The 134,233-nt window shown below is 38.0% G+C and overlaps 3 protein-coding genes across 16 annotated transcripts in view; all 3 read right to left on the reverse strand.

The window, feature by feature from the left end:
• Nucleotides 1-37,785, reverse strand: part of LOC127421806 (neurofibromin) — a 123,133-nt gene extending 85,348 nt beyond the window's left edge. For all 9 annotated transcript variants that reach the window (XR_007894097.1, XR_007894098.1, XM_051664935.1 and 6 more), the window contains exons 1-20: nucleotides 37,511-37,785; nucleotides 21,897-22,040; nucleotides 21,711-21,794; nucleotides 15,741-15,931; nucleotides 15,408-15,514; nucleotides 14,937-15,004; nucleotides 14,720-14,795; nucleotides 14,463-14,620; nucleotides 12,064-12,237; nucleotides 11,801-11,929; nucleotides 9,541-9,615; nucleotides 9,301-9,432; nucleotides 9,019-9,147; nucleotides 8,490-8,603; nucleotides 8,252-8,331; nucleotides 8,030-8,153; nucleotides 3,400-3,646; nucleotides 3,128-3,201; nucleotides 727-810; nucleotides 1-292 (exon numbers count right to left, since the gene is read on the reverse strand). The exon at nucleotides 1-292 is cut by the window's left edge and continues 53 nt beyond it. Coding sequence is in view for 7 of the 9 variants with exons in the window: in XM_051664935.1 (XP_051520895.1) it covers nucleotides 1-292; nucleotides 727-810; nucleotides 3,128-3,201; nucleotides 3,400-3,646; nucleotides 8,030-8,153; nucleotides 8,252-8,331; nucleotides 8,490-8,603; nucleotides 9,019-9,147; nucleotides 9,301-9,432; nucleotides 9,541-9,615; nucleotides 11,801-11,929; nucleotides 12,064-12,237; nucleotides 14,463-14,620; nucleotides 14,720-14,795; nucleotides 14,937-15,004; nucleotides 15,408-15,514; nucleotides 15,741-15,931; nucleotides 21,711-21,794; nucleotides 21,897-22,040; nucleotides 37,511-37,570 (2,542 nt within the window). In the remaining 2 variants the exon portion in view is untranslated. The remainder of the gene's footprint in view (nucleotides 293-726; nucleotides 811-3,127; nucleotides 3,202-3,399; nucleotides 3,647-8,029; nucleotides 8,154-8,251; nucleotides 8,332-8,489; nucleotides 8,604-9,018; nucleotides 9,148-9,300; nucleotides 9,433-9,540; nucleotides 9,616-11,800; nucleotides 11,930-12,063; nucleotides 12,238-14,462; nucleotides 14,621-14,719; nucleotides 14,796-14,936; nucleotides 15,005-15,407; nucleotides 15,515-15,740; nucleotides 15,932-21,710; nucleotides 21,795-21,896; nucleotides 22,041-37,510) is intronic.
• Nucleotides 37,786-59,631: 21,846 nt separating this feature from the next.
• LOC127421985 (kinase suppressor of Ras 1-like) lies at nucleotides 59,632-121,514 on the reverse strand. Of its 6 annotated transcripts, none has more exons than XM_051665272.1 (19): nucleotides 121,363-121,514; nucleotides 99,457-99,597; nucleotides 80,891-81,038; nucleotides 79,269-79,725; nucleotides 77,287-77,444; nucleotides 75,216-75,285; nucleotides 75,034-75,117; nucleotides 74,888-74,949; nucleotides 74,680-74,792; nucleotides 73,518-73,686; nucleotides 71,060-71,102; nucleotides 69,135-69,195; nucleotides 68,407-68,816; nucleotides 67,055-67,145; nucleotides 66,650-66,783; nucleotides 66,154-66,285; nucleotides 64,500-64,641; nucleotides 61,858-61,991; nucleotides 59,632-61,080 (listed from the first exon to the last, which is right to left on the reverse strand). In XM_051665272.1, exons 3-19 carry the CDS (start codon nucleotides 81,003-81,005, stop codon nucleotides 60,939-60,941), a joined length of 2,517 nt encoding a protein of 838 aa, XP_051521232.1. In that variant the 5' UTR covers nucleotides 81,006-81,038; nucleotides 99,457-99,597; nucleotides 121,363-121,514; the 3' UTR covers nucleotides 59,632-60,938. The 6 variants fall into 6 exon arrangements, with proteins under 6 accessions (XP_051521232.1, XP_051521228.1, XP_051521227.1 ...); XM_051665268.1 differs by lacking the exon at nucleotides 121,363-121,514 and adding an exon at nucleotides 119,527-119,946 and having other exon boundaries at nucleotides 80,891-80,984; XM_051665267.1 differs by lacking the exon at nucleotides 121,363-121,514 and adding an exon at nucleotides 119,527-119,946.
• Nucleotides 121,515-130,092: 8,578 nt separating this feature from the next.
• Nucleotides 130,093-134,233, reverse strand: part of LOC127421932 (WD repeat and SOCS box-containing protein 1) — a 24,802-nt gene continuing 20,661 nt past the window's right edge. Inside the window, exon 9 of the mRNA XM_051665165.1 lies at nucleotides 130,093-133,517. Coding sequence (XP_051521125.1) covers nucleotides 133,355-133,517 — 163 coding nt within the window. The 3' untranslated portion in view covers nucleotides 130,093-133,354. The remainder of the gene's footprint in view (nucleotides 133,518-134,233) is intronic.

The following is a 134,233-nucleotide window of genomic DNA, read 5'->3' on the forward strand; positions in this document are numbered from 1 at the left end:
GCATGGGGTACAGAGCTGGACTGAGCTCCAATCCCACCAGGTCTTTGACATTGGTGCGAATCTGTACGCCCACCTTCTCATGCGTACAGACCATTAGAGCCAGTAGACGCTCTATAAACCTGTTGAGAGATGTCTCGCTGTTCACATCGCAGGAGCCCATGGATATCATGGAGCCCTTGCGTTCGGTCAAAGGGCCCATGGGTGGACTATAGGTGCCCAGGCTGGATGTACTACGCTGCTGGAGACAAACTCCTCCCAGAGCGCACAAGAAACCAGTCATGTTGATCCACTCCTAAGGGCAGACAGAGACTTGTAAGCAGGGAAAATAGACTAGGAGAAATATATTACGAAACTGATTAGATCAGTGTTTTTAAAACTGGTGGGTCATAAACCAAAAATGGGTCACAGGTCTACTCCTATTGAGATATTAAAATGCTAAATGCAAATAAAAAAATGCAACTAACCATATAACTGTTTAGTTGGGATAGTGAAATAATTAGGCTTTTAAAAGGAGGAAGCAAATTACAGTATCTTTGTGAAAATAAATCTGCATCGTGTAGTCAATTATTGGCTGCATGAAACCACTGAAACACGATTTTAAGGAAATTATTGTTAACTGTTGTATGATAAACCTATTTTTGTACTGTTTTCAGTTGATATCTGGGTCCTAAAGTAAAACCAGTTGAGAACCACTGGACTGGAAATCAATTGTCTTGATTCAGTTACCTGTCCATCTTCAACTTTGTTTTTTGGGTGGTTGAGTATCTGTTTAGTGGCTTGCTCCCATTTTGCATACGTGTCTTCCCATGCCTGACAAAGACAAAAGGTTAAATCTGAGTCAACCAAAGAGAGGTTGCAAAACAGCTACAATGGGTCTAAGCATTTGCTTCTCTCTTAAGAAAATAAAAAATATATATTTTAGTGTCTGTGTTACTGTGTATTTACATAAGCACAAAGTAATGTTAATTAACTACATGCACATACAGTTGAAGTCAGAAGTTTACATACACTTAGGTTGAAGTCATTAAAACTATTTTTTTTAACCACTCCACAGATTTCATATCAGCAAACTATAGTTTTGGCAAGTCATTTAGGACATCTACTTTGTGCATGACACAAGCCATTTTCCAACAATTGTTTACAAACAGATTGTTTCACTTTTAATTGACTATATCACAATTCTAGTGGGTCAGAAGTTTACATACACGAAGTTAACTGTGCCTTTAACCAGCTTGGAACATTCCAGAAAATTATGTCAAGCCTTTAGGCAATTAGCTTCTGATAGGCTAATTGGAGTCAACTGGAGGTGTACTTGTGGATGTATTTTAAGGCCTACCTTCAAACTCAGTGCCTCTTTGCTTGACATCATGGGAAAATCAAAAGAAATCAGCCAAGACCTCAGAAAAAAAAAATGTGGACCTCCACAAGTCTGGTTCATCGATGGGAGCAATTTCTAAATGCCTGAAGGTACCACATTCATCTGTACAACCAATAGAATGCAAGTATAAACACCATGGGACCACAGAGCATTCATCACATTCAGGAAGGAGACGCATTCTGTCTCCTAGAGATGAATGTAGTTTGGTGCGAAAAGTCCAAATCAATCCCAGAACAACAGCAAAGGACCTTGTGAAGATGCTGGAGGAAACAGGTAGACAAGTATCTATATCCACAGTAAAACAAGTGCTATATCAACATAACCTGAAAAGCTGCTCAGCAAAATAAATCAGCCAAGAAAATTGTGGCCCTCCACAAGTCTGTTTCATCCTTGGGAGCAATTTCCAAATGCCTGAAGGTAACATGTTCATCTGTACAAACAATAGGCTTGCAAGCCGAAGAACACCACCTCAACCGTGAGGCATGGGGGTGGCAGCATCATGTTGTGGGGGTGCTTTGCTGGGACTGGTGCCCTTCATGCCCAGATGGCATTCATGAGGAAGGAAAATTAAGTGGATATATTGAAGCAACATCTCAAGACATCAGCCAGGAAGTTAAAGCACGGTCGCAAATGGGTCTTCCAAATGGACAATGACCCTAAGCATACCTCCAAAGCTGTGGCAAAATGGCTTAAGGACAACAAAGTCAAGGTATTGAAGAGGCCATCACAAAGCCCTGACCCATTGGTGCCAAAATCCGTGGAGGAGGAGGGATGCGCTGTTGTGGAGTCCTTGTCGCTGCTGTCCGCTAAGAAGCGGAGGAGCCGCAGCCATCCACCAAGGGACGGAGTCGCCGCTGCTGGCCGCCAGAGGAACTGCTGCAGTCCGCCAGGAAGTGCAGGGGCCGTTACCGTCTGCCAGGGGTTGGAGGACTCACTGCCATCCATCAGGGGGCTGAGTGGCGGCATAGGACCAGGCGAAGGCATGTCCGGGGACTGGTGAGCGAGTTTTTCCTCTCTCTCTCTCCCCCCCCCCCTCGCTCTTTCCTTCTCCCTCCCCTCGTCTCTCCCAGGGCTGCAGAGAGGCCCGACGCTGAACTGACCTAATCAGCCGGGAGGGGGATAAAGACGAGCCGGAGGCGTCAGTTCGAGAGAGAGAGAGACACACCGCTGTGTGTGTTTGTATGTTTGTTTAAGATGATTTATGTCATTAAAGTTATTTTGAATGTTCTGCTGGTTCCCGCCTCCTCCTTGCCCATCGTGTGAACCCCGTTACAGAGCCTTACAAACCTGACTCAGTTTCACCAGTTCTGTATAGAGAAATGGGCCAAAATTCTTACTGTGAGAAGCTTGTGGATGTCTACCCAAAATATTTGACCCAAGTTAAACAATTTAAAGCCAATGCTACCAAATACTAACAAAGTGTATGTAAACTTCTGACCCACTGGGAATGTGATGAAAGAAATAAAAGCTGAAATATATCATTCTCTCTACTATTATTCTGACATTTGATATTCTTTAAATAAAGTAGTGATCCTAACTGACCTAAGATAGGGAATGTTTTATACAATTAAATGTCAGGAATTGAAATGTATTTGGCTAAGGTGTATGTAAACTTCTGACTTAAACTGTACTGTATAACTTTTTGTGCAGCTGCATGAAATTACACATTGTTACAGTTATTACTATGGTAATTAATTTCAGTAATATTAAAACATTACATTTGTAAAACACACAAGATTTTATAATCACCTCTACGTTTCCAGCTGTAGAGTGTTTTATCCTCCTCAACAGGGCCATCACTCTCTTCTGAAGGGTATTTCTGCCTAAATGCACAAATGTACATACAGTTTACAGGCTGCTTTATTTTGCAAAGAGAGCACAAAACTCCTTGTACAAACTGACAAGCATCTGGGTTTGGACAATAAATCTGCAACATCACTATTAAAGAGCCACAGGTTAAGTACCACTGGTCTACTTAAAGCAGGATGTTCCATTCTCATTGAGGCTGTGGCACCACTAACCTGTAGCCATCATATTGCTGACAGACGCAAGCTCCATGAAGGTGTTGTAGTTGGGCAGAACAGTATGCATGGGCAGTTCATCCACAGTGCAGCGGATGTCTGCCTCCTCACAGAGATGGCGAAAGCAGGACATGGCCACCAGCACAGCCTCAGCGTCAGGACTCCACAGGAAGGTGTACAGACACACCTCCAGTTTAGTCTGAGCCTGTCTACTGATGGGGATGAGACTGCCCTGTGTAGCAAACTCCTGCATGCAAACATACACACAGACTGGGCTTATTTTACATTGCACCTGACCAATTTAGTGCCATTTTGGGATGCATTTTTAATTCTCATTAATCACAAATTTCTGTTCCCCCTTAACTTAAAGCAAATTAAAATGCACAACAAATAATAACTTGAATACAACAAAGATTAAATTAAGCTGGTAAATGATGAGTGATTTAGTCAGAAAAGACTACGATCACAGAAGGCAAATTGTATGGATCATTTTTTTCAAACAGCACATTTGAAAAAGACCGACTTAATAATGGCCTGAGGTGCACAGAACCACAGATTATAATTTTGATAAATGATTTTTCCACAGGTGAGGGTTTAGGCATGACATGAAGTGTTATTCAATAAAAGACATCAATGTTCAATAAATTGTTACATTTGCCATTTAAAATTACCACAATAATCAAGCAATATAGTTCATTAGTCAAACCGATGACTGTTTATGGATGCCAAGAAACATGGCAACTTGCCTTTATATACAACATAATTGACGTGTCATATGAATACTATAAAGAGTAAATTCCATATACATAAAGTGCTCAAAGATGAGTGTATATAAGCTATTTAAAAACATCTTTGAATGTCCAATCAGAATTTAGATTTTTAGTCTTTAATTACTATGTACTTAAGCATTTGATTTAATGCACTCATTATTTACATAAGTGTTGTGTCATTATGCTTACATTTAAAGAATCTGCATTTAATTACATCTATAGTTACCTTACCCAAAATCCTAAACACATCCCTACCACAACCCTTACCCTAAACCCTAACCTTTAAAACCTTACACCTAAACCTATTCGTACCTCAACCTCATTAGCAGCAAATGAGAATTTTCTGACAATTTTACACAACATGTAGTTACGCAATAAGTACATTGTATTGTATGTATTTTAATGTTAGTACATAGTAGTTAAAGACACCTAAAATAAAGTGGGACCTATAAATAATATTTAGTGTAGACGAATGATTAAACATTTTTAATTACATCACATGCCGATTAATTAATCAAATTAACAGGGTTCCCACTCTTTTTAAGGCACAATTTTCCAGGACATGAGCCCAACCGGTGTAATATTTAAGCAAAAACACATGTGAGATCACGATGTACCAGTATGAGCTGCACGCTTTAGAGCACTCTGCTCTCTGTCATCTACAAAACACAGAGCGCATGATGCAGTGTTTTCAGTGTACAAGCTTACGAACTCACATATTCATTTTGAAGCATGCAGCACCTGCAGATTATTTACTTATTTTCCCAAATACAGAATGTCCATTCCGTGACATTCCACATTTAGTAGCTAATGCCCTTTTTATGGATTCCATTATTCCCATCCATGTTTTCCACATCATGTAAATCAATGGGTCCTACATGTGGTAACCGCAGTATAAGCAAACTCCGATTGTTGCATTACATAAAATGAATTCACTTCCTGAGGGTGTGAATAATGTTTTTTTTGTTGTTTTTTTTAAATCAGCAGTCCGACCATTGTCACTGTCTTAAGTTTACAATTCAAAGGTTTTTGTAGTTAATACTACAGCAATGTTGAAACTAACAAATCATATTTTGCATTATATCAATATTTACTTAAACTATTTCCTAGGAGCAATGCAGAGATGAGAGCAGAGAATGTCCCTGACAGGACTTTGTTCATGACAGTCAACCGCTGATGTTTCACAACATGCAGCAGCCGGAAGTGACAAAACAATAATACAAAAAAATTATTTGACACCTATCGTCCTGATCATTACCATGTTTTTGTACATGTAAAAAAAAAAAAACCTGTAAGCAACGCAGTTTATTATATTAAGTTTATAAAATTTTCCAGGACAAATTATTATTTTCCAAGACATTTAGGTATTTTTTATAATTTTCCATGACTTTTCCATGACTGTAAAACTGCATTGCAAAATTCCCGGTTTTCCAAGACACGTGGGAACTCTGATTAGTCGCATATATCAATATTTGGTGAGAAAGGTCCAGAAATAAAGAAAATTCCATATAAATAATATATCATAATTTGTGCTGTCAGTAGTTTAAAATATTTAATCACGATTATACGCGATTATCCACAGATTTTGAAATTGCTGAAATTTGACACTAAATATACTACTTTTCCTGTCAAAATGCGTTTATTTCCTTCTTTGGAAAGAAAACAAAACAATATGTAACAATATAATGCTTTAACACTATCTAAACAAAGACTTCCACAGTATAAAGATAGAAATGCACTAAAATAGCACCAATTCAAGTCAAATTAAATGTTTCCAAAAGTCTAAGTAGGAGGCTGACTAATTGAAAAACCTAGTCTCCGCATAGATTGCATATTCATTGCAATGGGCATTAAATCTCTTAAACTCTCATCCTCCACAATATTAATCGCCAGTAGACTGAGGCTATCCGCTTTGTTACAGCAATCAGCGGCAAGCGCCGCTTTGAACTCAACATGAAAAGCACTGCAAATGGTCTGCGTTTTTTGTGATAGTTAGGACTAGGGATGTCACGATTATACGGTTTCACTAATTACAGTGATTAAAAGTGTCACGGTTAATTTAACCACAAGAATTTAGAATCCACGGTTAAAACCATGAAATGCTTTACTTAGACGTGGCAAAAATAATATACATAAGAGTTATTCATAAGATTATGTAAGCCTAAATGTGAAAACTCTTGTGCCAGTGTGGGTACTGGAGCTGTTGTTAGGGTTACAGATGGTGGCCACGTGGTGCTTAGCCAGGTGCCGCGGACTGGACGTGAACATTTAATTCAGATGAAACTGGGACTTAAACACACAAACTACAAAATATGATTCAATCTACCAGACTCATATCCACCAAAAAAGCGACTTAAATCGGCTGTTAGGAAGCATTTAAATGACTGACTGAATACGGTGGATGTAAATTATGCACTACAGACAGAAATCATAGAAAGAAACGCATCTTACAAATGGAACAGGATGCTACTGCTAGTCATCCAACAACAAACTAGTAGTCATTATCGGACTTTAAATTGCCTGCTGTGAGCAATGTTTCCATTATTATGCATAGTCCACAGGTTTATTTGTAAGGTGCTGTGGACAGTAATTTCATAGAGTCTGTTGCCGATTCTTTATGTTGGGGTGTCTGATAAACTTTTGCAGAAGAAAAAAAAAAACTGTTGGATGCCTTGAACTAGGCTACATGTTGTGCACCCACAATAATCTTGCATTTACACACTTTTGAAGCACATAAATGAGCTCGGGTTGCTCATAAGTGATGTTGTGCCCTAGATTGGAGTGTCTCTTATTATATACCTCCTATTTATTTTTTGCGTATTTATCGGATTTCTTATTGTAGGGTTGCCCTTAGCGTCCACATATCCCCCAGAAATACGTCCACAGAGATGTTCAGTTGTTATATGTGATGTATTTGTTGCATCAGTGCTAATGTATAAGTGCAAATAATCGTAAAACCGGTTAACCACGATTTTTTCACTAAATCACTGCTATGTATGTGTTGTGTCCGTCCGTTTAATGACTCCAGGCGGACAGATTACAAAGGTTCCACATTTCCAAACAGTGTTTATACTGGTTTATGCTGTATTAACTGTAAACAAATATATACACACACACACACACACACACATACATATATATATATATATATATATATATTAGTACTGTTTTGGGCACTTGTGAAAAATGTTGCATAGTGAGAATGTCTTCAAAAAATAATGACATAAATAGTTTTCATTTATCAATTAACATCATACAAATTCCAGTAATCATAAAAAAGCTAAATCAATATTTGGTGTGGCCACCTTTGCCTTTAAAACAGCACCAATTCTCCTACGTACATCTGGACACAGTTTTCCTTGGTTGTTGGCAGATAGGATGTTCCAAGCTTCTTGGAGAATTCACCACAGTTCTTCTAACTATTTAGGTTGTCTCAATAGCTTCTGTCTCTTCATGTAATCTCAGACTGACACAATGTTCAGTGGGGGGCTCTGTGGGGGCAATGCCATCTCCTGCAGAGTGCCCTGTTCTTCTATTCTAATCTTTTCTATTTGCAGAAGGAATGTTTGGGAGTCTAAAATTTATTTTTCCTATTGACATACTAAAGCTGAAAATATAAATAACCATCTTAAGACAAATGTTTTTGTGAAACATCTTAAGTGCCTAAAACGTTTGTTCAGTACTGTGTGTGTGTGTATATATATGTATATATATATATATATATATACACACACACACACACACACACACATATACACACACACAAGTTTCAGGTATACATAATTTTAATGATAAAAAGTATTCTGGATAACTATGTAGCTTTGAAAAGATGTCAATGCACATTCAGAACGTGTGTTCACCTTGTTCTTGAGTAGGAACTTGTTCCTGCATAGGAGAATCTCCCTGAGCCACTTCAGTATCTCTGTACTGTTGATCATTGGATGGCCAATCAGCTTCTTGCAGATCAAGAATAACACCTGAGAGCTGAAAGGAGAAAAAGAATACAATCAAATCCTCAACCGGTTGGCCGACTGAACAACCTCCTTATGTCAACTTTAGAGATCTTTGCATGTGTTGCCCACCTGATGTCCCAGAATGTTTCGATAGCTGCATCAGGGTTCCACTGCTCAATGGTTTCTGGTTGATGTAGCACCAAAAGCGCCTGGTCACAAAAAGGCACACTTAAGTCTCTAGTGTTCGCAAAACATCTCAATCATAACAGCTCAAGATAGTGAATAACAGCCATGAAAAAATTAAAAAAAAAAAAAAAAAAAATCGGGTAACAAATATAAATCTTATCCGGAGAACAGGAGATCTTACCTCCATGGCTTCCTGTGAGAGCTCTGTGCTGTGTGTGAGAGGAACCAGCTGGACCAGACCTTTGATGAGCTCAGCTGTGCTGTTCTGGATTTCCTGACCTGGTTTCCCTGGATTCTGATGGTGCGAAAACAGTCCATAGTCACATTTTGTCAAAATCAATGACTTCTTTCTAAATGTCCTTAAACTAAAATGCAACTCTTTAGATTAGAGAAGACACCTAGACACACCACTCAGGCCTAAATCATAATCATCCACATCCACAGTGTTACAGAAAGCCTTTGAGAGAAATCCATTCTTTTGAAAAAGGAATAAATCCCCATGTAAAACCTGATCTGGATAATCCAAGAATTAAAACAATCAGGAAACATTTAGCCTTGAAAAAACCCAAATACTGCTGGATTAGAGCATCTTATACGAATTTAAGGAACAACAAGTTTTAATGTTAACTCCTACTCGGTGCATTCATGAAAGATACTGAAATTAGCTGAACTCAAATTTCATTTAATTTCTCTTACTCCTCCATACTCACATGCAGCATTAGTTTGGGGTCAGCATGAATGAGTTTGACCAGTGCCAGCAGCAGGGAACGTGAGTCAAGATCTGTTGACTTCTCTTTGAACTTTAAACTGGTCGTCATTTTCTCCTTGAAAGTCAGGCTCTAAAAAAAAAAAAAAAAAAAAAAAGGAACTTTGTCAAGCAAAAAAAAAACTTCTATATATGACACCTGCTATGAGTTTGATAAGACACATATTCATAATGCAGGCATCAATGTGCATCTCACTAAGAGGATATAATATATAGTGTGTCTTACTGATGTCATCCTCAGGGGTGGATGTGCACTGAGACTCTGAATCACTCTGCCAAGTGTGTCAGAAAACATAGTGCGCAGTTCTCCTGAGTAACAGTAGATGGCGTCAATCTTCGGCCACCAGTCCAAGTCAGACTAATAGGAACATGGATAATAAACATTAACATGCAGCAAATGCCTTAATCACAGCAAGCAAGAACACTTCTGTAGCAACTCTAGAGCCATTTATAAAATCCAACTTACATTAGTGATAATTTTGTGCAGGGAGTTCACCAGGACGAAATGGAAGGTAGGAGGAGATGTTGAGGCCAAACATACCTAGCAAAGAAATTAATTTGATTTTAAGAAATACTGTACAGATATTACAATATTATAAAATGTATATGACAATTATATTACATCTAATACCAGTGAGAAAATGATGCACTTTGATAGAGAACAAATTTAGATTTGAAGGTTAAAGAAACATTAGATTTTTTTAGACATTTAAATGTTTTTTTATTATTTACACTGTTCAAATGAAATTTGAATAGCTCAGTATGTGGGTTAATCAACATGTCAATAGAAACAGCATTCTCAACCTATTTTACTTCCATAATGTGACATATCTCTGAGTGAAAATGGATGGTCAACATTAAAGAAAAATGTAAAGTGGACTTGGCTGCAGCCTCAAGAACACTCCAATCAGTGCAGTCAAAGCAGGCTTGTAGTTCCAGCTCTGCTTCGTTGGTCCATCTCTTTACAGTCCTTAATACAGGCTCAGCAGATTTTAATTTCTGTCTGTAGGCTGGAAGATGATGAACCAGACATTGATCAGAGAGTCCCAAAGCTGCTCTAGGAACAGAGCGATATGCATCCTTTATTGTTGTGTAGCAGTGATCCAGTATATTATAGTTTATATTAGTCTCTGGTTGGGCATGTAATGTGCTGTTTGTATTTGGGCAGTTCACGTGTGAGGTTTGCTTTGTTAAAATCCCCAAGAATAATAATAACTGAGTCCGGGTATTGTTGTTCTGTGTCTGTGATTTGATCAGCCAGCTGTTGCAGCGCTGTGTTCAAACACGTGTTTGGCGCGATATACACACTCACCAGAATAAACGAGGAAAACTCCCGCAGCGAGTAGAAAGGCTTACAGTTAATAAAGAGCACTTCCAAATTAGGACAGCACATCCTCTTTAACATTGTTACATCTGTACACCAACTTTCATTGATGTAAAAGCATGTTCCACCGCCTCTCGTTTCCCTGTTAACTCCGCGATGCGATCCGCTCTGAACAGCTGAAAGCCCAGCAGATGTAATGCGCTGTCCAGAATGGCTTCACTCAGCCAGGTTTCTGTGAAGCACAAGGCAGCAGAGGTTGAAAAGTCCTTGTTTGTGCGGGTGAGGAGATGTAGTTCTCCCGTTTTGTTAGGGAGAGAGCAGAGATTCGCAAGATGAATGCTCGGCAGCGTTGTTCGAAAGCCCCGCCGATGGTGCCTGACCAGCACACCTGCTCGTCTCCCTCGCCAGCGTCTCAAAGTGCGTTTAAACAACACAGCCGCGCCTCTGACTAAAATGTCAAACAAAACGTCCGAATATTCAAAATCCGGGAAAAGATTGACTGGTATAATCTGTCGAATGTTCAGCAGTCAAACTGACTGGAAAAAGATTACTAAACACAGGACAAACAAACAAAAACAACAAAACAATAGAAGCGCTCCACACCGAGGAGGCCATCATGATGTAAAAGGTTTTTTTTTTTAAATAAATTATGTCATGCATAAAGGTGGTTGAGAGAGTAGGGGCTGAAAAATATGAGGGCTTGATTGACTGGTTAGTGATCATCTCCAACAACAAAAATCTCAATGCACTGGTGACCCTAAACATGCTGGAATCTTTAAAGGAATATTCCGGGTACAATACAAGTTAAGTTCAGTCAACAGCACTGGTGGCATAATGTTGATTACCACTAAAATTCATTTCAACTTGTTCCTCATCTTTAAAAGAAACAAAAATTTAGGTTACAGTGAGACACTTAAAATGGAAGTGAATGGGGACACTTTTTGGAGGGTTTAAAAGCAGAAATGCGAAGCTTAAAATTTTATAAAATAACCCACATTCATTCTTATGTTTAAACTTGTGTTTTATTTGAGCTGTAAAGTTCAATCATCGTTTTTACAGTAATTTTAGGGTTTGAGTTTACAGCATTTCGTCGTCATGTTGGATACAGTTTTACATAGAAAAGGTAAGCAATTTTATCACACTAAAATCTCGTTAACACACATATTGTTTACGTCTTTTGGCTATACTTTTGGAATAGTATTTTTAACGTTAACGGATTGGCCCCATTTACTTCCATTGTAAGTGCCTCACCATAACTCAGATTATTTATTTTTTTTAAGAAAAAGGAGGAAAAAGTTTAAATACATTTTTGTTTATGCCACAAATACTGCTAATTGAGCTTAACTTGTATTCAACTCTGATTCCTGGAATAATCCTTTCAAGGGTCAGTAGCTGAGCTGACCTTAAAGTGCTGGTTGTTACGAGGATTAATACGATAACACGATACAAAGCAGTCGATCATCAGATCCACATCGGCACTCTGACAGCCCGCACCCCTCGAGAACGGCTTAGTTGGGTTAAACAGGAGACCCTGGGAGAACAGACAGACCAAGGTTACACACCCAAATATCCCTCCTCCAATCAAATTACAAGTTTCCACCAAGCAGATTCAGGTGACGAATCTGTACTAATTCACTCAGTATAGTTAAATATTTCCTCACTTACCTTAAGGTCCATGACAATGGACTGAACTAGGAGAAAGATGACTGAATTGTCCTCCCAATTGATGTAAGTGCAGGCTTTGCACAGTTTCACGCAAGCGAAGGCTGCACTTTCGGTCAACTGTCTGCTGCCGCTGTGCTGTCCCAGAGCCTTCCGCAGACTGTCCACAAAGGACTTCTGTTAAAAATAAATAAATAAATCAGCTTGCTTTATTAATCCAAGAAACCTGCTGGACATTTCCTACTTATTTTTCTCAGTAGCAATTAGACAAGAATTTAAAAATATGTTTAAAACCAACGGTAGTAGGACTCCACCATTTTGACAAAAATCATATAAACACTTATTTTTGTGGTGCAACTGTAGGCCATATTCTTTGTACACATTCAAAACACTCCAATTCACACTGTCTTCATTTATATTAAAATAAATTATACACAGCAAGCAAGCAACATGCCAACCCTAGAACTTTCAAATCATAATCAACAAAGTTGTTTTAGTGCAAGTTTAGTTTCAACACAACTACTTAAGCACATTGCAATCTCACTGACAGTCTTTCAAATAGAGTTTTGTTTCACTGGTCGAATTCAGCGCAGATTGGTTTGAATACAGCACACCATCTAAACTACAAACGTGCGGCACAGCCTCCAAAATAACTCCAAATTACACAATTTTTTCAGCTATAGTACTAAAGCTTCTTTTTCAGTGTCAGGTGATGTTTCTTCAGCACTCATTTATGTGGTCCACCACAAACAGAAGTGAAACTTAAAATAATGTATCTGTGTATCTGACTGTTCAAAACATTAGAACCAGTTGGCATTAGTGACATGCCTACAGACTCCTTTTAAAGGGATAGTTCATCCAAAAATTAAAATTCTGTAAACATTTACTCACCTTCGTGTTGTTCCAAACCCTTATGATTTACTTTCTACTGAGAAACACAAAAGGAGATATTAGGCATAATGTAAGCCACAGTCGCCTTTCATTTTCACTGCATCTTTTTCCATACAATAAAATGGTGAATGGTGACTGAGCCTAGTCATTCTACCTTAAATCTCCATTTCTGTGTTCCAAGGAAGAAAGTCAGTAATATGGGTTTGGAACAACATTAGGGTGAGTAAATGATGACCATTTTCATTTTTGGGTGTACTATCCCTTTAATTAGTTAATCACTTCTGCACTAATTGTATTCTTCATTAATGTACTTTGCATAATATACACTGATGAGCCAAAACATTATGACCAATCACAGGTGAAGCAAATAACGTTGATCAACTCCTAACAAGGCCACATATCAAGGACTGGGTAGATTAGATTGTAAGCGAACAATCAGTTATCGTAGTCAACGACTGGGTCAGAGCATCTCTGAAACATCAAGGCTTGGGGGGTGTTACTGGTCAGTAGTGGTGAGTACCTACCAACAGTGGTCCGAGGAGGGACAAACCGGCGACAGGGTGTTGGGCCCTCAAAGCTTATTGATGCGTGAGGGCAATGAAGGCTCAAGTCACAGAACATTTTCTGGATAGTTACTGGAGGAATGTGTCACAACACACAGTGCATCGCATACTGCTGCATATGGGGCTGCATAACCGCAGACCAGTCAGAGTGCCCATGATGACCCGTTCACCACCGAAAGCACCTTCAATGGGCGAGCGAGCGGCGGAACTGGAACTTGGAGCAGTGGAAGAAGGTCGCCTGGTCCGATGAGTTCCGTTTTCTTTTACATCACATGGATGGCCGTGTACGTGTAAGCCGTTTACCTGGGGAAGTGATGGCACCAGGATGTACTGTGGGAAGATGACAAGGAGGGAGTGTAATGCTCTGGGCAATGTTCTGCTAGGAAACCCTGGGTCTGGCCATTCATATGGACATCAATTTGACACGTGCCACCTACCTAAACATCGTTGCAGACCAGGTACACCCCTTCATGGCAATGGTATTCCCTGATGGCAGTGGCCTCTTTCAGCAGGATAATGTGCCCTGCCACACTGCACACATTGTTCAGGAATGGTTTGAGGAACATGATGAAGAGTTCAAGGTGTTGCCTTGGCCTCCAAATTCCCCAAATCTCAATCCAATTGAGCATCTGTTGGATATGCTGGACCAACAAGTCCGATCCACAGCGGCTGCACTTCGCAACTTACAGGACTTAAAGGATCTGCTGCTACTGTCTTGGTGCTAGATACCACAGGACACCTTCAGGGGCCTTGTAGAGTCCCTGCCTCAGCGGGTCAGTGCAGTTTTGGCGGCACACAGAGGACCAAAAGCATATTTTAAGCAGGTGGTCATGATGTTTTGGCTCATTAGTGGAATATACATTAATATAAAATTGTGCTGTCAAACTAAGTATATTTGCCAACCGCAGATAAACTGGAGCAGAAGTAATTGTGTGCGAGACCTCTAACCTTGTTGGCTTTCTCCTCTCCCCCCACTTCTTTGGTGATGCTCTGAGTGATCTCTGGACAGAGGATAAGTAGGATGATCTGTAGAGGCCACACAGCAGCCTTCCTCTTCGCACTTTCTGCGAAGCTGTCCACCAGGTCAAACAGCTTTTCTGCACAGTCTGCATATGCACACAAACGCATTCCCTCACACATCTAGACAAGAACTTCAACAATATGGTGAACGAGTGCATGCAGATATGATTTATCATGTCACTCACCGGCCATGTCTGCCTGGGGTCTCTGATAGAGCATGGTGAACTCATCAGGGTAGTGTTCCACCCAGTTCCAGAAGGCCTGACACAAACATCACGTATATTAACTATTGTTACCTTCTATCTGAAATTAACAAGAATTATTCATTGTAATAATCTATAGGGATGTTAAAAAATATCCCCAACTTGTTTTAATCTATTTTAATACTTGAGAAGCATATACCTTTTCCAAACTGCTGATTACTGCAAGCTGTGCAGGCTTTTTCAAAGATCTGAATTTGAGTACTGTTTCTAAAGGGAATATTTGAGAAGTTATCGGCTTTTCAACAGTATAGTCAAAAAGAGAAATCCATCTATAGAATAAAATTAGTGATAATTTTTATTATATACTGTATGTAAGGGTGAAACTCATGAAAACACAAGAAATGTTTGGGTCAAATTTCACCCCAAAATAGAGACTTTTTTAGGCCATTAAGATTTTTTAAAATTGTGATATTATTTTTATGAAAATTAAGCATGTTTAAACCATGCCTGACTGACAGTAGCCTACTGTAATGTGCAAAAAATGCACTCATCACCATAATGCAAATGTATGTATCAAGGTAGTATTTATGGTACTGAATTTAATTTATGCTGATTTCAATTTTACAAAAATCAATGTGTCCCGACAGGATGAAACAGATCTTTGCTTTACCTTGTAGCAGTCGCTTTAATTTAGAGCAGTCTACATTGATATACTGTATGAGTTCAATGTCGTGGACATCCACTGTGTCCTCTGTACAGACTGTGAGTTCCTGCAATCTGTAAGGAGACATCAGTAAAATGACATCAAGAGTTTAAAAAGGCTTTAATATCTTCATTTGTTGCTAATCAACACAAAACATTCATACAAACTACAAAGATGTATACAGACGTTTACAATAAGCATTTTTCATCAGTTATAATGGGTGTATTTTGGGGCTCAAACACACATAGAAAAAGGGCCTAGAACAGAGCCCTGTGGAACACCCTGGTGTTGTAGACACACCTGGTGGAGATACGGCTGAAGACGGCATTGAAGTTGTTGCAACTGAGGGAGAAAAGCACGGCGGAGGCCGAGCTGCGTAGCTGAGCTGCGTGCTGCTGGCCCTCGCGGTATGAGTGCAGGAAGTGACAGATCTCAGGCAGCAACTGCTTTACCAACATGGCCTCATCCAGCCTCAGACAGTCCTTGGGTTGCTGAGGAGTGCACATGTGAAAAGACACACACATGTGCATTATTTGTGTATGTTTAAGGCAGGACTGACCCGTGGGTTTGTGTGGCCCTAGGCGAAATCATGAAAATAGGCCCCATCTGTGTGAATATTGTCATAACTTTAAAACATTAATAGAACCACTGCAAACATGATAAGCCAATTATTTTATGAGAAAGCACTAAAAAATAAACACTCTACAGCTCGGTAGATGACAAATAAAGTGTCCAAGAACTTTTATTCCCCAACATGATGATGTTAAAAATGAAGAGGATAAAATGTACATGAATGTATAAGAAAAAGTGTGTTTTAGGGTGATGTGACAAGTCATCATTTCTTCACTATTTCATGTCAAATTTTTTAGTCACATTTTAACCTTTTTCTAGAAGTATAAATAGCCTAGTGTCTATTTATTTAGACTTATTTTCTGCATTTATGTCAGGCATGAGCACTGTTCAGAAAGAGGTGCGATCTATGTCTAATAATCCTGTGAAAAGAAACGATGCAAAAATTTGCTTCTTTCCAGCAATGCATTGTGGTATGCATAAATTATTGTGTACTGCTTATAGCTTTACTGTTTGCCGATTCTATATACACTGCTGTTACTGTAATTGTTGAAAGTTATACCTATTTGTCATTTGGTAATTATTCAGAGATCATCTTATTCTAAATATGTTGTTTTTGGTTATCACCATAATTGTGATAGGCAGCTATGTTAAATAATGCGTTGATCGCACTGATTGCATGATCTGTAACATACTTAGAGCTTCAGGGAATTTCAAAATAAAAGTCACTGATGTTTCTTAATATTTTTATGTAATGTTCATAATCTATGCACTTTATCTCCTGCTGGATTGGCTAGCCCTGGATTTTGGTATGTTTACACATTATTACAGTATACTGAAATAGTTTGTTATCTACAGTTTGTGTCTGTAAATGAGTGCATATGCAATATACTTTTTTGTTGTTGACAAATGGACATGAACTTTTCCCCCAACATCAAGATTTTACTTTATGATGGAGCCCTAACTAGCAACATTTTCAAGAATCCCAAGGATATTTTATTAAACAAATCTTAGAAATTATAACTTTGTCTTCATGTCAAGTGGCAGTGACTACTTATATAATCCCTTAAATGTATAATCTCCAAAATTGAAGCTCAAAAGTGGTTGGGTCTGATTTGATCCGAGTGAATTTTTTCCACAGGTCTAGCTTCTGATTCATGTAATTTGGCCGTTATTCTCATCCAAGAATCAGAGCATGTGTATCTACTTGCAGAGGCTACGCAAAATGTGCTTATATAAGTACACAATATATCCAACACAAGTGAGCTGAAAATCGCTGCACTGACGCTACAGTGGTAAAGCACTTTAGGATTGGCAGCAAGCAGGAAAGGGGGAAGAGACAGAACTGAAATTCAATGACAGGGCTCCCAACAAACACATTAGTGGATCAATACCCTACATGCGTACTGACGGGGTCAAGCAGAGCGTCCTGAATGTGTAACAATTATGGTGGAGCAGAGGCAGATCTGTATTATCATTTGACATTTATGACCACCAAAATTTGTCTGTGTGAAACAAATTTAAAGACCCCACGAAACGAATGAGTCGCATGGCGCCATGCGAGGTTCAGACGTGGGAACGGCGAGCTCTGTGCACTTTGCTAGTTTTAACACTATTATTGTCATAAACCAGTGAGAATCGATACACCCTGTTTCATAACTGTTCTAGGAAGGCAATGTGTCAAAGAATTCAAAATCTTCAGGCTCTGGAGACATTAAAAGACACTTACGTGCTCAAGCTGACGCCCCTGACAAGACCACCGACCACGGAGCCGATTTGGTCGGTGAAGTGCGGGAAATTAAGCGAGAATTGTTGAACTTGTCGGCAATGATGACGAAGGTCGTTGCTGACTTGGAGGATCTTGCTGTAATACGTCGATCGATCACTGCAATGGTGACGAAATTCACTGAAGTGGTTACAAGAGTGGGGGATGTGGAGAAACAGATCGATTATCTGGAAATTAGCCGCTAATCCGCTAGCTGCCAAAGTGGATTTGGAGCACGTCTGGGAGAAGCTGGAAGATATGGAGAATCGTAGTCTGCGAAATAACATCCATATTGTTGGAATTCCTGAGGAAGCAGAGGGTCAGAATATGGTGGAATTCCTGGACGGGTTCTTTCCGAGTCTGCTCGACATAACAGGCCATAAGATGGAAATCGAGCGAGCTCACAGGGTTCCGGCTCGGCGATCCGCTGAGGGAGACAGGCCCTGATCAATTCTGGCCAAATTTCTGAGATCATCCGATAAAGATCTCGTGTTACGTTAGGAGTGAAGGAAGGCTTTCTTGGAAAAACCACAGCATTTTCTTGTTCCCAGACTTTGATGGGAATTCGATGAGAGAAACGTGATCGATTCAAGTAATGCAAGAAACTCATACATCAACGGAAGGTCGCTTTTGCACTGATGTTCTCAGCCAAATTGAGAATAGATGCTAAGGATGGCCGTAAAATATTCACATGCCCACAGCAAGCATTGTCCTTCATAAAGTCAATGGAGTAAGTTATTTTGTGGTACTCACGTTGCAGCCAAGTGGGCCTGACTCACTGAACATTCACTTGACTGTTTCGAGGAACTGAGCGTCTTTTTTTTGTTTTTTTTGTGCTGGTTCTGCCTAGCGGCTGGAGTTCGTTTTGTGGAGGAACACACCTTCGGGACAGTTATGTGGATGAATCTACACGTTCTTTGTGTTTATTCCGCCTATTGGCTGGAGTTTGCTTTATAGATTATCTTTTGTTGTGTAATTCTGTCTCTCAAAATTTGTATAGAAACACCGGAATGGGTTCAGCATTCCGTGAATGGGTTGGGGATTTTTCCCCTTTTTCTCCCAATTTGGAATGCCCAATTCCCAATGCGCTCTAAGTCCTCGTGGTCGCGTAGTGATTCGCCTCAGTCCGGGTGGCAGAGGACGAATCCCAGCTGCCTCAGCATCTGAGACGTCAACCCACGCATCTTATCACGTGGCTTGTTGAGCGCGTTGCCACGGAGACATAGTGCGTGTGGAGGCTTCACGCCACCCACCGCGGCAACCATGCCCAACTCACCACGCGCCCCACAGAGAACGTACCACATTATAGTGACCACGAGGAGTTTACCCCATGTGACTCTACCCTCCCTAGCAACCGAGCCAATTTGGTTGCTTAGGAGACCTGGCTGGAGTCACTCAGCACGCCCTGGGATTCGAACTAGCGAGCTAGCGAACTCCAGGGGTGGTAGCCAGCGTATTTTACCACTGAGCTACCCAGGCCCCCGGGTAGTTTTTTTTGCCAATGTGTGAATGGCTTGTAACGCAATTCAAAAAACGAACCCTTCCCGGACTTCCTAGGTTGCCCATTAAAGCCTGTAGACTGATTTTCATGCGAAGGGAGCGGGTTGCTTTTGCTGGGAAAATCTAAAGGATGTGATGTTTATGCGCGCTCCCGAGAGCCTTGCCTCAGTAATAGCTTCTCTTCCACTATTCAACAGCAACAACAAATTGCAACACTAGGTAACGTTATCTTAGGAATGGAATACAGCAAACGTCCGGCTCCCAGCACAACACCGACCCCTACACAAACTCAGAGTAAGCCAAAAAAAAAACAAAAAAACATTTATCTACTGAATCCCATCTGGCTAAGCGGGAACGTGATTGTGGTCGAGCGAAAACTAGAGTGAACATCGGCAGGGCATTTGATTCCTGGAGGGACCTTTGTTCGGTTTTGGGGATCAAAACCAACCCTGAATTGGTGTTTTTCTTATTGGACAGGTAAGCTTACATAACTGCAAAGCATGTGAAATACAGTGCCTTAAGGATTGATCAGTGTGATTTTAGCTCATTTGATCTTGCCTGCTAACGTTGATGAACTGCAAGCTACCTTGCTTCATAACTTTCAAATAATTTCAATGATCTTCTCTTTATATTAAAAGTCAGGTATACAGGATAAATTTAAGCAAATACGCTGGTTTCTTGATCGTAGTACAACATATGACATAAAAAACATACAATAGTGCAACATAACAGAGCAGTGCAACCATAAACTGTCTGGTATAGTTCGGTAGTATGTAGCTGTATGTGTGTATCAGTATGCTATGTTAGCTGATAAGTAGTTTTAGTTTAGTCTCAAAATTTGTAGTAAAACAACCATAACTGTGTAATTTTAATTATGCTACCTCATCTGTCAGCATGATGCCGGTGGATCACATTCAGTCTCTTTGTACGTTACGTCATTGTTTTGGCCGATGTCCCTATGGGAGTGCGTGCACGAGCGTGAGCGACAGGTAGCTGGCTGCAGTTCACTTAACAGCCACAGGTGTCATTAATAACAAGGGTTTCTGAATCTTACATACTGCACCTTTAAGCAAAGAAATATTATATAGTGTTTCTTCAAGAAACACATCTTTCCTCGCAGGAAGCTGGAAAATTTGGGATGATATGGGGTGGACAGGTTTTCTTTAGTGCTGGCTCAAGTAAGAGCAGGGGAGTCATTACTTTGATAAGTAAAAATCCACAATTCAAATGTCTCAAACAGATTAAAGATAAATTAGGAAGAGTCATTATTGTTTTAGCAGAAATGCAGGGGCAAAGTCTTATTTTGGCTAATATTTACGCACCTAACGTGATGTCACGTTATGATGATTAGGGCTTTTTTATAGATCTTGAAGGGATGTTGCAAGCCGCTGGCAAAAAATAAAGAATCGCAATAATATCGTATTGTGACCTAAATATCAATATTATATTGCTCACAAGTTACCTTGTGATTCCCACCCCTGGAAAGAATAATACAGATTTCTGTAAGATTCTGTCTATATCACAATTGTTTTAGTCATAAAAAAAAAAGTGAATAAATTAATGTATATAGCAAATACAGCATATACAGCAATTACAGCGTTTTGTAAGGGTTTGTGGCCCAGGTAAACACAAAATGTCATATTTGGGTGCTAGGCTGAAAAAGTTTAAGAACACCTGTAATATTTTAATATGAGTTTTGAGTTGTTAATTTCAATCCTGAAAAGTATAGAAGAAAAGTAAATTATATTTACTAAATATATCCTCTATACTAAAAGTAGACCTCACCATATTAACTCGTTATAAAATCAGTATGAAATTATTTTGAAATGACCCAAGAAAGTGTCACATTTTGCAAAAGCAAAACAAAATGCACAGAACAGTGAACAGCAGTCTTGCTATCTTAGCAGGAAAAATAATGAAAAATCTACACAGGAAAATCCAGACGATCTCAAGATGAGGAAACACCTGCAAATGTAATAATCTCCTGCCATGGCCGGACCAAAGCAGTCTGTCTGGGAGTAAAAGCTGTTTTAATTTAATTGTTTTACCAGGGCTCTGTATCTAAGACTTAGACAAGTGTTCATGAGCAACCATAGACCATTTCTGGACATTTTCCTACCAACAAGACAAGAACACAATAATCTGAGATTCCCGATATCCCTATAAAAGTCACTGGAATTTGTGTTAAGGTTGCTTTACGTCATGTTTGTCTATATTTCAACGGTGCATTTGCCATAAGATTTCAATGAGATATGTCTTTCCTGTGTTCTGATTCAGGTCAGGGTGTGGGCAGGCACTTATGGAACAACTGTGACTGTAAAGCAGTTCAGCTATAAAGCTGAAATTGCAGTGTGTAACAAAAGGCAGGATGTAGGACAGTGAAAAAATGGGATTGGTTGTACAAAGTCCACTCTGGGATAGGATGGGCTGCTCACCCCTGCCAGACACTTCTCCAGTGTGTCCAGAATAATCAGCTGGGAGAGGTAGAGGTTCTTCTCGGCAGCATCGCCGAAGATTCGCTACAAATGAGACATACAAAAATGCATAATCAAAAACAGACACTGGAACAACAAAATCCATTTTACAAAGTGGGCAAATTGAATGTTATAGACTGGACTCACCATATTGTTCACATTTTTGAGTATGTTGGTCAGGCCATTGATGACAAGGGCAAATTTGTACTTGGAGATGTTTATCAGACATTCTTTGTTGTGCTCTGTGCTCACTTTGGTGTGGGTGCTCTGTTGTCCTGTTTTAATAGGGAGCTGTGAGTGACAGTCAGACAGAGAGACAGAGAAAAGTTATTTAACGCAAAATCTTCTGCAAAAAAAAAAAAAAAAAAAAAAAAAAAAAACATCTATCAGAGCACCGATGAACATAATGGGACCAGATATGGGTTTTTCAAAGGGGAATACCCATTTCCAGATTGCAGGCCGGGTGGTCAATATATACACAATACAATTATATGGGAGCAAATTAGATGCCCACACAAAATTTGCCACAAAACTGATGCGACCAATTTGAATTCTAGTGAGAATTTTCTAGGTTAAAGCGCTATGGAGGAAGTCAAACCTCTCGCAGATGCAGTTGAGATTTAATCTATGCAAAATCGTTTCAGTGGAGTACCTGTGTTAGTTAAGCTTCAGATGTGTGTGCTTGTCATCTTGTCACCCTGCATGTTCCAATCAGACAGACACACTGAGGAAGAGCTCTGAAGTTCTCATCAATGGGTATGTAATCGCTTTTTCAAGTTTTCCGAACGGACGGTTATTTCCTTTTAAATCCGCATGCAAGTTTAAACATTTGTTCAGCGAGTGACTGACTGGTGAGAGGTGGTTCTTTGCTGCCGTCCAGGATGCATCAGGATTGCGTTTTAAACCTCAAATGCAATGTGGTTTTTGACTACCTCTGTATGTTTTTTGTGATCCAATCACAAAACACTTTGCACCCCATTTACAACTATATTTAGCGCTGACCATTTGCGATCGGATTATCCGAAACGCGTCTTATTACCAGCTGTAAACATGATCAAAAATTACTGCAGACAGTGGTAGGGAATGCTGTAGAACAACTTCCAGCAGAAGTCCCACCCAAATTCGTTTCCCCACTAAGACCCCCAGGAAAAAGGTGGATAGAGTTGTAATATATTTTTATTCAATTTCAGGCATCTTGATTTTATTTTGAATCGTACTTTTATTATGACGAGTGTTTTTTGCCGGAAGATTCACTTTCCCGGATAAACAGTTTGCGACACGCAGCTCGGTGTGATCACTGAAGACTTTTAAGTCACGTCTGAAATTTCATCTCTTTACACTGTCCTTTGAATCTGACAAATGAAATGTAGGACACAGTTTTGGAGTGTATTTCAGATTACTGATGTTTGTGTATGTGGTAATTTTGAAAGGTTATGTTTTAAATGTTATTACTGTGAAGCACTTTGGTCAAATCTATTGTTTTAAATTAGATACAAATAAAGCTGAATTGAGATTAAAGGGCAAATATTTAATTATATAAATATATATTTTACATGTGCTGCATGGTTAACAATGGATAAGTGATCTGCTCTGTCATCTGATACAATATGAATGATTCTCAATGTCTGTGGAGTTTCTAATGTTTGAGCGGTCTGATTTAAACTACGCAGCTCGTCCACTGTAAGATTGCAGCCATTAGCGGTTTAATAAATCACACTAGGACGATTTTAATTTGATTAATTGTCCATTGAAGTGTACAAGGAGTAACAGAGCAGGCGTTCAAAATAAGCCAGTGAGTCACACTACACGCTGGTACTACCGTTACTGCAGAAACACTGGTATCATTAAAATATTGTTTTAGCATCGACTTGGTACCGAAGTACCAGTACTTTTGACAACACTAGTAGTAACAGTAACAGTGTTATTTTGACAAAACTGAAAAACGGTTTCATTTTAAATGATCTATTTGGTAGAATCTATTACACCCACTGAGCTATAATATAAATATCAGTGATTAGACCTAATTTTTTATTATAACTATGGCAGTTGTAATTTCAAAGGCTACATCCACATTAATCTGGAAACATTTGAAAACAGTTTTCATTTTCGAAACTCCCTCCATCACACTGCCATTTTCAAGCGTTTTCCAAAAGTTGCTCGTCCACACTGAAATGTATGAAAACACTTAAATCCCCTTAATGCACATGGATAAAACTGCCATTCCATTTACGATCTGAAATGCATATGTCCTCGCGTTCTATCACCGGACAGCAATTCTGAGTAAATTTCCCATTGCCTTTTAAGGAATGCAATGTGAATTTTTGAACAAAGTAACATTTATCTTTTACAATGCAATCAAAGTGGATAGCATACACAACAACAGCGCTACAACATGGGCCGTAATCTTGACTGTTTTTGGTTCATCGTCATCATTTTCCAATATCTCCGTTTTCCCTGTCGACACTACAATGCGAAGACAGTGCTTTCAAATTGATCCACTTGAGAGAGCGTTTTTGAAAATCTCAGTTTTCGCCATCACAAATGCCATCTCAGTATCAACGGAAGGCCTTTCGTGAGTAGTGAAAGAGATGCATTTTCAAACGAAAACGTATTAGTGTGGATGTAGCCTAAATGTGTTTAGGCTACTATTTTTTAATAACAAATACTATTACTTATTTATTTTAAAAAGACTAGTTACATTGACCTAACCACAATGAAAATCCATCCATGGTCTTATCTGTACTTATATGGCATTGCTCTTATACTAAAAAAAAAGTACATTAAAGGCATATTCCAGGTTCAATGCAAGTTAAGCTCAATCTACAGCATTTGTGGCATAATATTGATTACCACAAAAAACTATTTTGACTTGCCCCTCCTTTTCTTTAAAAAAAGCAAAAATCGAGATTACAGTGAGGCACTTACAATCAAAGTGAATGGGGGCCAATCTGTAAACATTAAAATACACACTATTTCGGAAATATGACAAGACATAATCGATGTGTGTCAACATGATTTTAGTGTGATAAAATCACTTACTAACCTTTTCTGTGTAAAGTTATAGCTAATTTTACAACTTCCTTGTCATGACGATGTAATGTCAACAAACTAAAACCTTAAAATGACTAAAATAAATATTACAATTTAAACAACAGCTCAAATAATACACTTGCATTTTAACAGAAGAATTAATGTAAGTGCTTTCATAAAATTATAAACTAGGGCTGGGCGGTTTTTCCAATTTTTCCGATTAATCTGAATTTGCGTTTTGACACAATTTTTTATTTTTCTTAAATCGAGAAATCAAGATACTGCAAACACTATATTTAGATACGTTGTAAATCAACCAAAGGGTGATGCTTGTATTAACGGCGCTCCCGATCTGATCAGCTGCACGTGTGGCACGCTCCAAATGAACGTGACAGGTTAACAACAGGGAGATTGATATTAAAGACAGCAATAATATTCCCAGTACAACTGTACGCAGTGTGATTGTAGGTCAGCTTCATCCATCATGCAGGTATACACCGGCTTAAGACCATAACTGGCCTTGGCGTGTGCATGTTGATGAACAGTCTCCTTTCTTTTTACCCATAAAAAAGGGGTTAGTTACGTGACAGTTATGGGTGCTTCATTTCAAATCATGGAGAGGCTATGTATGGGAGAATCAAACATCCACCACTCTTTTTGCCACGATGATTCAGACAGATCGCTAATTATTGCTTTGTTCTGTGCCACGTTTCAAATGTACTGCATCTATAGCCAACATTTGGCATGTGATCATTTTGACAAACTTTGCTAGTTGAGTTGTAATGATAAATTATTTCATATTACTGCGCTGCTCAGTGTGAACTGCATCTCTATCTGTAGGGGTTTATGAGTATACACACAAATTGTTTGATATACAATGAGTACTTTCTAGATAAACTTGATAATTTATAGATATTGATTTATAGATGACTTTCTAGATAGACTTGGTTTAAATTAAATGAATACCTACACTGGCTAAGAATTATTTTGCAGTTTTCTTATTCTATTATTTCTGAACATCTGGGTCTATTAGATTTTAAAAAAAAATTCATTTACACTGTTGACAACTTACCCCTGTGGTGCATTTGGTGCATCTGTAAATTTTTCTTGCACACCTTTGTTTCCTATAATGAAAAGAAATTGGACTTCTCTAACCAGGTTGCGTTGCATTCTAATAAAGAACACACCATTTCAATCATGTTGGAGTACATTTAAAAGTTGAAAAATAAATAAATAATTAGAATCGTGAATCGTCCATAAGTTTGATAAAAATCGAGATTACATTTTTTTGCCATATCCCCCAGCCTTACTTAAAACCCTCACATTTACTTCCATTGTAAGTCCCTCGCTGTAACTTCGATTTTTGCTTTTTACAAAGAAAAGCACGGATGAGGCAAAATAATTTTTTGTGTTAATCAACGTTATGCCACAAATGCTGTCAACTGAGCAAAACTTGTTTTGAATCCGGAATATTCCTTTAAGGGCTTTAGACTTATGGACAAATTATTGCCAAAGTTTTACTTCTGCGTAATATATGTGCTGTTTGAATGTTTGATATTAGGAAATAAACTGGATAATAAATAATTTAGGCTCATATATATATATAAGTAGGCTCATAAACTTTTAAAAGAGGAGAGAAAAACTTCATGTATGTTTTGTTGAAATTAACAGCAAAAAAAGGTCACTTGATACACATGTCCTTATTCTTGGAAACGAGGAACAAATCTATGCAACCCAGGCTATATAAAATACAGGTAATTTTTTACTCTGTTGGGTCGCCACTTGATGTCCAATGTAAAATCTGAATCCTGAAGCAAACAAGTTGAGAATCACTGCTTTAATACGATATTTTCTCCAAATTCACACAAACAAATTATTTACAATTTTAAGAGGTAACACTTCTGTTAATCGGCCATGGCTATCAGTCAATTAATTGGCCTAGATGATATATTAGTCGATCTCTAACCTTAAACAACACAACCCCCACCCCCAAAAAAACCCTACACTAAAATACAAACAAATAGGGCACAAAAGCAACTGATACATGAACAGTCCTATCAAAATAGGGTTAAAAATGGTGGTAGTAGACCCATGGGTCTGGCAAACAGGTGTAAATGTTGGGTTCCTGTGGCCCAGTCTGTATTATGGCTCTTGAAGTGCCTTTACTGAGAGCGTTGGGTGGAAAACAGCTCATAACATGTGGTAAGCACAGACTGAGGAGTCGGAGGTCGAACAGTCTTAAATGTGACACACCCACCCTCGAGAGAACATCCAAGCACTTCAAGACCCCAACCCACCCATCCTGGGTCTAAATACTCAATTTTATGTGTTAAAACAAAGAGCCCCAAGTATTCCAGACTTCCAGCCTATGCTGCACACCTGCAGGCCTACACATCTGCTCTTGTTCTCTCAAACACACACAAGCAGTTAAGTCTGTGCAGTGGGAGTGTTGAAAGCACACATGGCCTGGCTTAATGAAGCATATGTAGAGTGAGGGGGTGGAGGCCTCTCCCCACTCTAAGCACTCCCTGATGAGGAATTGCTCTTCAGTGTATTGCCTATGTGAACAGTTTTAAACTAATACAGTTTGTGGACAACTGCAACACAAAGTAAGTGAACTGTTGGAGCCATGAACTAGTGGGTGCTACATGACATGTTGAGCCATAGTGCTCATTTGGGCAATGTGGGTTCGAATGTTGCTTGCAACAATTCCGGATCCCGTTGCCCCCCTCTTCTGACCACAATTTACTTTCTATACAGTTTATCTAAAAAAAAATAAAAAAAAGTTACACTAAAGCTCACAGATTCCTCACTATAGTCTAAAGGGGCGGTCACACAAGATTTTAAGTAGCCTACGTAAAAAATGTTGGACCGTGCTACGAATATAGGTAGCAGGATGTCACGCTCCAGGGCTTCTTTTTTTAATAAATAATAATACATTTTGAATGTTCAAATGTACTATCTACTTTTTTTCAAAAGCTGTTACAGTGCAACGCATTAGTGGTGCACCGATCAGGAAATTTGAGGCCGATTCCGATTTTTAACACTAAGATCGTCCGATACTGTTTTGTTTGTTTTTTTAAGTGTCCTTTGACGCACTTTTGCAAGTTATATTGTGCAGTTATATATTTATGCCCCACACTGTAAATTATGGTAACACTTTACAAAAAGGTTCCATTTGTTAACATTATTTAACAACATTACTGTAGTTATCATGAGCTAATGAACTTAATGTTAGTTACAAAAAAAAATATTACATTTTTACAAAAGTTGTATTAGTTAATGCACATTAATGCACTATGAACTAACATGAATTAACAATGAACAATTGTATTGTTTTTCTAACATTATGATTAATAAATGCTGTAAAAAAATATATTATTAATTGTTTGTTCATGATACCTAATGCAATAACTATTGTTAAAGAAATGAAACCTTTTTATAAAGTATTACCAAAATTACATTAAAATTACATTAATTGTGAATTGCTAACATTTATTTGTATTGAAAATAGTTATGTACAGTTCTGTTGTCAATATCAAAAGGTCACTGACATACTGGCAACCAGTAAAAACCATGAGAACATCACACACAGCAGAGATACTTTCAAATATAAGAAAACAATATATCCATTACAAGCTCTAAATCTGCTCCAGTGAGAAATCATTAATATCTATGATTTGTTTACTGTCTTTGGCATTTTGCTGTAACACAAATCACTAATTATTAAGCAAATGCATGAAGACACAGTGCCAACATTGAAGGTTAAACAGTTATATCTGTCATTAGTGGTACTGTGACCAACATTAATCTGATTTAAATTGAGATCCTCACAGAATAGTGCTGGGATGAGTGACTGATGATGAGATACTGAGAGCGCACATGTTTGATTGACAACAAGAGCGCTCATGTTAAAAGAGAGTGGCGCTAAAAGCACTCATGATCGCTCAAAACAAAATCAAACAGCGTCTGATTGTCACGACTCATGTTACATCACGTGTACTCAGATTTGTTTGTGTCAGACTCACATGTTTATTTGTTGTTTTTAATTCGTTTTATACCCGTTAGCAGCCTCTTTATCAGCCTCTGTGCAGCGAGTCAGAATACCTACCGTAATGACTCTAGAAAACGGGCAACTTAATATTCATTCACATGTAACTCATTTTTAAAAACAAAACGGCATATTCATGTGAATTACATCATGTCTGAAAGTTTACATTTGTGAATGCTTAGAAATGCCAACAACTCACCCTCCTGAGACCACTCTGTCACGCTTCAAGGGCTAAGCAAGCGCTAATTAGAGGAGCAGTGTATGTGTGATTCCCTGCGTGCTGCAAAAAAGATCGGCCCTAAATCTAGGCATGATCGGCCAATCGCCAATCACAGATATAAAATGAAGATCGGCCGATTTCTTCTGTATCCTGAAGCTCAACTGATAAGGTCAATGGTTACATTTACATTGCTTTAAACAATGTCATGATTTTGCTGAAACTTTTCCACGGACTGTTCTCATGATATTCTCAGTTTTACAGCATCTACAGGCCAGTGTAAAGTGCCTGTTGGATGTCTGTTGGAAGGTAAAAAAGTGCTGCAAAAATTGACAGCTTGTAGATTTGAATTTGAGAACTTGTACAATAAATATTTGTACATGCAAGTCAATATACATTATTCAAGTAATCAATGTCAATGTTTATTTTTTTTATTTTTTGGGGCGATTTTTCCCCTTTTTCACCCAATTTGGAATGCCCAATTCCCAGTGCGCTTTTAAGTCCTCGTGGTCGCATAGTGATTCGCCTCAATCCAGGTGGCGGAGGATGAATCCCAGTTGCCTCCGCGTCGGAGACCATCAACCCGTGCATCTTATCACATGGCTTGTTGAGCGCGTTGCCACGGAGACATAGCGCGTGTGGAGGCTTCACGCCACCCACCGCGGCATCCGCGCTCAACTCACCATGCGTCCCACTGAGAACGAACCATATTATAGCAACCACGAGGAGGTAACCCCATGTGACTCTACCCTCCCTAGCAACCGGGCCAATTTGGTTGCTTAGGAGACCTGGCTGGAGTCACTCAGCACGCCCTGGGATTCAAACTAGCGAACTCCAGGGGTGGTAGCCAGCGTCTTTTACCACTGAGCTACCCAGGCCTCTAATCAATGTCAAAAACGTCAACGCTAGTCTTTCTTAAAATAAATGATAGTATTTATGAATACAATAGTAGCCAAAACCATTTAAAAACATTATTTATTACAACACAGTTTCAATACACAAAAGTGTAATAGATTTCACCTAAAAGGTTAGCCTATTTTATGACATTAACATTTTTGTCAAAATACCTCAGTTAATGTTACTATAAAATCGTAATACATTTTAGTAAGGGAGGGTGATTATGTGTAAAGCATGATAACTGCACCTTCTAAGGGACTGTTGTTGAATTCCAAGGTCGATTTGGCAAAGAGAGCATTTTTTCCCATCACCATAATATTAATGTGGAAAAATGTAAATAAAAATATTGATATTTGGCATACAAATATCGATACAATATCACGAGAAAAACATATCACGATACTTTAACATATCAATATTTTTTCCCACCTCTATTATTTTGACACTCTCATGCCAGCCACATCCGTACACATTTCCATCAGGCGACCCAGCAATCTCATGATATTCATCTTGCTTTATAAGCGCTATATTTCCTTCTCATGTAGCCACACGGATATGCGCAGAGTGACTGAAGCCCGAAGTTGTACTCTGTTCTATCCACGCACACCCTGTCAAGCGGGCTTCCCTCGAAATGTGAGCTCCGGTGACAGGATAGCACAGAGCGGCTCACATCGCAGCGCATGCGACCAATTTGAATTCTACATAAGAATTTTCTATTTTAAAGCGCTATGGAGCAATTAAACTATGTTAAACGGATAAAAAGCCCCGATATTCTGAACAGCGCTGATGAGGGAAAGAGAAAACACCTGCCCTGCTCCAACATCAATTACAAGACTTTTCACATCTACACAATCACCCTTACTAACATTTTTCACAGTAAACTGTAACAATTTTTTAACACAACTGTCGAAGTTGTAGCTAAGAAAAACACAGATAGCACTCGCCTGTCGAAAACAATTTGTGGGTATGCAAATATTTTGGATCGAAGACTTGACTGTTTGAGAGATAACAAATTGCCACTGTAGTGTTTACCTCATTCCACAAGGCAGTTCTTTTTCATCAAACGACTGACATCAAATGATCATTTGTCTGTGACTTTACTTTTCATATTATTTATGTATATAATTTTTTTCAACAACTGAAGTATTTTGTTGTGGATGTCCCAATGCGTAATGACCTGTTTCAGTGACTTCACTTTTTCCCCGCAGCCGCCATATTTGTGACCATCAGCGGGAGGAAACAATGGCAGTGAATGGAAAAAAACACCCATAAAATTATGTCAAGAAAAACCTAAAAAAAATGCTTTTGATCCATGCCAAGTCTCAGGAAAGGTGTATACAGGTCTGAGGTCAGCACAACTATTGCCAAATTTGACTTTCGTGGACATTAATATATTTTAACCATGATTTACCTTAGTAAGCCAGCGAGTCTGATGAGTGACCAGTGAGTGCACATTAGGGATGTGAAACCTTCCTTCAGAAAACAGTAAAAAATAAATAAATAAATAAATAAAAAATAAAAAAAAGTTTTTATGCGACCCATTTAAAATACTTAATCTATTACAAATCCGATGCTAAATTCTACTGAAAAGGGGCATTTATCTGCGACGTGCTCGCCTTGAATTATGATCATTGTACGTTAAATATAGAACATGACACGCATTCACTGAATCAACATTAGCGAATATTTAACAGACATATTTATTGAAAACAATTGAATGAATAGTGCAGGATCAAAGGAACAACCATTAAAAGCCTGTTCTAAATGGAAATCACCAAGTAAAAGTTACTTAACATATTTAAACAGTCAGGACATTGTTGAAAATAATTAACAGGGTAGACTAAGCCAAATCTATGAGAGAGAAAAATGCGCTGAGAAGTTGCGTGTATTTCATAACGTGCAGTCGTGCTATTGATCTAATATGACAGCTGTTCGGTAAAGAACGTCAACCAATAAGAGTTACGATAGAAGTAGCTATAGGATAGAAAAAATAGGCCTGTGATGTAGCCTGCAATAAATCTAATGTATTCTAAACATGACGTGCACACAGAATAAAAGATAGTTTAACACGTTAAGCAGTCGGCACCTCGTTGAAAATAGCCTTCTTAATCAGCAGATTAAAAAAATGGCATACCTAGTCTAAAACAGTTATTTTCTAGGCTACTTAAATGCATAAATTTTTTGATGAGTAAAATTAAGAGTCGACATGGTCCGGTGTAAGACGGGACTTGACTCACCTGAGGCGGCTATCCTGCGCTTGAAAAAGCCCGCTCAGCGGAAAAATAACGTACAAGCATGCACAGATTTAAAGATGACTCAAATGTGAAAACATCCTTAGGGACTTTCAAACATTTGGAAAGCTGATTCCCGCACCACCGAAGTGATTTCATAACTACTTTGCTGAGTTTACTTGTCTAGCGAGAGGTCATTTTCCTGCACGCTCCGCGAGAGAAGAAGCACGCGCAGCCCGAGGTCAAATTAAACTCTGTATCTGCTCCAGATATCCTCTTTTTTAAATAATATTTGTATTATTAATTCTATTTAAAATATGTAACATTAATATGACAGTAATTTAAGTGCAGCCTCTGTAAAAATATAAAGCCAAACGTAAATGTTTAAAAATTATTATCAGTTTAATGGGGGGAAATAACCAACTAGTAATTCCAATGTTGACTAGCATCATCAGAACCATTTAGTCGACTAGTCTCGCACATCCCTAGTGCACATGCCTACCAGTACATCACTGTGAACTAGAGCCCGACTGATATGGGATTTTTGAGACCGATACCGATTTTAGAGGGGGACAATTCACCTATTACCGATATGGTGGCTGATATAGTTAATGTTTGAGCTGGAATGAAAACAGATCTTTTCTATGTGGATTTTTCACCGATTTTGCACCGATATGACTATGAATATTTGACATTATTATTATACATTGTCAACAAATTCTAGAAATGAACACTGAGAAAATAAAGAATAAATAAAAATACAATAAATAGTTTAAAAATCATCAGAACTGTATGTTTAGTATCAGTCAGTTGCTGACCATTAAAATAAAATAAACAAAATAAATAGCTAAATAAACATCAGTACTGTATGTTCAGTATCAGTCAACTGACTATATTAATACTGCCAGTCAATTATAGGCAGGTTGTAATACAAGAAGCATTTACACCTGCTGAGACAAGAGATAAACAGCGGCGTTACACCGTATTCTGCTATACAATTTCAGGGGAAACATTCAACGGTAGAAAACCAAGACTTTTAAATATTACATTTTATAAATGTAATGACTGGAATTGTTCGGTTGAAGGGGGTACCAAACTGTGAATCCTGAACAAAACAGTTTGGTGAATACATGTTTACTCATTAGCTTCCACTCAGCTGACAACAATGAAAGTAGCTGCGTGATTAGCTAGTTAGCTATAAGCTCATTGTCACGGAGAGTAAAAGATGGACTTTATTTACTTTCCAGCATTGCATCTCACCAACTAGGTAACAACATAGCATGAAATCAACACTCAACAGACAAAATCCACTACATAGTTGACATGGTTGTCAGGGACAAGGTTAACGTTTTATTAGTTATATTGAAAAGGGAAAATGATGGGGTCATTGTTTATTAACCTTCCGGTATGTATTTCACAAACTAGTTAGCAAATTACTGCGAAGACCCTGCTCAACTCCGCCCTGTCTGCAGAGCCACCTTCAGCTCATAGTCAGCTCTGTAAACAATGGAGTCAGAGCGCGCTCTGCTGGACAAACTACGTAATGACACCAATTATAAAGTAGGGATGTGCGAGACTAGTCGACTAAATGGTTCTGATGATGCTAGTCAACACTGGAATTACTAGTCGGTTATTTCCCCCATTAAACTGATAATAATTTTTACACATTTACGTTTGGCTTTATATTTTTACAGAGGCTGCACTTAAATTACTGTCATATTAATGTTACATATTTTAAATAGAATAATACAAATATTATTTAAAAAAAAAAGAGGATATCTGGAGCAGATACAGAGTTTAATTTCACCTCAGGCTGCGCGTGCTTCTTCCCTCTCTCTCTCTCGCGTCGTGTGCAGGAAAATGTCCTCTCGCTAGACAAGCAAACTCAGCAAAGAAGTTTTGAAATCACTTCAGTGGTGCAGGAATCAGCTTTCCAAATGTTTGAAAGTCCCTAAGGATGTTTTCACATTTGAGTCTTCTTTAAATCTGTGCATACTTGTACATTATTTTTCCGCTGAATGGGCTTTTTCAAGTGCAGGATAGACCCGTCTTTCACCGGACCATGTCGACGGGTTAATTTTACTCATCAAAAAATTTATGCTTTTGAGTAAGTAGCCTAGAAAATAACTGTTTTACACTAGGTATGCAATTTTTTTAATCTGCTGATTAAGAAGGCTATTTTCAACGAGGCGCCGACTGCTTAACGGGTTAAATTATCTTTGATTCTGTGTACAAGTCATGTTTAGAATACATTAGGTTTATTGTAGGCTACATCACAGGCCAATTTTTTCTATCCTATAGCTACTTTATTTTTTACATCGTAACTGTTATTGGTTGATGTTCTTTACCGAACAGCTGTCATATTAGATCAATGGTTAATGCACGACTGTAAGGCGTGAAATACGCGTGACTTTTCAGCGCATTTTTTTCTCTCTCATAGATTTGGCTTAGTCTACCCTGTTATTTATTTTCAACAATGTCCTGACTGTTTTAATATGTTAAGAAACTTTGAATTGGTGATTTCCCTTTAGAACAGGCTTTTAATGGTTGTTCCATTGATCCTGCACTATTCATTCAATTGTTTTCAATAAATATGTCTGTTAAATATTCGCTAATGTTGATTCAGTGAATACGCGTCATGTTCTATATTTAACGTACAATGATCATAATTCAAGGCGAGCACGTCGCAGATAAATGTCCCTTTTCAGTAGAATTTAGCATCGGCTTTGGAATAGATTAAGTATTTTAAATGGGTCGCATAAAAAAAAACATATTTTAACTGTTTTCTGAAATTTGGTTTCTCTTTAGACTAGTTGGTTGCAAAACTTCCATTTAAACGACAGTCAAATTAGTCGTAGTGCACATCCCTATTATAAAGCATTGTTTTCGGCATTATATGTTCTGAAAAAAGTTTTCATATCTGCGCATATCTGTAAACATATACGCCAATACTGCTATATCGGTGAAAGACTAATATCGGTGAACCAATATATCGGTCGGGCACTAGTTACAACTGGGTGTTATGAATAACATTGTCCTATGTGCATTTCCAGTTTAATTGTATCCGAATTGATGTTATAAATATAATTGACATATGTACAGTTAACTCACATTAAATCTGATTAAATGAGCAAAGACCCACAAGTGTTTTTATCCCTGCTCTCCCCCTTCATCGCTGCTTGACTTTGGTCGAAATGAAGCTGTGTCACTTGAAAGATAAAACTTTATTGAAAGAAAAATTACATTTTGGCTATGGTAAATAAACATCAGTATCACCTTTCATGATTTCAAAATGTAACCAAAAATGTATGCGGCTGACAAAGCTTTCGCCACATCCCACAGAGCAGCACAATGAAGAAATATGGAATTTTGGTCACAAACACGGCGGCATGGACATACAGTGATGTCACATGAAACAGGTCAATACTGGATATCCACTTTTCAATAAAACATTCAACATATATTTTTGTCGCATTTGTGAGACAATAAATGTAAGTGATTGTGTAAAATACACCTCATGAATCCTCCGAATTCCCGTGAAAGAAGGTTGCATTTCGAAGGCTACATTCGGAGTGTCCTACTCGCTTTTCAGAAACAAGACAGCCTCGATGACGTATGCGGCTGACAAATGCGACCTCCGGAGGATGAATCCTTCGAAGCGAGAGACAGCCTGTGTGTGTGTGTGTGTGTGTGTATCAAGTGACAGAGCAGAGCAGCAAATCTTGTTCATTCTGTAGCGTGCAGTGCATGTGACTGCATAATATTTAATTAAATTACATCCTTCCGCTGTTTAATGATCACGCTTGGCCATATACAAAGGTTTTTTATTTTCAAATTGTCATTGATTTCATCTCAAAACTGTCACATCTCATGTCATTTTGCTAATGACAGCATACTGTAATAAGGTACCAAAATTAGCAACAAGATGATATAGTACCGTTTTACAATTTTTAGTATCGCGATACTTCAATAGTACCGGCAAACCGCGCAACCCTACACACCCTCATGTTGATTAAAACCAGTATGACTTACTTTCTAGTGAAGAAACTAAAGGGAAACGATAAGCAGAATGAAAACCTCTGTTACTTTGCTTAGAAAAAAGAGAGGCAGAAAGACATACAGGTTTGAAACACAAGGGTGTGTAAATTATGACGGAATTTACATTTCTGGGTGAACTATCCCTTTTAAACTTTGCTTTCTGCTTGGAATGTAATTGTTGCTGGCCAGCTGTGGTGAGCAACTGCCATTTAGGCTACATCATGTGTACCGTATGACAACAAGAAAAGTGCAAGGTGGCCAAAACCTGACTTGTCAACACATTTAAACAAGTGCCTTAAGTTCTCAGATTTAAAGAGCTCTAAACCAGCTTAGTGGTAACACAGCCTAAACTCCTTGTTACACTAATCAAACTGTTATGAACCACATCCAGACCCTAATCCCCCAGCACAAGATCCAAACCACTGTGAAAAGCCTCTAAACTTGATATTTCCACTGGCTGACAGCACAGTGACAAAACACAACAGTAACAGTTAATCACATTAGAAGTAGCTCATAAACACCATCCTATTTAGTAGGGACACTTATTATGTAGTAGCATTCACACAAGACCCATGCATATAAATCCACAGGAATGTTTCAGATAATACATCAGAATCATAATGTAGCTACATAATACATTCCTTAATTTGTCCTATGACATGTCTTTTTCTATATAAACTTTGCTTTAAACCATTTTTTATTCTGTGCTCTGATTTTGCAAATGTCCTTCTAAATAAATATTCAAATACATGTCAACAAACCTGTGCAGTTAATGCATCTGCAGGCTTAGATGCATGAAACATTGTCTTGAAAAGTTTCAAACATCTTTCAAGCACATAACGCATAAATAAATCGAGACAACTCTTTTGTTTGAGCTCGACTAGGAGCATTTGTTTGCATTTTTGCATGTGCATGATGGCAGAGCCCTGTAAAGCTGCACCAGCTAGGCAATCTCATCTCTCCTCGTGTCAACAGCACGAAGGGAGTCTGATTCCTTTTGTTTAATATTTAGCCACTGCGCGCGAGAAATTGAGCTGAACATTTATTAGATCAATCACGAATCCATAGCCTTACATTTGGCTTTCGCTGAACAAATGCAAGATATCAGGCCTGAACCAGGACATGCACGTATTGCATTTGCCAAGTGAAAGCCCAAACACCACAAACCTCCCATCCTCAACATAAACAATGCGCGTACATGCACATGCATCAACCATTTCATCGTTTGCGTGCTCGCTTTTTGGTTTTGAAATGTCAAATACACCAACAAGACATCCGATTTGGGTGCTTTCTTTACCTGTTCGTCGAATCTATTAATTATGGCCTGGACCCATTCCACGGGCTTGTGCGCCGCCATGCTCAGGCGGATGCGCGCGCCGCAATATCTCCTCTCAATAACTTTTGCGATCCCGATTTCTGCTCGCGCTTCTCCCCCGATGCACCAAATACCCCCAAAAGCGCTCCGAAAAACAATATAGGTGGAAACAGAGGAGGAGGTGGACGGAGGTGGAGGGAGAAGGGGGAGGGGGTCTGGGTTTAGTTTTTCACTTCAAGCATACTCCACCACGCCGCCATGACACACCACCGGAAGTTTGAATCCTCCTCTCTCTAGAGCCAGTCTGGGGGTTTTGCGCGTGCGCAGTAAGTGCTGCTGTGCTCAAGAAGTACATTATTACAGAGGTAAATAGAATGTGTGGGCCTAAATTGAGGAGGTCAAAATAATAAAATGATGAAGGTGTCGTTTTTGGACACAATAATAAGGATCAGTGTAGGATGCTAATCTTGGTAAATTTGCTGTTGGCTGCTCGATAAATCCAGGATCAGACACTAAAAATGCTGTGTAAAATGTGTAGAACTTATTCTATCGATTGTGTATTATATATTGTGTACATTCTGTTTGGTCATGTATGTATTTTTTTGTTGTACTGTACTGTGTTGTCAGTCTACAATTTCTTCCTCTTTCTTTATTCTATCTATCTATCTATCTATCTATCTATCTATCTATCATTTCACCAACTTAAAGGAGTTTCTGGTGTAGAAGGTTTTTTCCATCTTAATGAATGAGACTCAGTAAGTGCAAAAACTGTCTAAACAATATCTGATTAAAAACACAGGAAGCATACTAAATCGTGTGTATTGTTTCCTTTAAAAATCGCAAATTCAAGACAACAACCCAACTCTTCCATGGCTGATAAAAGGGTTCTTGTGACCATAAATGACCATGTAAAAAATACCCATGAAGTGTTTTATAGATTTATTCTTTTTTAGTATTTCAGTTACTGAATAAAATGACCCCTCCTATAATATTTTCCTGTTTTATTTTAACCAATATTTGACAGGTCGGTTTAAAGCTCATTTGGCCACAGTCTCAGTCACAGTCAGATTATCTAATGGGAATACTGAGCGATCTCTACTGCCACCTCGAGGTTTGTGTAAAGTACAATGTCAACAAAGTGCAGTAGTTCAATTTTAAAAAAAACATCTGAAGAATTTATGACTGGTTGAGAGTTTCATACAGTAAGTTTATTTTTCAGACTTCTTAATTTGTAGATAATTTGACAAAGCTGACCACATCCCACAATCGAAATTTGACTTCAAAACGTTGATATGCTAAAGTAGGCTAAGCTATACACTAAAAATCAATTAAAGGTTTTGAATATGCACTTCCTAAACCTGGATTAAATCCTTTCTACAACCTGTATAAATGATTAATTAAAACAGCAGATTTCCACAAACTGTGTGTATTTCTGTATAAAATTATTTTTTTAAACACTCCCCCATCTGTTATTGATCAAACAAACAGATAGTCCTGTCCCAAACTCATGGCATTAGTTGAGACAATGTTGTTGTGTCATGCTTTCAAAACTAAATCTGATCTCTTTATTGTCTGTATTTTAATTATGTTTTAATTGTTGCTATAATAGTGCATATAATTGATACACAATATGAAGAAAAGCAACTTTATATTATTTGTATTTATTTATTAGAACTAATACATAATTAGAATATAATTATAATTAGTTATAGTTATAATTAGGCTATTTGTATTTCTTTATCATAATTAATAAAATAATTGTAATATAATTATTATAGTTATTTACTTATTTTTTGTTTGTTTGTTTTTACCATTGATAAACGTTTAGATGGAAAGATGTGATTCTCTGGCAAGTTCACAAGGTGAACTTTACTGTCACCTTTAAGTTAAATATAATTACAACAAAGGCCAACAGAAGTACTACATTCAGATAGAAGTTTGTTATTTGTATAATCACAAGAGGGAGCTGTTTCACAGGTTAAATCTGCAATGTACAGTATAAGATGTAAGGCTGCAGATATTTTGCACATTGTACAGCATTTTGTACTTCTATTATTCTATTGTTCTTTTGTATTTTTAGGGCTCAAGTGCAGAGACCCTATTGTTGTTATTAGGAAAGTGCGGAAGTCCTATTGTTCTTCTAAGGATTATTATTATTATTATTATTATTTCTAGGTTTTCAGAACTTTTGGGGTACTTAACATGCGTGAAAACTCTCTTTTGTACACACATCAGAGTCGTCGGCCATTAGGACTGGGGCTTTGTAGCGCCCCCTTGAAAATGGGCATGTAAGGGGGGCTCTGTAGGACCCCCATTTTCACCTACAGTCACCAGAATTAGTACATACATAGTTCTCATAAAGCCGAACAACTTTCATACTCACAGTCATTAGCTTTGCCCAACAGGAAGCGGCCATTTTGGATTTTCTGAAAATCGCAGGCTCTGAACTTAAATAAATCCTCCTCCTAGTGGATTCATGTGACTGGCACCAAAATTGTGCAACATCATGCCAAGACATTGTAGATGCTAATTTGCGAAAAGATTTTTGATATTTTGAGCGGTGTTGCCATGGCAAAGCAATACATTTATGGCGAAAAATGGAAAACAGGAAGTGCCTTATGTCAGGCATTTTCCAAACGGCATTTATGCGCCCTTGAAAGGCACTTCGGGAAGGGAATGCCATTCAAAAGGTTGTTCCAAACAAAAGTAAGAAAGTTAATTTATTTCACAAAGAGCCCTTTCACAAGACTTTTAGTGAAGGCTACATTTAAACTGTGATGCCATGCTCCCTTCAGAGTGCCCACATCAAGAGCTCTGTCTTTCGTAGTGAGTAGGGCATAGGGATGATCACTTTCGATGGAATTCGCCCATCTTCTGTGTGCATTGTGTGATTTTGATGAAAATTCAGCTGTATGTTTGGTAATGGGGGCTGATCACATTTATGTGGCTATTATGGGTCACGGTCATAGTGCCAACAACTGGCAGCAGGAAGTATGGCACTATTAACAGAATTTGAAATAGTCCTCTTATGTTTACATGAATTGCTTTAAAATTCTTTAGAATAATATCAAAACACTGCTGATGTAAATTTGTAAAGGAATATTTGATATCTTAAATACTGTTGTACACACATCAGAGTCGTTGGCAATTAGGTCTGGGCAAAAGTTCATGCATGGGGGGGGGGCTCTGTAGTGCCCCCTTTAAAAATGGGTGTGTATGACGGCTCTGTAGCACCCTCATTTTCACCTACAGTCACCAAAATTGGTACATATATAGTTCTCATCAAGCCAGACAACTATCATAATTATAGTCATTGTTGGACATTTTGGATTTTTTCAATATTGCAGTCTCTGAACTTTTAAATACTCCTCCTAGGTGATTCATGAGACTGTCACCACATTTAGACAACATTATGCCAAAACATTGAAGATGCTAAATTGCGAACAGATTTTGATATATGAAACGGTGTTGCCATGGCGAGGCGTTAAATTATTGGCGAAAAATGGGAAACAGGGATTGTCACATGTCTTCTGTGTGCAATGTGTGTTTTAGAAATTGTTTTTTATGTATGTTTAGTCTTGGAGGCTAATCACATGGATTTGACTATTTGGGTCATGGTCATAGAGGCACCACCTGACATCAGGAAGTGTGGCTCTTACAACAGACTACAACAAAATAGTCCTCTTATATTTATTCAAATTTAGAGCTGCACGATTCTGGATAAATTGAGAATCACAATTTATTTACTTAGAATAAAGATCACGATTCTCTCACGATTCTGAAGAAAAATTCTTATTTAAGTGATTTACAAAACCTGGTCATAAGGGTATTAAACAAAGTAACACATAATTTACTATAAATGTTCTCTGCTTCAATCTATGCAAAAAATGCAATAAAGTTGTTAGTCAAATATATAAATGTAAAATGTCCTAACGCAACGAACACATTATAAACCAAACAGCTCCTTGTGATTATTGCAAATAAATAAATAAATAAATAAATAAATCATGTTAAAAAACTGCATAATAATTAAAAAAAGATTTAACTTGTTTCTCACATGCTAAGTAAAAAGCAAAACGAGCAGAAAAAAAGCTTCATTAACAGTTATATGTTAACTTGATATTGCACTTGTAAGCAAATATGTAATAAAACACTGTTATTTTACAAAAGTGTTTAAAAAAAATCATAATATTTGATATATATATAAACAATTAAATTTGTTTAATTAAAGCAATTTCTCTTGTAAAACTTGCTTCAAGCTTGTAAAGGAATTATTCAAGAGCCAGTAATTAAACAGAGTAAACAGTGCTTTAAGTTTTTTAGAAACAGTAGCAATTAAACATTTAAAAAATTATAATATAAAACATTAAAAAAGGTAATTTAATGCTAAACGAAACTACTTAAATACTTGAACTCTTTACTGTGTGATTATTAGATCTACATTAATACTGATTTGATGCAGTAAGAATGCCTGAATGCCTATAACAGACATCATGCAGCTTATATACATTTAGACATCGCACAAATCTAACATTTTGAAGAATTTGTCCCGTCTGCTTACACATTAACAGCAGTGTTTGCTTTAATATCTCGTCAAGACAGCACAGATTTAATCCTGTCTGTTTACACTGGTAATTCATTAACAGCTGTGTTTTCATTAATATCACCTAAAGAGGGGTATTTGATTAAAAACAGTGCAGTCTCTTGTATGAGCACTGCGTTCATCACAAGACACAAGTGCACAGGCAGACACACACATGTGAGCATTTGAAAGCAGCCAACAGTGCACGGGAAGTGAATTTAGTCAGATCTTGGTATTGCCGGTATTTTAGTTGCATCGGTGGCTATTAAAATATTGAACTGAACAGAGATTCTGTCACACTCCTAGCTAATTGTAAAGCACTGTGCTGGACAAACATCTTTGGCAGTTGAGTTTTAGTTTATTCAGCATCTTGTGCAGGAGCGCTGTGTTTTGTAGATCCCATATAAAGTTAATCAACATTTAAAAACACATCTTGAAATTAATTTTGAATTTAAATTTGACCACCTTACAAATGCATGCCACTGGAATGTTAATACACATTGCAGAATCGTTGTCATTTAGAAATGAAATCGCATAGGTGTCTGAATCGAGATCGCAATCTTTTAACAATTAATCATGCAGCTCTACTCAAATTGCTTCCAAATTGTTTAGAATAATGTCAAATGTCAAATGCATGTGTTCACCTTGCATTGTTTTCCGAAATCATCAACTGGGTGGAAATGGACCAGTTGTGCTTGGGCCTGTCATCGCTGCTTGCTGCTATATTTTATTTCTAGTGCACCCCTAGAGATTAAATTTAGCTGGAACAATCAGTAACAGAGATCCACCACATTTGATTAAAAACAAACAAACAAACAAAAACAAATGAAAGAAAGAATAAATAACACTGGCTATATTAAAGGAATAGTTCACCCAAAAATAAAAATTCTCTCATCATTTACTCACCCTCATGCCATACCATATGTGTATGACTTTCTTTCTTCTGCAGAACACAACCAAAGATTTTAAGAAGAATATTTCAGCTCTGGAGGTCCTCATAATGCACATGAATAGGTACCAAAATTTGAAAGCTCCAAAAGCACATAAAGTCAGAATAAAAGTAATCCATACGACTTCAGTGGTGTAATCCATATCTTCAGAAGCGATAATATAGGCGTTGGTGAGAAACAGATCAATATTAAGTCCTATTTACTATCAATCTCCACTTTCACATTCTTCTATTATGGCGATTTGCATTATTTGTGCATATCACCATCTACTGAGCAGGGAGAAGAATTTATAGTTAAAAAAATACTTATTTAATTTCATTCTTCAGGGACAAGGCATGCATCGCTCTAGGTCAGTAGTTCAGCCAGCTTACGCAATGTCTCATTCCCTTCATCTCAGGGAACCGTGGTTACATGCTGGAGACATTCCCTTTTCATTACGGTTCACTTGACATTGCATCAGTAAGCTGACGCTTATGGGGAACAGCGTCCAATCACATCGCACTACTGACGTGACTTCACACCTCACAGAGGGGCCTTGTCAGCCTGAACTGACGGGTATGCTTCATGTAGATATGCAATGCCCGCATCAGGCATAACAAGTGTAGTGTCTGCTCCTCATCAGAATTAAACAGTGGGGGAAACAAGGTTTGTAAGCAGACGACCTGGGCCCTGAAGGGTGTGGATAAAACCTTAGGTACGTAGCCTTTTCTGGGTTTGAGGTTGGCTTTTGAGAGACCCGGCCCGAATTCCAGACATGAGCTGTCAACCGACAGCGCATGCATATCACCCACCCATTTAACTGAGGCTAGAGCCAGTAGGAGTGCGGTCTTTAGAGAGAGCACACATCAAGCTGGCTCTACACTAGCTGATTTTTCCAATGATTTTTCAGGTTTTAGCTTCATTAACATAATCACCAGCAAGGCAGAGGGAGACAGAGTGCCCATTAGCACCTCTCAGCAGGATGTGCTATTCAATTGATTGTCGGGACTCCCTGCTGAGTTAATGGCTTCAAGCACAGAAAAAACACATCTCTTTTGTTTGAAAAAAGTATTCTGTGACTGTGAAGAACTGACAAGATGACAAGCTTATCTGAACTTTTTTTTTATCACACTCAGCTGCATATCATCACAAACATTGATTAAAATCCATAGTGATTCTGTCATTCTGCAGAAATAATGCAAAAGCAACTAATGACATATAATAATAACCTTGACGGACATTTTACAGTTTTGGTGCATTTTAAAATATAACCTTGTGAAAGCCAACCGAACCATGAAGAAAATGCAACATTGTAACTATTTAGTTTTGGAATAATCAAGCAAGCTACAAGTCTGAAAACATCCAAAATCACTCTATTGCAATTGCAATTTTACTTATGTTGGTTTTTTGTCAGAGAGAGATAGTTGCGGTGAGTCATAATTTGCGTCATAGACGATGCTCTAGCCTGCAGGATGGTATTCATAACTGATTGAGCTAAACCGGGCACGTTTTGTGGGCTCCGTTCAGGAGCCAAATGTGCAGATTCCAGAGCTCTGGCTGGGGATGCCAGATCGTGCCCTGTGCTTGAAGGAGGAGGTCCCTCCTCTGTGGTATTTCCCAAGATGGCCCGACCAGTAGCTCCATCATCTCTGGAAACCAGGACTGATTGAGCCATTTCGGCGAAACCAGTAGAAATGCTTCCCTGTCATCTCGGATTTTGCAGATGACGGGGTGGAGGCATCTACCCCTAGTGGGGCTTGGGACATGGAGTACCAGTGGGAACAGTGGGTGGTCACCGTGGAGGCAAACAGGTCTACTTCCGCTTTGCCGAATATGCCCCAAATCCTCTGGACTGTCTGAGGATGAATCCTCCATTCCTTGGGCATCACTCCCTGGCATGACAGCAGGACCACGGCACAGTTCAGGTGGCCTGGGATGTATGCTGTGCATCAGGAGAGGAGACGGCGCTCACTCCAAAGGAGGAGGCGCTGTGTCAGGCTCGTCATTTGCAGTGATCGGATTTCGCCCTGGCGATTTTTGTAAGCTACTACTGTCATATTGTCCGATCGAATCAGAACATGGTGATTCACTACCTCTGGATGAAAAGCCTTCAAGGCTAAGAAGACAGCTAGTAGTTCCAGGCGATTGATGTGCCATGCCCACATCGTGCCTGTCCAGGTGCCCCCAACAAATTGTGCTGGATTCATCCATGGTTTCCACCTTTCATCTTGAGACCTGACCCAGCATGACTCCCTGCTTTTAAAAGGTTGGAGCTGTCCATGGTGCTAGAGCAGCCAGACAGCGGTGAGTTATGCCAATGCGCATACGCCCCTGGTGCCAGGCGTGCCATGTACACAATGTTTGAGCCAGCATTGGAGAGGTCTCATGTGTCTCATTATACTGCCACCATAAAACCCAGTGCTTTTCTAAAATGACTTCAGAGGAAGGGTTTTCCCCAGTTTGAACTGTGACAGAAACTGGTCTGGTCTGGACACGCTCACTTCTGAGATGGGCATGCATGCTCACAGAGTCGAGTCGGACCCTCAAAAAGGAAAACTGTTGGTTAGGAGAATGTGTGCTTTTCGCCCAGTTGACGCTGACACCCAGACTGTTCAAATGGCAGAGTAGGAAATTCCTATGCTTGCTCAACAGAGCCTCTGATTGGGCTAGTAATAGCCAATCGTCAAGGTAGTTCAAAATGCGCACGCCGTTCAGCTTCAACGGAGCAAGCACTGCATCAGTACACTTTGTGAATGTGTGTGGAGCCAGGGATAAACCGAAGGGAAGAACTGTGAATTTATAAGTTGTTTCCTCGAACGTGAATCTCATGAGGTGGAATTTGCACATGAAAGTACGTGTCCTTTAGATCTATTGACGCAAACAAGTCCTGAGGGTGGATGTGTGATAAGATCTGTTTCTGAGTTATCATTTTGAATGGGCACTTTGCGAGCGCACGATTCAAGCTTCTCAGATCTAAAATGGGCTGAAGCCCGGCGTCTTTCTTTGGAATGAGAAAATAGCAGCTGTAGAACCCTTTGTTGGCGTTGCAGTTCAGAGCAATGTTTTTTGTGTGAACGTTCTTTATTTGAACATAACACACAGAAACAACATTTTGAGTAATATCCCGGGCCCAACGAACTCCAGCAGGGAGGGGGAGTGAAACAATGTGTATCTTGAACCAGGTCTTCTTCGGATTTGGCTTGAGCAGAACGGCGAGCTCTGGGCTCCTCTTCATGGAGCCGGACTCGTAGGGAGCATTTCTGCACTTCTGCTCTGGGGTGACGCTGGGACGAGTGGGGTTTATGTTTGGCCTACAGTCTGCTGTACTTCATCGCTTTTGACTGCTTGAGATTGCTTTTGAGCCTCGAAGAAGCACTCTGCAAAGGTTTGCATGGCATCGCTGGACAAACCAACTGGTAACACAGAGGTTTCGAGGAGAGCGGCTTTCTCTGCATCATGCATCTCCATGAGGTTTAGCCATAGGTGCCGGTGTAGCACCTCCAGACTGGCCATTGACCTCCCTATGGCCTGAGCGGTGACTTTTGAACTCTTTGAACAGCTCTGGATCAGGACTCTGCTCATCAGTTTGTTTGAGGAGCTTGGCCTGAAACACTTGGAGCACCACCATAACATGGAGTGCCGAGCCGGCCTGACCCACCTCCGTATATGCCTTTCCAGCCAGTGCGGACGTCAGTCGGCATGGTTTAGAGGGATTGCCAGGTTTTCCATCCCAGGGCAGTGGTCAGACAGAAGTCGGCCTCAACCACCTCTTCCACTGGGGGGTGCTTCTGATAGCCCCTCTGCTCGGCTTGATCCATTGATCCAGTGTGGTGAAGGCAGCAGCCCCTTCGACCTGATTACACACAGAGTAGTCAGCTTACTGACGCAATGTTGAGTGAACCGTAATCAAAAGGGAACTATGTTGGTGTGATTGGCACTGCCCCTGTAGGGCTGATATCAATCCTTTCCAGTCCCATAAAAGCTTTTTTTTTTTTTTTTTTTTTTGCATTCGTTTCAAAGCTAATATGAACCACACATATGAGTTTCTGATGTGTAAACAACATCTTAGAACTCATAGTTACAGTATAGAAATTTTGAATTTTAAGAAAGCTTTGAATTTTGTCACATGATTGTTGTGACAGTTGTCATTTAAAAAGAACTTCTATTATAGCATAATATTATAACATATTTTATTTATTACATTTTGTTATAGCCATTGTTGCTTGGTGTGTTCTATTTGCTCTTAAATATTATCCTTCAATTACAAACCATATCAAAGTTGTACAGTACAATATTACTGTAATTCTGACACTATGTCAATGCAGTTAATATATCTGCTAAATAAGCTTTTAAAAGTATTTCATACTAATATCTAACCATGCCACACATGGCCTATATTTTTAAATGTAGCCTACCTCAGGCAGGATTTGGACAGGAAAACAGGTGTAATCGCTCTTGTTTCTGTCTTCTTGAGTTTTTACTAGTAAGAATACAATTGTAGAGCTCTGTAATTAAAATTGTTGCTAGTAAAAACTGAATGAGAGAGCTCTGTAATGATTGGTTCACTGACAGAAAACGCAGACATTCTCTCAACGAAAACCCATAATAACTCATAAAATATTACTTGTCACCACCTACTGAAGTAAATATGCAATGTCACTGGGATGAAAGTAGGGTGACCAGATTTTTTAAGTCTCAACCCGGGATGGGTATGAGTGGTTGCTACTACATCACAGTTACATACACACAAACAGGGGCAGACTGGCCATAGGGAGCATCGGGCATTCTCCCAGTGGGCCGCTGAGTAATTTGGGCCGGTGTTCTGACAATCCAGCAGTGAAAACAGTGATATATAAAGTTAAAACATGGGTAGCACATGTCGGGAGTCATGGGAGAACTTTTCGTATTACAACAGCCTGAAATGTGTTAAAAACCTAGGTAGCACATCTTGTCAGGCAGATGATACCTATCTGGATGTGCTACCAGTGCTATCAGCTAGTGTGATATTGCGTGAGGCTGTACTAAGACCTAACCCTACCCCAAACGGACCTCATTACAGAGTGAATATTCAAAAAAGTATTTTATTTTGAAAAACTGTAATAATTTTTATTTTGAAAGTATTTACTCATTGTAGCACATCTTAATATGTATATAACGCCTCCAAACCTCACGGACCTCATTATGTACATACAAATCACAATAATGGTGACAACCAAAGACAACATATTAAGTATGAGATGAGCTCTAAATAATCACAAAATGACAAATAACTGCACATTACAACAAGTACAGTAACAACAGCATATATAAAATCTGCAAACAGCAAATCTATGAGCAGTACATGGTCATTTGCATAATGTATTCATACCGCAAAGCATTTCTGGTAGCTGAAGCGCAGCTTGCTGAATAATGCTTACAACAAATTGCAGAAAAATATATCTTTGAGGCTTACTTTGTTTAAAGGATAGCAGAAACAGCGCTTGTCATAGCATTGGGCCTTTCACGTTTTCTCAAGAATGATCTGGAAAATTAAAACACTGCAGATATAAAAACACAGCAAACTCAAATAGAGTGAAAATATGAGCAATTAATCTGCAAAGATCTACACTTTAAGAGGTATGTTTATTTAGTTTTACATGTATTTATATTTATATATGTACATATTCTGGCCAATTTTGTTTTCACTGATTTTTAAAAATAAACATTTACTCTTAGTTATGTGAGTAATTGACATGAAATTTTAAGCATTGTCATCTGTGTCCTGCTGTGTGACACTTTCTTCATCTAACTACTATCTAAGAACATTTTATGATCTTGTATAGCTATATATACATATATATAATATATTATTATTATTATACTTGTTGTTTCCACAACCTCATATTAAGACAATAGTTTATTTGCACTTCTAGAAAAAAGTTGAAAGGTGATTAAGATCTTTAAAAACTTTGTTTATGTACATTTTAACCTAACATCTGTATGTTGGGGAATAAAAAGTTTCTGGACATGTTATTTGTCTGAGCTATAAAGTGCATTCTCTTAAAAATCCATTCATAACATTTACAGTGGTTTTATAAGTTATGTACATTTTTGCACTGTGGGGCCCGTTGTCATAACTAGCAGTCAACAGAAATGTTTTTTTTTTTCTTTTCTTTTTTTTTCTTCAACACAAAAATGTGAAATTGAGCCAGAAAGTCTAATCAATGAGCCGATGTGTTATTGTGTGGTGTGCTGCAGGCCGGGTTTGGTGGGCCGCTCTGGGCCAGAAAGTACAGGGCCACTTTTTAGTCCCAGTCTTCCCCTGCACACAAAAATAAAACAGAATTCCACATATAACAGATTAGTGCATGTATCATAAAAAAGTGCAGTGTCATCATAGCTGTCCGAGTGTGATCTGCAAGGTCCAGTTTACTTGGATGTAGTCAAAAATTAACATTTTTAGAGACAGCAAAACACCTCACTTGCATTTTCACGTGTGGTGCAGCCTCACACCATCACCTCTATGTAAATAATACTTTCTCGCACTTGCTCCTACACTGATTCCATTTTGATCAACTCTTCTCGGTAGCTTCGATGTGTAATGGCCTCTTGGTATCAACAAACTGGACAAAGAGTAGGTGTTTCATATGGGTGCTTTATTTTTTATTTTGCTCGCATCGAGCACCTGTAAGCATCATGGAGTATGACTTCTGAGTAGCTTATGGTTGCCATATTATGAAACTACACAAAGAATTGACAAATGACAAAATAAACACAAACTAAAACAAACATAAAGAGGCGTGAAGACGTTATCACGAGCTGAAATTACTATTTCATGTTCAATATGAAATCACTATTATGTTTTAACAGCACTTTTATTGTAGTAAACTCCACATATAGTTTGTTCTAAAAGGATTGTTTAATATCAAACATGTTGAAGATTAGCGGACAGGCGGTTAATTCATTAAGTGATGAGCTGTTTCCTCACAAAAGCAGTTTATTCAGCACACTGAAGCATCTCCTTCATTTATCCATTCAAAAAGAATGGCCTCTGGTCTCCTCGCCAGTGTACTGCTGTGATCCGCTTTGTTTTGCTAACCTAGCTCCTCAGTAGAGGGAATCTGGCATAATAGAGAGAATCCACATACGTAAAAAGATGTCGTTGTGTACACTCTGTGGGGTAATGAAATAAGTTTGGAGCAGCAGAAATAGTTAACCTTGTTTTAATTTCTAGCCCTTTTACATGCACCTGTTATCAGGCACGATTATATTTTTTCTATCAAGAAAATCCATATTAAGGGGCCTGGGTAGCTCAGTGGTAAAAGACACTGGCTATCACCCCTGGAGTTCACTAGTTCGCTAGTTCAAACCCCAGGGTGTGCTGAGTGACTCCAGCCAGGTCTCCTAAGCAACCAAATTGGCCTGGTTGCTAGGGTGGGTAGAGTCACATGGGGTAACCTCCTCGTGGTCACTATAATGTGGTTCGTTCTCGGTGGGGTGCATGCTGAGTTGAGCGCGGATGCCGCGGTGGATGCGTGAAGCCTCCACACACGCTATGTCTCCGTGGAAATGCGCTCAACAAGCCACGTGATAAGATGCGTGGGTTGACGGTCTCAGACGCGGAGGCAACTGGGATTCATCCTCCACCACCCAGATTGAGGCGAGTCACTACACCACCACGAGGACTTAAAAGCGCACTGGGAATTGGGCATTCCAAATTGGGTGAAAAAGGGGGGAAAAAAAAGAAAAAAAGAAAATCCATATTAGATTATTTTTTTCTCTAGAACTGTATAAATATTTTGTATTGTTTTCCTGTAAAAATATCTAAAAATCCTTAAAGCAAGATTAATTTACTTTATCTTGTTTTAGAAGCAACACTGCATAAAATATTTAGGCTTTTTTCAGAAAATGTATTATTAAAATAGGCTAAGAGTATTGTGTAGTGTACTGTCAGTTTTTGTTTTGTTTGTTTGTTTGTTTATAGTAAAAACGTGAAAAAATCTGTGCTGAAGAAGTAATCCAAAGTATTTAAATTACGTTACTGACCTTGAGTAATCTAACAGAATATGTAACAAATAACATTGTACAGCTTGTATTTTGTAATCTGTAGTGGAATACATTTTTTTTTTTTTTGTAATTAACATTTTTATTGATTCATATGCATATGACAGTGGAAAAAACTCAACACATATATAAAGAATCAACATTTTACATTTAAACCCTACTAATACAATCCCATTTACTTTGTGAAATAAACCCAGTCAATAGGAAGAATGAACACAAAGAATGTGTAGATTCATTCACAGAACTGTCTCAAAGGTGTGATCTTCCACAAAACAAATTCCAGCTGATATAAAACCGTTCAGATTCCTCGGACAGACAAACGAATCTTCAGTGAGCCGGCTGTTATGAGTTCAGCAGATGACGTAATCATTCCAATGTCCCGTAAAAAACTCAACAAAACAAACTACAGCCAGCAGGAGGAATAAGCACGAAGAACGAACAGATTAATCCACAGCTGTTGCAAAGGAGTTTTATTCAATAGAACAAGCTTCAGCCGCTAGGCGGAACCAATACAAAAAGAAAAAAACCGGCATCCCGGTTCCCTGGATGATCGAGTCAATTCACTCGAAGGCTGCATAAAAGTATATACCATGACTTGCACAATCTGTCAACTTTATAAAAGACATCCTTTGTGTGAGCATTTAGATATTTTGCAGTCATCCGTAGTGTCTACTCTCAATCTGTCTGGGAACTTCACTGCAAAAGTAATCTTTCATCAATGCAAAAGTTTCTTTAAGGAAAAGTGTTATTCACAAAACAAGCTCCAGCCGCTTGGCGGAGCCAACGCAAAAAACCCAAAATGTCGCCCAGCTTCCTCAAGAGTAAGTACAGCGAGTCAGACCCACTCACATGAGAAACATCCAATGGTTTACTCAGACATTGATTCTATAAAAGATATTGCCTGATTTGGACATGTAAATACTTTGCGACTGACCTTCGTTTCTATTCTCAGTTTGGCCGGAAACATCAGAGCGAACGAGATCTTTTTCTGATGTAAGAGTTTCTTACATTCCTTGAACCGATCGCGTTTCTCTCTTGTCGAACTCGCAAAGTCCGGGAACAAGAACATATTATGGTTCTTCCAAGAAAGCTTCCCTTTGCTCCTCGCCTGGCGCAACACAAGATCTTTATCGGATGATCTCAGAAATCTGGCCAGAATCGGTCGGGGCCTATCACCCTCAGCAAATCTGTGAGCTGGGACTCTGTGAGCTCGCTCGATTTCCAGCTTGTGGCCTGTTATGTCGAGCAGACTCGGGAAAAACTCGTCTAGGAATTTCACCATATCTTTGCCCTCCTCATGCTCAGGAATTCCAACAATTCGAACGTTATTCCTGCGGCTTCTATTTTCAAGATCTTCAAGCTTTTCAAGGAGATGTTCCAAATCAACTTTTGTCGCGGGTGGATTAGCGGTTAATTCCCTCTCCGAAGATACCAGAAAATCGATTCGTTTTTCAACATCAGTCACTCTTGTACCTAACTCAGAGAATTTTATTTCCATTGCTGTAATCGATCGACGTATTACAGCGAGATCCTCCAAGTCAGCAAGAATCTTCGTCAACATCACCATCATGTTGGACAACTGATGCTGGATTCCTTCTCCCGCCAAGCCATCCAAATCGAGTCCCTGGTCTGTAGACCTGTCGGGGCTTTCATTCTGAACACGTAAGTGTCTCTTAATGTCTCCAGAGCCCGAGGATTTTGAGAAAATGGCGAATTTGTGTCTTTTCGTTCACAAAAAGTCAGAAAAAAACAACATATGAATCCAAAATTTCTTTATCTGTGGTCCAACGAAGACACTGGCTTTGACCTTTGCCTCAGACAGCTTTGGGAAGAAGTCTTGAAGGTACTTGAAGGCTGCCAACTCCTTAACTAAAGCTCTGACAAATTGTTTCATAAGGCCCAATTTGATGTGCAGTGGTGGCATCAGCACCTTCCGGGGGTCCACCAGTGGCTCCCACTAGACGTTGTTCCTCCCAAAAGAGAACTCGGTCCGCTGTGGCCTGTCCCGCCTGTGGTAGTGCGCCTTGGTGTCCCTGCTGTCCCAAAGGCAAAGATAGTAGGGAAACTTGGTAAAACCGCCTTGGAGGCCCATCAGAAATGCCACCATTTTGAGGTCTCCTATGACCTCCCAGCCATACTCATCATACTTCAAGGCGTCCAGCAAGGTCTTGATGCTGTTGTAATCCTCTTTGAGGTGCACCGAGTGAGCCAGGGGAAGAGACGGGTACTTGTTACCAGCACGGCTTGGATTCATATGTTGTTTTTTTCTGACTTTATGTGAAAAATTCATGTATGACTTTTCCCTTAGATATGCTTTAAATGTGATGTAATCTGCTGTGGTGAGAACTACTCTTACATAGGCAGCTGGAGCCGGATATGAAGGGAACTGAAGGAAAAACATTGTTTTTATTAGTATCACTTCTGTATATAGGAGAAACACAGTGTGATCTCACAACAGTGACTGAAAGCTATGAGGAAATGCTTAATATGACCTCAAACAGTAGAGAACAATACAGCAGAAAATACTGCAATGTGCAATAACAACATTTATATAACAAAGAACAACAGTAAAATGATATATAATTTTTTATTTGTTTTTGTGATTAACATATTTTATTGATTCCAAGACAGACAAAAATAAATTTAACCACAAAATTATACATTAGGAATCAACTTAAAACCCTTTATAAGGGGTTTTCAGTGCACCGAGAAGACAGAGTGAAAGACCTCTCAGGTAAAAGCAGAAGAGGTGGTGTATGTTTTATGATCAACAAACCTTGGTGTGATCAGAGGAACATACATTCTATCAAGTCTTTCTGCTCTCCTAATCTGGAATTCCTCATGCTGCTGTGTCGGCCATTCTGGCTCCCGAGGGAATTCGCAGCGGTCATTATCACAGCTGTGTACATCCTCCCACAAGCCGACACAGACCGGACACTCAAGGAACTGTATGAGTGTATAAGTAACCAGGAAACTGCACACCCTGAGGCTGCGTTCATTGTGACCGGGGACTTTAACAAAGCCAACTTTGTCAACAAGTCAATCACACCGAAATACTTCCAACACATCATATGCAACACAAGAGGGGACCGGGTTTTGGACCATTGCTACTCTCCCTTCCGGGATGGCTACAAATCCCTCCCCCGCCCACCATTTGGCAAATCAGACCACTCTTACGTTCTGCTTCTGCCCGCTTACAGGCAGAATCTGAAACAGGAAGCACCCGCCCTCAGAACGATCTAGTGCTATCAGATTCTATGCTGCAAGACTGTATTGATCACGTGGACTGGGAGATGTTCTGTTCCGCCTCTGATGACGACATCGAGATCTATGCAGATACTGTAACATGTTTCATCAGGAAGTGCATAGATTATGTAGTGCCTACGAAAACAATACGGATCTACCCTAACCAGAAACCGTGGATTAACGGCGATGTTTGTGATGATCTCTGCTTTTAATTCCGGGAACGCGGAGGAGCATAAACAAGTCAGTTATGCCCTATGCAAAACTATCAGAACAGCCAAATACCAGTACAGGGACAAGACTGGAGGACAGTTCAACACCACTGACTCTAGAAGCATGTGGCAGGGAATTAATATCATCACAGACTTTAAAGGGAATAAAAACTCTGCCATGAACATCGCTGCCTCTCTCCCGAATGAGCTAAACATGTTTTATGCTCGTTTCGAGGGAAATAACACCACCCTTGTGGAAAGAGCTCTCGCGGCCAAAGCTACAAAGGTTAGTTCACTCTCCATCTCTGTAGCGGATGTAACCCGATCCTTCTGACAGGTGAATATCCGTAAAGCCATGGGTCCAGATGGCATTCCGGGCCGCGTCATCAGAGCGCACAAACCAACTGGCTGGTATTTTTACGGACATTTTCAACCTTTCCCTCTCCTTGTCTGTGGTCCCCACATGCTTTAAAATGTCCACCGTTGTGCCTGTACCGAAGCAATCCAAAATCACTCGCTTAAATGACTGGCGTCCTGTTGCTCTGACCCCCATCATCAGCAAAGGCTTTGAGAGACTAATCAGAGATTACATCTGCTCTGTGCTGCCTGCCTCACTGGACTCACTGTAGTTTGCTTTCCGCAACAACCGCTCCACTGATGATGCCATTGCACTTATATTACACACTGCTCCCTCCCTCCTGGAAAAAGGAACACATATAAGACTACAGCTCAGCATTCAACACCATAGTGCCCTCCAAGCTTGATGTGAAACTCCGGGCTCTGAGCTTAAACAGCTCGCTGTGCAGCTGGATCCTGGACTTCCTGTCAGGCAGACGCCAGGTGGTCAGAATGTGCAGTAACATCTCCTCACCACTGACCCTCAACACTGGAGCCCTGCAGGGCTGTGTTCTCAGCCCACTCCTGTATTCCCTATACACACATGACTGTGTGGCAACACACAGCTCCAATAGCATCATCAAGTTCGCTGATGATACAACGGTGGTAGGTTTGATAACTGAAAATGATGAAACAGCCTACAGAGAGGAGGTGCACACTCTGACACACTGGTGTCAGGAGCACAACCTGTCCCTCAATGTCAGAAAGACCAAGGAGCTTGTGATGGACTTCAGGATGAAAGACAGGGAATGCAGCCCCATCACCATCAATGGAGAACCGATGGAGAGGGTCAGCAGCTTCAAGTACCTTGGTGTCCACATCACTGAAGAACTCACATGGTCCATCCACACAGAGTCTGTTGTGAAGAAGGCACACCAGCGCCTCTTCTTCCTGATACACCTGAGGAGGTTTAGAATGAACCACCACATCCTCACACTGTTCTACACCAGCACTGTAGAGAGCATCCTGACTGGCTGCATCACTGCCTGGTACGGCAACAGCACCACCCTCAACCGCAAAGCCCTGGAAAGAGTGGTGCGAACAGCCAGACACATCATCAGAGGTAAGCTTCCCTCCCTCCAGGACGTCTACACCAGGCAGTGTGTGAAAAATCTCAGAGAATCATCAGAGACTCCAGCCACCTGAGCCATGGGCTTCTCTCACTGCTGTCATCAGGCAGGCAGTATCGCTGCATCAGGACCCGCACCAGCCTTCTTCATGACAGCTTCTTCCCCCAAGCGATCAGACTTTTGATCTCTTGATCTCTCACGATCAATATACATCAGCACTGCACTTTATTAATCTTATAATCTTATTATCTCTCACTGAACTGTCATAAATTATATTTTCTCTTAACAATACACTGGCAATTGATTATCAACTGACAGCCTGAATGTCAATACAACACAATACAACCTACTGTTTATTTTATATATATTATTTTTATTTTATACTGTGTATTCTATATTGTGTGTATTGTATACTGTACATTGTATATTATTATTTGTATATTGTGTTGTGTGTAATTATGTGTATATTAGTTTAGTAAATTATGTTGCGTAAATCTGCGTTTATTGTAGATTGGTATATGTCTCATCACTGTCATGACTGCTATGTTGCTCGGAACTGCACCCAAGACTTTCATCCACTGTTGCACTTGTGTATATGGCTGAGTGACAATAGTATTTTGATTTTGAATCAGTGCAGTCAAAGCAGGCTTGTAGTTCCAGCTCTGCTTCATTGGTCCATCTCTTTACAGTCTTTACTACAGGTTTAGCTGATTTTAGTTTCTGCCTGTAGATTGGAAGAAGATGAACCAGACAGTGACCAGAGAGTCCCAAAGCTGCTCGAGGAACAGAGCAATATTTATTGTTGTTTAGCAATGATCCAATGTATTTCTGTCTCTGGTGGGGCATATGTGCTGCCTGTATTTTGGCAGTTCATGGGTAAGGTTGGCTCTGTTAAAATCGACGTGTAATAATAAGTGAGTCCGGGTGTTGTTGCTCCGTGTCTGTGATCTAATCAGCCAGCTGTTGCAGCACTGCGTTCACGCATGCTTGTGGAGAAATATAAACACACAAGAATACACGAGGAAAACTCCCACAGTGAGTAGAAAGGCTTACAGTTGATAAAGAGCGCTTCCAAATTAGGACAGCACATCTTCTTTAATGTTGTTACATTTGTACACCAACTTTCATTGATATAAAAGAAATACGTTTTAAAATGTTGCATATTGATGTAGCTATTGAGAATCTCTGAAATTATCACATTTATTTTTAGACAAAATACTTATCATTTTCAGTTTTTTCAGGTGATTAAATCAAAAGTTTTTAATAGCTGAATTAAAAAAATCAAATAATTGAAAGGATTGTATTTGGTGCAAAAAGCCTAAAAAGGCGAATAGATTAAATGTTCAAAGTTGGCTCACATTAACTGATCCAATCACAATGGAGATTAAGTTGTTTATAGAATACTTGAGATGTTATGAAATGCCAAATGTGACTGAAAATAACAGGATTTTTTTTGGAAGTGGTTATTTTGAATAAGTACTATCTTAATTTCTTACTCAAAAAAGCATCTAGCTGTCTCAAAATTATTTGCATTAGTTGAAAAATGTTGCTCTATAACTATTGTCCCTATTTTACACAATATCACTTTAACCCCCTGGAGGCCTTGTACCAAAAATAAGGGGGCTTTGTATCCCAAGTGTGGGGCAAAAGGCTCCCTCCCCACCTTTTTTTTTTAATGAATTTTAATCAAAACAACCTTCTTTTATTATTTATTTTCACAGAAATTATGTAGCTCTATCAATATTCAGTAAACATTCTGAAGGTGGGTTTATTTTTGAACGTTGACGTCTGTATAGACACATACCTTAAAGGGATAGTTCACCCATAAATTAAACTTCTCTCATCAGTTCTCTCCTCATGCCATCCCAGATGTGTATGACTTTCTTCTGGTATTCTGATAGGGAAGGATTCAGGTGTCTGTACTCCACAAAATGTTTCCTATTGGTATTTATCAAAGGAAACCCATTGTAAAAAATCAACAAACCAGTTAAACAGGAAAAAAAATCAACATAATTATTCATGTTGTTGTTGTTTTTTTGTTTTTGTTTTTTTTTTGCAGAAAAAAAAAGGAAGCATGCTGTGATGGACTAAAGAGAAAGGTCTTCTTTGCCTATCCCCTTTACCGCTAGCAAACAAGTCTAACCTCAGAACTAATCTCAAAATCTTGCTACAAGGAGAAAAGCAGATATGGGATGAATGGATGACCTTGTACATCTTCTGCATCACGTACAGTAGATCTTGACAAAAATGTGAAAATATTTTGTTATAGTTATTGTTTTTACCCTTGTGTTGTGTTTGTTTGTGCTAACACCTTTTGTGTTCCCGGTCAAAAATGACCGGCCCACTTAGATTGTTAATAAATCTCTCATTTTGCATCTATTGTCCCAAAATATTGTATTAGATCTTTTTGTCAACTTCGTTTTTAGTAATTATAACAAGTTTTGTATTTTTTTTTTTACACACACACACACACACATATATATACAGTATATATTGATGGAAGGATTCATTGAACACAGTTAATACCGGTTTAGTGGGGGCACAACCTGCAGAAAAGAAAAAAAAACTTATTTTTTAAACCTAAAAAAATAAAAATAATAATAATGTAATAAATTAATAACCACTTGCTTGATCTAAACAAAATAGGTGTAATTTTAAAGCTCAGAATCTGGACTTTATAATGCATATAGTTGATCCTACCAATTCTTAAATAATTTCGCTGACAAATTAAACTGTTTTTTTTTTTCTTCTCATAATTAGCAAATTTGTCATCACAACAGTTATATTCAGAGCTGGTAAAAAAGATGAGATAGCCATGTGTTTTATATCGTTGGAAAGGTCTCAATTAGTAAAATACAATGAACAAATTTCTTTCAATCAGAGGCCAAACTGCAGTGAGCATTAGTGTATGAAATTCCCACAGACACAAATAAAAATAATAAACAGGAGTGTCTTTGTCACATTTTTCCTTATTACTTCCTGAAACATACATATAACATAGACAATGACATATCGTGACTATCCCAATTTAAACAAGCACAAACACAATATAATATGATAATAGATCTTGACATAGATTCCTCAAAGTGTGCACATGGAAAGACAATGCACAAATGGGTGCTCAACACAGGTTGTGTGTGTGTCTGCTCACATGTCCGAGGAGTTTGTGTGTGCAAACACACATCCACATACTATGTGCTCATCCAAAGGATTGGGATGCCCCTGACCACTTAATATTTCTGTATTTTGTAGTATAATCCATTAATTTTCCAATGGCCAGTCACTTTAGACCAGGAACACCACAGGTGTAGCAAAGTGAAATAAAACCAATACAATTTCATGAAAATTATCTAAAAAAAAATTGTGAGATCAGAACTTTGATAATTGCATTTCCATGTGTTAAAACGTTCAGTGTTGCACCTGATGATAACATTTTGATTGTATCAAGACATTCAAACTACTTAGTGAAGAATACAACAGCATGAAATCACTTAAGCTTACTGAATTCTTAAGGGTTAATAATGAAGGGATAGCACTAAATGCACCAGTTATCACCCCCACACCCATGTAATGCATTATGTAATATTGCTCAGTCCCATTCTGGCTCATTCCATGAAAGAGAAAAAAAAAATCTTAGATGTTTATTGCTTTTTCAGAGTTAAAATAACATTGTGTTTACAGACAAGTGGCCACAAGCTTTACAAAAATATGAATTCATACATAACATTAAAACCACAATCTCGTTCTACAAATTTACATTTTATGTTTGTATATAAAGAGCTGTACAACAGGAGAAAAGTACCTTTATAAAATACTGAAGAAAACATACAATGTTATACAAATAATATATACATTTTTTGTTGTGCAATAAATAAAACATCAGATCTCTATTCAAAATTCCTTTAAGTTGTCTGTTGTAAAGGAAACAGTCACTGCAGTCTTTATCAAATGTCCTCTCATTGTTTATAACAAAATAAATCACTCAAAACTTTGCTCACATGCTCACTCAGACACACCATCACATACACACAAACTCAAAAGAGAGGTATTAAACATTGAAAGTTCCTGAACATTGTCCTTCTAAGTCAAAAAACATCTTTCATTTTTTTTTATTCTCTTCTCTTATCTCTCTTGGTAGGGCTCAGTAGGTTAGAACCAGTCCTGATTCTAAGCAAAAATGTAAGATAAATATCTTGAATGTGGCCAGATTAGAAAGTAGACTTCACATATGTGAAAATGGAGGGTCATTTTGTTCATACCTGTGAAAGTACTGTAGGGTACAATGCTTTGTGTATTGCACTAATAACAGTTCTTGTCTATTTGACTTAAGCAGACAGCAAGGGAGAGCTCATTCCATTGACACAGAGACACAGCACACAAAACGGAAATGTGAAACAATGCCACCAAGTCTGCAAACTGAATTAAAGTGCTGAAATCCTAGTAGTCGATGGTGTTTTTTTTACTCACAAACTCAAGTTTAGCTAGAATTACATAGTTAAACATTAAAGTATGAGTCAATATGTACCTATAAACCCAAGTTTAAAAGGCTTAGAGATGCTAAATATTGGACTACAATTAGTTTTGTCAATTTCCAGGTAATGCCAAAAAAACAAAACAAAAACATGAATGTGAACAATCGCAAGGATCTGTAAGACACTGTCTTTATCATAGGCTCAGATAAAAAAAAACAAAAAAAACATGAATAAATAGAAAACTGCAAAAAATAATTCTCAATCAGTATTTTGTCGTTTTCCAGTAAAAAAAGTAATAATTTTTTTTTTAAACATCCTTCAAACAAGATATATTTACCTGAAATCATGTAAAATAATCCCCCCCCCAGTTAATCGGTCAGTTTTGACCAGAAAAAAATGGTTTCAGAAAATAGACAAAAATACTAATTAAGAAAATGATTTTTTGCAGTGAATCAAACTAGATTCAGTTGTTTTCTTTGAACGAAGCAGCCAAGCTATTGTCAACTGCAGCTGTGCACAAACAGCATATGTATTTGTACATGTAGGGACAGCGAGAACGGAGGCCCTGGCTACAATGCTCACGCAGACAGTGATGATGCCATGCACTAAACATTCAGTCAATCAGCAAACAGAAGAGATGAAGGACAGTATGAACAGAGAGAAATAGTGACATGGAAAATGATATGGAGAGCATTGAAGATTTGGAAGGGTTTGGAATGAAGATGGAGGTCGTTGCATCAAAGTGAAGACAGGAAAAGTCACAGGTTTAAACCATTCCCAGGTGAGGTGAGGGAGCCACAGGAAAAATAACAGAGACAAAACACAAAGACATGATTTTATTTTCTATCAGGGCTTGTACAATATATTAACTATATTATAGAGGTGTATAGCTGACCACAGGCCAGATACTGGGGCATACAAACCTCCTCAAAGTGTACTAGGATTTAAGATTCACCATCTGATCCTTGAATTGTTATATGGTGAATAATAAAAGAGCATTCACTAACGGCAGAGCATTACACATATTTGCAAACACTTTGGTAGCACAAACATACACTCATTTGCCACTTATTGTCATGTATGCTCTCAAAAACTATTTCCTGCACCATGAGATATAATGTTTGATTGAATAAATGACACAGCAGCACACAGTTCTGTTGATTCCATGCACAGCATCCTTACGAAACACTAAATACGAAATACTAAAATTAAGATGGTTAAAAAAAGGCTCAGGTTAAAAAAACAACTCAAGGCTCAAACCAAGCAATTAGTTAGTTTCCATGCTCCCAAAACCACACTCCAGGGGAGTTCGCTCTTTTGCCCAGTGGGGTAAAGGGGTAGCAAGTCTGAAGCATGCCATCGTTCAAGCCTAGGATACATACTCCTCAGATTTCCAGAAGTGTCCAGGGTGTGAGAGTCTGCGGTTTAGCTTGGGCAGCCTCTCTAGTAGGTCTGATAGGAGAGTAAATGTAGGCCGGTCCTCCACCTCAAACGACCAGCAGGCGGTCAGAATCTCCTACAGAGTGAGTATGGTGACCACATTAGACCATATACAGTATAAATATATATGCATATGTATATTAATATACAGGTGCATCTCAATAAATTAGAATGTCGTGGAAGAGTTCATTTATTTCAGTAATTCAACTCAAATTGTGAAACTCGTGTATTAAATAAATTCAGTGCACACAGACTGAAGTAGTTTAAGTCTTTGGTTCTTTTAATTGTGATGATTTTGGCTCACATTTAACAAAAACCCACCAATTCACTATCTCAAAAAATTAGAATACATCATAAGACCAATAAAAAAAAAAACATTTTTAGTGAATTGTTGGCCTTCTGGAAAGTATGTTCATTTACTGTATATGTACTCAATACTTGGTAGGGGCTCCTTTTGCTTTAATTACTGCCTCAATTTGGCGTGGCATGGAGGTGATCAGTTTGTGGCACTGCTGAGGTGGTATGGAAGCCCAGGTTTCTTTGACAGTGGCCTTCAGCTCATCTGCATTTTTTGGTCTCTTGTTTCTCATTTTCCTCTTGACAATGCCCCATAGATTCTCTATGGGGTTCAGGTCTGGTGAGTTTGCTGGCCAGTCAAGCACACCAACACCATGGTCATTTAACCAACTTTTGGTGCTTTTGGCAGTGTGGGCAGGTGCCAAATCCTGCTGGAAAATGAAATCAGCATCTTTAAAAAGCTGGTCAGCAGAAGGAAGCATGAAGTGCTCCAGAATTTCTTGGTAAACGGGTGCAGTGACTTTGGTTTTCAAAAAACACAATGGACCAACACCAGCAGATGACATTGCACCCCAAATCATCACAGACTGTGGAAACTTAACACTGGACTTCAAGCAACTTGGGCTATGAGCTTCTCCACCCTTCCTCCAGACTCTAGGACCTTGGTTTCCAAATGAAATTCAAAACTTGCTCTCATCTGAAAAGAGGACTTTGGACCACTGGGCAACAGTCCAGTTCTTCTTCTCCTTAGCCCAGGTAAGACGCCTCTGACGTTGTCTGTGGTTCAGGAGTGGCTTAACAAGAGGAATACGACAACTGTAGCCAAATTCCTTGACATGTCTGTGTGTGGTGGCTCTTGATGCCTTGACCCCAGCCTCAGTCCATTCCTTGTGAAGTTCACCCAAATTCTTGAATCGATTTTGCTTGACAATCCTCATAAGGCTGCGGTTCTCTCGGTTGGTTGTGCATCTTTTTCGTCCACACTTTTTCCTTCCACCCAACTTTCTGTTAACATGCTTGGATACAGCACTCTGTGAACAGCCAGCTTCTTTGGCAATGAATGTTTGTGGCTTACCCTCCTTGTGAAGGGTGTCAATGATTGTCTTCTGGACAACTGTCAGATCAGCAGTCTTCCCCATGATTGTGTAGCCTAGTGAACCAAACTGAGAGACCATTTTGAAGGCTCAGGAAACCTTTGCATGTGTTTTGAGTTGATTAGCTGATTGGCATGTTACCATATTCTAATTTGTTGAGATAGTGAATTGGTGGGTTTTTGTTAAATGTGAGCCAAAATCATCACAATTAAAAGAACCAAAGACTTAAACTACTTCAGTCTGTGTGCATTGAATTTATTTAATACACGAGTTTCACAATTTGAGTTGAATTACTGAAATAAATGAACTTTTCCACGACATTCTAATTTATTGAGATGCACCTGTATACCTTTTATTATAAACAGCAGTAAATTGATTATTTTGAAAAAATAGTTAGCTATACTAAAAGCTACAAACAAAAAGTGTCTAACCACACTGAAGCTATGGGAGGCAATATTTTTTTTTTTTTTTTTTTTACAATATAATATAATCAGTATTAAAGGGATAGTTCACCCCAAAATGAAAATTCTCACATTATATATAAAAATAAACATTTATATAAAACAATTATATAAAAATAAACAGATACATTTAGATTAAAGTCATAGTAATTACGAGTAGAATTTAACAAAACATTTTGTTACCAAAAAGGCATAAAATGCCACAATTGGTAAATCAGCCAAACAAGCCAATTCACTTAACTGAATTAGACTTCACAGTGCTATGTACAAGCAAGACATTGTGGGAAAGCATGTTTCATTACTGCATCAGCTCACTAGGCTGTAAAGTTGAGAGCGCAATACAATGTGACAAAAAAAGTGTAAAATTGCGTTTTGTCATGCTATACCACTACTCTGTTATGGGAAAAGCTTTTCTATTTTCAAAACAGCAGAACTACTGTCACTATACTAAAAATGTTGTCAAGTTAGTAGTGTCACTACTTTGTATTGAAGGGATTTAGTTTTCCCACAATTCCCAATTTAATATAATATAGTTCAATCAAGACCATTCATTTGTAATAAAATAAATCACTGGCAATGTGTTTTAGTTGCCTTGTAGTTAGGAATGATCCACAACACAGAATCAGCAACAGTAGCCATTGATTATAATTGAACAGAATTGGTTTTAACCCCCTTGGTCAACAAAGTCCATGTTTGGTGAGCTGCCCCATATAGTATCTGGGCTGGACTTACCGTAACCTCCTTGCCCAGGCTAGTACCCTTCTGGGCCAGTAACCTTCTGATGCCTTCTCCGCTCCCCACCAGCCAAATCAAAGCCTCACCTGGTTGGTTGGTGATGGGCCAGTCTTTGGCCTGAAGTTCATACCAGATGGTGCTGAGACAAAAATGCACAGTCAACGGATCATCCAAACAATGGCTTGAAAAATAATGTAATTTGTTTAAATTATACATGTTGGAATAAAGGCTTTCAGTTATGGTTACAATGTCTTTTAAAAAATAATACAAAAAAGGAAGCAGAAAAGAATCTCAAGGTGCATCCCAAAATCACACACTTCTGCACTATTCTACATCATTTTGTAGTGCAAGTAGTGCAAGAAGTACACCTAAAAGGCAACAAGAAGAAGTGTGCTACAAGTACACAGATAATGTACAGTACTTCTTCTACCATGGGAAAAAATGCTTAATATGGCAACTAGCTAAACGTCTGTGAAGACAGCACCTTACAAATGTGAGTTGAATGCTTTATTATTACCCCACGCTAGGGCTGGGTGATATGGCTACAAAAATGATATATAAATATTTTTCAACCTATTGACGATATTCAATATATATCTCAGCAAAATTATTGCAATTACATGGCGAGTATTTTCGAGATATCGCCCAGCCCTACCCCACGCTGTGTGAATATGTACATTACAAGTGTTGAATTGAGTTTGGCTAATGCGCTAAATCTTTATTTCAAGACCTTGAAATGTCACTTCCACCAGCTGCAAAACGGCGAATGCTTCCGTTTGGTTAAAAACATTGTGTTCCATTTGGGATAGTCCTATACTTTGAAACTTCATACTAAAGGTAGACCGATATATCGGTTTAAACAATTAATCGGTGCCAATAGTTGCTTTTTGGAACAATCAATAATCTGCAAAAATATATGCCGACAGTTTCAGATATCTTTTTTTGGTGCCAGCGCTGGAGGATTCTACAGATAGAACGGCTTGGTTCTACGGTACAGCGGCCTATAAAGGTGAAATAAAAACAATCACTGACACCTTGTGGGGATTTGCTAAATTTTAATCTTTTATTATTGACAGTAATCATATTTTTATCCTCATTTCAATACGTATTTTGTTGTATTGATTAGATAATGAACATTTCTAAATTGAATGCTCTAAAGTTATACAGTATCTTAACAACAGAGCATTGTAACGGAGCCAAGTCTTTGTAATTTCAAAATAAGAGTCCCCAGTGTGTTTCAGGCATGTTTATATTTTATGAACCAAATATTATAATTTTTTTCCTGATTATTAATTGTATTATGGTTGAACTAACTGCATCTGAGATTTTATTCATTTTGGACTCTTGTAACGTCTATGTCTTTGCCCATCATATTAAGGAAAGACTAATACATTTTTTAAACAATCAATAAAAGATTTTAAAAACTATCAGCCGATTAATCGGTTAACAGCTTTTTCCACCACCTTAGTTATCGGTATCAGAAAAATCCACTATCAGTCAACCTCTACTTTATACACTACATGGCTGAGTGCATAGTATATAGTGTAAGTGCACAGTGCATAGTGTGTCATTTGGGACACTGCTACTGACACCCAAACCAACATTTGTGAATGACAGGCTAGACATGGGAAAACAGAGCTGTGGTTTTTACCCAAAAGCATAAACATCAGCAGCATTTGAAAAGGGCAAACAGTCTTCTTGGTTTCCTGGTCCCATCTTCTGCACAATCTCAGGTGCAAGGTAATAGATCCATCCTCGTGGCAGCTTCAGTTCATTTTCCCGCCTACACTTGAACACACACACACGTTAATATGAAGCTCTTAAAGGAATCATTCAAATTCATCCAAAAATGTAATTCTGTCTCATCCTCATGTTGTTCTGACTTTCTTCCTTTCATGGAACACAAATGTATATGTTAGGCACTAATAGGCAGAATGACAGCCTCAGTCACCATTCACTTTCATTTTAAAAGATGCAATTAAAGTGAATGGTGACTGAGACTCTCCTTTTAAGTTCCACAAAAATGAGAACAACATAAGGGCGAGAAAATTACGACATAAGTTTCAATTAAGCATATAAGAGAATCTATTAGTCTATATTTTAGTCTGTTACCACACTACTGCAATGAATTAATACATGTGCCCTACCTGTCCTCTTGCACCACTCCAGACATCCCAAACAGGCCAAAATCTGTAATGACTACTTTGTTTGAATCGTAGAACACATTCTTGGATTTCAAATCCTTGTGTACAATTCCCTTTGCATGGAGGTAGCCCATTCCCTGTAAAAACAAACAAACAAGTTAACAAGAAACAGTGTTCACACCCCATTTTATTTCCTTAATGTGACAAATTTCTAAGTGAATAAGAATATTCAATAAGAAAAAAAAGTTAGAGCAGGACTTGACATTATCCATCAGGAATTTGTTGGATTGTGAAAGGTCATTGTGAACATATACTAAAAACTAGTTGTTTCAGAGGCGAAGCAAGTTATTACATTTTGATGATTTAAAGCTAATGCTGGCTTTGTTTAGAATCTGATGTGCCACAAACCTTTACGATTTCTTGGGCGATTTGTCTTATCTTGTTGATATCAAGTTTAGAGTCTCTGACAACCGAATACAGTGTCCGTCCCTTACAGAAGCTGTGGAACGACAACACAAATACATTCAAACACAATCAAAACCCAGTTTGAGACAAACAAAAATGCTCTTACTGTATATAATATCTTATATTAGCGAAATTAAATTCATACTTGAGTTTTACACATTAAAATACACATCTTTCAATTTAAAGATCCCATGAAATCGCATCTTGAGCACAGTTGACGCATTTCCTGTACTTGAAACATGTGAAAAACGTTCGCTACTTGCTAGCCGACTGCATTATGCGTTCTCATTTTAGAGAGCATCTGATTGGAAAAAAATCTGTTGAGTGCAAGAGCAGCCATCAATAATTTGGGTCCCTTTCCAGTAAAAAGAAAGATACATTTTAAAATGTGTATAGCTTAGTTTTGTACTATAAAAAGTACACTAGCACATAGATGGCTTTAAAGCTAACAGATATAGACAAAAATCCATAAAACTCCAAGTTTGATTTTATGGGGTCTTTAAAGGGATAGTTCACCCAAGAATGAAAATTCTCTCATCATGTACTCACTCTCATACCATCCCAGATGTACTTGACTTTTTTCCTCTGCTGAACACAAACGAAGATTTTTAGAAGAATACCTCAGCTCTGTAGGTCCATACAATGCAAGTAAATGGTAATCAGGCCTTTGAAGCTCCAAACAGCAGATAAAGTCAGCATAAAGATAATCTGTCAGACTTCACTGGTTTATCCAGTTATTTTTGGGTGAGAACAGACCAAAATATAACTTATATTTCACTATAAATCTTGACATCTGTAGTCTCCATGGTGATCATGATTTCAAGCTCGATTACACTTCCTATAGCACCATCTAGTGCTCTGCATATTCATCAAGCACTAGGAAGTGTAACAGAGCTAGAAATCATGATCGTGCCTAGAGACTGCAATGGCAAGATGTACAGTGAAAATAGTTATATTTCTATTTATATGAGTTATATTTGGGTCTGTTCTCACCCAAAACCAACTGGATCGATTAAGAAGACATAGATTAAACCACTAGAGTTGTATGGATTACATTTATGCTGACTTTATGTCCTTTTTGGAGCTATAAAGGTCTGATCAACCATTCACTTGTATTGTGAGGACCTACAGAGCTGAGATATTCTCCTTAAAATCTTCATTTGTGTTCAGCAGAAGAAAGAAAGTCGTACACATCTGGGATGGTATGAGAGTGAGTAAATGATAAGAATGAATTTTCATTTTTGGGTGAACTATCCCTTTAAAATAAAAACAATTGAATTCTGAGAGAGGTTAACCTGGTGATGATGGCCAGATGGGGTGGGTTCATGCAGGCCCCCATAAACAGAACCACATTCTCATGTCGCGTTTGCCGGTAGTTCATCACCTCCTTTTTGAACAGCTTCAGGTGCTCCTGGTTGTTCCCATCAATCTCTAACATGCGAACGGCTACCTCTCCGTGCCAGCGGCCCCTGTACACCTTCCCCCATCGGCCTTTACCGATCAACTCTCCGAGCTCCAGCTGCTCGAAAGGCACATCCCACTCCTGCAGGTAAACGCTGGTCTGACTAGCCTTACGGGTGATGTGGTTCTTCCAGTAGCCCCTGCTGGGCAGGTCGTCCAGTTCATCACCTTCACTTTCATCTCCCGATCCTTCCTGATCCTGACCGTCCTCTTCCCCCTGCGGCTCTTCCTCACAATCCTCATCCTCAAAGATGAATATAATAAACATACTTAGCCTATTGTTTTCCCTTTTAAAATATCCTTTTAACATTTTTAGGCTTTATAGATGTTTGCTTATTCAAAGTAGGCTGATTATGTTTTTAAATATTACATGATTCAAAATGAACGTGAAATGACGTGAAATAAGCTATTACATTAAAAAAGGGTATTATCTCTATATGGGCAAGGGTCACTAGCCATATACCAAAAGAATGTGACCTTCTGTAAACAGGACATTGTACCCACAATGCCTTTTCAATTCCTGGTAGCTCTGTGGGAAGAACATGTGTCTTGCAGCACTCACCACAGCTTCCCTTTGGCCTGCTGACTGCTGGCTGATGTTACCATCCACGTGGTCTGTTTCTCTATTTAGGAAAGAGGACATGCTATACACAGCTGTCTTTACCTAATCCAATTATCTACAGTGTTGCCAAAAAGTACACTTAAACCACACTTAGCTTAGATTACATATCAAAAGTGGAATATATTTTTAAATAATCAATATAACACAAACACACTTATCAAGCAAAACATGTAACAAGAAATTTATTAGGTTTCAAATTATAACCTGATAGATAATTTGTTTAAAATGAAGGCAAAAAGTATTAGGACACTTTCTGGTTGTTAAAATTTGTGGAACATGTCCATGTAATATGATGAACTTGAGGGGGAACTGACTTCATACAACCACTAAAAATATCTTTGGGACCAGTTGGTTTAAAGGGATAGTTCACCCAGAAATTAAAAATCTTTCATAATTTACTCACCCTCATGCCATCCAAAATGTTTATGACTTTCTTTCTTCGGCTGAACACAAATTAAGATTTTTGGAAGAAAATCTCAGCTCTGTAGGTCCAAACACTGCAAGTGAATGGTGAATAGGACTTTGAAGCTCACCATTCATTTGCATTGTATGGACCTACAGAGTTGACATATTCATTCTGATGAGAGAATTTTAATTTTTGGGTGAACTAACTGTTTAAAAGTAAGAAAAAAATAACCAAAAATGTGTTGGGACACTACTACCGTTCTCAAACATGCACAGCAGGGGCGTAGCCACAAAAGGGCCAAGGTGGCACTGGTCCACCCAGATTGACGGCTAGTCCACCCATTAGCTGGAATACACTAATAGTTGTAAATAAAAAGAAACTGCATTTTGTAGCATAGCAGCTAGCTCGCATGCATGATAATCATCGTATTCCTGTTTTAGACAGAGTTGAAAATGTTTTGTTTTTATTTCAAATCAGAATGCTAGAAAAATTATGCAAAAATGTGCTACTTTCCATACAAAGTAATAATATAACAATTATTTTCGTTATCAATAACAAAATAATGTAACATATCTTTTAAAAGTTACATGCCTCAACTCTGCAAAAAGAACATAATTTTTAATATTTTTGTCTCAAAAGACAAAAATATCTCAAAAAGAACATAATTTTTACTTTTTATCTAAGAAGTTTGATTATCTCATAATTATGATTTTTTATTTAAAATGTTCAAATTTTATCTCATAATTTTGACTCAAATTTTTTACTTTTTAATCTCATAATTATGACTTAGCATCTCATAATTATTAATATTTTTCTAATAATTTTGACATTTTCTCTCAAAATTGACTTAGTATTTCATAATTATGACTTTTTATCATAAAGATATGACTTTGTATCTCATCATTTTAATTTACCATAGCACGATTCTATTTTTTTATGTGGAGGAAATGGGCTTCCAGAAGATACACCTGTGCACAACTGGAGGAATGAAAAGTGGCTAATATAATAGTGTAATATATTTTTTTATTATTGCATCTAAACCTTTATATTATTTAATTTAATTTCATTCTATGGCCATTTCATTTTTTTTCATCACATCACTATGACCTATTAAGGTAAATTACTCACACTTAACTTCATCATTGTTTAAATTACTCATACTACTAATTATTGTTTTTGTATCAGTAATTGTGCAACTACAGTATGTATTAGGCTTTGTAAATGAGCAAATATTGACTCGTCTTAGGAAAGGGTTAAGCTTCATAATTTTCACAATGAAGTTAGATAGTAGGCACAGAACAGCGGTCCACCCACTTGGAGATTTCTGGCCTCGCTACTGATGCATAGTAATTACATAGTGCTGTGAGGAATTAAAAGCAGTGAGATTTGAGTTTTAATTGCCCTGGGTTAAAACACTTTTAGAAATACTTTTGAAATACAGTGAGATGTCTCATCTTACCCTGTGTTGTAACAGCCATCTGAATGCGTAGAATTAGATACATCTGTCAGAACAAAAGGGATTTCTTAGTTCCTCAGTTAGTGATCACATAAGCAGTGTATATGTTATTAACTATCAAAACTTTCAGATTACATTTAAAGGTGCACCAAGTAGTTATTATTATTATTTCTATTTTTTTCTAAATAGTTCTCAACATTAAATGAAAACTCCACTGAGTGACCTAGATAAACTATTTTATTCTTCATAAGGCAGCCAAATAGCCACATACTACTAACTTAAGTCTAAGATGACTGTTGTAATGGCCAGCAAAACTTAAACAATAAATTACTTGGTGCATATTTAAAATTTATACATGGATTATAGGTGTATCAGTGTTTTATTTTAATTTTTTAATTTTTTTTTTTTTTTTACATATTCTCTAGGCACAACACGAGAAGTGCAGAGAATTGAAAAATGAGGAATTTCCACATATGGCCACCAGAAGGCGTACACAACACAGTTTAAACACTATTAGCAGCTAATCTCAATTCATACATCAGACACTCTAGATTAGAAGCACAGCTAAATTGCTTCAAAAAGTCAATGACAACTTGACAAGAAATCTAAACACCACACCTAAAGAGTAAATCGGTATCGTGGCATCAGGACCCGCACCAGCTGACTTCATGACAGCTTCTTCCCCCAAGCAATCAGACTTTTGAACTCTTGATCGATCAGGTTACATATATCAGCACTGCACTTAATTAGCCTCAGACTGGACTCACATTTTATACTTCTCTTAATAACACACTGGCAACTGACTATCAACCGACAACTGAATGTCAACACAACACTTCGTATTTATTTCCTTTGATTACATGGGGGGGGCACAGTGTATTTTTATTGTATACAGTCTTCTTATTTTGTGTATACTGTATATTGTTTATTATTATTAATATTATTTTTGTATACAGTCTTCTTATTTTGTGTATACTGTATATTGTATATTATTAGGTGTATATTGTGTTGTGTAACAGATGTATAAACTGTGTTATGTGTAAATCAGATGTTTATTGTAATTGTCATACTGCTATGTTGCTTGGAACCGCACCCAACACTTTCACCCACTGTTGCACTTGTGTATATGGTTGAGTGACAATAAAGGGATTTGATTTGATTTGATAAATGTGGGGTGTTAACTCACCAGGGAAGACAAATTATTGTCTGTGCTGAAAGTAGCAGGCAGCTAATGAGCAGGACAGAGAGAAAAATGTTCGCAACACACAAGGAAAAGACAGACCTTGTTAACCCTTTCATACCTACCGTCACACGTGACGGTTAATAACTGGGCCCCGCAGAGTAGCATCACACATATGTGTTTCTGCAACAGCTAGTTACGTTACAAGCTGCCAGATTCAAATCGGCTTTCGCACCGACACAGGCTGCACTGGTCAAGCACCTGTAATTTATATTCGCTCAAACAGTTAATCATACAGTCTTAAACCACAGAAGAAGTTTATTTTATATGCATACATCCAACTCGTCACCAAAGTACCTCGATAAAAAGTTTACAGCTCTTATACGCACAGTCAATACATCAAACGCGATCTTCCTCTGATGCGTGCAGCCATTTGTTTACATTAGTAGCGGCTGTCATTCAGCTACTCAAAGAGTCTTTTCAATCACATAATATGTTTATTTTATGTAACAAACTGTCACCATGATAACAGTTCACAGCTTGTATATATGCACAGCCATCATATCTAAACAAGATCTTCCCATGCACGCAGCCACGTCTGCTGATCAGATGCAGATGCGGTTTTCATTAACACAAACGCATTAAGAGCAGTGTTAATGACATATATTAGAATACAACACACAACGGTCAAGGTTAAGTAAAGGTTAGTATACATTCATCAAGGTGGACATTCCTGCTTCAAAACGTTACATAAGACAGACAAGAGAGGACAGCTAGAATGGTATGCTTAAAAAGTGTGACATTTTGTAGTCAGGATTCGTACTTTTTTTGACCAATGAAATTCAATGACTTTTTTATAAAATCGTTTTGTTTCAGACTGATCCGCTATTGACTCATTCAGACCAATTTTTGCACCACTTCGACCAATTATCTGAAAAGAACAGCCTATTTAGAATTAAATAAATAAAAGATTTCCTTACAATCACTATGGCTGGTGAGCAAATTCTGCTCTCCACAAGCTCTAATCAAGCGCAATATTTTGATGAAATATTAGCAGAGTCTAACTACAAAAATGCATATTCACTATAGAAATTTCCTTGACTTTTAAGATTTTGTTAAGTTTACATGACATTTATAGGCCTGTAGAACACAATTCTCAAATTCCCTGACATTTCCAGGTTTTCCATTACTATGGGAACCCTATTTAGTGTAGAATTAGAAATGGTTCTAGAGGTGGGGTAGAAAGTAAGATCCCATGGTATCTGTATATATAAGACTGACCTGGGAAATGAAAGCGACTGTCAACATGACCCTTTGGGGAGGGGTTGGGTGGCGGGGTGGCACTCGGGGGGTTGCTCTGACCGAAGGGGGCAGGTGAGGATGGGGTGGAGGAGGTGGTGGAGGAGGGGTTACTACTGGAATCCTGGTGACTCAGTGATGGAGGGTGGTCCTAAAGGGAGGGACACACCACTATTAAACATTTAAAAAAAGGTGCATATAAGGTTTTAAAAAGGTTACAAACCTGCACTGAAATAATTTATTTTCAAAGATCAAATAGGGACATACTACAAAAGAGACAAAACTAGGTTAGGTAGAATGTCCGAGCAGATTTAGTTTGATACAATAAAACATTTTCATTCAATTAAATTTTTTACTGGCAAGCTACAGAAAAGCATAATTTAGGTGTCATAAAAGTAGTCCATAAGACTCGTGCACAGACCAGAATTTTGGTAGCTATTCACTAATTTGCAGTCGCATTTTTAAATGTTTCAAGTCGCAATCTGTCACGTGACATGCAAGATCCAATGCCGTTTGCCATCAATGATATTGATTTGATATTGAGAGCAACGACAAGACAATTTTGGTTTGTTTCCTCACACAAAGCTATCGTATGGCTTCAGAAGAGCAGTATGTATGGACCACTTTTATGGTACTTCTATGGTGCTTTTTTGTTCTTTTTTTAACTTAGTTGTAAAAATCACTATCTACTCGAAAGCTCAGACATTTTAAGATCTCATTTGATGTTTTACAGAAGACAGACAACAATACTGGGTTGAAATGACATGAGTAAATGATGAAAAAAATGATATTTTTGGTTGACTATTCCTATTCAGTTTCAACATTTCACCATAAATTAATAATAACATTTCAATAATGAAACCTTATGTAGGTTTTAAAAAAAAATAGAATAGAATAAAATAGAATATTATAGAATTATTGTCCCATTAAAGGACAGCACCCATAGAGTCCAAAACAATTTTCCCTAAATGGGAAAATAAAGTCTATTCTATTCTATTCTATTCTACTTAAACAGAATTAATGACAGTGCACCTCTTCAATGACATCACCACACCAAGTCAGCACACAGAGTGAGTTTTAGTTTGAAGTTCATGTTGTTTGAACATGACTCTTAATTTCCTGGTTTGTGCGGTTTGCTACATACCTTTTTATTTATTGCCTTTGGTAATGTTCCGTACTGCTGAGACTCAACCAGCCGCTCCACCTTGTCGTTGATACCTGACGGAACTGACTCTGTTCTTCTGATCTTGTTTGGAACTAAAAGATCAGACAGAGGAATTTTGTATGATCTACAAATTAAAAGCATTTACTGTATAAAATACATTAATGTTTGGACCATGTTAAAGTCTTACATGGTGCAAATGAAATTCTGCACTTAGGGGCCTCTTTGGTACATTTGTTGTGGCACTTTACCCTAAAAAAGATGAGAGCAGTCATGAGCAAGAAGATACTGGGAAATCAGACATGTTTCCATACAAGAAATTCAGTTTTTCCTTACTTGCAGTGTTTACATTTAACCCCAAACATCATGTTCTTCTTGCACACCTGGCATGTCTGAGACAACCAGGACTTGGTGGAAAACCTTTGAAGAATACAAATAAAAAAGCAATTTTTTACTGTTGGAAGACAAAAACGGACATATGAAACAATGAAAACAGACAAAAATTCAGTGGTTTATACCTGTGTGTGACATCTAGACCAATATCTTTCCTCATTATTAGGGGAGAGCTTCCATGCGTTGCAACGTTATCTATACAATGACAAAGAAGACAGTGGAAAAAAATTATGAGACAAACAAAATAAATAAAAATTATCTGTGAAACAACCATTAGAATTTGTCTGACACTGAATAACTTAAGCCAGAGACTATTTAACAGAGACAGGCAACTTCAATTAAAATGAATGGGAGAAATTAAAATGACCAGTGGATATAGAAATGGAAGTCCCACCTTAAAGGTAAAAGAGCAGATCACCTTTTAGATGTATACATCACCTGTCAATCAACTCGAAAATGTGAATGTGCATTAGCTAGACAATCCGGGAAACGTTTTTTTTTTAGCTTATCTTTGTTAAAGAAGCACAATTTATGATACCAGTGTAGTCAGATTGTAATGCTGATTTAAAATATGTTCTTTGATCATAATCTTGACAAACCATTTTGGAGATTTTGGTCTTTTCCCATTTGAGTATATAGGAGCTGCACTTGTATGCCGCTTGTTTACATAGAAAAATATCTGCCTGAGAGCATTCCAAAGATGGCTGCCGAGTGGACTGACTTGCTAAAAAGACATTGCTTTAGCTCTGTTCCAAAAACCAAATGAGTTACCTTGGTGTCAACTCCCTACATGCCTACTAAGGCAGCATCTTAAGCGTCATGGAACCTCGTAAGTGATTTGACTCACATTAGAGTCTGATGTTAGCTTGTTGCTATGCTAATGAGGCAGTACTTGAGTAAGCATAAAAACTACATAGCACATAAATATTGGATAAAATAGTAAATTTATAATTAGACTGAACAATTTATATTGATATATTTCAGTAGAGAATAAAATATAAGTATATTTAAAGTCAACATTTCTCCTGACACTTGGATTAATTTTGTTATCGCCATGCATTATGGGAGTGCCTTATTTCTAAAGGATACATGCAATGCTAGCATAGAACCAAAACAAGTTATCTTAGAAAGCAGCATAATGTTGCTGCCTACCTTTTGGAACAGCTTCATGTCGAGAGTAAAGCCTTGCAATGCATTATGATGCCTTAAAGTGATAGTTCACCCAAAAATGAAACTTTTCTCATAATTTACTCATCCTGCCATCCCAGATGTATATGACTTTCTTTCTTCTGCTGAACACAAGCGAAGATTTTAGAGCTGTCAGAATTAATGCGATTAATGCATTTATCGTTAAAACAGCATAAACTGGTGTGAAGGGCGGAACCTTTGTAATGTGTCTGACTGGAGTCATTACACTAACGCACACGCCACAGAGCCAGAGCAGCACTTTCAAAATATGCGATTAAACGCGATTAACTACAAAACAATTATGCAATTAATCGCGATTAAAAAATGTAATCGACTGACAGCACTAAAAAGAATATTTCAGCTTTGTAGGTCCATACAATGCGAGTGAATGGTGGCCAGAACTTTGAAGGTCCAAAAAGCATATAAAGCAGCATAAAAGTAATCAATTTGACTCCAGTAGTTAAATCCATATCTTCTGAAGAAATATAAGAGGTCTGAGTGAGAAACAGATCAATATTTAAGTCCTTATTTCCCCTACCTGCCCAGTTGGTGGAGATATGCACAAAGAATGCAAATCACCAAAAAACACAAGAAGAAGAAGACTGTAAAAGTGAAAGTGGAGATACAGTATAGTAAAACAGGACTTAAATATTGATCTGTTTCTCACCCACTTATCATATCACTTCTGAAGACATGGATTTAACCACTGCAGTACTTTTACTTTTATGTTACTTTTATATGCTTTTTGGACCTCAACATTTCTGGCCACCATTTACTTTCATTGTATGGACCTACAGAGCTGAAATATTCTTCTAAAAATCTTCGTTTGTGTTTGGCAGAAGAAAGAAAGTCATACACACCTGAGATGGAATGAGGGTGAGTAAATGATGATAGAATTTTCATTTTTTGGGCAAACTATCCCTTTAAAATGTTGTCTAGTTAGGTCACTAACTAGGTTTTGGAACAGAGTGATGATATTGTTTTACTAGGCAGAAGAACAACACTTACTTCTTACCCCCGTAGGGTCCCCAAGATGAGTGGGGTTGTTTGGTAGTATGCAGGGGGAACGTGTGGACAGCAGCGGTGACCACGAGGGCGAGTCCTCCCAGCCGTTACCTCCACCGTTTACCAGCACGTTCAAAAGTGGCTTGTTTTTCTTCCCACTCCTAAAGACAGAGGAGACAAGATTACTGTAGAGCCGAGGAGGGCGGGGCCGGGCTGGAATGACGCACGCCCGGTCCCCAATCAGACTGATGGGGCGCGTGAGGGATAAAGGCAGCCGGGGACGACGGTTCGAGAGAGAGAGAATTACAGGCAGCTGTACTGTGTGTTTATGGTGGTGTGTTTTTGGTTAAATTGTTTATTAACTATTATTTATATTCTTAAGCCGGTTATCGCCTCCTCCTTTCCACTGAACTCCCTTACAATTACTTATCTACAAGTTCTATTTTTGCCACCTGTATGATGTTTCACTGGAAATGTTGCAATGTAACAGTTAGAATTCCCAGAACGAACTCATAATGACACATTCTGTACCTCCTAGAAAGATATTCTTTCTATAACACTCAATATACATGCATCAGCAGCATGCCACCACAAATATTTCAAAAATGTGGTAGACAAATGCAGGCGTGCTGTTTAAGAGGTTGGGAGTTTTTGCAGTGGACTTCAGTTCACACAAATATTCCAAGGAGGAGCTTCGATCTCGCCTGTTTATTTGCTCAGAAAGAGAGGAGATGAGTGGGAACGTCCAAGCACTGGACGCCAGCGAGTCTGAGAAGCGATCTGACCTCAGCCTTATAACACTGGGGCTTAATGAAGGGTTGGAGGGACAAGGAGAACTACTATCCCCCCTTAAAACCTGCCTGGAACTAGGTCATCAGTGATCTCAAATGACACAGCAGATCACTCCCACAGACCAAACACACTTGGTATGGGACATAAAGACAGCACAGTATGCTATACATACGGTATGAAGAACATGAACTATAGAGTTAAAAATATATGTAGAACATTTCTTCCAAGGAGGATATTTGGAAAGAACCACATTTATGCTTCTACGTACCTACAGGGCAAAAAGCTTTCCAAACTTTTGCTGAGTTAGGCAACATGTCATTACATGAAGCAAGTGTGCAATGCATTATAGAAAATATTAGATGGATTTATAAAGAGCCAGCTCATTTTAGTTGCAATGTAAAATATAACACAAGTGTAGCACAAATGGTACAAGTATTAATGCAAATCAAATCTAACAACTGATTTTCAAAGTGATGATCTAATATGAATATGACAGCCATTTTAAAGGGATAGTTCACCCAAAAATGAAAATGATTAAGCCTGTAGCAATTTTGTTAGTTTTGGCACTAATGTCATGGTTTTAAGGTATTAAATATACTTTATCTTTAAACAACTACACCCTTCAGATGGAGACGTTCCTTTCCCATCATCTCAATGCATAACTGCATGACTGTGCAATGTTGTAAGCATTTCTGAGAATCTGACATCAGGTACACAGTATTAGGTTGTGCCAGGAAGAAAACTCCAGACATAATGCAGGCTAATTTTCAAACGGATAAACTTCTGTCTTCTTTTATATGAGCTATTTGCAGTGGTCAAAGGCCAGACCATAAGTCCCAGCAGCAGAGTAAGTGATGAGATAAATAAAATATGACACAAGTATGGTGTAACTGTACAAGTAAAAACTTGTCACCATCTGGAATCCCAATATCATTAAACCATCAAGATAAACACTCTTGAAATCTTTTGACTCGCTGTTAACTCATTAAATCTTTTAAATTTGAATTGTGCATATTGAATCATACCATTTTCATTTTTGGGTGAACTATTCTTCTGTTTATAATTTCTATGTAAAGCATTGTGAATTACCATTGTGTATGAAATGTGCTATATAAATTAACTGATCTTGTCTATTCCTGTAGTGCACTTTGCTTATTACATTCACAAATGTGCATTAAATATGCTGAACATACTTTTTGGGTGTGGAGTCTTCTATCCGGTTGACCAGTTGGCTCTTGCTGAGTGTGAGAGTGATGTTGGGCAGGAGGTTCAGCAACTTGCGAGGGGGCGCTGGTGGGGTCCGGGGGGGCATAAGCTTGCCATACCGTTTCGATGGTGGTGTAGCTGGGGGGGTGGATAGCTGCCCAGATGTGCAGTGGTTGAGCTGCGGGGAGGATGGAAAGGGGTTTGTCAGCCCATCACAGCGGGTGTGGACGACTGTAGGGAAGTCCGTAGTGGGCAGGGCAGAAACGGAGACGCAGGAGCGAGGGGGAGGAACAGCAGAAGGGGTAAGAGGTGTTCGCCTGATGAGGTTGGGACTATAAGGTCTGGGTGCACGTATAGGACAGGCCAACTGGACAGAAGAGGTACTGTTGTCACGTTGAGTGGTTTCTGCAATCCAGGGGATACCCTCTTTCCTGAGCTCGCCCCCTAGAAAAAAGAGAGCAATTTTAGGACAATTCAGAAGTTGATGCATGATCATTGATAATTTCACAACAACATTTGTGTTAAAGACTGAATTTCACAACAAGCCATCTGAGGTGTTATTCAGAAGCAAAAAGATGTATTCTGTAATTGTGATGCCTGGGAGCATGCGTATGATTCTATTTACAACTTCATGCCATATTTTTTATGTAGGCTACAAATCCAACAGACATATCTGGGATAGGTTAGAATACTCAACCACTGCAAAAACACATTGTAAATTGAGACTTTTGGCACAGCAGGAGTAGACTGAGATGGAATGCTGTAATTGTCTGTTTTTAAGGCTAGTTCAACGTGGCAGCCATAATCGCAATCTCGATTACTTTTTTCGATTAACTGTGCAGCCCTACTGCAAGTACATGTTTGCAAACGCTTCTAGCTATGCAAGCTAAGCATTGTTGCATTCCGAAATGTGTCAAAACGCAATTTATAAAGCAATTGAACAGCACAATGTATTCTCAGCGTTACCACAAGGGGCACTGTAGCGACCATTAGTGACCAACTGTCTTCTATGGACAGTTTTCTCTTTCAGGTCAACTACTGCCCATGTAGAGCAACAGTTTGAAGGGAATCTTGCTGAGCATGTAACCTAAAGTTAAACTGTCAACTTGTTTATAGCTAGCAATCTGAATAATAATACATCCTGTTTGATGGCACAGACATTTGAAGAGACCCTCTTGAGTTCCGAGGACTTTTACCGCCACAGTAATTCAAAAACACATCAAGTAAATATAATGAGATGGCACATTTTCAATGCGTTGGCCAAGCGTTCATGTTTGCATATTTGCGTATTGTGTGTTTCTGGTCTAAAGCCATTTTTTGCATAGTTTATAAGCAGGTTTAATTAGTATATTCCCCACCATTTAGAGAACATTGAGCATAGTGGAGCAACAGGAGTTCAATCTCTACGTTTACTCAAGGGCAGCACATTACTGGTCTGAACATGGATCCTCTACTACTTACTAAATACACTGGCAATCAGAACTCCACTCTGCAGTTCTATAAAATGCTGTCTGTTTCAATGTATTTCTATGCCTTCAAGCTCCTAATAGTTGAGAGCCTACAGCTGAGACAGCCTGAACAAAGGAAAGAGGAAGGGGTCAGCACTGACCTGTGTCAGTAGCGCTCTTGAGACAGGAGAGGGCAGCGGTGATGCGGGAACACTCCTCACCGTTGGAGCCCAGTCTTTTCATGGTCTCCTCCACCTGGGCATGGGACATTTGCATCAGAGCATCCAGAGACAGTTTCACTGGCACTGCCTGGGAAGACAGAATAAAACGATAATGCGCATATTGACAGAAATGGACACAGGTGGTTGCGTGTTCACTTATTTATGGTACACACTTCTGGTTAAGCACTGGAGAGAACAGACTCAACACGAACATTACACACTGCTTTGAAAATATTCAGAACGTGTAAGTGCAAGTCTGTCCATCAATAGTTTCAACTTCAGAATCAGTGTTAATTTTTACACCGTTTTTATTAATAATTTTTGTCTTTTTGACAAAAAACAGTAACATTTTCATCAGTAATTTCATTGACGAGATTAACACTGATCATGCACGCCCATGGACCATTCACTGTGTTATGCACACAAAAATAGTGAGTTAGCTAAAATCACCAGTTGCAAACTAATTTGCTTGATTCTGTGCAATTACCAGGAATTGCACAGAATCAGGGTCTTTATCAGTCTGCCAGAAAACAAAATCAAGATCCCTGGCTGCTACAATGAGCTCTTCCAAGGAAGAACTAGTATCTGGAATTGCTGAGGTTTGTGAGGTTCATCATGACATCAAATCTTTCAAAGATAATCAAGAGTTTTGTTGGAAACAATTAGTAGCAAGTAAAACAAGAAATCCACATCTGTATATTAAATTTTGCTCCCAGAGTTATCCCTGCCCCTAAATGTCACATAAATAAAACAAATTGTAGTCTGTTGCTTTACTTGTAAGTCACATGAAACTTGTCTGTATAAGTGGTTGATTCTTGGCCAGAATAATCAGTGAAGTATACCAGACAGAAGTCTTACTATACAATACTAGCCTAATAATGCCACCAAAATAACAAGAACTGGATATGCGTGAGATGTCACTGCTGTTTAATTGGTCAGCATGAGTAGTTATGTCCCCATAATTAAAGCGATAGACAACGTAAGCTGTGCACCTGTTGTTTCCATTTAAAACAGACAGTTTGTTGATGCCCAGTCAACAGACGAGTACAGACAATATATATTTTCCGAAAAATTGGGTGTGTATCTAGTTTGACAAACCTGCGTATTGAATAGATGAACTGACAATGCTTAGTAGAGCAGAATGATGCTGGTTGGCTGTTTCACATTTTCACACACAAGGCAAAATTATACTACACCTCCCTTTGAATTGCTGTTCTTAAAGGTGAAGTGTATAAATTAGTAAGGGAAAAATGTACAGTCAGCCAGTTATTGTCGCAAAATAAACCCAGGACCGAGACGTGAAGTCGAGGGTTTCACCCTGGATTTTGTGTGTGTGTGTGATAATTAGAGGTCAACAGATAGTGGATTTTGCAGATACCAATAACTAAGATGGTGGAAAAAGCCAATAATCGATTAATCGGCCGATAGTTTTTAAAATTGGTTTATTGAATGTAAAAAAAAAATCTTAGTCTTTGCTTACTATGACAGGCAAAACATAGACATTACAAGAGTCCAAAATGAATAAAATCCCAGATGCAGTTAATTGTTCAACCAAAATATCATTACTAATCAGGGGGGAAAATTAAGATTTGGTTAATAATGCAGGACTTTAAACTATAAACAAGCCTGAAACACACTGGGGACTCTTATTTTGGCTTATCTTGTTACAATGCTCTATATTTAAGCTTCTGTATAAATTTAGAGCATTCAATTTAGAAATTTTCATTATCTAATCAATGCAACAAAATACGTATTGAACTGAGGATAAAAATATGGATGAATACTGTAAATGCTAAAAGATTTAGATTTAGCAAATCACCACGAGGTGCCAATAATTGTTTTTATTTCACCTTTATAGGCCGCTGTACTGTAGAACCAAGCTGTTCTATCTGTAAAATCCTCCAGTGCTGGCAACAGATGAAAAAAAAAAAAAAAAAGCAAATATCGGCACGGATTAATTAACTGATTAAACCGATATATCGGTCTAACTCTAGCGAAAATGACCAGCTAATCCGGCTTATTACATGTCCACTTTCTGAATGCTGTAAATTAAAAATGGGCATATTTGATTTGATTTTATTATGCAATATGAAAAAGACTGTGGAGTGATACAAGACACATGAAACTAACACAGTTATGTATTAGTTATTGCACTGGACAACAGTCAGTTATACCGCATTACTATCATTATATTTGACTGCAGAATGCCTTGATCAACCAATCAGAATCAAGTATTCCACAGAGCGGTACAAGAAATTTCTATATGATCTTATTTGGCCCATTTATTAACTTTATTTTACTTATCAGAACCATCACAATACACATATCCACCCCAATTATTATTTGTCAGACACTTTTATCTAAAGCGACTTTGTGCATTCAAGGTACAGTATATTTTTATTACTGATATACACTACCGGTCAAAAGTTTTGAAACACTTAATCATTCTTTATTATAATTTTTTCTTTTTTTTTTTTTTTTGTCTTTTTTTTTTCCACATTTTAGAATAATAGTAAAGTCATCACAACTATGTAATAACATAAATGGAACTATGGGAATTATGTTGTGACTAAACAAAATCCAAAATAAATCAAAACTGTGTTATATTTTAGCATTTTCAGAGTAGTCACCCTTTGCCTAGAATTTGCTCTTTACATTTTCTCAACCAACTTCTTGAGGTATCACCCTGGGATGCTTTTTAAACAGTTTTTAAGGAGTTCCCATCTATGTTGGGCACTTATTGGCTGCTTTTCTTTATTATTTGGTCCAAGTCATCAATTTCAAAAACTTTTTTTAAAATTACATTTTAGTTTTATAATGAAATAAATTAATATGGTGGCACAATTATATTTTTGTCTACAAAACTAATTTCAAACATTTAAGCATACGCCTTCAAATCAAAACAATCAATTATCATGAGAAACATTTCAGTCAAGTGTTTCAAAACTTTTGACCGGTAGTGTACATTTATCAATATGTGTTCCCTCGGCATTGAACCCATAACCTTTGGCATTGCCAGTGCCATGCTTTACCAGATGAGCTACAAGAAATTCAATAGAGAGGATGAAACCAGTCACTTCCAGCATAGCTCTCAATGAGTTTCCAGATGTAGCTGTAGATAGGCGGGAGGAGTTTGTATGTTAATTAGAGGATGATTAGCTGAAACAAAGGCAGCATCGTGTCCTCCTGAAATCCTCCAGCCACCACTAAGACTGTTGGAATCTTGTGGCACCAGAGTTAGCCAACAATCCATTTCTCTCTCTATACGCTCCTCTCTGTTTAATTCCTCCACCCAACCACATTCCAGCTGCTATTTGGCGTCTCTCTAGCGTATTTCAATTCTCACCCCAAACACACACACATTTGGTTACTCGCACGCATGACTGAGAAACTGCCCAGCAACAGTCGGAGCGGTGGTCAGTGTGGTCTCCATGGTAAATTAATAGATAACAGGACACATTAGGGGCCCCATTACAGAGGATCAGATGAGGGGCAGAACATCTATTTGTCAAAAACAATGGGGTGAATCACATTCATAATTCCAGTGTTCGTCAGGGTTTTGATTTTAAAAGTGTGATTCTATAGCACACATAAACGCAAAGTGGTTTCAGGGGCACCTGATGCTGCAGAGTGCGATGGCTTTATTTTGATAACTATAATTTCATTTTTGGTTACTAAAAATAGACTAGACAGACCAGTGTGCTGTATAGTGTATACCCTGCCCGGTCTCATAGAAACACTGTTCCTTTATTTTTGCAAAATTATTTTTATGACTTTTATTCCCTATGACACAAATCATGATTAATGACACAATGCTGCTATCTTTTGACATTAAAACACTTTTACTATAGCGCATGACTTGAAAGGTGATAACTTTAATGTTTGCATTACATAACCAACTACATTTACAAGCTTGCTCAAGCAAAATTAAATTACACAGTAGTTCAAATGATAGAGCGTTGCAACAGCGGGGTACGAGTCCTGAAGACCACGCGAGTCAACACGTGAGCCGAAAGTGTCATAGAAGCACCACAAAATTATGTGGTTGCTTCAGCAGTTGCATTTTTCAGGTCACATTTGCTTTTTATGACACTATCGTATAGGTTTAGGTTTTAGTAGAGGTAGGTGATGATTTAAAACTCAATAACCTCAATGTTTATGTGTGTGTGCATTATGCATTATGTGTGATTTGGGTGTGCACTTGTTTTGCTATATTTGTACTACCATAAACAGGGTTCTGTGAGGGTAAGGTTAAGGGATATTGCAAATATTATTAGGTTAGTATGAAAATCACTGTATCTTCCTGCTGAAAAGAAAATCCAGCCTCAGCTGGTCTCCCAGCTTAACCAACTAAAAAGTGCCCAAAACCCCTCCAAAACCAGGCCAATTTACCAGCCTAGACCAGCCAACCAGCTTCAGCTGGTTTCAGCTGTTTTTTTCTCATTAATTTAGACCATGTCCCCACTAATCTGTTTAAGTTTGAAACCTCCGTTTCGGTTTTCCAATGCTATTGTTTCCAAAAGTATGCGGCTATGGAAAGCTTTTTCTAAAGTCTCCGTTTTCGGTGGAGGAAAATGTTGTTCTAGTGTAAACAAGAAGGGTAGGCATAGCGAAAATATGTGTGGACGTGGCCTTAGTCTCAAAGGTCTCTGTGTGTGTGTGTGTGTGTGTGTGTGTGCGTGCGCGCGCGCATATTTAAAAAAAAGCTATACTTTGAGTACAAATTTGCAAGAAAATTTTTTTTCAAGAGGTTAGATAAATTTGACAGTGTCCTTTCGGTACATTCTTATACGTCAAATTGATTCATCAAGTAAAAAGTGCTTTTTTGTTCAAAAAAATGCCCAAATTTCCCCATTTATACAGGTAAGCGCATGTGTGTGAAACAGAAAATAACAGCAACACAACAATGCAAACAAGTGTAAGCCATTTAAATGGTATGCATGGCACTCCAGAGTAATGGAAATCACCCTGCATCCTAATGGAGATTTCCTTTCTGGCAAAGACCCAGAGATCAGAGTTAGCTGCACCCTGCGACTTTCTCAAATCATCTCTTCTAAAAAAATATTAGACCAGATCCTCCTCTCAAGGTTTAACTCACGGTTGGAAGAACAACAATCAGCCAATATCATCATAAACCGGGTCTAATCCACACAATAAGCCTAATCCTTCTATAAACACGCAGTAACGAACATGACTAACCATTCATCTAATGGACTTATGTTTATTTCTTTATTCTGCCATTCACAAAAAAAGAAGCAATAAGAGATTTAAGCGCTAAAAACACCAGATTGTTGTTATATATGGTTTGTATTCATCTGAGTTAATAAGTGTGTGAGTTACTGTGTTAAAACAGGCAAGCCAGGGCAGAAAGCAGGTGAAATGACACATACCGATACCAAGGTGATGTCTGGACATGCCTCCTACCTGAGTTTATGAGCTGACATATCCCTGGGAGTGATGCTATGAACATTAAACAGAGACACAGCATGCATTAGCTTCCGACCAAACAAAAATACACAAACTCCCACCCACTGCAATTAAAAGCACCCAGGAAAGCTGCCTCAACAAATCATTAATCGGGAGAAGCCGTAAAAAGCCATGGTGGCTCCACCCGGTCTGTCAATTGTTTTACATTAAAATACAGCCAAACGAACAAAAACCAAAGCACCAAAACTAGCTCTTTAAAAACTAATTAAATAGATAAAATTGAGGAATTACCTCAAGCTTGTGAGTCTGTTAACACTCTTGACAAACACTGAATAAATCAATTTCTGCTGTTGCTAATTCTGCTTGCAGCTTTTCTATGACCACAGAGGCTCTACATTCTACCCAACCTTCATGCAGGCAGGAAACCAACAAACATCAAAAACACAAAAGACAGCTGACACAAAGTTTGAAAGGGAGGCTCTTAAACATGAAGCAGTCAAAAATACTATACCATGGAAGATTGTGAAGTTGCCCTTTCTTAAATCTCATATCCCAGAAATGCAAAAATCAAATTCTCCCCCTCAGACGTCACACACACTTTGAAAGCTGCTCCTTTCTAACCCAAACTTCGCCTCCTACCCACTTAATCCCTCCTCCCTTTACCCACTGTCCCTCCCCTCTATCTCTCCTTCCTTCCTGTGAATATGTCTGGGATGTCTCCACAGCTCTGGACACTCCTCCTAAAAGCACATGGTCACTGACTGGGCCATTCCTGAGACGTTCCTTGTTTCCCGTATACACAGATCAAAGGGTGCTGATATCACCAGGACACAACAGAACTATTTTTAAAACTTTTCCTTCAGGACTATGATTTTACATTGGACATCAAGATTCAGCCCAATACAAAAAACGAAAATAAAATGTCCTTAAATCAAATGTTGGCATTTATTAATGGGTTAGTTCACCCAAAATTACAATTCTGTAATCATTTATAGACCATAAATGACATTGTCCTAAATACGTATGACTTTCTTAACATTTTTTTGGTGGAAGAGGGGAAATTCTGAAGAATGTTGACACTGCTTTTTATCTGCATAATTTGGAAGTGAATAGGGACTGAGGCTGTCAGCCCCTAAAATTTTGCCCAATATTTATTTTCATGATCCACAGAAAGAAGGAAGTCAGACGGTTCTGGAACAACATAAGAGTGAGTAAATGATGGTAGAATATTCATTTTTGGGTGAACTACTCCTTTAATTTTACTATACAAACTATAGTGATGACAGACCATTTTTAAATGCAAAAACATCAGAATTGCACATAGGGAACAAACATTGGGCCAAATATTGCATTAGGCTTGTCTTTGCATTAGTTTGAGTGTTTTGTTTCTAAATGTCTCTAGAATTTCAATGGTTTCATGCTCTTGGTGGCCAACAACTTAATGGAATACTTCTCCTAAAAATGAAAATTCTCTTATCATGCCATCCCAGATGTTTATGACTTTCTTTCTTCTGCTGAACACAAACAAAGATTTTTAGAAGATTATTTCAGCCCTGTAGATCCATACAGTACAAGTGAATGGGTACCAACATTTTGAAGTTCCAAAAGCACATAAAGGCAGCATAAAAGTAATCCATACGAATTCAGTGGTTAAATGCATATCTTCAAAAGTGATATAAGTGTGGGTGAGAAACAGATCAATATTTAGGCTAAGCTCTTTTTTTACTACCAATCTCCACTTCCACTTTCACATTCTTCTTTCAATTTGCATTCTTTGTGCATATCGCCACCTACTGGGCAGGAGGGGTAATTTATAATGAAAAAGTACATATTGATCTGTTTCTCACTCAAACCAAACATCATATCGCTGTGGCGAGGGCGTGGTTGAGCATCCATCCAGGGAGAGGGGAAGCGGTAAGGATTCATACCTGGGTGATAATTAAGTCTAACAGCTGTGTCTTGTTATAGTAATTTGGGATGAGCGATAAGGAGCCCACGCCAGAGCCCAGAGAGAGAGAGAGAGAGAGAGAGTGCTACACAGCTGAAGCAACACGAGTGTGTTTGAGTGTGTTTAAAAACTACACAGACTATATTGTGTGTGAATAAAGAAGTGTGATGTTACCTCAACCCCACTTCCTTATTTCTGCAACGTCCAGACTTGTTACAATCGCTTCTGAATATATACAGTAGATTTAGCCATTAGAGTCTTATGGATTACTTTTATGCTGCCTTTATGTGCTTTTTGGAGCTTCAAAATGTTGGTACCCATTCACTTGCATTGTATGGACCTACAGAGCTGAAATATTTTTCTAAAAATCTTAGTTTGTGTTCAGCAGAAGAAAGAAAGTCATAAATATCTGGGATGGCATGAGGGTGACTAAATGAGAATTCTCATTTTCGGGTGAACTATCCCTTTAAAGCACAAAAAACATGTTGCAAGTAAACATATATTTAAATGTAGTGTGGGTCGTATATTCTTTTTTCCGATTAACACTTTTTATTGATTCAGACAAATGAAACAGATAAGCAAACATATATACACCAAATTAACTTTTAACCCCCATTATTCTCTTTCCCCCTCCCAATCCCCAACCCCACCCTGACCCTCAACAAATATCCCTGTGGTCAAACTTGAGAATACACAAAAATAAATAAATAAATATATATATGTATAAACACACATTTAAAACTACACATCTCTCTCCACTTCCCCTCCCTGAAGGCCTTCCAAAAATGGCAAATAGCTGCCCCATTTTTTATTAAATAAATCCAAGTTTCCCTGCCTTCTATATGACATTTCTTTGAATGCTGCCACCCTGCCCATCTCTATGCACCACTCCTGAAATGAGGGTGCTCCAGCCGACTTCCATCCCCTAAGGATGACCTGCCTGCCTATCACAACACTGGCTAGGACACAATGTTTTTATGTATTTATCCCCTATATTAATGACCGCCCCATCGCCTAAAATACAGAGTCTGGGGCAAAATGATAATTGAGTGTCCAATACGTCACAAATAATACTCTGAACCCTCAACCAAAACTCTTGGATCTTAACACACCACCAAAAAACATGGGCTTGTCCCCATCTTCTGATTGGCATCACCAGCAGGTGGGTGTGTCTTTAAGACCAAGCCTATACAATCTAGGGGGGGTCCAATAGAATTGATGCAAAATCTTAAATTGCATTAGGGTCACCCCTGCATCTCTAGATACAGACTTGACATTTTTTAGAATCCTAGCCCACACTCCTTCCTCCAATACCAAGTTTAAATCTTTCTCCCATAATCTCTTGAGAGAAGTTGAAGCTCTGTCCCCCAGACTCTGAATTAGCAGGGAGTAATACACTGATGCCTCATGACCTTTTCCAAAAGCAGTAATCACCTCTCCCAGAGTATCCGCCGCTCTAGGGGGGTGTATGTTACTCCCAAAAATAGTACAAAGCAGGTGGCGCAGCTGTAAATACCTGAAGAATTGAGACCTGGGGATCCCAAAATGTTGCTCCATATTTTCAAAGGATCTCAACATTCCACTCTTAAATAAGCCACCGAGCGTATTAACCTCCTTCACAATCCACTCTGTCCAGCAGAAAGGGGACTTAATAATACATAATTTTGGGTTCAACCATATGCTCGAAGCAACATTTAAATAAATGTCTGAATTAAACACTGGACACTTTTGTCCATACCATGTGCAAATGAGAGATAACAGGGTATAACTTAACTTCTCCAGTTAGTTTGATAGAAAGGCTTTGCAATGGCAAAATAGGGGCAAGAACTTCCTGTTCAATACAAAACCAGGGAGGGGCTCTCTCAGGTGGAAGCGACCAATGAGCCAAATGTCTGAGACCGAATGCATAATAATAAAAAAAAATATTGGGTAGGCCTTGCCCACCTTTGCCAATCGGCCTATGCAACTTACTGAAATGCAATCTGGGACATTTACCATTCCAAATGAAGAACTTGTCTATGCTATCAAATTGCTTGAAATAAGAGAGGGGGACATCTATAGGGAGAGATGTTTTGGAATACAGTTCATTTTAATAACATTAACCTTCCCAATCATAGATAACCCTGCCGGGTGCCCCTATCCAGAGTAAAATAATCTGAAATTAATCCATTTGTTTGTATCGCCACTATCGGGGTTTATAAAGTAAATTAATCTATCCAATAGAAGTATTCCCGAACCCGTATATTTCCAAAATCTTAAAAAGATAATCCCTTTCTATCATATCAGACGCCAGCAACCGGAGTCTGATCATTCGCCACTGACCACATGATATTGATGAAACATCTAATGTTATCAGAAGAGCTACGGCCCCGAATAAACCCCATCTGATCTATATGTATAAGAGATGTCATAACTTTACTTAATCGGTTAGCCAGAATTTGTGACAACATTTTAATGTCTAGCTGGATCAGGGAAATTGGACAGAAACTCTTACACTCGCTTGGATCTTTGTCCTTTTTAAGAATCAGACTGATCCGGGCTTGTGTCATGGTTGGTGGAATCTTTCCATTCTTTAATGATTCCATATAAACTTCTAACAAAAGTGGAGCCAGTTCTGTAGCATAAGATCAAAAAAATTCAGCAGCAAAGCTGTCTGGCCCTGGAGCCTTGCCTGTAGGCAAGACCTTAATTACCTCGCCAAGCTCCTCTAAGTTTTTCTCAGAATCAATTTTTTGCTCAGTCATCAGTTTAGGAAGTTCTAATGGTTCCACAAAGTTTCTAATATCTTCATCAGCAGACGAAGACATGGAACTATAGAGATCAAGATAGAATTCTTTAAAAGCATCATTAATACCAATGGCCGAGGTAAATATTTCAACACCAGCAGATTTCACTGAGGGAATGGTGGAAAAAGACTCTCTGTTTTATATATCTAGCCAGAAGTTTCCTTGCCTTGTCCCCCGACTCAATGTATGACTGTCTTGCCCTGAATAGCCAAAACTCCACCTTCCACAACAAAATAGCATTATATCTGTATTTCATTCGGGTCAATTCCCTGATTCCATTAGACGACATTCGGCGCTTCAGCTATGCCTCTGCACTTTTAATATTCCCTCCCAATTCCACAAGTTATTGTGCTTTGGATTTTTTGGTGAATGAGGCATACTGTATGATCCGGCTCCTAAGAACCACCTTAAGTGCCTCCCAAGCCACGCCCACAGAGGAAACTGAGGACCAGTTGGTCTCCATATAGACAATGATTTCAGCCTTTAACATTTGTTGGAAGTCAGGATTTTGCAAAAGGGATACATTAAAGCACCAACTATATGATTTCTTTTTCTCCATATGTGGCAACACCTCTAAACACACCAGGGTGCAATCTGAGACTAAAACGTTTCCAATTGAGCAATCAACAACAGATGAAATGAGGGACCTAGATTTAGATTTTTTTTTAGATAAAATAAATATATATATTATATATATATATATATATATATATATATATATATATATATATATATATATATATATATATATATATAGAGAGAGAGAGAGAGAGAGAGAGAGAGAGAGAGAGAGAGAGAGAGAGAGAGAGAGAGAGAGAGAGAGGGAGAGAGAGTGTAAATCTTATGGACTGATGAAAAAAAAATTATAGTCCCTACCAGATGGGTTCAAAAGTCTCCTAATATCTGTAAGACCAAGATTTTTACACATCCTGTGAAGCATCAGTGTTGCTCTAGGGGGCTTGCACACCTTTGCTTCACTATGATTAAGGATTGAGTCCATCAAAAGATTAAAGTCTCCTCCCACTATTATATCATGAGGAGTGCCAGCATCTTGCAACATCTCTTCAAGATCTATAAAAAAGCCCTGATCATCAAAGTTAGGTGCATAAATATTATCCAAAGTAAGACTTTCTCCCTGAATTTCAACAAACAATAATGACTCTTCCTAATTTATCTTTACTCTGTTTGAGACATTTGAATTGTAGATGTTTACTTATCAGCGTAATGACTCCCCTGCTCTTACTCGAGCCAGCACTATAAAAAAAATAAAAAAAGCCCACCCCATATCTTCATACATTTTTCAGCTTCCTGCGGAGAAAGGTGCGTTTCTTGATGAAACACTATATCATATTTCTTACGCTTAAGAGAAACAACCTTCCTTATTTTTATGGGGTGCCCCAACCCATTCACATTCCACGCGGAAAGAGACAATCCACTTAAATTAACATTTGACATTTTGACATATAAGAAAAAATAGATTGTGTGTTAAAAATAAGATTATAATGACCACATTCCAACATTAGTGCAACCATCAAAACCCGAACATTCCCCGGAACAAAACAAAAAGAAAAAAGAAGAATGTGTGCATTAACCCCGCACATGACAGCGCCAATTGGCATCTATCCCTCCAAACTCAAACTGTCTATGTATGGCTACGAGAACCCCCACGACAGCTTTGCCGTCGGATTGCTCAAGTCCGGCATTTCTATACAAATTTTGTGAGACAGAATTACACAGCAAAAGATAATCTATAAAACAAATTCCAGCCAATAGGTGGAATAAACAAAAAGAGCATGTAGATTCATCCATAAAAATGTCCTGAAGGTGTGTTGCTCTACAAAATAAACTCCAGCTGCTAGGTGGAACCAGCACAAAAAGAGCACGCAGATTCTTCAAACAGTTAAGCGAATGTTCAGTGAGCCAGTCCACTCGGCTGCAACGTGAACACAACAAGACGACCCACTCACTCCACTGACTTTATGAAGAACATCGCTTGCTGTGGGCATTTAAATGTTTTACGGCCATCCTTAGCATCTTTTCTCAATTTGGCCGGGAATATCAGTGCAAAAGCGACCTTCCATTGATGTAAATGTTTCTTGCATTCCTTGAATCGATCACGTTTCTCTCTTGTCGAATTCGCAAAGTCTGGGAACAAGAAATTGCTGACATGTTCAGCATCTCTCGCCGCATTTCCTGCACCTCTCCGACTAAATCGACTCCCAGGCTCACGGCCTGCTTGGGGGTGTCAACTTGAGCATGTAAGTGTCTTTTAATGTCTCCTGAGCCAGAGGATTTTGAATTCTTTGACATTGTCCTCCTAGAACAGTTATGGAACAGAGTGTATCGAATCTCACCGGTTTATGTCATTAAAAGTGCTAAAACTAGCAAAGTCCAGGAATTTCACACATGGCGTCACGTGACCCTCCGGGTCGTATATTCTTCAACATTGTATAATTTTGTTCATGGCTTTCGAGGACGAAGGCACGTTACGCATCATGTCCATGTTATGATATTTTGTTGCTTATACTAAGGGAAAGATACACCGAAATCCCATGGAGTTTGATTGGATGCACAGCCTTTGACGTCAACAACACAAGATATGGGAAGTGTTTTCTCGACCCTATTTTAAAAGTTAATAAGCCTATTTATTTTGCTTTCCTCTTTATGCATGACTATATACTTAGTTGCATTTTATTATTTGTTTTTAGCAAGGTTTCTGGTGAAACAGAGATTAATAAGGGGTTAAGTCTTTCTTTGACCTGTCACCATACATATTGTGCATGAGCGATCATTCTGGGCCATGAGAGAGGCTTGAGGAACAAAGGAGATCGAAAGGGGCAGAGCACAGGAAACAGAGGTTTCAGTGAGATTGCTTTCGTCAAAGTCTCGTTTCTCTTTCCATCTCTATCTCTCTACCTTAAGGAAGGCCTCTTGTAGATTCACAGGATGTGACCAACGAAAAAACATTAAGCAACCGTTCCTGCCTGTGCCCTTTGGGCTGCCAAAACATGCCTAAAAAAAAAGTTCCAAACTCTGGTTGAACTAATATAAGCATTATATTCCTCATCAGTGACTCACAGTCAGTTTCCCGTATAAAATGTCATAAAAAAAAGTTTGAATGGTGTATCATGGTTGTTCCACTCGCTTTCACTGAGCAATGGGAAACCCCACGAAACCAAGGCAGATGGGTATATCAAGGAATGAATCACAATACTGATAGAAAAATTATTATAGTGTGGTCACTCCAACTCACAGTTAAAATCACTTTCTTTTCCTAATTGATATTGATATAAGCAAAATGGTTGGGTATGGTAATATTGTATATGATCATACAGTGGCCCAAAAAGGATTTGGGCACTTAAAACGTATGAATGTCATTGCATTAGATAACAAATATAAGTGGCTTTAATTTAGAAGATGTCACAAAGACACTTTTCATGCAAAACAGGTCATGAATTATGAAAAAACAATATATATATTTTTCTCAAAATGATGTGTGAGATGCCATTTGGTGATAACAATAAAGTGATGCCACTTGGTTTAAAAATGTGTTATTTATACAATGGCATTCATACATTATAAAGTGTCTTAAGTGTCTGAATACTTTTTGGGGCCACTGTAATTTCATATACTGTAGGTATGATAAAATATTAGGGTCGCACAGTATACTGGTACTAACTAAATATCGTGACACTACAAAAAAAAAAAAACTTTAAACCGTACGATATAATCTTGTTGCTAATTTCAGTACCATTTTACAGTATGTTGCCATTAGCAAAATTACATGAGATGACAATTTGAAAATAAAATGTAAAAAAAAAAAAAAAATCTCAATTTGGCCAAGTGTGATCATTAAACAGCAGAAGGGTGTCATTTAAATAATATACAGTCCCATTCACTGCACGCTACATAATGAACGAAAGAGCCGATCTGCTCTATCTACTTCACGCAAACACACACACACACACACACACACACACACACACACAGACGCACGCACGCACGCACGCACGCACGCACGCACCACACAATACTGGTGCTTGATTTTCATGCAGTGTGTTTGGTGTATAAACGGTTGTGAATTCTCAAATATTCTTCTCCGGTGCAGCTCAGAGATTTTAGCTCACGAGTCGTGACGGGAGTTATAACTAACCCGTGAAAAAAAGAACGCAAACATCTGTCAAAATAAAAGTCCTGCTAAAATGAAAGCTCTATTTAACTGGATGCGTGAAATTGAAGACAGAAAAATATAACTAGTGTAAAATATGAATGCTCCAAAAGTAGCAATAATACTCATAATAACAGCAGTATAACATTAAATGGTTGTATTATGATTATTATGATCTGTATGCAATATCACAAAAGTGTACTGAATATCAGCATGCTGTGATTCAGCCATAGCAGCCTTGCGTCTGAGGTAATCAGATTTCTTTCTCCATTAATGTTTTCATTAATACTGTAAAGCTCTTATGTGCAGCAATTTATTTTACCAAAAATGTAATTTTTTTGGTTAATAATTAATGATTATATTTTATTTGATTAAAGCTGCATGTATATATTATAACATTTAATTAAAACATTTAACATGGAATCCAGAAAAATTTTAATGAAAAACACAGAATTTGTATCTGTTATTTTCTGTGTAATTTCAATAAAAATCAGAGGTTTTTATTTGTTGGCTAAATATCGATTTAGTATCGTACCGAAGCCAAAATTTTGGTATCGGAGCAACCCTATAATAGATATAGGAAGGTATGACATCCTATATGGTATGAGATAATATATAAGCCCGATCAGATAGGAGTATAATAACAACAAATACAGATATGAAATGTTATATAGATATGATTAGACCTAGATAGTTCTGCATTTCTAGTAATGATAATTTAATGTAGAAAAATACACAAAACTTAGAAGTAACCTTCCATTAACAATAACAGGGAAGCCACCAGAGCTATTTCCTGGTATTTTGTAGACACATTGGGAACATTGGGAAGTTACATGTGTAAAATACCTGCTATGGAACCCATTTCCCTAAAATGTCTAATCATGCAGATTCAACCATATTGGTCTAGTCCGATCTTGTCTGCCCATAGGAAGAATAGCATTCCTTTGCTCTTCCTGGGAAAACACTATCAAGGCTGGCCCTATTCTATCATATTGTGATACGCAGGGGTCACTGAATTCTCTGCTACCCACTCCAGCCCCATGCATGCATTCCTGCCCCATGATTCACACTATGGCAGCTTTGGCATTAATCATTAAAAAACAACCTAAAAAAATAAATAAAATCAACTGGGAGGTCGCAACACAAAATTCGGCAATTTCTGATAAGGTCGCGAGCAGCAGGGGAAAAATTATGCAAAATAAAAATACAATTAAACTAACCATTTAAAAATGCATAATTAAAATAGGAAAACAAATAGGCTTCTCTTTTTCAATGTATTTTGTGGTTGACGTCAAAGGACGAGCTTCCAATCAAATTCTATGAAATTTTGCCGGAAATTCATGTCACTTAGACAAATTAGACAGATGCCATCATGAAAAAATTGCATGTTGCTCAAAAATGAAACTAAGAAAGGTCAAAGAAAATAAGATCCCAGATTAAATATGTGATTAATAATACATTAGTATATAATTTTTATGTATGAATAGTATATATTTATATATACACTCGCTGAGCAGTTTATTAGGAACACTATGGTCCTAAACATTTTCAGACGTGGTCTTCTGCTGTTGTAGCCCCTCTGCCTCAAAGTTTGACGTGTTGTGCATTCTGAAATGCTATTCTGCTCACTTTACTTGTACAGAATGGTTATCCGAAATACCGTAGCCTCTCACTGGATGTTTTATTTTATTTTGTATTTTTTTTGGCACCATTCTAAATAAACTCTAGAGGCTGTAATGCATGAAAATCCTGGGAGATCAGCAGTTACAGAAATAATCAAACCAGCCTGTCTGGTGCCAACAATCATGCTACGGTCGAAATCACCGAGATCAAATTTTTCCCCATTCTGATGGTTGATGTGAACATTAACTGAAGTTCCTGACCCATGTCTGCTTGATTTTATACATTACACTGCTGCCACACGATTGGCAGATTAGATAATCGCATGAATAAGTAGGTGTACTGGTGTACCTAATAAAGTGGTCGGAGAGTGTGTGTGTATATATATATATATATATAAACCAATATTGAATAAAACAATTACATATTTGTTTACTTTGGACCCAGCACATAACCAAAATTGTTTATTGCTCAAATGTAAAATCTGGGTCCTGAAGCAAAACCAGTTGAGGACCAACAAGTTAGAGGACAGTAGGCCACAGGCTGACACATAAAGACATAAGGAAAATCTTGTGAGAATTCAATGACAATGCAAGTATTTTGGGACATTTGGATCAAAGATTGAGGAAAACTGGAGGACACATAACAACAAAAAATGCACTTTCACAGACCCCATGCTGTCCTACCTTAGTGACCGAAACGAAGCAGTGGGCTAATCAGAGGCATGCTGCAAACTGACCCCTCTCATCCCCACTGGGATAACTGCTTCTATTTTTAAAGATTATGTTCCTCAGTCTTGTCTGTTTTGTTTATTTCTCTGTTTGTCTGTTTCCTTGTCTAATGAGGGCAAACAAGCCTGCGTGTTTGCCAGGTAGTCCTGAATGCAGTTCTGTTCTGGTCAGCTTTGTGTGTGTTTGTGACAGAGAGAGAGATAGAGAGAGAGAGAGAGAGAGAGAGAGAGACACAGAGAGAGAGAGAGAGAGAGAGTGACAGAGAGAGAGAGAGAGAGAGAGCCCAATTGAAAGAGTATAAATAGACAGATGGGAGAGTTTTGAGAGTGGCTGAGTCTGCACATTCTGAGCTTTGGAGTGGGATCAGGTGTGTGGATCCACCGAGGACTAAAATGCCACAGAGATCAACAGCACTGAACTAGCAAAACATCTTTTATGCTTTTTTAAAGCATTACACTGCAGAACTAAGTGAACTGCAAAAAGCAAATGTGATTAAAAAAATAAATAAATAATAGTTACAGCAGGTAATATACACTTCCTCTAATACATAAAAACATTAACCTAAAATATTTGTGTTAGAAACAAAAGTGATATTTCACCCAATAATGAAAATTCTGTCATCATTTACTCATCCTCATGTTGTTCCAAACTAGTACGACATTCTATTTTTCGTGGAAAACAAAAGGAGGTGTGGAGAGAATGTTACCCTCAGTCCCCATTAGAACTGGGTAATATAATGAATATTCACAATATAAATCGCGATAATTTTGCTGATGATATAAAATTAAGCAATATCATGACAATCGCGATGATTTTCATGTGCTTTTTATTTGGCCTTTAAGTTTCATTAAGAGCAACATTAGACAAATTTCACGATCCTTCAGGACACACAACTAATCAAAATAACATTCAAATGGCAATATGGTCATATATGATTCTTTAATTGCAAAGTAGGCTTGGATCATTGCCTTTTTCACACATTCGATAATATGAAGATTTTCCCGATGATTAACGACATATTTCGGGATTTTTTCCAGATATAAATTGGGTTTTTCACGAGCTTACAGCGGGAAACTCTTGAGGAAAAAACAAACGATAAATGTCCTTCGTCTGCCACCATAGTACCGTTCTTGCCCACAAGTCACCATCCGATGCATTCTCGATTTCAAGTACACATCTGGGTCATTTCCTGAGTTCTCAGTACTTGCGTTCTTGAGGATTGGAACTGAACTTCAACAGTGGATGATGATGTAGAACGAGTCCACGAGAACGTAAAAACACAAAAGAACGCACATTAAGAAACCGTCAAATACACACTGCACTTTCAGTGTCAAAATAAAAGCCCCAGGTGAAGTAGAAAGGACGGAAATATATTAATTTTGTATCAAACAAATATAATCTTCAAATTAACAATTATAATTCAGTATTATGCAATATTCAACAGGGTTCCAAAAAATAAGTGAAGTAGTTTTTGCACACCTTATTTATTCACAATTGTTTTTGTAAAAAATATATGTAGTCAAATAATGCTTTTAATTAAGCTTTTGGAACAACATGAGAGTGAATAAATGATAATAGAATTTTTATTATTGGGTGAACTATCCCTTTAAATGTCCATGTAATATCAATTAACCAATATCTCAAATCCTTAAATCAATATGAAAACATAAATAAATGACAAAAAAATGCAATCCAAGACCCAAAATTAAAAAGCTACCTCGTTAAGGCCATGAAGCAAGACTTTTTGGGGAACATGGCAGCTTTAAAAGTCCCTAAGAACTACAAAGGCAAATAACTCCATATAAGCACAGAAAACACACACATACCTCTATGAGTTCTGGCCTGAGGTTGATGGTGTAGAGCCAGTCTGTGAGGTGCGGATAAGAGTCCAGCGCCAGCGGTCGACCTCTCTCTGGAACACTCTGCTTCCACTCTAACTGTTTACTGATATACTTCACCAGCTTCACCTGTAGAGGGCCATCACACACACACACACACACACACACACACACACACACACACACACACACACACACACAGACTTGTGTAACAACTGGTCAAGACAACTTATTTTTAATCTATTTTAAGTAGCTACTATTACCGGAACGATCATTCCGACACAACTTGATCACAACATTAGCTGGTGGTGTTGGGGACACTTTTCAACTGGTCATGCAGGGAGACAAGCTTAAAGTAGCTAAGACCAACAAACCAATTTTTAGCAGTTTCTTTGTGGTCTAAAATCCTGGGAGAACAAACGGTGATGACACTGCATTTTTGTGACATCACAATGACATCAATAATGCAAAAGATTCAAACGTCATGTCCTGTCATATTGTATGTTTCAGAGCACTTCTAAGAAAAAAAGAGCCAGTTCAATTTGACAAAACAGATGTAACACGAGACTGAAGTGGAGATGCAAGCTTGTGAAACTGAGCAATAGAGCAAGCAGATTCTCTAAACCTTCGTGCCCGCAAGAGAGCGTTGCATGCAGAATGCAAAGTGAGAACAGACAGAGGAAATCCCCATGTGTGACTTCATTGTAAAAGAGTGGGTTATGAAAATTAGTGTGGCATAATGGTATCAGCAAAACAACCAAGTGAGTACAGTGTAAACCAGGGGTGCCATGCACCTAGTTTTCAATTAGCAATCAAGGAAAGGCAGGTTAAAATCCTGACCAAATGTATACAAGCAAAATTGCAACTGAACTTAACAGCCAGTGATCCCAATGCATTTTCTTTGCTGAAAAAAGAGCAGCATTGACAATTTGATAATAACTCCTTTTGTGTTCCATGGAGAAAAACAGTTATCACGTTTGGAGTAACATAATTGTGACACGATTGGACTGACCAAATTTAGATGTGAATTTCTGCCAGCGTAAACATTTTTTACCTTCAATGATCGTGCAAATTAATTATCAAGGATACAGCAATTTTTTGGGAAGCTCCTTTTAAAGACCACTTGGCTTGAATGGGTATGACACTTCTGGTACAGACAAATACTGTACACAAACACACCACATATTCTTTTTTAATTTAAATACAGGCCAGTGCCTAGTTTCAAGCATCCGCCCATCATTATCTTCCCATCACTAGACTGATATTAGGCTAAAAACAACAAGTCGATCATGTTCAAGGCTCTGAAGACAAAGATGCTTCAGATGGTGCCCTCCCTTAGTTGATTTAGCACACCCACTGTAATAAACAGGGCTGTCTACAAATAGACACTGGTTATCATGGCAAGGGAGTCTGTACTCTTTCTCATGGGGGCGTCTATTCCGGCACTATGGCAACCCTGGCTGGAACACAGCGGCGGCTGCAGCCAGAGTCCCTTGTGACATCATGGTGCAGCAAGACATTGTGGTCTGCAGGTTAACAGAAACCAACACACCTGCTTTGAAAGGTACAAGTTCAAACACCCCTGAGACAGCCACAACAGCAACTCTACTCAAAGAGAAAAGGCTTTTTTTGCTGGCTGAAATCTATGCATGTTACATCAACTTAAAAGATTTAACTTGGATGAATGTTTGGTGCTTGTTTCTACTTCACGAGTTCATTTAACTCTTTAAGCTCGGATGGCCCGCGAGAAAATAAAATAATTGTCAAAATATTAATAACTAGTCTTGTCCATCATAAATTAGGTATTGTTTGAAGGCTTAGAAGCTCTACTTTACAATGCATGTAGGCATTATGACCAAAACTAGTGCTATGAAATTTGCAGATAAATCAGAAGTGTTCCGTTTAGATAATGTTTTTTTTTTAATTTTTTTTTTTTTAAATGCACTGTATATATTATTGCAATCAGTAACAACTTCAAACTCATCAAATAGCCATGTGTCATATGTTGTTGGAAAGCTCTCAAAGAGTAGAATGCAACCAGTTGGTGTTGCTTATATGCTTTTAATTTTGGGTATGCCACTGAAACAGGAAATCTTTAAAAACACATTCAGAGCTTAAAGGGTTCATTTCATTGACTTTATTAAACGTTCTCAAAGTGGAAAAAATTAGGTGCTGTTAGTCTTGTTTGCATATGAGATGTGTATAATACATTATATACAGTGAGTCCAAATGTCTGAGACCACTAGTGAAAAACAAAAAAGAAATACAGGTGCCAAGTGTACCTATGAGAATTGATTCTGTTTTGAAGGCAAAGTTTTTTTGTTTTTTTTTGTTTACTGGACTTTCTATAACGTTAATTAATAAATGAAAACGTATTATGGCATTACTTTTGAAGAAATCCTCAATATGCAAAAATTTTTCACAAGTGCCTAAAACTTCTGCACAGTACTGTATATTTGAAAAAATTGCAATATATATATATATATATATATATATATATATATATATATAGACACACATACAGTATATGTAAATTAATTTCAGGTATTCACATTTCTTTGTATTTGGTTTGTCCCTCTTTTGCTTTGATGACACATGCGCTCGAGCTGGCATGAACTCCACAAATTTGTGCAAAACCTGATGATCCATGTTCTCCCAGCATGATTTGAGAATGATCCAGAAGGCATCTTGTTAGTGTGCTTTAATGGAAGCAAGGAAATCTGACCTTTTGTACTAACATGGTCAGTGTCACAAATTAGCTTGTTTGATAAGTGACCTAGAAAAAGTGAAGAATCTTAAATATTTCTTCTTCATTTTCCATCATAACAATTCTTTGTTTTAAGTTTTTCTAAAACTTTATTTAGTCATTAAATCCCAGATTTTTTGTGTGGTCTCATTCCGGGTTCAATACAAGTTAAGCTCAATCCACAGCAAAAAATAATTTCTACTCATCCCTCCTTTTCTTTAAAAAAAGCAATAATCAAGGGTACAGTGAGGCACTTACAATGGAAGTGATTGGGGCAAATTTTTGGAGGGTTTAAAAGGCAGAAATGTGAAGCTTATAATTTAATAAAAGCACTTACATTAAATCTTCTGTTAAAATGCATGTATTATTTGAGCTGTAAAGTTGTTTAAATCATCATTTTTACAGTCGTTTTAGGGTTTGTTGACATTACATCGTCATGGCAACGACGTTGTAAAATTGGATGTAACTTTACAAAGAAAAGGTTTATTAAATGATTTTATCGCACTAACATCATGTTGACATGCATATTGTTTATGTCTTGTGGCTATACTTTTGAAACAGTAAATATTTTAACGTTTACGGATTGACCCCATTCACTGCCATTGTAAGTGTCTCACTGTAACCCTGATTTTTTTTTTTTAAGAAAATGTATTTTTGTGGTAATCAATATTATGCCAAAAATGCTGTCCGTTGAGCTTAACTTGTACTGAACCTGGAATATTCCTTTATTAAGCTGCAACAATGAGCATTTATTAAGAAGAACTAAAACTTGTCCAAAGCAGTTATTAGTTATTAAGTAAACGAGATACAATTACGCATGTAAGGCCTATTACGTTTCAGATTTCAGATGACCCTAAACATGGCTGGAAATTTTTTTTTACTTATATTTATACAAATTTGATATGAATAACACCTCACAGACATAACATTTAACCTTAACCTATTTAAGTGTATTGCATTCCAATATTTCTTCCTCAATCATATCCACAGAGGTCTGGGCTAAGCCCCGAATATCCACTGACCCTAAAACCACCCCGGCCCTAAATGTCACAACTGCAACTGGTTGTTTTTGCTCTTCAAATAAGGTAGAATAAACACCAGATTTAATGCGGATAGTCAAAATTTGAACAGTCATTGTCTAGTGAGAGTGACAGGGCAGATTGTCTTGTCGAGCAGAAACAAAGGAGAGTACCGACAGTTTATAAGACCTGCCAGTATACAAGAATAATTCCCGGTATTGCAAACAGTATTGTTGGTGCTGTGACTGTTTCACACAGATGTTACACACATTCATTCCTATAAAAAAGCATGGTTTGATAGATACTCGTATTCTATCTGTAGAAAGACATATCTGTTGACTAAAAAAAGACCTGATAGGTCACTGTGGCAGCCTGCACCAGGGTAGGGTTGCACCAGCTGTGCGTAAGGTCTCACTTAAGTTGAGAAGTAAAGTTCACACTAAGGGCTTAGTAACTACTAGTTAGTTTGTAACTAAGTCAGTGCTTAATTTGGTTGCACCACCTGTTCTTAAGGCAAGACTTAACTAGGTCGTAAGCTCTCCGTAAAGTAATGCGTAGTCGCATAATATGACGTTTACCTGTATTTATCCAATAAACAGCTGTCAAGTTTGTACAGAAGTGTTAAAACGCTATATAATGATATAGGCTATTTTAGCTTATGTAAATAACAATATCCAATAACTGTATCTAAAATGAATAAGGGAAAATAAATACTAATACAACAGGCTGGAAAAATAGACATTTAATCATTTTATTATTTCATATATGTTGAAACTTGACACCGTACACAGGAAAGTGCACCATTAGATTGGTTGAATCATGCTGAAGTATTACATTTTTTACATAATGTTTTCTCCCATAAATGTAAATGAGTGTAAATTCCAACATCATCATACTGTATATGTCGAAAGGACTGAAGCCTGTCAACCAAAGCATGAGCTCATTGACGTCATCAAGTGAGCCTGCTTTTTTATTCCATCCATTACTCCTGGTCGGATTCCGTAAATATTTACTTTATATGTAGGGTTACTTTCTACCTAAATTTAATGGTGCAACACTCAAATATTTAGTAGTGCGTAAATAGTGACTTAGTGCCCATTTACACCACAACTAGGCTAAGTTGTAATGTACGTATAGCTGGTGCAACCGGCCCCTGTAGCCCAGCAACCAGCCACCTGTGCAGTTGATTAGCTCTCTGTATGAGGTCACAGTGCACTGGCAGAGTGCAGCTGCAGTATTAGAACAGCTTACTAGCTGTTAACAGGATAAATCACTAAAAAATGAAAATTCTCTCATAATTTGCTCACATATTTCCAAACCTGTATGACTTTCTTTCGTGGAACACAAAAGGAGAAATACTAAAACCCCTCAAAAACAAACAAACAAAAAAGACATAAATTTAAGTCTTTTTTCACTGATAATCTTCCCCTCCAGTGAGCTGTGAACAACTGCCACCTGCCATTGAGTCAGTGAGTAATCCTAACTTGAGAACTGAATCAGTCCTATTTGTGAACAGGATCGACCGATTTATTGTAAAGATTTGTCTCAAAAGAATGATTTCTTCACAAATCTGACATCGCTACTACTCTCAAAACAACTACTCCACAATATAAATTTGGGCCGTTTTCTCACATAAAGCTATCGCATGGCTACAGAAGATTTGGAATATACAGTACAAGTCGTATAGACCACTTTTATGGTGCTTTTGCGTCAAACGGAGAATTTCTGAAGCCATGCAATTACATTAAAGGAATGTTCCGGGTTCAATACAAATTAAGTTCAATCGAGAGCATTTGTGGCATAATGTTGATTACCACAAAAATTAGTTTCGACTTGTCCCTCTTTTTCTTAAAAAAAAAGCAAAAAAAAGCAAAAAAAAAAGCAAAAATCTGGGTTTCAGTGAGGCACTAACAATGGAAGTGAAAGTGAATGTGGCCAATTTTTGGAGGGTTTAAACAGAAATGTGAAGCTTAAAAATTTTATAAAAGCCCTTGCATTAATTATTCTGTTAAAACTCATGTTTTATTTGAGCTGTAAAATTGTTTAAATCGTAATATTTATCGTCATTTTAGGGTTTGTTGACATTACATCGTCATGGTAATGAAGTTGTAAAATTGGCTATAACTTTACACAGAAAAGTTTGTAAGTGATTTTATCACACTTAAATCAAGTTTACACACATATCCTTCATGTCTTAAAAAAAAAATTCACTTCCATTGTAAATGCCTCACCAGAACCACGAATTTAGCTTTTTTTTTTTTTTAAAGAAAAGGAGGAATGAGTCAAAAAGAATTCTTGTGGTAATCAACACTGTGCAACAAATGCTTTTGATTGAGCTTAACTTGTATTGAACCTGGAATATTCCTTTAAATGAGGATTGAAGCTTTAATGCACTGGCTTCAAAATTTCTCCATTTGTGTTCACCTTAGAAAGAAATGCATCAGTGTTCGGAACGACATGAGGGTGAGTAGATGATGTTTGATCTGAGACAAGACAGCAGCAGATGAGTTGAGCCTAAACTTTAATACCTCTCCAATCACATAAAGTGAGGTTTATTATCACATTGCCCTGTCAAAACCACTATTCGTCCAGATAGCATGTAGCGCGGTCTTCAAAAGAGGACGAGAGCAGCGTATCATTAAAGTTTCAGCAGGTCTACAGCAGTCTGAGAAGGCGTGCTGGCTTCTTTCTATCTGACAATGCTTCCAAGCTGATTTAATGTATTGGTCAGCCACGAGCAAACCTCAAACACAAGTGGGTGTTAGTTTGCACCAGACACAAGCTGGCACAATGCGCAGGAGTATGCCTGTATTCAATGACTATCTCTGCTCTCATCTGCCATCTCCGTTACACCTCTCAAGGGGGGGATGGAGTATGGGGAGAGGGGAACGGTATTCATCCCCACCTGCTTAACTAAATTGTGTGCATGAGACTGGAGGGGGTAGGTCGAGAATCTTTAGTGACATTAGAAAGCAGGTAGTCTTGCAAGAGAGGGCTTGTACATGCAATATGAGCTAGCTGCTTCATTAGAGACGTAAGAGAGGGAGACACAATCCATATTGGGTGAAGACTACATGAGAAACATGTCTTTCCCCAAATTTGTTTTTCATATATGTATGAATATTCTATTAAATATCTATTTTGGTGCATAACAATAATTGAACAAAAGTCACTAAATCCAAGTTGGCTCCAAGTAATACAATCCGCTTTTTTTCAACATGAACAGTGCTGGGTAGACTACTTATGAACTGTAATCTAGCACAGATTACAAATGACATGAAATTGTAGTCATTAATGTAATCTCTTAAATTATATTTTAAGGTTATCTAATCTGATTGCTTTAAGGTTACTGTGGTGATGGGGGCGTGGTCGTGTGTCTGTCTGCAGGAGAGAGGGAGTGGTGTGTCTCGTCAAGCTGGTTGACATAATAATAAAAAAATAAATCAAAATTATCCCCTTTTCTCCCAAATTTTGGAATGCCCAATTCCCACTACTTACTAGGTCCTCGTGGTGCCGCGGTTACTCACCTCAATCTGGGTGGCGGAGGACAAGTCTCAGTTGCCTCCGCTTCGGAGACCGTCAATCCATGCATTTTATCACATGGCTCGCTGTGCATGACACCACAGAGACTCACATCACACAGACTTGCCCCATTGAGAGCGAGAACCACTTTATCGTGACCATAAGGAAGTTACGCCATGTGACTTTACCCTCCCTAGCAACCGGGCCAATTTGCTTGCTTAGGAGACCTGGCTGGAGTCACTCAGCACACCCAGGATTCGAACTTGCGACTCCAGGGGTGGTAGTCAGCGTCAATAATTGCTGAGCTACCCAGATCCCAGTTGACATAATTTCTAACAGCTGTTTCTCATTACAGTGAGAGAGACGCCTTAAACAGCTGAACACGCAAGAGGAAGGCAGAAAGAGATGTTGTGTGTTTTATGATTATTATTACTATTGTTGTGAAGCTGAAGTGTTCGAAAAGCTATTTGAGAGTTTTTGTTGCTTTGAACTGAGGAATAAGAAAGCCCTGAGGAGGCGGCACTCAAATTAACTGAAAAGAGAGAATAAAAGCTACCTGAAGCGTGTCACTGCTCCCCGTGAAATAAAAAAGGTACTTAAAATGTTCTTACTCTGGCAATTTTGGCATTAAAAGCCATTTGCATAACTAAAACTAACTTTACTTTGTATTTTAAAAAGGTAATTTAATCAAATTTCAAGTACTTGATTTTTGTAATCTGATTAAGTAATCCAGATCACATGTAATCCGTTACTAACCAGCACTGAACATAAATATATGTATGTATAAGTCAATGGACGCACAGCTTGTAGAGCCCTATGGAGCGCAACAGTCTGGTTGTGGAAGTAAAAATCCCATTCATTTTCTCCATAGGGGAATAGATTTTTAACAATAACTTATAAACCTTTAAAGACAAACCTACCGTGAGCTCCAAGATTGTTAATCGATGGTATATGCATCTGTTGAAGCCATCAGACCGCATTTTTCATCTTAATTTTTTTAAAATCATGTTAAATAGTGGAATTTGTGGTGAAGAACGACATGACCCATGAAGCGATCTACCAATCAGAGAATTGTAGTGAACAAAGCGAGCTCTGCAGTAACCGCCCACTTCCATGATGCACTGTGAATTACACAATCAAATCGGTCTTCCTACACTCTCAAACTACTTTGTGTATATATGTGTATATCTGAATATTTTGCGATACAATTTGCAATTCTTTATGGGATTGTAGTTCATTCCCTCATTAATGATAAGTAACACAGTCTTGTACCTTTGTCTTTTTTGTCTGATTTTCAAATACTTTTCTGACTGTAATGTTGTGATTTACCACGAATCAGGTTGATTTGGTTCATTTATGAAATCCCTATGTAAAAAATAAATGGGATCAATACTTCCAGAACCAATACGGCTGAAAAAGTGGGTGGGCACTCTATTGAAGCTGTGCTATAATCTGAGCGTTGTCAATTATTTTCATTAAATAATTTCACTGAGTAGTATAGCATCTTTGAGCAACACAGCAAACATCAAAAGAAATGAAAAGAAAGAAAAAAGATAGAAAAGAAAAAATAAAAATGCAGAAAAAAGAAAGCAAGAAAGGAAGGAAAAAGAAAAAAAATACAGAAAAAGCAAGAAAGAAAGAAAGAAAGATCCAAGCACATCTTTGCAATTGATGAGTAATCTGTGCTACCCCACTGGTCTGTTATGACAGTCTTCTGTCAAAGTTATTAAAGAGTACATATGAAATCAAGAGTATTGCAAGTTTGATGCTGATTTCATCACTTTGGTTCCTGGTAAAACTATGCTGAAGTAGTTTTAGGAAGAGGAGTGTTCCTGACATAAGGGTGCCCAGATCAAGACATGTGATTACATAATGTAATTTCCCTATCTTCTTTCTTTTGTGTCAGCATGTATCATGCCATAGCCCCACTATATTATCTATAATATTCAGTTTAACATCAATCTATATCAATAAATGCATGATATTTGTAAAAGCTTTAATGCATAAAAGTTGTACATAAAGAACTGTGACAGTTGTAACAGATGATGAAATAACTGTAGACTGCAGTGGATCCTGTTACACAGTGTTACCAAATACAAGCAAACCTGCTCCTATTGTTTCTGATAGCGACATCTGGGATAAAGCATGATAGGATTAAACAACAATACCATGTTCCAACAGACATGGAAGGACTATATTCAAGTTAATGGAGGTCAGAAAGGAAGACGATACTTTGAGACTTCAGTTTTGTCACAAGGGAAGACACAAATGTTGCAATACATTTGAGAAATGGCCCAACTCAGTGATGTCACAGACTGTGTAAGACAATACAATTTTTATCATAGGCAATATTTGCCCCCTGGAGTTGGTTTTCAGGAGCATTTTTTTACCTTTATGAAGGCATATTTTTTCTAACCACATGAAAATGCATGCTTTTATGTAAAATGGGTTTAATTAATAATAATTTAATATAATTAATAATTAATTAAAGTTGAATAAATGTAATTCTCACTCTGAATTAGTTGGCTGTTACCTATAAAATTGAATCCTTTTAAACTCATGTTTATGTGATAATATGTATAGCTAGGCTTAGTATAAAATTTTAGGAAATATATCATGTACCACAAATAAAAATAAAATGGCCATTTGGCCCCCACATTTTAAACTTTAGGGGCATATTTGCCACTTTCTGCCTTGGTCCCACATTAATTTCTGACCCTGGTCATAATGCATTTTATTAGGTGACCTAGAAGGCCTGATAAAAATTATGCACATGAAGAGCAGATTTACAATAAATGGAAAAGAAAACTCATGAAGTTGAGGTTGCCTGAAAAAAGCAAGCACACACTAAAAAATTTAGTAAAAAGCACAGGATAGACAATGGAGAAAGTACACGAGCGAGTGGAGCGTAAGTAATAAGAAAAGAGAAAGGAGGAAAATAAAGACAGATAAAGCAGTTGAAAAACCGCATGGGGATTTCCTGATATGAACGAACATTAGTCAGCCGAGAGGCCTATATGCTCCACCGCACCTAATAAGCCTCGTAGTGCTGTGTTAACTTTCCATCCATAGAAAAAAGTGCAAATGAGCCTTAAAAAGTCTTTGATGAGCTCTCACGTTATTGAGAAAAGAACTGCATTTCCAAAAAAACAAAACTGAGACGTTAGGGAGCCGGCTGTGGCTCTCAAAATTGGTTTTTCCTACATCCCTACACTCAATTATGATATCAGACAGTTCTTCCATATTTTGTTTCTGACTTGAATGCATGACATGTCATAATAACGAACTCGGACGTAGGAGCTCAACAGGTGTACTTGAAGAGCCCATTACAAAGGTGCTTGGGTTTATTCCAGGCAGGAGGCAGATGCCCTAATCCAGCCCCCGTTCCTAAAGCCCAAAGTATACTTCGGTCAGACACAGGATGCAAATCTTGTCATTAGCAGAGTGCTCAATCACTGAACGCGCACAGCCCGATTTTTCTAACCGCTCAGAATGCGCATGGAGTTATTTGCACTAATTAGTCGGCCCACAAGGTGGCAACACTCACATTTGAGCCATTGCCGTCACAAAGAAGTGCTAGAAGAAGATGTAATCGCCACTATACATCAGGAGATGAAGATGAAAATCAACAACAGCGGATATGCAAGTCAAGAGCGTGTTTGTGAGGAGGTCAGGAGACACCTGTATTTGTATAACTCGAGTCTGAAGGAATATATCAAGTTTATGGGTGGGGCTGCACGATTATAGCAAAAATCATAATTGTTGATTATTGCCCTTGATATTGTAATCGTGATTATTAATGTCGATTAAAATATTAAATTACCGTGACAAAGTAAGCAACCGTGATGTTCTTCAGAGTAGCAGATTTCAATAGTGGATATGAGCTGCGCTCCAGTTTCTTTTAAGCATTAAATATTGTAATAATGTTTGTTAATGTTAGGCCAAATACAAATTATTTTAAATGGATATCTATGGTATACAATAAATTAAATTATTGCTAAATTACTGCTTAAATTATTAGTCCACGTACAGTAAATAATATGACATCAATTTTCAAACTTATTAACAGCTGAATTAAACTGACCAAGTTACTTACTGCGTTCAGTAAGCCCTTTGGTGGCGAGGCAGGGGACCATTCATCCTGTTAGATCTTCAGTGGTGATCATGTTCATTTAAGATCATCGTTAGATCATTTTTGGCCTCAGTGGTTGCACTTTGAAATTAAAAACAGTCATTTGCAATCGGAGTTTGTGCAATTCGTGAAAATGTTAAATCTACTAATATCAGCTGCGTGACAAATGGGTCTTATTAGAGCAGACACGATAACAATGACAGTGATTCCTGAAATATGCTATTCATGCCATATTCTTTATGTTGGCTACACCTCCAAAACAAACTTAGAACAGTTAAGCTGAATTACTTTATTGCTATTTTGTACAAATCAAATTCACATTGGCCTAATTATTAACATGACAAAACAAATCTGTTATTACATTTTTAATACATTGTACACAGAAATCGAGCAACGTGACAAACTCTCCCATTACAATGACTGCTGTCACTCACTGCAGGTTACACTGTTTAAGACCTGCATTTCGACGCAAGCTCAGTGACGCTCTGCACAAAGTTCTACACTCTCGCAAATGCTCTTATTAAAAACAAAGCAAGTCTAATCAGCATAATAAATCAATTATTTACACCGCGTCTGTGCCTTGATTAGAATGGGAGCATTTTAGTTTTGTCGTGTTGCTCATTTGCAGTGTATTTAACATCTCCATTCAAAGTGAGCGGTGCAATATGCAATGAATCCAAAATATTTCCGAAGTGCTTTTTGCTCTTGTTCTACAGCTTCTTTTCGAGTATCAGGTGATGTTTCTTCAGTATTAATTTTCGTGTGCCACCGTGAAGAGAGGTGGGACATAAAGCAAGCATCTAGGCATTCAGATGGTTTAAAACTTGCGCATTAGTATCAGTTGTTATGTCTAATTTAAGCGGCTCTGATTGGGCATTGTCATTTCATTGCTCAACAGACATGTTAGTTATTGGTTAGAATACTCAACAGCCGCAAAAACACATTGTAAATAGAAACCACTGTGCAACAGGAGCAGACTTAAACTGAACACTGTAATCGTCAGTTTTCAGGATTACATAATCATGGCAGCCGTAATCGCGATTAGTTTTTCGATTAATTGTGCAGCCCTATTTATGGGTCTAAACTTCTGAAGAGAAAGTCCGGTGTCTCATAGCAGTCGTAGCGAGCATGCGGTAACCGCCTGTGTATGCGCGCACAGTTATATGGAGTATACTTTGACATGCTCGTGTTCGACTGTACGCAGACGCTGAATGTTCATGTCAAAGTGGAAGTTTACCTAGGGCTTAATTCAACCTGAGGCAACCTTTATTTCTCCCATCGTGATCTGAAGGCAGCATTATTTTTTCCCATTTTTAGTCTCACCCATTGTGTAAACTTATTGATCCACAGTTGGTCCACCAGATAACTTTACATTTTAATTATGTTCTGATTGGCCGTGGATTTGAGGAACATGAATTTACAGAGAGATGCAAAAGTCCATCACTAATGGACTTTAATGTATTTTACCCCATCATATGAAATATGCATGCAGGAATGTCCAAATGCACTGTGTACCAGCTTGTCCCACAGACACAGGTTCTAATTATTTTTATCATTCTAAGTGGTTGTTGGGATCTTTCTCTTAATTTTCATTATGATGATACATTAAACATGCCCCACAGTGGCCATCTCACAGCCTGCCAGCTCAGACAGGGAGACCCCTTCATCAAGAGCGACATCAATCCAGCAGGAAGGGGCAGCACCAAAAACCCAACAGCAAAACGAGCACGTCACTGTCATTAAAATAGTGCTATTGCGGACCACAAATTAAACCACAATACGACTCAAGTACTGGTAAATTATCAGCCCAAAATAGTCTAGTGAGTGACATAATCCCCTGCCTGATCCTGCAGTCCCGCCCTAAACTCATACAACATTGGCTGAGCCAATGTTGCTATGCCGGGCTGGTCGAGATTCTCAAACAAACTACGGTACATTGTTTTGATAGGAGAGAGCAGTGTTTACAAATATGGGAAAAGAAAAAGTATTTTTACATTGAAAAAAAAAGTACTCGACTCAGCTTTAAGTGGAACACTTTTACACCTGGGTGCAGACCAACCAACATTTTTTTTCCTAAAAGAAAGCTGAGCAAAAGAGATGACACACTTCTGAGCTGAACTAGATCAGAGTTTCACACTCCAAATCTCACCACAACTGGAATAAGAGCACACATAACAATCGAAAACAACTACATCTCTGTGGAGACACAAAGAAATATAGTTTAAAATACAAAATAAACGGTAACTCTCGTGTCATCTTAAATTGCCAACTCTCAGAAAATGAATGACTTCTGGTCGGTTTGTCGCTACAAAACGCAAAACGCTTTTTTCAAAAAAGTGAACACACTTTTACTCCGATGTCTTTACTAGGAGAGAGTGGGGGTCTGCGTCCAAATGGAAATGTAACACTTGCTGGTTATTATACTAGCTGTTGTGTAACACATGGTTGTAGGACATCTGCTGGTGCCCAGGTCTGCATCTGTTACCTTGATTAGATCAAACCAGTGTCTAAGGGTCTCCTTTTGTTCTACCATTGAGACAGATAAAGAAGATGTCATAATACAAAATGTCTCCCTTCTCCAATATCCACAAACACACACAGTCTACACAATTAATTTAGAGTGCTTGATGTAACCCTTCTCATAATGCAATTCAGCCTTCCACTAGCAGACTTATTGTTTAAGATGGGAGTGTGTGAAAACATTACCTGGAGTTTACACCACTTTTGTTCTTCAAGCTTTTGATGGATGGCCTCTGTCTATACGAAAGTACTTAGTGGATTCGGGGCATTACAGGACTGTATCATCCTAAGTCCAACCCACTTTCCCAACCCCTTCCCAAATCACTCCCCAATTTTGCACACAAATCACAAGTCATCTGATTTTTTTGTTTACCAGACTGCTCCCACATGCATGTGAAGGGAGGGCTTGTTAAAAATAGCAACAGCCACAATAGCACATTACAAGCACGCTGCAATCTTTCAAATGGCCAGGGAAGACAGGCCACCGACCAAAGATTCTTAGCTGCCCGCCACAGTCATTACTTCAATGTTTGAATTGCCTCCACTTCTTGAGAACAAGCAAACAGAGACAGCTAGTTTTTTTCCCCACAGGAATTTAGTGAGATTTAGTGACTCAATGATGAAAACTGCTACTTAGCATCATCTCTCTGCGCTCAGCTTTGAGATTTCAGATCACCAAGGTATTAAAGTGCCTCCAGATCCTGCAAGCCCAACTTGAACACACACAGTATATTTACATGCGCAGTTATAATCGGGCTACAGCAAGGTTTTGGGTATAGTCGAGCTACAGATTTCCTCTTTCTGGATATTTGAATATTTGAAGAAAGGATGTCAGTTGAGGAAGTGAAGTAGACGTTTTCCAGTTGACCTTGAAGCCCACTTCTTCTGGCTTTTTAGCAACTTGTTTTTTATAAAGTTCACCATTTATATTGTTTTCAAGAAGCTTGTCAAATACGCCCGTCTGCTGTTAATCGATCAAACGGATAGTCCCACCCCTAACTCACGCCATTGGTTGAGTCAATGTTGTGTTGGGCTAGATGATTTGCTCATAAGAGCAATTTTTATAGTGCCAAAGAGTTTAAGAAAATCAACATATGAATGGCTTACTTATACAGTAGTTGCCTCTGCATATTAAGCTGGGATAAAAGTATTTGATCTTTGAAGTTATAAAAAGTTACACTTAAAATATTCAGCATCTTCAAATGCAAAAACATGAATGCTGTCCCCTCATTCTACCAAATACATATGTTCCTAGCATTCGCCATGATACTTCTACCTTGTTTATGTTGCATTCGACTTCTAGGTTAAAAACACATCCCCAGCGTTGGATAAGTAAAGTAAGTTATTACTGTAATCAAATTCCTTTTTTTTATTTATTTATTTTTTTACAAAAAGTAGTGTACCATATCACTTGTAATCAGATTACAGTTACTGACTAACAATTAAGTTAAAGACTTTTAATTACTTGTTTGCATTTTGACAGTTAAGATGTGTGTGCACCCTAGCATGTCAGTGAACAAGAGGAAAGAAAAGGAAGTAAAGGAAGACATTATTTTGAAACAGTTTAGTGAAAAAACAAAGCTTTTCTATGTAAAATGTTTTAGAAAGAAACTTAAAAGTAGTTAGTAACATGATTACTTTTTCTATGAAGTAATCAGTAAAGTCAGTAAATGAATTACAATTTTAGAGAAGTAATTAGTCATTTGTAATTAATTACTTTTTAAAGTAACTTACCCTATACTGCACGTTGCGCATCACCTCTGTCTTTAGGAGCATGTGCAAAACACTGAGGACAGTTATGGTCCGATTAACATATATACATGCTGGATGAAGCCGAGCTACAATCGTATTAGTCTCGGGTAGGCAGACCTATGACTACAGCTTTGGTCTGGGCTCTATAGCAGCATTAATTGGCCAAGAACTGCCCATTTAGACAGGAAAAGCAATTTAACTGACATGTCAAGCGACCAATCACAGTCGGTTTTGTCATTAGGGGATGTTTAGGAGCGGGGTTATTGGAGATGTAACATACCATAATAAAAGATTGACATGGGGGAAAAATTATTTAAATAATGACGCACGAGTCTCCGCAAGCGATTGCACAGAAAACACACGGGAAAACAGCAGAAAAAGTGTAGAGAGTCTAAGCACAGCAAACCTCATTAAAACCTCATTATAGAGAATTTCACAGACATAACCAAGTAAACACAGCAGAAAATGCAGCTCTGCTTGTGGATATCCACTTCACTTTCTGCTACATGCCTCAAACGAAACTCTGAATATCTTTAAAAGATTTGAGGTCACTAACCTGGCAAACTTGGGCAAATTCTGTGATTATTTCGTACTCAAAAGCGCTCAGTCAATCAACGTGGAAACTTGTGAACACAACTCGGCTTCCAGACAGACTGATAAAAAGTCCTGTGTGCATCTACTCGCCGGAGGTCCATAGAACCAGACAATCAGATTTGCGCTGAATTGATCGAGAAAGCTTTTTCCAGTTTTGTGAACTATATGCATCAGACGGTTAGAGAACGGACTGTGGGCATGTGCAAAACACTGAGGCCAGTTATGGTCTGATTAACGTGTATACAGGCTGGACGAAGTCGAACTACAGTCGTATTAGTCTCGCGTAACCAGACCTATGACTACGGCATAGGTTGAGCTCTATAGCAGCTTCAATTGGTCAAGACCCGCCCATTTATACAGTAAAAGCCATCTTACTGACATGTTAAGGGACCAATCACAGTTGGTTTTGTCATTTAAAAAAAGTGTTTTCCAGTTGTGTGTGCTATATGCATCAGAAGGTTAGAGAACAGACTATGGGCGGTCCGTGCCATCTGAGGCTGAGACTACAATCGTATTATCTAGGGCTGTTAGTTTGACTTTGCAAAAATCTGACTGGTACGATTTCAATCAGACTAAAGCATTTACATGTCTTTTAAAAAAGACAAAATACTGTTTTAATCCAACTGAAATCAAACTTTTGAAGTGCATGTAAACATTCTAAACAATGGGAATACGCTCAGAGAAACTGTGGAGGTTACACAGAGGAATTTGCATCCTCCATCACTGGTTACATCAGCAACTGTGTGGATGATTTTCAGAACTACCCCAACCAGATACCCTCAAAGCTTCCACTTCAAAGCTTTTGATTCTAGGAACAGAGTACACATCACACTGAGCCAACTCTCCACAGGCATAAAAACAGCCAAGGCCTCATGTTGTTCATTGACTTCAATGGTCAGCCTAAGCTATGTACAGAGTCCACTCCTGTGCCCCATTTCCTGACCTGTGACAGCTGCTTAAATGCACAGTTACAGTCAAGCTACAGCAGGTTTTTGCATAGTCGTGCTATAGTCTTCATCTGTCTTTCCAAGTATACATGACACACTGTATAATCGAAAAATATACCTCTACCTTGTTTGTGATGCATTACCTCCATCTTTCAGATTATGTGCACAACGCCAAGGCCAATTCTAATCAGATTAACGTGTATACATGCTGAATGAAGTAGAGCTAAACTTGTATTACTCGCAAAAATTGGAATGGTACGATTTTTAGTCAGACTAAAGCTTTTACATGACATATTAAAATTAGGAATTACTGTCTTATTCTGACTGAAATCAAACTTTCACAGTGCATGTAAACTTACTGAGTGTTGCCAAACATCAAAGCAATTACATAACCTTTGTCAACAACAATGAGAGAGCCTAGAGCTATTTTGGTGCGATAGCTTTAAGTCTAAAGAAAAGACACACACACACACACAAAATCAATGATGTGGCACTCAAGTAACACCAAACATAGCTTCAGGTTCTTTGGTAAGCAACTCACCAAGAACTTCCCATGGACTATGAACACCTCTTTCTTAATGAAGAAGTTTTAACATTTATGATCATAGGTGCCAATTTATGCAGTTACAGAAATAATCAGACCAGCCCATCTGGCACCAACAATCATGGCAAGGTCGAAATCACTGAGATCACATTTTTGCCCCATTCTGATGGTTGATGTGAACATTAACTGAAGCTCCTGACCCATGTCTGCATGATTTTATGCTCAGCACTGCTGCTACACGATTGGCTGATTAGATAATCGCATGAATAAGTAGGTGTACAGGTGTTTCTAATAAAATGCTAAGTGAGTGTATACTGTATATACACAAAAACGTAGGTGCAGGATTTTAATGTGGTGAAAAAAACTACAAAGGAATCAGTGTATTACAATTTCTATGGTTATTTCTAAATCAAACCTCAATTGTTCTCATTGAGTGGTTTGCAATGAGAACCACTGAGGTTTTGTGTCATCGAGCACTTTATTATTGATTTTAAGAGTGAACTTCTTAAATGTCATTCTGTTGATTGAACAAAGTGATTGTATAATCTCAGAAGACTTGGAATATAACCATATAGGATAGAGTCGTATCGATTACATTTACTGTGGTTAAAAGGTTTTTTTTCAAGGAAATAGAGTAAATAATGACCTACTAAGGGAAGGTTGATAAGCCTTAGGTGCAAACCCACCAGAAGATAGAACAGTTTCTTCCTGCAAACCGTCAAACAACCCAATAACTTATACAGTTTACAAATGTACTGTCCACCCCCACCATATGCAGTAGTGTAACCTATCCTCCAGACTATGCTTGTTATTATTCCACATCAGCACAATCCTTGCCGCATTACAGTTACTTTATGAGCACTAGACACTGCACACGTTTACATCTTGCATGTCTGTCTTAACACTTATGGTCTGCACTATTTTTAACACTGTAAACTTCATCCATGTTGTTTACCATTTGGAATTTATTGTTTATTGCCTGTAATCATCATTTGCTGTGTGGCCTAGGTCACCACGCATTGTCATTCTTTGTTCTATATTTTTGGCAGTGGTTTCAGAGTAACTATATTTCTCTATTCTGGTTTCAGAGTAAATATATGTCTCTTATACTTGGCTTAGGCTATAAAAAGTAGAGTGACAACAACTTAAGTGAGTGAATATATTAATTTAACTGTGAGAAATACAAGAAAGAAGCCCACAGACAGTAGAAGAGTATCTTCCCTCACTCACAAAAAGGATTAACAACACAAGAAGCACCAGACCCACCACAATGTGACCGGTACCAGTGTCTATGGGAACTAGCAACATAAAAACTTCTAAGGTGGATGGTTTATTTATGGACTAATACCTCTTTTGAGTATTTAGAAGTAAGGTGGGCATTAGGTGGGAAATAGTAAAGGCCATTTATTGATTCAGAGAACAAGGTGATTGACCTTACTAAGCAGATATCAAGTTCATCTTCACAGAAAAGCCACTTGTTTATGAGGTTTCCAGAAAATAAAAAAATGAGACTGAGAGTGACACTCTTTGTTCCACAGGTTTAACCAACTGGGGATTTCATTATATTTTTTGGGAGGGGTTAACCAGCCTTGCAATATACCTGCATGTGGTTAAAAATAGCACGAACACTCCTCTGACATATGCTTGTTTGCAGAGCAGCACTGAGATAACAGGCTGTTTCACCTGGAACATAACGCTTTAAAACCAGCTACATCACTTTGATTAGTTTACTCGTCTACAACAGGTTATTGCAAAAGTATTCCACTGCACTGAGGATCAGTATGAAAATTTTTCAATATGAAAGCCTATACAACTTTATTATTACAAAAGCCTAAAATGTAAGTTCAAGCCACTGCAATACTTTCAAAACAGCAGAGGGTGCCTATTGGTGTCTTATGCACAGGCTTATTTCAATGCACAGTTTGACAAAATGTCACATTGAGGGGGTCGACAGGTGCACACTTAATTATTACTTCAAGAACCGGGAAATGATATCAGTCAAGAGGGGGTTTCCATGACCCCATTTTTTTTATTTTGTATCAACGCATCAACAGAAAAGAGCAATTTATGATTACTATCATGACCCCTATCCTGATGAATATTTAAAGAAATCACATCATTATGTAGCATATCAAGACCTATCATTGATCTCAACAAAATATACCGAGTCGCACTTATCTGATGTGTGCAACTTGGCATAACTATCCATAATATCTCAATACACAGTAGACTTTTATTCATGGCCACAGGGAATTCCGACCGCATTGCAGTTCGGCAATTACCTCTAAAGCGCGTATCTCGTGTTGGGTCAGGTCGTTAGATGTGGCGCACTTGGTCCGGAGACCCTTCAGACTGGAGATGGAAATCTCGATCAGGTTCTGGATGAGTTTGCACTGGTGAAGCGCGCCCATCCCTGCGTTACTGCCATCGGTCCTGTCCAAATGCTCATCATCACTTGCGACCATGTTTCCACCGTTGCCAGAGACACTAGTATCCATTCCTCTGCATTTGTTACGGCTTAAGGGTCATGGGCTCGAACCACAGCACACACTAGTCCAAAGACATTAGAAACAGCAGTGACAGTCCTAGCTCATAGGGTTGTACTGCGTAAGAGCGCAATACTCCTGGAACGACATGGAATGGTTTGACAGCCCGACAGAACGCGATGTCAGCTTGTTCCGCCTCAAGCCTGGTTTATACTCGCCGCGTCCGCGAGTTCGCGAGGTTGCGTGCGACAAAAATGACGTCATCGCGGCGTTGGCGGAAGGGCGCTTTGACTGCGCATGGGGTGTGCATCCCATTTTTGGTACCTAAGCGAACAGTACGCGCGACGCCGCATTAAACAAAAAAATGAACGACTTGTATGAGGCAATATTGGTTATATTGTTAAACATGTTCAGATACAACGCAAACATACAAAAACAAACCAACAATAACAAAAACACAATAAAAGTTAAATAGTTAAAAGAGGTTTCAAAGAAAAAGATAATTAATCTGTTAAATTAGATAAATCAAACATTTTAACAAATCCTTTTTTCTTTATTATTTTTACAAAGCTTTACCATCTTATAATAACACTGCCGTTCTATCAGAAATACATTAAAATTACGTTTATTTTCTGACCATTTCATCTTATGGATAACAAATATTCCATAAATAGAAATAGAAGTTTGTTGCTTTTTATTACAACTGTTCTTAAGACTTTTACATTGCCAAAAAACAATGAAGGCATAAACAAGTAACACAGGTTAATGACAATTAAGTAAATATGAAACACGAGCAGAACAAAATTGTGTGCAAATCGTTAGTAAAACAATTATTGTGTAAATTGTGGCATTTATTTAAATGATACAATTTACATAAGCATGCATTTACAAACGCATTTGTTTTGCTCATATTGCATGCATATTTACTGCTCAGTCACTACACTGCATGTTAGCATTTCTATAAGAGTTTATGTGAATGTAAGCATTTGAATGTACATTTTATAGAATAGTACAACGGCGGGCGCGTCAAGTATAAACACCTCTAGAATTTAAGGAGGTGCGCGCGCAGTCTGTGGTCCGGCGCACTCATTCAAACATTGTATCTTGAAACCTTGAACCCCTCTGAGAAGCGTTCGCATAGGTTTGAGCCAATGTTGGGTGTAATGCATTACTAATCAATTAATTACTCTAATTAAATTACTTTTTCATTAAAAAATTGAAGTAAGGGATTACTCTTAATTTTTCAGTAATTTAATTACAATTACTTCTGATGTAATTGCGTTAAATACTGTATAGACTATAGAACAATTCTATATAAAACAATAGTAAATATAAAATCGAAATTTAATGTCTAATGTTAAAAGTTATGCTTCTAATTTAACGCTGCCCCCTTAAATTCTTTGGCCAGTTCATGAATAATTTATTTGATTTAAATGATTTATTTGAAAATATGAAAAGAACAGTTTCGTGTCTGTCCTTGTATTTTTCATCTGGTTGAGGTTGATAAGGGTTTTAGAAAGTAATTAATAAGTAATGCAATTACTTTTCAGACAGAGTTATTAGTACAGTAATCTAATTACACAATATGTCATTAGTAGTTAGTAATGAATTACTTTTTTTAGAGTAACTTACCCAACATTGGTTTGAGCCTAGTCAGCTGTTTGCAACATAGTTTGAAGCATTGTATCATGGTAAATGAAATTGTTTGAAGATGCACAGCAGACCGTTGGTGGGTTGTTACATAATGGATTTCTTGTTTCTTGTTGTAGCTGAAACCATGTAGCCTAAGAGAAAAGTTAGACAGAATCGACATTTATAAGCTTATTTTTGAGTCTGTTGTTACATATAATGTTTCTGTTTTTTAGATAACTCAGTGAAAGTCATAGAAAAGTTATTTTTTTAGCCTACTTTTTTTGCACCTATACAGAAATCTGATATGGCAAAATATCTATAACACGTATAACACTATACGTATATCAGCCAAAACATTAAAACCACCTGCCTAAAATTGTGCCGCCAAAACAGAGCCAACCCGCATCTCAGAATAGCATTCTGAGATTATATTCTTCTCACCACAATTGTACAGAGCGGTTATCCGAGTTACTGTAGACTTTGTCAGTTCAAACCTGTCTGGACATTCTCTGTTGACCTCTCTCATCAGCAAGGCATTTCCATCCACAGAACTGCTGCTCACTGGATGTTTTTTGTTTTTGGCACCATACTGAGTAAACTCTAGAGACTGCTGTGTGTAAAAACCCCAGGAGATCAGCAGTTTCAGAAATACTCAAACCAGCCCATCTGGTACCAACAACCGTGACATGATTGTTGGTGCCAGATTGGCTGGTTTGAGTATTTCTGTTTATATTTCTATATTTGTATTGTATTGTATAGTATAGTTTATATTGTTCTGTAGTTCTTTGTACTGCATTGTATATTGTATTGTCTTAAACATATTACTGTATATTTTTTAATGTGCACTTTCACACATTATCCCATGGACAATTTCCACCAGCCTTGCTGTGTGGCAATAACAGTTTCTGTTCTATTCTATTCTATTCTATTCTGTTCGGTTCTATTCTATTCTATTATGCTTGGAAAGGAAATGTATCGAAATCAAAGATACATATTTGTTTGATAGAAATATGGTATATCTTCAATTTATCTTATATTTTAAACAATATATAGTCAACACTTTGTGTATGGCTCTTCATTTATCTATTTTCGTGTTGACTCAGTGAAACAGTGTTCCTATTATGTCATCAGAGGCATAATTTGTATAAGGGCTGGAAAAACATGTTCAGTGTATGTGTGTGCGCGTGCACATGTAGGCTGTTTATAGCTTCTGCACTGCCCACTCAGATGAGAAGAGAGCAGTTTTTCAAACTTTCCACTCAAAAATGACTTGCTGAGAATCCTTAATGACAACATATTGTTACTTTAATTAAATTAAGATATGATTGTGTACATAAACAGGACCTTGGCAGCTCAGAGCAAGTCTTTGTTGCTCAGTGCTCCCATATGCTACATAAAAAACTGTGATATACAGTATGTGCTGTTGTGAGTGAGAATTTGTTTGTAGAAATGTTTTCTGAGCATGGAGATACACTAAAGCTCCAACACAACTGACCAGCTTTGCTGTATCATGCCCGTACATTCTCATGGGAAAATTCTCCTCTCCAAGAGATTGCCAAGAGTGCAGCAAATAAGGCATAATTTCCACTTAGACAGTTACAAGGACTGAAGCCAGAGAAGAGGCTCTATGCACAGCCAGCTGTCTTTGTACTAAATCATATCTGCCATTGTTTTAGGTGTGAGATCATTCTCTGTCAGCTCCTCCAGAGGTGCTTCTTTTAACCACATTGAATTGAAAGAAAAAACTACAACCTGTTTGTATTTAGGCTTGCAAAGCTAAAAAATAAATAAATAAATAAATAACTGTTAATAACAAGTCCCAGACCCTACATTTATTTTGACAGCACAACTCCACGTCAGCAGCATGACAGAAAGTTGGTGGTTCTGCGGGCCAGATGAAATGCTTAGTCAATAAGTTCTATTAGTCATCGCAGACCTGTCTTTTTAGAGTAATGACACTGCAGAACAGGTTAGGCCAAATAAAATAAAGAGAAAGAGAGAGAGAGAGAGAGAGAGAGAGAGAGAGAGAGAGAGAGAGAGACTTAAACAGGACACTCCCTCCATTCCAGGTACACAGGTTTTTCTCTGTAGCAACCAACACATTCCAACACTGGGTAGATGGCATATCAACTATATAAATGGGAGAAGTCGTTTAAATATGGCTCTTTGCTGATGCTTTGAATTATCAGTTGGTAAACTATAAGAGTTGCTTATCCAAATGTTTTTGTCAGCTGTTAATTGATAAACATCTGTTTAATACATCTGATAGCCGTGTTTAAACAAACACATTGACAAGACTCGAAGTGGAAAATGTAAATGTTTTTTGCAAAGAAAAACAGCAAAAAAAAAAAAAAAAAAAGAAAAAAAAAGTGAAATGCAATTGTTTGTTATCATATGCACTGCCATATGGAGGATAAGCCTGAGTGTATTTTTAAGTAAGAACATACTGCCTCCTGCTGGAAAAAGGAAAGCCAAATTTAAAATAAACTCACTCTGAGCCACTTATATTATTTAACTTACATTGTAGTCAGTGTTGGGTAAGTTAATCAAAATAATAATCCACTACAAATGACTAATTACTTATCTAAGCATTTTTAATCACATTACTTTATTGATTACTTCATCGAAAAGTACTAATGACTTTACTTTTAAGTTCCTTTCTAAAAGACTTTCATTAAAATGTCTGTATTTCCTCCTTGTTCATTGTTGCACAGGGTTCAGCTGTCACAGAAATGCACATACATCTGAACACATGAATTCATATTGTGAATGTATTATACATAATATTATTTTTAAAATGTTTTTACTTTAAGTAACTACTTTAGTTGAAAGTAACTGTAATCTGGTTACAAGAATTTAAAATCTACTGAGGAACACCACTTTTTGACTAATAGACAATTAAATTACAGTTACTAATTTGTAATCGGATTATACTCTAAACTGATTGTCTTCAGTGTTGATATATCTGTTACAGTTTAAGATCTATAAGAGTTCCAATGTAATTCACACAGTACTGTTCAAATATCTGCCCAGAACATGTACTGGTGTATTATTGCAGTGTTAGGTGCAACACCGGGACAGGAAGTGATTCACAATCTGAAAAGTATTTGGTGAATAGGAAGTTGAGACAATTGAAGGAAGGGTAAAACAGTGCACAACACTTTTTTTTTCTCAACTATGGACACTAGCTGGACCTTTGAATCATTTGAACCTTTTTACTGTATTCTGTTGCATGATCCTCAATGGACAGCAATTTGACCAATGATTGCCACAAAAAGTTTAGAGGTATTCAGGTATAGGTTTCTTTGTTGTCCTTCTGGAAACTTTTTCCAAGAATTCTATCTGAGAATTTCTACTGATCATTTTATCATGTGCTGTTTTTATGGTTTGACCTGATTCAGATTTTTCATTACATTCACAACATTCATACACTATTCTTTTATTTTATTTCACTTAATAATTTCCATTAAATGCACATTTTATCATCACAGGCCAGTTTATCATGATTTAGGTTTGACTGATTTCCTGAAAAACTGGGCATCAAAGGTAGTAAAGGAAAGTCTGATTTGTCTTTAGAAATGAAAGACACCATCACCATCTAATTTGCACATCATACTTATATTTATACATAAATAATTATTTATATGTACCATTGAAATCTCTCTTTTTGTAACTGGACCTCAAATTTATATCGTTTGATCATTTACTTCTGAAACATTGGGACACAACTAATTGTTGAATTATGTAGAGAATAACCGAGCATTTAGCCACAAAATATAATGCCAGACCTATTTACTATTGCTTGAGGTTGTACAATTATGGGCAAATGCAGTACAGTATTGGGCATTATAATAACATAGTGAAAAGATGACTGGATTTTAAATGGCTATTTTGCATATGTACGTAACCAACAATACGATATTATGTTCACGCATGTTGTGTAGTTGATCCAGAGAGAGTATTTTGTTGCACTCCAGCAGCTGCAGCTAGATAGCGCCATTACTGTGAATTACTCCACTGAGTATCTGCCAAGGAGCTTTGAAATACTGTGTCTGGCAACAGGAGCTCGGAGAGAGAGATCCAAGGCAACAGCTGAAATAAATAGATACATAAATAAAGAATGAATGAATGAATGCAAATGTTTGTCAGAAGTTTGCAGCTCTTTACAGGTAGTGGTGAACATGCAGCAAAGCTTTGGCGACAATAAAGAGTTTGCTGCAACGCTTTCGATTTTTGCTTGCGTGTAGTTGGCGTTGCTATCACGTTTGAGCATGCTGCTAAGCATTTCTTGGGGCCGAATTCCAATCAAAAGTCATCATCCCTTTTGTTTGGAACGTAGCTTGTAGAGAGAGAGAGAGAGAGAGAGAGAGAGAGAGAGAGAGAGAGAGAGAGAGAGAGAGAGAGAGAGAGAGAGAGAGAGAGAGAGAGAGAGAGAGAGAGAGAGAGAGAGAGAGAGAGGTCTGAACAGTCTTTGTCAAGCCAACATAAGTACTTCTGTTTGCAATGTTTACAAATAGAAACATCAATAAAGTGGTGGCAGTGATCAGATTTACTATGACATAATTGGTTAAAGGATTAGTTCACCCAAAAATGAATTAACCTGTTGTTATAACCCTATATTACTTTCTTTCTTTTTCTTAAAACAAAGGGAGAAATTGTGAAAAAAATAAAATAAAAAATAAAATTATTATTCAGTGATGTCATACAATGGCAGTTTATAATGACCACCTCTTCAAGCTTCAAAATAATGCAAAAGTATAATTCAGAAGTCTAATGAATTATTCCATGAGACTCATGATTGTTATGAAAGCATGCAATAAGGTTTGGTAAGAAACAAACCGAAATCTAATGTATTATTTAGTGAAAATGTTCACTGACCGTTGATCTCCTGTGCGCGTCCATGATAGGGCACGAGAGCAACAGTTCACGCAGCTGCCTCACAACATTACAACATTTGTTTATCTAAAAACAGGTCCTCCACAGTGATAGCGACAACAGAGCACAACACAGCTGCACACAAAACAGAGAAAATAACTTACTAAACATGTCGTAAGAGTTTGTAGTCAAAGAATTGATGCATTTCTATGCCCAGCCTTTTTTTTTTTTTTTTTTGTACAGAGTACTCGGAAATCAAACAGAAATATAGAGGAGGCTTCAGGTAGCAACAGTCAAACCGTGTCCTAACCCAATGGCAAACGGCACACGATAAAAGGTATCTTTTCTATGTTAATCAGAGTTTTTGTCCTAACCAGCAGTGACTAGCAACAGTACATTCTATTGATCGCTTGTTTTCTATTTTCGACATTTTGCGGGTAACTCCGTCCACTGTGAACTAGCACCAGTCCAAAAACTTTCAAAAAAATAATGCTACAGTCCAAATCACTGAGATCAAAATTTTTTCCCCTAGTCTGATGGCTGATGTGAACATTAATTGAAGCTCCTGACCCATATCTGAATGATTTTATGCACTGCACAGCTGCCACACATTGGCTGATTAGATAATCGCATGGATGATTGTTAGTGCCAGACGGGCTGGTTTGAGTATTTCTGTAATTGTTAATCTCCTGGAATTTTCACTCACAACAAACTCTAGAATTTACTCAAAATGGTACCAAAAAAACAAAACAAAAACAACAACAACAAAAAAAAAACATCCAGTGAGCTGCAGCTCTGTGGACGGAAATGCCTTGTTGATTAGAGAGGTCAACAGAGAATGGCCAGACTGGTTCGAACTGACAAAGCCTATGGTAACTCAAATAACCGCTCTGTATATTTGTGGTGAGAAGAATAGCATCTCAGAATGCTATTCTGAGATGTGGGTTGGCACTGTTTTGGTGGCACGAGGGGGACCTACATAATATTAGGCAGGTTGTTTTAGTGTATGTGTTTATTTGTATATACCATAGTTTTACATTTATATTAGGAAAAAGTAGCACACATTTGTGTTATGCAATGTAATGATGTATCTGTGGATCTTGGCTTGATGCCTTGGCTGTCCAAATGATTTGTATATCTGTTACACAACATTTTGGAAGAGTGCCCCCAAATTCATCTGCTCACTTTACACTTTTTGGTTATTAAAAGCAATTCATGCCTGGGCAGCTGACCTCTCCTTTGAGCGCAGGACATAGATGTGCTTATATCTGTCCACATTCTGCTTTCGGACTGTTTTGTTTTGAATTGCAAGGACAGAATATCCATCAAAACTAAATAAAATTTGTCTGCATGTGATTTCTGTACTTGAACAACAACGGGGTCATGTCAGATGTTCCTGGCAATTATGTGCTGGCTTAAAGCTTTCGGCTGATAACACTTTTCCATGTGTCTAAAATGTGCAAGTAAATGTGGCCCTGAACTGGTAGCTTACAGATCTCCGCATTTCTCAAACTACTATGATTTCCCCCACTTCTTTTCCTAGCAGTAAAATAGAAACACTTTGATGTACAGTTGTGGCCAAAAATATTAGCACCCTTGGTAAATATGAGCCAACAAGGAAGATAAAAAAAAAAAAATCTGCATTGTTTATCCTTTTGATCTTTAATTTAAAAAAAATCATAAACATCTAACCTTTAATTGAAGTAAAACAATTGCAACAGGGTAAATATCTAATTATTAAATAAATATTTTTCTCCAAAATGCATTGGCCGTAATTATTGGCACCCTTTTAGTCAATACTTTTTGCAACCTCTCTTTGCCAAGATAACAGCTGTGATTCTTCTCTTGTAATGCTTAATGAGGTTGGAGAACACCTGGCAAAGGATCTGAGACCATTCCTCCATGCAGAATCTCTACAGATCCTTCAAATTCAGAGGTCCATGTTGGTGGACTCTCCTCTTCAGTTTACCCCACAAATGTTCTATGGGATTCAGGTCAGGGGACTGGGATGGCCATGGCAGAACCTTGATTTTGTGGTCAGTGAATCATTTTTGTGTAGATTTTGATGTTTGTTTTGGATCATTGTTCTGCTGGAAGATCCAACCAGGGCCCATTGTAAGCTTTCTGGCAGAGGCAGCCAGGTTTAGATTTTTTATCTGTTGGTATTTGATAGAGTCTGTGATGCCATGTATCCAGCTTTTTAAGAGGCTTTTTTCCCCTGAAACCCTCCCAAACAACTTGTGGTGATGTACGTGATGTCTTTTATTTTATTTGAGACTTTCTGACCCCAAGACCCATTTCTCCAGCTGTGATCCTTGGAGATTCTTTGGCCACTTGAACCGAACCATCCTCCTCACTGCGTGGAGAAAATATAGACACACGTCCTTTTCCAGGCCGATTCTTAAGATCTCCAGTTGATTGGAACTTGTTAATTATTGCCCTGATGGTGGAAATGGGCCTTTTCAATGCTTTGGCTATTTTCTTAAAGCCACTTCCCATTTTGTGAAGCTCAGCAACCTTTTGCCGCACATCAGAACTATATTCTTTAGTCTAACACACTGTGACTGATGATTAAGGGAATTTGGCCTGTGTGTTACCTCATATTTATACCCCTGTGAAACAGGAAGTCATGGCTGAACAATGTTATAATCCTAGTCACCCAGGTGCACTAAAAAATTTAAAATATGAATGGGAATATACTTCAGATATATTTTATAAATATTTATTTAATAAGATATTTTCCCCTCTTTCAATTGTTTTACTTCAATTAATGGTTAGCTTTTTGTTAATTCTTTGAATGAAAGATCAAAAGGATAAACAATGCAGATTCTTTTTTCACAACCTTCTTTGCTCATTTACCAAGGGTGCCAATATTGTTGGCCACAACTGTATAAACAGAGCATCTAACAGCTTTATCACAGAAAAATTGTAGATACTTTTCTAGAGGGAAACTATAACCCAATTGAAAAGAATTTGAAAGATGTCCACCGCTCGGATATAACTACAACATATCTTACTTTACCAGTCTTCGACTCTTTGTCTTTGCATACTTTAAGTTACAGAAACATCTGAAAGTTGAGTCACTCTAAAGAGGTTACGACATGTGCAAAACAAGACGAGAAACACAAGGAAATTTCCTTATCTATCTAGCTTCATAGCCCAGACTGTAATGACTTGAATGTGAAGCGTGCACAAGTTTATACCACTTTCAGAAATTATTTTGTTTCTTTGAAGTTTGTTTTATCGGCAGGGGATCTTAATATTTAACCTGACAGCATTACCGGTTCTAGTCAATAATTAACCTGATAATGACCTTTCATGCCTTTTAGCCTCAAGCTGTTCTGTAAATTTCCACACTATGTGAAACGTAGCCTCAACAGAAGGCAGTGTTATACAAATTATTTCCAAAACACCTTTGTTTTGACCAAATATGTTTAAAAAAAAAACTGTTACTGTTTTTGTAACTGTGACTGTTACATCTAACTTATCTAATTCCAGCCATCTCAAGTTCCTTGGGCTGAAGGTTGAGCAAGTGGAATGCTTTTCGCTGCGAGGAGCGAGTTGTTATGGGGGGTCTGGGAAGATCAGCACAGCTGTTAAATCTCACAGTGATTCCTGTTTGTACAATCACAGACTGGGTCAGTGTCCCACTGAACACAGGGAGCTACCAAGCCCTTGATGCTTTATGATAGATTGGGCCTAATAAGACATTAGTCTAACACTGTGAGCTAACCAGGCACAACTGGACAACCTTGTTTGTCAATGACCCTTTTACAAGTCACATTTTTTATAATTCAGCACAATAATGTCAATGTTCCTACGTATTACCATTAAAAAATGACAAGGACATGGAAATGTTTTAGAAAAACTCCTTTATTTCAACAACCATCATAAAACAAGCAACAAAAAAGAAAAAAAAAAAGAAAACACTGCCTGGAGGAAAAAGTACATTCTTGTCTAATTTTTTTTGAGAACAGTTAAGTTGCTCTTGGTGAGCACAGCATAGTTTAGGCATTCTATCTCTATGTGAAAGAGTTGGACAAATGAACTAATATCCAAGCATTTTCTCTATAATATTCATTAATGATTGAACATTTCATACACCATACTAACATTTTGTTTGCAACACTGAAGTGCATCTATTTATCCATTCTAAATCTACTAAAGAGGAAGCAAAAAATAAACCCAATCTGTTATATCAGCATTCATCATAAAACAAAGAACAGGCATACATATACAAAAAATACTTTCTCAAGTTTTAGCCATAATTGAGGGAGGGAAAGAGAAAACTGACTGAGTGCCATTTACATCAATTAGAACCCAATGGGATCTTTGGCATCAGCTTTATGGTTTACAACACATTTTATTGCCAAGACCGTTTTTGACTGCATGACCAGACGAATATGCCACATTCTGAATCCCACATTCTTAAAGGTGCAGTATGTAAGATTCAGAAACCCTTATTATTAATGACACCTGTCGCCGTTAAGTGAACTGCAGCTGCCTGTTACTCGTGATCGCACGCACACACTCCACAGGGACATGAGCATTGGCCAAAACAAAGAGACTGAACGCGATTCACCGGCATACTAACAGATGAGGTAGCAGAATTAAAATTACACAGTTATGATTGTTTTACTACAAACTTTGAGACTATATTATATTTAACTCTCCAGTGCTGGAACAGGGCAAAAAACTAAAACAAAATACAAAGTGTGGATATAGGTCTGATTACTTCAAACTACAGTCTCGCATAATCACTTTTCTTTGCATGATACATTGACTGCATTTATACGATAGCCTGTCGGCGTTAGTTAGCTAGCCAGCTTTATCAAAAGCTGTTAGCTAAATTTGGTGGATGATGACAGTAGCCGTTTATAAAATAGACGTTATAAATGTTGACACAATTCCAACATTTTGATATATCGATGTGCTATTGTTTTATATGTACATATTTTCTGTATAACCAAGTTACGTTACACTAATGAATGGAGCTTTTTGCATTATCTTGAACATTGTCTAGCATTCATTTCATGTGTTATTGTAGTTTACCTTGCTGAATAATTACAGATTAACATTGACCTGACTTTTAGAATAAAGAGAAGATCGTTGAAATTATTTGAAAGTTATGAAGCAAGGTAGCTTGCAATTCGTCAGCGTTAGCAGGCAAGATCAAGTTAGCTAAAATTACACAGATCAATCCTTATGGCACTATATTTCACGTGCTTTGCTTACCTGTCCAATAAGAACACCAATTCAGGGTCAGTTCTGATCCCCAAAACCAAACGAAGGTCCCTCCAGGAATCAAATGCCCAGCCAATGTTCACTCTAGTTTTCGCTCGACCACGTTCCCACCTAACTAGACATGATTCAGTAAGTTATTTTTTATTTTTTTTTGGGCTTACTCAGAGTTTGTGTAGGAGTCGGTGTTGTGCTGGGAGCCGGCCGTTTGCTGGATTCCATCTCTAAGATAACGTCACCTAGTGTTGCAGACTGTTGTCGCTGTTGAATAGTGGAAGAGAAGCTAGTACTGTCTGAGGAAAGGCTCTCGGAAGCGTGCATAAACGTCACATCCTTTGGATTTTCCTGGCAAAAGCGACCCGCTCCCTTCGCATGAAAATCAGTCTACAGGCTTTAATAGGCAACTTAGGAAGTCTGGGAAGGGCTCATTTTTTAAGTTACGTTACAAGCCTTTCACAAAAAAAAAAAAAAAAAGGCGAATATTACATGAAAAATTTACATATTGCACCTTTAATATAACCATTCTGAACTCCCCATGTCACCATCAGAGTTTTATCTGGCAGGTCCATACACATCTACAATCAATAAACAAACAGTACATCCCACGATCTTTGGCCCCAATATAACCAATTCCCTCAAAATAAGAGATAGATAAGACACCAACCATCTCCATACAACTTCACTTTGGCTCTCTGTTAAAACACAGATGGTTAGAATGCCAGATCTGAATGAGAGTTTTAAAGTGGAGAGATTATGGATAGAACAAGACGATGCATGGGGTCTGGCCCTCCAAAGTTATTAAGTGCCATATTTTTTAATAGCAAATACAGCAAGTGGAAGTAGGCGGCAACTCTTTCGGAACAGGAAATCGGGGATGTGGCAGCAGTGATAGGCAATCTCATCATTGTAAATAAAACTGGCTGGCAATTTTCCTCTCTTTAACACACCCGTCTCTCCTTAAAAGCAATCCTTTGTGTCATTCACCTACAGATTTTTATCATCGCACAAGAAATAATGTACAGAGCAGACTTCCAATACAAGCACTGATGGATGAGTAGCATGGAGAAAAAAAAGAGCAAAATATACATTTATATATATATATATATATATTATACACACACACACACAACAAAAACAGTGCCTTTACAAATCTCTATACAAGTAAAAAATATACAATTTTGAGGGGAAAAAAAAACCTGAAACTCCTGTTACTGTAGTTTTTCAGGTTTGTGGAAATGAAGGCCATAACTGAGGCAGCATTAGCATCTATTTTCTAAAGAGGTACGTAAAGGGGAGGCACTGCCTATGTCCCTGAACTACTAGAATCAGTCCTGTCATAGGAACCTGTCTCTCTCTCACACACACACACATACACTTTCACATTATTGACACTTCCCTTCAATCCCCCTCACAGCCAAAGAAGAAAAAAACACTGTTGAGCTTTTAGGAGACACTGAGAACTATCCCCCATTAGGACTCTTAAACTCAATGCAGGAAGAGCTTCCTGAACTGAGCAAGAGAAGCACCACTGTAACCCAGCATTAGCAATCATTTACCCACCCTAAGGTGCTGTATAAGAAGTTGTGCCAGGGTGGGGGAAAAAATGTAAAAAAGCCTATTTTTTTTTATTTATTTTTTAAACACAAGTCGAGGGTGTCTGAAGGCCACTACCTGATATGGGCTTGAAAGACAGCAAAAAGCTCAACAAATAAAAAGTAATGAGATTCACCCCGAGCTGGAAAAGTGAAAAAAAGAAAAAAAAATACAAATGCTTACAATGAATAATTCATCACAAGGTCTGTTTTTTTTTTCCTTTATACGTTTAAAAAACAAAACAAAACAAAAATTCACAGAGTGCTGTTGTATGCATTTGAAGCTAAAGCATCTTGTAGGCCAAGTAATCCTGCATGGAGAAAGGAATAGGCAGCGTGTAAACCTGCTGGGTGGGTATGACTCTCCGCAAGGCCATGCGGCACAGGTGCTGAAGGCTTGCAATACTGCGTGGACAAGCCCAGAAATGCACGCTGCCATCACGAGACCTGTGAGATGGACAGAAAAAAAAAAAATGGGTTCAAGATAGAAAGTTACTGGGCCAGTGTATTTAACTTGGCACTGAAACCTGTTGTGCTTTTTAGTAAACCAATAAGTCACCATACAATAATCAATGTCACCTTGAATTTATACAGCCCTGCCTGTGACCTGTCAGAGTGCTGTCATGCAGTTAAGGATGAGGATTTACACCCTTACGATCATGTGGGCCAACCAGTATAACAGTGCCAACATAAATTAATTTGTTGAACCAGTTTGGTGACACATTTCTCATACTGCTTTATTCATGCAACTACTCAACAAACAGGTGTGATGAAAAGTTATTTTTGGCATTGCCTCAAACAAAAATACAGCTGAGAAAATGTGCTACAGTTTTTTCACATTTAAAATGACTTTTCATTACCAGTCCAGAAAGAACAGTAAAATAAGGGTGATAAATACTGGAAGAACAGTGGAAATTCTTCATACGACATATGAAAATGAAAAACAAAAAAACGAACGAATGTGACGTAATTTAGAACAAAATCTGGCTTTACTTTCTGAGTTACTTTATGTGGCTTTCAGGAAAACTTCATACTGGCTGCTAAACACATTCTTACTGCCATTGGTCCACACGTATTCCAGGGTTTTTGCAGAAAGTGGCATTCATGTAAATAAGAACACCAATTTCCTTACGCCGTTTAAGGGATTAACAGAAAGCAGTTTA

Source organism: Myxocyprinus asiaticus, chromosome 31 (assembly GCF_019703515.2).
Source record: "Myxocyprinus asiaticus isolate MX2 ecotype Aquarium Trade chromosome 31, UBuf_Myxa_2, whole genome shotgun sequence".
In the NCBI taxonomy this organism is placed as follows: Eukaryota; Metazoa; Chordata; class Actinopteri; order Cypriniformes; family Catostomidae; genus Myxocyprinus; species Myxocyprinus asiaticus.

What these genes read in the sequence shown, in the direction of transcription:
- LOC127421985 (XM_051665267.1), bottom strand. Translation starts at nt 119,742, where the DNA reads ATGGATACTAGTGTCTCTGGCAACGGTGGAAACATGGTCGCAAGTGAT. An exon ending in GGACCCTACGGGGGTAAGAA is followed by an intron (nt 75,286 to 77,286) that starts GTAAGTGTTGTT and finishes GTCATTGTATAG; the next exon opens with ATAACGTTGCAACGCATGGA. An exon ending in CAAAGGCAATAAATAAAAAG is followed by an intron (nt 73,687 to 74,679) that starts GTATGTAGCAAA and finishes CCCTCCCTTTAG; the next exon opens with GACCACCCTCCATCACTGAG.